Raw genomic sequence first — 144,179 nt, 5'->3', positions numbered from 1 at the left:
CCGGTTCACGGCGGTAGTCGTAGACGTTAGCTCCCGGCTTACGCACGCGTGTAGTGTCGCAACAGAATATCCCGAAACAGCAGAAGAGGTAGCAATTGCGCTTGCGCTTACCGACCCCCTCTGCGAGGTAGTTTTTAGCGACTCACAATCCGCAGTTCGCAACTACGCGCGGGGGCGCATTTCCTCCGAAGCTCTCCAGATTCTAAGAAAAGCTGGTCGACAGCACTTCGATAACACCGCCATCATATGGTTTCCAGCGCACGTCGCCACCCCCACCGATGAGGGCCTCATTAACTTGAACGAGGTAGCACACCGCTCTGCGCGAGAACTGACCCGCCGCGCAGAATCGGAGACCGCCTCTTCGAGTTCAGAACTGCTGGCTCAAAACACGCGAGAACGCCTGGTCAGGTACAATGACATCACCAAGCACTACCAGCTAGGCAGGCGGTTGCTGCCCCCACCTCACCCCATGCTAAAACGTCGCCAGGCAGTCATCTGGCGACAATTGCAAACACAAACCTTCCCCAGTCCAGTGCGATTGCAGCACATTTTCCCCGCGCAATACCCGACTGCTCTTTGCAAATTATGCCAGGAGACTAGAGCGACGCTGTCACACATGCTGTGGGAGTGTCGGGTTACATCAGCTACAATGGCAGTAGCTCCGGAGGCTCTTGCGTCGAAGTGGGCCGCCGCTCTGCGCAGCTCCAACCTCAAGACACAAGAGTGGGCTGTCCAGCAAGCCTGAGAGGCGGCGACGAGGCAAGGCCTCGAAGTCCCCTCATGGGAGACCTGAGCCCGGGTCGTCCAATTTGCCGGATTCAGAATAAAGTTGTTTCCATCCATCCATCACTATATTCTGCTTAGCTACTGGTGTAAAGTTTCGACAGTAGAGTAATCGTGTTCAAAATTACGCCACTGCCGACAATTTGCCCCAGCAGCGAAGCGGAATATAATACGTTGCTGCACATTTTGCTCCGTGTTTGTCCGGTTGAGCTCTACGCCACCTGGTGGCTGCATTGCTCCGGCCCCCCACCTTTACGCCCCCGCCCATCCGGCACTCCGCCCGAACCACCCCCGTTTGCCGGAATAGCGGAGACGCTAAAGGCCTTCCGTTCTTCCAGGACTTCGTGCATCAGAATCACATGCATCATTTCACCACGGCTTCATATCATCCACAATCCAATGGCATCGCAGAAAGGGTGGTACGCACAGCCAAAGAACGACTCAAGCAAACAGCCAGGTGAAGATGCAGACACGACTGGCCAGATTCTGGTGCGCTTACCGTCGCACCTCAGGAAAATAAGGAAAGTCTCCTGCAGAGTTGCTACTTGGGTTCCAAATAAGGATGAAGACCGACTGCATCCCACCAAACATGCAAGCAACGAATACAAATGCGCATAACACGAGTCCGCAAAAATGGCAACAAGGTCAACTAGTGCGGACACGAAGCTGGACGAGATCGAGATGGACACCTGACACAGAGAACGAACAACATGGGGGCAAGAATGGTCACAGTAGATACACAGCAGGGGATTCAACGAAGACATTGAGACCAAGTACTACGACGAGAAGCTCCAGCAGAAACAGCGAGTGATCAACCAACGGAACAAGATCAAGAGCCGAAAGACAGCGAGTGGCATGCCGGGACCATCCGGCGGGGTTGCACAAGGACCTGAGCCGCCAGAGTCGGACCGGGTGGCTATGTCGGTGGTCAAAGCTCCAAACCTAGAGGGATCACTCCGAAAGTCAATTCGACAACGCATAGCTCTTGTGCACCTCAATCTGTAGGGGGGAGATGATGCTATGTCTGCAGCTGGCAACCCGGGACATCATGCGGAACTTTAAACACGTTACGAGTACGTCATGGACCTCATATATATTATTACGATATCGAGCGATGCTCAAGAGACGAGCCGCCGCGAGAACGACGAAGTTGGTCGGTGCCCTTGGCACGAGCGAGTGTCAGCCTGGCTGCCTGGCTCCAGTGTAAATAGCGTGTAAATAGTATCTTTCGTCTGTGTATTTCCACACGTAACAATATGTAGCCGCGTGGAGCGAACAATAAATGTTCCATTTTTCTACGTTCACCATGTATTCCTTTTGCGTACCACAGCGCGACATATCAGATTTGGCCTTAACGAACTCGGACTTGCCAATTCTCATCAAACCAGCGACCGAACGAGTTATCATCATGCATGTGCCTCGCCTTGGTAACACCCGCTGCGTAAAGTTGGTATTCAAGGGCGATTCCATTCCTTCGCATGTCAAGGTTGGCCACTTCCGACGTGTTGTGCAGCCATTCGTCCCCAAGCCACTTCAGTGCCATGACTGCATGAAGATTGGCCATGTCAAGGGCGTCTGCACAAAGAGTACGGTTTGTCCTCGCTGCGCTGAGTCGCACACTGTGGACGCTTGCCGCGCAACAAATTTAAAGAGCGGTAGCTATGACGGCTCCCATGATGCCCTATCCAGAAACTGCCCGCAAATCAAGAGAGAAATTGCCATTCGTAAACAAATGGTTAGAGACAGCTCAACCCACAGAGGAGATTTTCAGACTGTATGACGCCGGTGTAATCGTCGATGGAAGCGTACAAGACGGGGTGCTGTTCATGTGTCGAATGTACCCAACTCATCACCTTCGAGCAGAAGTAAACAGGCAAACACGAAGAGGATTGAGGGGGAGAAGTCTAACGCTGCGAGTTACAGGCCTGCACATCCGCGCACGCAGCCTGCCAAGAAATATCTCCGCTTGGTGTCACCCTACTGCAAAAACCATCGTCTTCCAGTGCCTTCCAATGTGAAACCAACGCGTTCTTTGACACTGAATCGCACTGGGGACGCTGGCGCTCGCTGGGACTCACTGGAACACCAGTGACAACGCTAGATAAGACCTGGGTCACGCTGTACGAGACGCTGGTTTCACCGCCATGACGCTGGGGCGCATTGGCTTGTACTCTACACGCGCTGCTTCTCGCTGTAATTCGCTGGCTTGCACTGGAAACTGCGCTGGCTGCGTTTGTGTCCCACTCGTTCCATTACGCAAGGAGTATAGGCGCCATTGAGTATTCATCACTACATACTAATAACGTGTCCTAAATGACGCTTTATATTGGAGTCATAAATGTCCATTTCGTGTCGCTGCGCGGGATAAAGGTGCGTGAGCTGCCGTCTTCATGCATGCATATTTGACACTGAAGATAGCTTTCGTTTTTTTTTTGCATTTTTCTTTCTGACTGGGCGAATAGCGCCATTCTTGAACGAAACCACGAAAACGGAGAGGTTGCCTTGGTTTTATTAGTTTGTGCTCAACCGATGACTGCGAGTTGTCGCCGTTGTCGCACTGTTGTGGAGTGCGACACGAAACCCAGAAGTCGCTCAGACGCGTTCGAACGGATTCCCAGGAAGCCTGCCGCGGACTGATATTATCACACCGATAACAAAGCTGAGGCGATTCGTGCGCTTCCAGTTTCCCTAGGGTACTAAAACATAATGGCTGAAAGGTTCTGAGTTTCAAATACATTTTAGCGATAGCCCGGTACCCGCGCCAAAATCTTTCCCTTCCACCGAAGCTTAGGCCTAGCGTACTATAGCGTATCCGCCGAGTCCGTTTACACGCTATCGGCCCTTGTGTTTTTAGGAATCGGTAAGTCTAGCAAGGATAAATCACTCCATATTTCAACTTTCGCATCGGTTTTCTTAAATAAACTTTTTTTTCATGTCTAGAGTGTCAGCACAAGAAGCGATGAGCGCCGATGTGACGCGTTATAGACATAGGACATCGACATACATATATGTGCTATCGCCAAAGGCTGCCAGCACTAGCCTACGCCTCTGACGAGGACATTCGAGTGGACGGACGTGTCGATTGAAATGCATGGTTGAACTCATGGGAACCATGGGAGCCATCACAGCTACCGCTCTTTAAATTTGTTGCGCGGCAAACATCCACAGTATGCGACTCAGAGCAGCGAGGACAAACCTCACTCTTTGCACAGACGTCCTTAACATGGTATATATCTTCATGCAGTTATGGCACTGAAGGGGCTTGTGGACGAATGGCTGCACGACATGTCGGAAGTGGCCAACCTTGACATGGGAAGGCTACGAAAACAGGCAGTAACAGCCCAAACAACGTGCCAGGTTGGCGGTTCATTTAGGACTTTTTTTAAGTCAAAATACCAATCGCATAAGAAAATCAGTGATGTGGCTCTTCCGTGCAAACTAATGAATACGGACAATTTTTTTTCTTTCTGATACAGGCGTAAGTTTTGGTTGAGAGGCGATAGCGCATCTACCATGTCTGTGCGAGACATGTCTCTGTGAAACTAGCTGCACCTGGATCTTGACGTGGCAATGCATTGACACCCAATTCGTTTTTTCAGCAATCTGTTGCCTACGTTCGTAGTGTGTATGCTTCACAAGAAACAGCGCCGCGTTGGATACCTCTATTGGACGCTTGCATGTGCTTGCCTGACTTTTCAATGTGTTCTCAGCCGCCTTAAATTTCTGTAGCACTTTGTTCTTGTTGTTTTCTTGTTTTGCTTAAGATTGTCCTCCCATGTAACGAAGAAAACAAAAAGCTGGCGTGGTGTGGTGGTGAAGTACCAGGCTTGTGTTCCGTAGGTCATACGATCGAATCCTGATGGTAACAGTTTTTTTTTTTCTTATTGGACGGATACGCTCTCTTTGTTGCTTTCTGTATTCAAAAAAATATACAGGGTGTTTCAGCGAACACTTTCAAAAATCTTTAAAAGTTGCCTACGACAGATATCGCAATTCTGGTTCATGAGCTGGTGTACTCAAAGCGGCGGACAATACCTGCACAAAAAATTGAGATGCAAAATCAACTAATTAATAAAAAATGTGCTAATTAAGTTCTTAACTAATTACATTATGGCCCACATTGCAATTTACAAATTCTAGCAGTGGACTTCGCAAGGCGGATCCATTTGGAACGAATTCTCAGGACGGCACCAGTTTCGAGATATAAATTCCCCGAACTTTGCGGAGAAATGCATCGGCGTTCCAGTTAATTTGTTAACAAAACGTCGTTTCATGCGCTGAAGCACACAAGCACACCAGAAGGCGATGAGGGCACTACTTAAGTTCCTCCGGTGAAGCGACCTGTTTGAACGACTGTGACACTCCTGAGTTCCTTTGTGTGTTTTTTTTTATCTTCCTCTCTTTCTATGTGCGTGCATTTTTCTCTATCTTTCTGTCTCCCCGTACCCTTTCCCCAGTGCAGGGTAGCGAATTGGATATCTATCTTCCCGTTAACCTCCCTGCCTTTCGTATCCCCACAATTTTGCCTAGACAAAAAATTGCTAAGGAGGCCGTGTTTGTTTGCTGTGCACAATTTTAACAAAGCATTTTCATCGCAGCAATTATTGTTTAATAGTGAAAAGATTGTCAAGAGCAGCAGATGCACATTTTTTGCATAACACCAAAAACAACTATCTTTTTTATTTCATACAAAGGGTATATTTCCTAGTCCAAAATACATGCTATATCTAGTAAATTTTCTGCATAGCTCTTGTGCTAATGTGTCGATAATTATTTAGCAAATTTTACTGAAAAAGTCTAAAGCTTTTATTCACATTTCGTGTTGTTTCGCAACACATGTAAGTCGACTAGAGCTTCATTCGGAACTGTAACATTGTGAACAAGGTATCACTACGAAATCACTCACGAGCATATTGCAGATGTTTCTTAAAATTTGTAATGTGCTTCGTTTGTTCTGTCATTATCTAAGCATCAATTGTACAGTTCCAAGATAACAACAACTAATAGAACCCAAGTGTTTTGTTCAGGAAAAATAAATACAACAAAAGGCATGTGTCAATCGGCGCTTGATCGTCAGTTAAAGTAGAGCAAGGACACAGTTAAGCACAAGGGTATTATTGAACGCATAGCTTCGGGGCAGGGAGAGAGAGAGTGTGAATTTTAATGAGCACCAGCAGTTTAGCCGGCTGGGCCTAGGCCTCCCACGATGGGACGTCGAGGTCTTGCCTCTTCGCCGCTTCGCAGGCCTGCTGGGTCGCCCAGAGTTGGTCGTCGAGATGGGAGCTGCGCAGGGCGGCCATCTCGACGAGAGGGTCACGGGATTAAGGTCTCGGTATTGATGTTTGCACTCCCATAGCATGTGGGGGAGTGTTGCTGATTGAGTTTTACAGACCTTGCACGTCTGGCTCGTGTAGATGTCGGGGTATATAGTGTGATAGCGTGTGAGGGAAAGATATGTATTCGTCTGTAACAGGCGAAGGGTGGTTGCCTGTGCCCTGTTTAACTTGCGGTGAGGGGTGCGGAAGGTTCTTCTTGCGAGGTAAAATGACTTCACAAGGTCGTTGTATCTTGTAAGGCGGTCGCGTCCTGCGGGTGCACCTGCACCGTCTCCGGCACGGTTGACTAGTCCTCGTGCTACGGAGTGTGTAACCTCACTGAGGTTGGTGAGGTGCGGGTGGACAACGCCGGCGTGTGCTGGGATCCAGACGAGGGTGATTTGATTTTCAGGCGAATGCGGGGCTTGACGTTGTCGATTAACTCGTCTAGTGTGTTGTGGATACCTAATTGTAGCAGAAGCTCCGTGCTGGTGTCGTTGGGTAGTCCTAAGGCCTGCGTATAGGCTCCTCTGATGATGATGTCCAGTTTAGTCTTTTCAGCTTTGTACCAGTTGAGAAAGGGCGCAATGTAAGCAATGTGACGGACGATAAAAGATTGGACAAGGCGAATGAGGCTTTCTTCCTTCATACCCCTCGCCGGTTGGTCACTCGTTTCAACAGTCTGGATGTATTGGCGGTCTGTCGGAGGATCTTTGAGATAGCCGTAGAGTTAGCTCCATTGGCTTTTATGGTCATACCAAGAACGCGGATGCAAGGGACCACGGGTATAGATCTGCCATCCCTCAGGTTGAGCTCTATTTCCTCGCATTGGCGTTTAGTCGTGGAGCCCCGCAGGGGGGCGTCCACGGTGTGTGGGGCGCTATAGGAGAAGCTCCGACTTTTCAAGGGAACAGCGGAGTCCCGTGCCTTCAAGATAATTTTCTACGACGTATATGGCGCCTTGTAGGGCAGTTTCGATTTGGCCGTCACTGCCCTTTGCAGCCCAGATTGTAATGTCGTCGGCGTATATGGTGTGTTCAACGCCATCGATTTTTTGTAGTTCTTGTGCTAATCCGAGCATAACCAGATTAAGCAGCATTGGGGAAATGACAGAGCCTTGCGGTGTGCCCGTGCTGCCGAGGGAGAGTTCCTCCGATCGAATGTCTCCGACCGACAGGAAGGCGTTCCGATTGGATAGAAAGTCTCTTACGTAGTTGTAAGTGCGTTCTCCAAAGTTGAGCAAGGAGATGCGTTCGAGGATGGTGGAGTGCCTTATGTTATCGAAGGCGCGCTCGAGGTCGAGGCCCAAGATCGAGGTCGAGGCGCAAGATCGAGGTCGGGGCAGGGAGAAATATTTTTTAAGTAACTCAAATCGTCTCCATTCAATGCATCAGGGCAAATTAGTCAGAACAATTTTCTTTTGAATGGTTTTAAAGACCTTCCACTAGTAGGCTGAACGTGCATTATGCACTTTCTTTAACAGAGCCCGTAGGCTCAGTTTTGTGCGAGCTGTTTGAAGCATAAGACAGGTGCCATTGCTATGTTAGGAGTTTAATCATTGGCCGCAGGTCATCCGTCATGAGAATTTCGATGTCGACGCAATAAGGAGGCGAAAGCATATAAACTTTTCTAGAACGCTCGTTTCTGGCACAGCATGCTTTCTTTTCTTATTAAGATTATTCGGGCCTTTGCCGAAAGCAGCTACCCCACTCCCGCACTTGCACATGTTTGCCGTATTAATGAAACCACTGAAGTCAAGAGTGCCGAGTAACATTAGTACTTGCACCGCTTTACTGAAGTTAGTTCAAGAAGATTCTACAATCCTAACATCCGCGTGTGGTAGTTATGTAGTAATATTAAAGAGGAGGGTGCAAATGTGGGAGCAGTGATTATCTGCACAAAGAATACGCTGCACGATGTTTATGTAAATATTGAAATATGCCGAATTATTTTGTAATGATGGGCTAATCAGGAGACCTCCCTGAGAGCTATCGGAATTAGAAAAAGAATACAATATCAGTAAGAAAATGTTTCAAAATTTTCAAGCTTCTGGACCTTTGTTTTTGCAGCGGACTTTCTCTCACGCTGTTTTTTGAGACCCAGATAGATGTCATTTATGTGCATCATAAGCCACGCATAGCAGAACTACTGCAGCAGGTCTATGCAACAATTATTAAAGCAAAATACTTCTTTTAGTAGGCTGTTGTTTCGCTTATATTTCAGTAGAGCAACACGACGGACCATCCGTCGTACGAACGAGTTCCTTCTTTTCGTCTTCGTCTCTTTAGCGCTTTTTTTCTTCAGGTGCTTTCAACCCATGCAGGTCTGTTATGATTATGTTTGGTCGCAGGATTTGAAGTTTCAGACGTAATACGCTTAATACGATTTCAAACTTTAATGAGCCAAGTTCACAGTTTTAGTGATGCTATATATTCGTGTAACATGTCAAGCAGGGCTGGTTTCTCTATAGCTACTATGCATCAGCTCTTTAGAGCCAGTTTTTCTTGATCGATGAATGTTTTTTATTCATCTCGTAAAGCATTAGGTAATTGAGCGTTTCATTTTAGCCTCATATCCCTGCAAAACACCCATAAGAGGAAAACTACTGATAGTTTAAAGCTGCTGGGCAACTAAGCAATGGAATTTTTGCTCCGGAAGAATTTCTGCTATAAAGCTGCAAACCAAGCTCAGGGTGAAGACGGCAGCGCGCGGCAAGAACTGGCTTCGCCTTACCGTATGCTGTAGAGCCAAGCGCGGTGCAGCGTTTTACGAACGTGATTTCGTTCATTGTCAGCGAAAACTGTGCCGACTTTCTAGAGTGCCATATAATCGGGAACATCGCGCACCGCAGACGAGCAGCGAGCGATAAATTGACAAGCCCGCGGCTTCTTGGCACACGCGGGACAAATTTCGCTGCGTGACATCACATGGCCACACGGCGTAGTAGCAAACATGAAAACACAGCGCTCACCGTGTTCACGGCACTCGCACCTTGCCAGTGGTTTCTGTACTAAAATAATGAACTACAGAAGCACATATTCGAAACCACTAATAACTTGTTTTCCTTACCTTCATCGCATAGCATTTTTGTTTCGTACTATACCCGTTTTGATAAGGATAACGCTTGTTTCTTCAGAACGACTGCAGAAAAACTGTGCTTACCTCCTGTCCGCTGGCAAACGGAAAAATTCCGTCCTGCTCTTCCTCCCCGAGTCGCCACACCACTCAGTCGCGCAGCATGCCTTATGCCCTTTCGTCAGTTTTCCAACATTGCCGGAACGTTCGAACGCACAGAAAGAAAATGTTTAACTACAGAGCAGACGAAAAACCGTGCGCGTGCGTAGAAAGCGGCAACAGCAGACGAAGAGAATGGCAGCCGAAACGATAAGAGCGAAAGCGTCGTCCGTTGGTGAAAGCAACAAATGAAGTGACGACATAAAGACATAAGGCGCCGGAAAAGAAAATAACCAAGAGCACCATTTTATTTCTATACATAATTACATAGCTTCACTCTATTGCTATGTAGGTTGAAACGATAGAGCTACATATGTAAAAGCTATCGAATTTTCCTATGGCCCTCAGCGTCATGGCGCCGCTTTGTTGTCGATACCGAAACTAGCCCCACTGTCCACCCACTGGTAAGACTGTCGTCGGCTGGAAGAAAATTCTTGCGCTGAATTCACAAACGCCTATGAAATGTTTCTTAAGTGAGAGGAGGAAACTATGGAAAAAACATTGCACGAGACGTCTCAAAGACGTGAGTGACGTCATTTCGCCCGCGACTGATGCAAGTCCGGCGTTTATAATACGCATTTCCAGCCTGTGACGATGGCTAGCGTCTGCTGTCGCTTTTCTTTGTTCTGGTCTTCCCATAGCATGTTTGCCGTTACTGGCTTTTCGTACGCAAAACAAGAACGCAGTGGCTCCTTTATAGGTGCTCTGCCGGGGGGCCATTCTATAAGCGTCCACGTAGAAGACATGTACATTTCGTCTGCTGCTGAAGTACTGATTGGCTGAAGGCGCCTGTCTCCTTGTGGAGCTCACCCAAGCCCAGCTAATCAGAACTTCAGCAGCAAACGAAATGGCCATATCCACTAGGTGCCCATTTACAACATACCCCCCTGCGTGCTTTTCTTGTCAACGACAAAGTGTTTTCAGTGATACGCGGCAGTACGATCTTCTATATGTATGTGTGTGTGTGAGCGTGCGTGTGTGCCAAGTGTGTGCGTTTCTGTGTGTAGGATCACACGACTATTATTTGCTCCGTCCGTGAAATGTATGTTATTTCAAAGCATCACTCTTGCTCGAGCGTTCCACATGATTTTCGTATCAATGGTAGTACGTGATTTCATTCGTCATTTCTTTTTTTTTTTACATATGCTATCGTATTGACTTCCATCTTCCTATCGCAAAATGGCCGTCTGTCGTACTTATACGCTCGCTCACACTGTAGACCGCATGGTGAGAAAAACCGTAGGCACTACATCGCTACCACTTAGTGCTGAATTCAAACTAGGAGCGTTATGATAGAAGGATGAGGCTAACGACACAGAAGACGACAACGAATTGTACAGCAGCAACAAGTTTTTATAATCAGAAACGTCTAGGCGTTTTTACAACGGAGGTGTTATACGCTAGGTTGTGGCGTTTTTGTGCATATTCGCCTCTCGGCGCGATCATTCGTGATGACGTCATCGAAGGTACACGCACGCTCCCTCTAGAATAGGCACATAGTTTGGCACGACAGGCCCCATGCCGATCCTTCCAACACGCTGTCACTTGGAGTGGCGAATGTTTCTTAACTGCACTCGGTAAGTATCTTGTATTTTACAAAGAATTGGAAACAAAGTGAAGAGGGGGGTAAGTGTATGCGCATGCGGTGAAGCAGAGACCACAATAACCAGCTACTTTAACTACAACATGTAGGAGCGCAACACATAATAGTCAGTGCAAAAGTAGCCGAAAGTTGAGTTTTGAAAATAACGCAAGTCGAACACGCGCAAGAAGCATCAAGAAAATACCGGAACGTAATATGTGTTTTCCGCTTCACCCACGCATACTATAGGAATGTTCTGTACGAAAAAAAAATCATGAGCCACTGCACTCTGTGAAGGTGTATGACCAGCGAAGCCGTTTAGCACACGACACAGAGATGACACCGAATTTTGAACAAAGGTACGAACTCATGCATTGCCTTGATCGGTGGTCATCGTGACGAAAGGTACGCAAACAAATGTATTGTCATTCACGTGGAGGACGGGACCGCCGCACCGAGGAGCCGGAGCAAAGTAGACGCGTGTGACATTTCGATGACACCGCCACCACGGGAGAGCGGAAGGAAACTAGACCCGCAAGCGCTTGAAACGCCGACAAAGAGAGGACGGTGCGAATTTATAGACATAGCCGACGCGGGTCGGCCTTTTGGGCTAAGATCCCATCGTAGCTTTTAAAAAAAAAACTGGTCGTGATCGAAGTTATCTTTTGCATCCTGTGAGGTCTGCCATCACCACGTGGCTCATCATTAGCCCTATGGTCACCTTACCATGAACTATGAACTGACTGATGTGTCATTTTCTGTTTACTTTTACACTTCATTTTTCTCGTTCGATTTTTTCTTACCCTTAATGTTATTTTTAACATTCGAATAGAATCTTCTGTTCTTGCCCTCGTACCTGGGACCTCTTTGGGTCCCAGGTGTGACAAGGGCAGCTCAAGGGCGCGTTGCAGGTCCCGCTGCCCACCTCCCGACGACCGCAGTGGTATGCGCCATTGCGCTTGGACCCTTTCTGCACTATCGTCGGGATTGGCCCACGTTTTTGTACCCGCCCACAAAAATGCACGGGAGCCTAGTCATAAACAGCTTCGATGTACAAAAAAAATTGGGGGGGGACGGGGTGCAGTACCAGAAAGACAGATTTTTGCTAGTCGAAAGCGAAGCTTTAGCTCGGGCCCAACTCCGATGCTGCCTATTCAAACACATGTTAAACGCAGAGACGTTTTTCTGAGATAACCACTTGACCGATTTTGGTGAAATTTGTTGCATTTGAGAGAGAACACTAAAGTTAAGCAACTGTTGAATCGGAATTTCGATTCCAGACCTGAATTTTTTACAGGATTTTTCAAAAATTGGCAAGCCCAAACAAAATATATAGAAGCACGGAGTTTACAAATTTGTAGCTCTGCATAACAGCTATCGCAGTTCTGTAAACTGAATCTGTTAGAGCGTTGGAAGCGGAAAAAGTTGATATATCAATTTATACCTTACGTGAATTCGTTGCATTGTTTACAAGGGTTTTGCCAATGTCCTACCTACATATTAGTGGTCTATTTCAAACTCATGTATATTACACGAATTTTGTCCACTTTAGATATACTTATAGGGGCTACTTCCATAATTTTGATATCGTCCATTGCTCAGTTGGGTTTTAACGCGATGGTTTCGTTTTCTGATAATTTTCTATATTTAACATTCTTTGTCAAAATAACTTGCGACTTAGCTCCCAATTTCGCTACCTACAGCCGCTAGGTTCTAACGGTTTCTTCTAAATGCAAGAATCCTCATCAAACTTGGTGTAGTGGTGGCCAAGAAAAACGATTTATCCTGTCTCATGTTCTTATAAAGGACCCCTCGAGCTAAACCTTCCTCTTAAAGGGACGCTAAAGGCAAGTATTAAGTCAAGCTAAAGTGATAAATTAACGCCCGAGAATCTCTAAGGCGTCAATACTATCGAGAGTTGAACCTTAGTAACCGAGAAATTGAGTAACCCGGGACATTCAAGTACTTTCAGATGACAAAGGCACTCCTCATTTAAGTTCTGTGACTAGTACCCAACCAATCGTTAGAAGAATCATCACTGTATTGCAATATAGGGCGAAATAAAATGCTACTTGTCCAGTTCTATTTCTCTTTTAGAAAAAAAAAACAACTCATTGATATTACGCTTGACAACGACGCGGGTGATCCAAAAGTTTCGTTTTCGCTCGACTCCGCCCGCGCGTTCAGTAGCTTCAGTAGTTTCGTTATCGCATAGCGTTGCGTTAGTTTTGCTGGCTCGCGAAACTCGCACAAACTGCAAGTAGCAAAGAAATCCAGGTGCACATGATGTTGCGCGATGCCCGAACAGACCACGCCACTGGACCAAAAGCAGCGGCAGCGACGAATTCACCACTCTGTCATGGCTCGGTTTCTTCATGGCCGGGCGTTCGCGTTTTGCGCAAAACACCGCACCGCCGTCTGTCGGGCGCCGTTTTAATCATCGACGGCTGTAAAGCGCGGCGATGGCGTATGCAACGTCACCACTCCCCGGTTGGATGGCGGGAGATCTGAATTGTCACAAAGGTATTCGGACCCTTCGGATGCGATTTTCTCGTAATCTAAGTCTCTTCTTGGCCCGAAACAACCGCTGCGAAGTTTCGGGAATAGTATTTAAACAGACTACCTCGAGTTAGTATTTAGCTTTAGTGTCCCTTCAAGGAAGCCGAGGAAGGAATACACGGTAAACCGATTTACGCAGTTAAGGGTACTATACTCTGTCTATACTTGCACCCTATAAGAATGTCTTTCCGCAAACCAAAACATACAGCGAGTGCGTTGAGTTGCCATGACAGCCTTTTCCCTGAAGGATGCAAGCGATATCATTACATCCATTCCTTAGAACCAATGTATGCACGCGCCGTTAATTGCTTCAATTTGCTATTGTAGCGAATAATCATCAGACAGCGCCGCCCGAATCACTTAAAACCACTAAAACGTGTTGATGAACCGACAGATATCACTGAAACCCGCTAGAAAGGGTTTCGACAAAAAATTTGACTGATGAACGGCTCATATTAGCATGGCATTTCGACCTGCAGTGTAGTAGCAACGGTTGCACCTTTGTTCTACGTAATTAAATAATAAATCTGGGCGGAATGCTTTCTTGGATAAAGTCAGTGGATAGGCACCTCAAGAACACAGTGACCTGTTAGTACAAAACCACGCTGTACTGAATGCCTTTCGACTTGCGACTTTCAGTTATCAGAATGGTGTTGACGTATACAACGAGAAGGTGCATTGACAGCTGTTGCGGCTCGAGGTGGCGCTTGGGCCAGGAATCTACCAAGCCCATCGACGAGTACGTCCGGTAGTAGGAATGAAGGAAAGAGTGTTTTTTTTTTACATTATATACACTGGCTCCGGATACGGACGCCCACTCTATACAGGAGCGTATTAAGCGTCTGAGTTCCCATCAGGACACGTCGGCCACTCTCACTGCATCAAAAGGACTCCGGTTTTGATAGAGTCGTCTTCCCCAGGTGACTAGACTAGGGAATCTGATTCCCGTATTGCGGCCAATCACAACTGTCGAATCGGTCGCAAAATCCCGCCCATGATATCACACCATTCCGCCGAACTGTGCCTCCGATGCTGTATCTTCGCCCCCTCATATTTAGCAAGCGCGTAGCGATCTGGGACGCTGGAGCGTCCGTCCGTGTCTAACGTCCTTCCCTTGTGTACGCATCTTTCGTGTCTCGATGGTGCCGCCTTTTCCAAGTTTCCACGATAGCATTCGACGTTGGCCCTTTTCATCATTCGTTCAGGCTGTCAGGTTCTGTTGGCCCGTCAGCAGTCGGTGTCAGCTGCGTTGACTTCTGGATGGGCGCTGATGAATAGATGGGGTTGCCTCGTGTTAAACGTCTAATTAATGTCCTTGGTCGTGTTGAGACGTAACACAGCTCATAACACCCAACACTTAGTTGTCCCTACGTCGACGAATGCGAAAGCATTGTGATCACCGCGTGACGCCTGTGCTCTTTCGATCGTTGTCCACGTTCTTTCAGTCTCGTTAAGAACGGTGTTAGTCTCAATGTGCGCACAACGCGAGGTCGTGGGTTCTACTTCACCCGAAGGTAGTGGGTACGAGTGTCTTAATTAACGATACCGTAATTAACTATGCCTTAATTATTTTCGCCTTAATACCAAAGATCTTGGGTTCGACACTAACCAATGATAGTGGGTTCGAGTACCGTAATGAAATCTATCCTAATGAAATTTGCCTTAATTAACCTCACCCTCAATTCACTCTGCCTAAAAACTTTTGACTTAACCTCACCTAATTAAAGTGATTTTAATTAAGGTTACACTTCATTACTTTGCCTTAGTTCGCTCTGCTTTAATTGTTAAGGCGAAAGCCTGAAGTGTCTCAGGGCCGATAATTCTCTTTCCGGCGTTATGGCGCTACAATTCAATGGCACCAAAATTGATGGGGCCACCCACAACCATTGGTGGGAGTCGAAATCACAGCCTGTGGTGCTAATTAGGACAAAGTTAATTAAAGTGCAGTTAATTACGATTATGTTAATTAAGGCACTCGAGCCAACGACCTTTGGTAGAAGGAAACAACTAATAGGAAGTAACAACGCATTCGAATGTGAATATAAAGTAATTTAATGAATGTGTCGTGAGTGCGCAGGGTTTAGCCTTCATCCGCTTTAGCGTATGCTAAAGTATCTGCAAGCTTTTTTTACTTCACAGTCATCGCACACGTCTACTGACGTCAACTGCCTCGATTGGCTCACTTGGCTTTTGGACCATCGTGGTCACGCCAATGCCGACAACACCGGATTTTCTGCTTCATGAGCCATATAATCATTTCGCATTAAAAGATGTTTTAGGTAACAATACAGCCCGACAGAAACGAACTGGTTTTCCCAGTAACTCGATGAAAACATCCTACCCCACTCACGCAGAGTAAGCAGCTATTGCATTAGCTATAGCATCTAACCCCAACGCTGTTGTGCTCACAGATTCCCAGAACGCCAGTCGCAACTTCAATAATGGATTATTTCACAGGTCAGGGTAGTCATTGCTGTTTAAGCATCCACCCAGCCAAGCCTCAGTCATGTGGTTGCCCGGTCACCTAGAACTACCAGGAGGAAACGAAGCCGCTCACAGGCATGCGCGAGCTCTTCTATACCGGGCGTCTCCCTTGATGACCTTGAAGGGTGCTGCGACCTAACTGCTTTAGCAGTGTATGTTGACAATCTCGCACCATACAGAACAGCCAGGAAGGAGTACCCAACACCAAATAAATCCCTCAATAAGTTAGGCGAGAACACCCTTAGGAAACTACAAACCAATACATACACAACGCCAGCTAAGTTGCACTAGTAGTACCCTACATTATACTCCCCGCAATGCCCGCACTGTGGAGAGGTAGACCTCTACCACATGGCGTGGGCATGCCAATTTAATCCCATAGTTGACCCCATTCCAATTCCCTCAGAAGAGCAATGGGAGATTATTCTGCTCAGCGGTGACCCTGACCGTCAGCACTGGCTGGTGCGGAGGGCCAACGCAGCAGCAATAACCAGTGGACTACCGGACTAGGCGGCCCACCCACGAGTTCTACGAATATTCAGCAAATAAAGATGTTTTCAATCAATCAATCAATCAATCCCGGTAACCCAAAACCCTCTTACTCCTACATTTTTGCAGATTCTTGTTTGGAAAAAGGGTGCTTTTGGCGCTCGAGGCCACCTCAGCATGCAAAGTGGTGTGCACTGTAGGAAAAACAAATTATTGGTTTTAATCGAAATGTAACGTTTCGTTCAATAATGTGCCGTTGAAGTGCATTATATTATCAGTTCAACGGCAGTCAGTGAGCATCATTACCAGACAATCGGTGCAAATCGGTGACAGCGAAGAGCTGCCATCAGCAGTGTAAATGCGCGCCGCCGACCGACAATATACGCTAACGCGACGACGGTGCTGCCATCTATAAGTTCTACTCGTGACCAGCAGGCAACTACGTACTGGTTGCCTGAACAAAAGGAAGTAAAAACGGCCCCTCCGTTGCGCACGCTTTTCGGTGAAATAAGAGGGTCACGCATGAAGCGTGCTGCTTTCGTGCCCAAAAGTGTCGAGCAGCCAGCGATCCTTCCCACACAGAACTCGAGACATGTAAAACTAGCTTCCGCTAGAAACTGCGCCCATTTTAGCCTTCGGATTTCGGCAACGACGCGTTTCGAGGCCCTCCCACATCCCAGCGTTTCGCCTAAGCGCCCCGCCGGGTGCCATCATTAACAGTCCCAAACAAGAGCCTATCGGGCAATGATCGGTGCAAGTGTTTGAGCACAACTGATAAACTCATACCAGCGCAAAATGCCATCGGTGCAGGCCTTCGGCACATCACAGCTATCACAACTGCCCTTCGATGGGGAGAACAGTTACAACCCAGGTGTGCCTGCGGCCGCGCCGCCCTATACCCGACAACCCTTTGCCCGTTTTTCCCCCATGAGCAGAGATAGTTGGCCGGGTCCCGTGACCTCGATTCGTGCCTGTGTTTTCCAGGAGAGCGTCGAGGTACGCGTATATCCTCGACGGACGCCGAACACCGGCTGCGGCAGATCGAAACCACGCATCAGGGTTCGGACCTGCCACTACCAAGCGGTTGGCGTGAAGCCTTAAACCACTTGGATAATGCTCTCCTCTGCATGTTATGGCGTAGGTGCATGCTTTATACTTGAGCTATACTAACGCAATGCCCACGGTAAAATACAAGTCATGCCTTGGCTTATGTAACAGATCGTAGAGGTAAAGATAAGAGGAGAGCCCAGTGCTCCATATCTTGTTAGTTTCAACGATTCGAAGTATACAGAAAGCGTAGCCAGACAAAAGCATAGGGGATCTTGTTCCCTCCGTTTAATTTAAATCTAGAAATAGCAAATTTCGAGAACCCACCTTATGATGACTGTGGACGGGAATGCGTTTAGTTAGCACAATAGCGTTAGCTATGCGCGCTCCACACTGCGCATGCTCTGTACGTAAACGGTGCTAGAGCTCTTACGTACGTATACGTTTCGGGTAGCACACTCTATAGTTTCGGCATCTAGGATTCAACGCTGACGCACGCAAGGTAAGGGGACCCTCGCGCAAGGCAAGATGGCGGCGCCAGACGATGTAAGAACCACCCGCTTCGCTTCTATCGAGTCGTCGGCCTCCGATGTACGGCTCCTTTTTTCCTCGCTAATGCTCGTATTTGCTTTAGATCTGTGTATAATGCTTCGACAGCGGCGTAGTGGTGACAAATGGGCGTCGTTTTCGAGATACGTTGTCGATTTGCGACGCAGTTAACGAGGGAATTTGCTCATGTCGGCTCACGTTTGCTGTAGCCGCGTCGAGATTGCGGCCGGAGCCTGCATCTATATAGGCGGCACAGCGGTCAAGACGGGCACCGCAAGTGGGAGTGACTGACGCAATGACTCCAAGCACGTGAGTGCAGTTTCCTTCCCGTTAACTCCCTGTGTAACTCTCTCTGTTCCTTTTTTCTCTCCAATGTACAGGGTTCTTATTTTTACTTTTGCTTCAATCACTTGGCTTGCCTGCAGGCTTTGAAACCACCCGATTCAAAGGGAATACGCACATCAGCATCAGTTTTTCATTACCATTCGTTCGGTTCACAGAATACGGCCTGAAGTCAGGCCGATTACGTGTCGCGCTTTCCGCTGCAAAACAAAGTGAAGTGGCGTCGGTGCTGTGGACACTATGCGTGTGCGCTTCACAAACGAAGACGACACGAGCCTTCCGAAGGAGGCTTTCGCATTAAATCCATACGTTCAGACATCGGCACGGGCGTCCATTGGGAAAGATATTGCAGACGCCGTCGCACCTGTGGGCACGTATACTTCAAGGCAAGAGACGAAGCAAACCCAGAAAAGTAAGCATACCTTTCTGGCTCTTATTTTTTCTCGGAATGAGGCAGACCTAGTGAATACGTTATTAGCTTTAGCAGTGCGCCGCTAGCGCTCCGCTGCACCAACTCTATGCTCGTGCTCAGGAACTGCAGGGATATGCTTTGGTTTTGGACCGCGATTGCTCCAGCCATCAGGAACCGTAAATGGTCTTTCATCTATAGCGATTCCAAAGCAGCAATTAAGAGCTTTGACAAAGGCTATGTAGCTGGGACTGCGGCTAAAATTATCGACAAGGTCGAAGCTATCAAAACTGAAATCCGATGGTTTCCTGTACATATGGGACAAGTGGGCGAGACTCGGCCCAACCTCAACGAGGTGACGAACGACCTGGCACGAGGACTTGCTTGCCGTGCCGGTCAGAACGGAAGCGACGCCCACTACCATTCCGGGGTGCATAAAGATCACTTACTAACTTACAACGACATCACTAAATACTACTATTTGGGGCGTAGGCGATTCCCACTGCCACACGTAAGACTGAACAGGGCTCAGGCAGTCACGCTACGTTTACTGCAAACCGGGACGTACCCCACTCCGTATTTCATAAATAAAATTCAACCCGAAAGAGAAATTAGGAAAGAATGTAACGTGTGCGATGGTATGATTGACATCAGACACATGTTGGCGGGCTGTCCCGCGACTCTCGCCGACCCCGAAGAAAACTGGCTTTACTGGCACAAGATGATATCAAGTTCTTCTTATCAAGATCAACTACGGGCTGTCCAGAGGGTCCACGATGACACCATAAGGCTCGGCCTGGCGGTGCCGATGTGGACGAGGCCCGCCTCGGTCTGAAAACACCAGGCTTCAGGACACTAATAAAGTTTTGTGAATGGATGAATGAATGGGGCGCGTTGGGCAGGCATTCTCAGATCATGAACAGCAGGTTGCCATTATCCGTCAAGAGAAAAGCGTATAACAGCTGTGTATTACCAGTGCTCACGTATGGGGCAGCAACCTGGAGGCTTACGAAAAGGGTTCTACTTAAATTGAAGACGACGCAACGAGCTATGGAAAGAAGAATGATAGGTGTAACGTTAAGGGACAAGAAAACAGCAGGTTGGGTGAGGGAGCAAACGCGAGTTAATGGCATCTTAGTTGAAATCAAGAAAAAAAAATGGGCATGGGCAGGACATGTAATGAAGAGGGAAGATAACCGATGGTCATTAAGGGTTACGGACTGGATTCCAAGGGAAGGGAAGCGTAGCAGGGAGCGGCAGAAAGCTAGATGGGCGGATGAGATTAAGAAGTTTGCAGGGACAGCATGGCCACAATTAGTACATGATCGGGGTTGTTGGAGAAGTATGGGAGAGGCCTTTGCCCTGCAGTGGGCGTAACCAGGATGATGATGATGATGACAGCGGGTGGGCGCTTTTGACGGCGCTCGACGTTTCTGCGCAGGCGCGAGTAAGAGCGAGCGCGAGAGAGAAAATCTGGGTGCCTTTGCTCCTTGAATATGTGACTCTGCCTAGGCACTACGGTGGAGAAGTTGCTTTGCACGTGTATCGTGCGTTTGTCCCTAGGCGTGCCGGCATGGCGGAGGGGGGTCGAGTTTGTTTACGCTCCGCCGCTGACTGCCCGCTCGGTGAGGCAGTGGGCACGGACGCCCCATTTGGTATCGCTGTCTCTGAAGGGGCAAGGTTCTGACTGGTGTTATGGATCGCTTTGTTAGTCGCGACGATAGATTGCATTTTTACAAGCACTGCTCCAGGAGGGAACATGTAACCGGTAAACGGAGGCCTCAGGAGAGCACCTGAGGTTATATTAAAGTAGGCGGCGCAGGATTTCCGGGGCACCCAAGCGGTAGCGGGGGATCAAAGCTGGAATCAGGGCGGCCCGTGGGTTGGGGCCGCGGAGGCCGAAGCGTGCCAGTGGGAGGTTCGCATAAAAAATCGGCTGTCCGCTATCGAGGACAGCCGATCGTATACTCCCCTGGCGCGGGCAGGCCTCTGCGAGCCCCGACCCACGGACCAGTCCGGCTTCAAGCTTTAATGTCCCCGTTGTCGCTTTGGTGTCCTGGAGGCGCCGCCGATGATGCGAAATAGTGACACGTTGTTTTAATTAGCAAACAACACGACTGAATAAATATAATTGCGTAGAACCGCCAAATTGCGATGCTAGGTTCAGCACCGCGCCCCACGACTTCTGAAGGCGCACCTAGGGACAAGCGCATACAACACGCGCTAAGAAACTCCTCCGTAGTGCCTAGGCAGAGTGCTATATTCACAGAGCAAAAGTCCCCACATTTCCTCTCTCGCACCCGCTCTTACTCGCGCATGCGCACAAACGTCCGTCGTCTCCGCAAGTGCCACGCCTCGCTGTACCTACTAGCAATTGGAAATATGCGTCCGGCTTGGCGCCTGTGTGAGTAGGCGCCTTTGTTTGTTTAAATTTAGAGCACTCGCAGAGCAAGCTCTTCATTTTGTGGTTTCGACGCGTTAACCAGCGACCCTTGTTGATCCTTGGAGTACGCGGCGTCGCTTTGACTAGGAAAGCGGATCCAGCCTCATCGATGCCTGCGTTTCGCCGACAAAAAAAGTGGGGCCCCACATGAAAGTGCTTTATTTGTGATAATTGTCACCGCGAAATATCCTTTGCATGGACACGTCACGTTTGCTCGCCGCGCGCGAAGGGTATACTGTGAGCTTGTCTTGGTGCCCCATCTAACCTTAAAGGGACACTAAAGGGAAACAATAAATCAGTTTAGACTAATGGAGCATTGTTTGAGAACCCTGCAGGCAGTCATTTCGAAAAAATAGTTTGATTATTAGATGATAAAATGAAGGTCCACGTATCAGTATTTGAATTCCGCGCCGAAATCCCAACGCCGGTACGTCAGTGTGACATCCGAGATTCCAAAGTATGTTTTCGCATTTGGGCCGCGTTGGCTGAATAAAGGTTCCCGAAACTGGCCATGTTTAATATTTCATTCCCGTAGAACACAATGTAGTCAATCTGTGCCGCTATATATAATTAGTAGGCCCTGGAAGATGCCATCAAAATCCATGACGTCACAGCCCCCAGGTGCGGGAACACAAGTAGGCGTCGCCACCCGTATTTCGTTCTTGAGCTATTTCTGCTTACCAAACGTCTTATCCTTGTAAGAGTGGTGTTTTTGGTGTTGCATAACGGTAATTTACTGATGCAGAATAAAGCATTTTTCACTTTAGTGTCCCTTTAAGACACGTAATTTCACAGATAAACGAGTGCTTTTCTTCCACATTGTGAGCGACTATTTCTCGCGTTTTCATGTTTTTCTCCGTGATCCTTACACGCTTGCAAGATGTAGACTGCAAACTTTAATTCCTAGTTGCAGCCATCCAAGGTCCGTGCAATGCGTACAGGAGAGTTAGTACCCCTGTATATGGAGGGACATTAGGGAGAGTTATTTATTTATGACAGGCTTTTCACAGCGGGTGCTGTGTGCATCCCGAAACTTCAAGCATTCAAGCAATGTCGGTCGTTTCGCGACATAAAACTGCCTTGCTTGCACTTCCACTGGCCCGCTATTAGCGCATTCAGTATCACGTACGCGGTAAGGCAAACTCGCATAGCCGAAATAATTTGTTTGGCACGTTTATTATTCATCAATATCAGGGTGGTGCGGTAGCACCGTTTAAAAATATTCCCGCCTCTAAAGTAATGTTGCTGTTACGGCAACGTGTTTCGTTTCAACTTGTGCTCCTTGCGTGTGGCACACCTCTTTTATGTTGACTGCTGTGTACTGCGCATTCCGTCGACCTACAGTTACGCTTCGAATCGTCTGACTGCTTGTCGGCATTACCAAAATATTGTGATCTTCGTGGCTGACTGCTCATTATTGCATTCTCGGGAGGAAGGTGAGAGCACGCCACTTTGAGCATAATTTTCTTTGGCGCCACCCATTTGACCTACCAATTGTGGTTGGCCTACGTTAATTAGTATCGGCGTTCGTACAGCAAGTCATGAATATCAATCTGCTCAATCTCGCGGGCTCGTGATAACGAAACTTAAGGCGAACTGGTAGTTAATGAAAAGGTGGTGTGTTACGTGCCAGGACAAGATATGATTTTAAGGTACGCATTAGTGGGGGACATTTTGACCACCTGGGGCTCTCGAGCGTGCACCCAGTGCGCAGCACGCGGGCGTTTTTGCATATCGCCCCCATAGAAACGCGGTTGCCGTGGCCGGGATTTGATCCTGCGTCTTCTAGGCGACCTCTTAATAAGATCAGTTGCAGGGCTACTATACTGCTGCAGCGGCTTCTTCCCACGAGACAGAGAGAGAAAAGAAAGGGAGGTTAACCAGAGATTATCTCCCGTTGGCTACTCTATACTGGGGGAGGGGCAAGGGGATGTGATAGGTGAGAGAAAGAAGGATAAAAGGAAAATTTTAATTGAAAAAATGCGTGTTAATAGTGCCGCGTCGACGTGCGAGTTCTCGTACGTAATATATGGCTACGTTTTCTTTAATCACATGTGACACGTACCATATTTCTGCTTCTTGAGTTCAGGTACTCCGTGGCCGACATTATTTGCACGAGAAATAAAAAGATTTGACTAATTACCAATTTTTAATTACCATTTAAACGACTTACCTTACGGCACATGTCGCAATTTGCAAGTTCTAGCCGGGGTCTGAATGCCACCCGCCATGTTTGCTAAGGGGCTATGTGTTGAGCTGATTAGCACGAGGTCGCGGGATCGAATCCGGACTGCGCCGGCCACATTTCCATGGGGCCGAGAACAGCCGTGTACTTTAGAGGTAGGTTCACGTTAAAGAACCCAAGCTGGTCGAAATTTCCGGAGTGCCTCACTACGGCGTGCCTCGTAGTCTGACCGTGGTTCTTGCCTGGTAAAACCCCATAATTTCATTCCTTTTTTCTTTTTCCACTTTAAATGTCATATCGACTTTAAACGAGTTCTGAGGATGACTTTAATTTAGAGATATGCGTTATCAGTGTTTGCGACGCAATGCATTGATGTTCCGTAAATTACTTTTTTTATATAAAATGGGTTCTCTTAAAAAGATAAGCGGAACAACAAGGCATTGTTATTTTATAACGGCGCGAATATACGGCGGGTGTACCTTGGTTGTACCACAATGGCGAACGTGTCACCACCAAGGAGGTTATTTAAAAAAAAAAGGAGTCGTGAGCCATTTCCCTGTGTGAACGTGTATGACCAACCTGTAGCAAACGACAAAGCGGTTACATAGAATTTTGAACAAGGTTACGAACACATTTTTTAAAGTCTTTATTTCTGCATATAATAGGCAAAGCTTTGCGGCAGAAAAGGGGGGCTCTATGGCGTAGGGGGACTGGTGCCCTCTTCTTCCTCGAGGTGGAGCGAACACATTTATTGTGTTGTTCGGCGGTCATCGTGACGAAAGTTCCGTACACACATGTATTTATTTTTATACATTCGCGTTCGTTCGTTTTATACCTTAGATATACACGTTCGTTACATACACTATACATTCGTGTTTTCATTTCGCTATATTGAGGCAAAGAACTTGAGACTGAAATCACCGCACCGACTGGCAGTGGGCCGGTGCCGTCAGCGCCTTCGCAGAGGGAGGGGCAGTGTGGGAACCCTGGCAAGATGAGCGGCAACGGGGCTAGCTGTGGAAAAAGCCGACGACATACGCGCGAGCAGTGGCAGGAGCCATTGCTAATGATGATAATTTTTGCTCGCACACATGAAATTTTCAAGGAACCGCAGCCATAAACAGCTTCGCTGTAAAAACCTCCTTGGTTACTACACTAAACGGCGAGGAGCGGTACTATCGAAACACCCAATTCAGCGTTGTCCAGCGACGCCGCTTGCACAGGTGGTGGTGGTAACAACTTTATTGAAACTCTGCTCAGTTATGATCTGGCAGGCCCGAGTCCTAGAATGGCCCCTCACGAGGACCGACCCTTTCGGCCCAGGCAACGAGGGCTTTTTGTAGTTTTTCATCCGGCGTTCTGAGCAGCTCCTCTCACGTCTGTTGTGAGGGAGCTGACAGGAGCGACCTGGGAGGGGGTAAGCCCTCGCACCCCCAAAGAATGTGATTTTGGGTAGCCAATGTTTGATTTGTGCAGTTTTGACATATTGGGTTCCATTGCCCGTTGGTAATTATGGCTAGCCAATGTGGGCTGGGGAACGATTTAGTTTGGATTCAACGCAGGATTGAGGCTTGCGCTCGCGTGTGGCTTGCGTTTGGAGGCGGGTAGATTCGCCTTTTTTGCTTGTAGTAGTTTGTTATTTCGTGGTATGTCGTCGGTGCCTCATCCATGGGATCCGCGCATGAGGGGCACACCTCCCGGTTGATTAGACCTCGGGCTACCCAGTGCGCCTCCTCATTCCCTTGATTCCCTGAATGGGCAGGGGCCCATACAATTTGCACAGGAGCTCCAAAGTGGCCGTTTAACCAGGCACGTGATCCAGGGCGTCGGCGAGACCCAGCCTCCTTGGCGAGAACGGCGCAGGCGGCGCCGGTGATGAATCGTCACTAAGAAACGAAGCTTTTTTTTTTTCCTTCCGGTTTTCGTTCCGGTCTAACTCCACAGCGTAAAAACAATGGTTCAAACCGAGCCTTACCGATGAATATTTACAGGAAATCAGCACAAACTTTTGTACAAGAACTAGACCCAGCTGCTAAGCTTAACTGAAAGATTACGTGTTATTTTTCAGGCCGCACGTAATTACAAAAAGAATTATGCAGGTTCAACTCCAATGCTAGAATCTATGTGAAGCGAACCTTTATTGGGGAATAGATTGCGAAGTACAAAAAAATGGTACAATGAATGGTCGTAACACTCGAGTCCAGTCCTGGCTCATGCATACATTTTATCGCGGCGCGTACTATTACTCACGGATGAGAAGGGCAACCAAGAGGCCAGTCTTTCGCCAGTCACAACCATATGAAGTCAAGGAAATCATAGGGAAATTTTGTGTTTATTTGAAGTAAAAATTATAAAGGTAAATGAAAGTGGGTGAAAAACAAGTGTGGATCTCATGCAACCCATTGGACTACGAATATCCTTTGGACATCTCGATTAGATCTGAACGTCCAAGTCCCAGTTATGACGTCCAGTGGATAACATGACTATAATTTCGAGATGTCCTATTTAAGACATCCCTCAGACATCCACAGAGTTAAACTTCTGGGATCTAAACAAATTCCAAAAAGTTAATGCTATGGATGCCCGAAGGATGTTTTGAACGGGATGACCCAGACATATGTGGGACCAACACACACAATCCAACACGTACTACATGATCATTTCGCGGAATGTTCAGTTTCTTCCACGGCTGCCTTCAGCGCACGCTCTTCCGAAAAGACATGATAGCCAGCAACATGAAGCTGCCACACTCAGGATCAAGCTTCCAATGAAGACGGTAAATAAAGAAGTTGCACAAAAACCGAAACTGCACAAGCATATCGGGAGAAAACGCCACAAGGCGATAGGCAGAGCGCCGGAACAGCTGCGCATTACCACGTATACCGCAAGGCGTATCCGAATCAATCGTGTCTTACGCTCTCCGAACATGTCGAGGAAGCCGACTACTGCAACGGCTGCAACCACTGCCGTAGAATAGAGCAGTGACTGCCTTTACCCAGTCGAATCGTCACTGTCTGTTACATGCACGCTTTGCGCTGATTTGCGCGTAGTCGGTCACATGACGTAACCACAGGACACCTATATGACTTAACGCAGCTGTTTTATTGGAACTCCTCGCCCTTCTTGTAGTCGTGTCTCATGTCTGGTGCTTTCCGCACTCATTGTGCACGTTTTCTCTGAATGTGGAGGTTGTATCATGTGCTCATCAGTTTCAGTGTGAACGTTTGTCAGTTCCACGTAACGTTATTGTCGTGCGCCTTGGAGCTCCTTCTCGGCGGCGCCTCTGCGTCTTACGCCTATCAAGAGGTAAGTGACAGTTCCATGAGTCAGCGTTTTTTTTTTCTATTAGCAGCCCTGCAACCTTTCCGACTAGCGGGTCGTCCTGTCTGCACGTAATCGAATGCCGGGCACTGCATACGTCCCCATGGTTCGTAACGTCCTCACAGCTCGTAAGTCAAGTTCAACTGTCCTGACATACTCTCAGCCCGCGCACGACACCTCAGTGTCATGTTTTACTGCTTTAAAGAATTTATTTTGGTTTGGATGAGGAACACCTGCATCTCGGCATCAACCAACACTTCGTTTTTTGAGCTCAAGCTCCTTCAAAATGGCGGCAGCACGCTTACTTTCCCGTTCATTCCTCAATGCGTAGGTCCTTTCTCTTCTTGTCCTCCTTCCGCCACTCGTTCGTCCCACAGACCACTTGAAGCATCTTTTTGGTCCACGTCCGATTTTTCGAACTCCATAGGGGCCGCGAAAACGTCAGAAAAATCGGCCAGTTGGAAAAAATAAATGCATATATGTCATTTACTGCCCTTAAGGGCTCAAACCACCACAGGCACATTCGAAAACACTCTGAAGGCCTGCCGGTACACGTATTAAGCATATCGGTGCTCGTACTGCGACAGGAAATACCTGGTGCACGCGTGTATAATTAGGGATACTGCGACCCATGGCAATAGCCCCTTCCCACGCTTGTTATGCTTCACTGCAATACTTTTGCGTATGCTTCACCAAGTAACACTTGTGTACGGAGGCGAAGCTGACTTTCGGGAAACAGCATTATGCAACGCACCGTGCTTTCCAAGCTTCTGAGCCAATCGCGAGGACCACAAAGGCGGAGTCCGTGCCATTGCTGACAGCAGCGAATTCTTTCAATGAAAAACGCGGCACCAAATGGCAAGAAGCTTCATAGCGAACGTCGAAGCAGCTAGAACTAGCGTGGCCGCCGCGGTGGCTACGGCTTCCAGCGGATCTGCGTGCGAGAGCGTCGGTTCGAGGCGGCGAGGTAATCAAAATAGCAGCGGTGGTGGTTTTGATTAATGCTGTTTCGGACCTGCGGTCACGGCAAAACTTCCGGTAAATCGGACGGCGAAGAGTTCTTACGTCCGAAATTTGAGACGATCTGATACATTGACTCTATGGGATACGTGGTGGTGCCGGGAAGCCGTCCAAGTTATCGGGAATCCGGATTGTCGGTCGTTTACTGCACACTGGCAACTCCTCCAGCCGACAACAGGGCGTCAAAGACGATTCATTACGATTCCTGTCTGTTACTCGAGTCAGCATTACCTCGAATTTCGACCTTTTCTATAAGATTAGAGCAAATTTTTCCTCATAGAAGCACAAATTCGCCGCGATCGCCAGTGGAGCCCTGTCAGAGGGAACCACCCAGGAATAAACCGCGCAACGGTTTCTGCAATAATAAAGTTTCTCCTCCTCCTCCTCCTCCCGAGTTTTTCCAGACTGCTCAAACTCCCTGAGAATTCCTGGTTTTCCCGCTTGGTGGACGCCTAGATTTTTAATGATACGGTCAAATGATTCAGCAGTCTATGTAACGTCTAAGCAGATAATTCTGTGCACAATGCGTAGCTGCGCTGCAGCCTTCTTTAGCATGCTTCGAGATGCGGGGGGGGCTGTATTCCTGGGCTGTCTCCTGTTACTTCAGCTTTTGCGTCACAAAAATGTTTGGACGCCTTATTGGACTGCTGGGATGGATCTTCAAAAACCACACAGTTCTTTTTAATCATTTCCCCTGAAGCCAACACAAAACCAGGTCATGCTTACCTTTCTAATGGTATGTAAAATGCAGCAGGCCTGCTGCACTGCTAGGACACATTCTGGGGTACGTCCCTATTTATAATCAATATGGACGCCCAGTGGATATCCTACAACCAAATGTCCAGAAACGTCCTCTTTTGATTGGTAACGTACACATAATGTCTCGGAAGCGTCCTACATCCTGACAAAGATGTCCTTAGGATGTACTGGGGATGATGCAATAAGAATAATCCATATTTCGACATCTCTTGGACGTGCGAATATCCCATTGCGACGTCCGTGGGACATTTCTATGAACTTCAGTTTGCATGCATGGAATGATCCCAAAGACATCGAAAAATGATCCACAAGATTTTTAAGTATGTCTTAGGCACATTTGAATGTCCCATTCCAAACATTTGATGGACATCTGTAGGACTTTGGTGGTCCAATGGGAAGCGGTTTCTGAGCTGTGTGCTTTGACTGACAATTATTGCCGATGTTGACAGTTGACAGCAAATGTTTCATTTCTTCAACGTTTTGTACAACACGAGAGGGGCGAGTTGATATTAAACGTTTCCTTGCCTAGTATGCATAACACACAGGGGAAGATGTTTGCTTGAGGCATTGTTGTGCACCATACTTCATAACCTCTGAGAGGGTTCAACACATTCATTGCCTCACATGACATATCGCATTGTGGCAGAAGTATTAACCTTTAATTGAATTATGGGGCTATACGTGCCAAAACCACAACCCGATTATGAGGCGTGCCGCATTGGTGGACTCTGGATTAATTTTGACACCCTGGTATTCTTTAACGTGTCCCTAAATCTAAGTGTGCGTTTCTTCCGCCCCCGTTGAAATGCGGCTGCTGCAGTCGAGATCAAACTCACGACCTACCGCGGTGGGCACATAAGTGCTCACATGCAACCTCTTCAATACAGCTGCTTAGACCTTACGAAGCACTACGGCAATCTGCTTCTGCACATCCTTTTCTGCTTCTAGTTGCCTGCTTGACAAATGTACACGGCGTTTATTTTTCAGAAATAGCAGAAACACACCGTACCATACCCTAAATTTATCCTGTTTGCCTGCAACCACTGTCATGTCTATAGCGGTAGCGTTCTCATGTCACATTTTCCCTATCACCCCTCGGTATGAGAACTGCGAGCAAAGAGTCAGTTGTAACAACCATTCTGTCTTCCCTCTAGACTTGCACGTTAGTATAAAGGTAAGTGCTACAATTTCTGCAATGCTTTTGCAGGAGGTCACGGTAACTACAGCAGTCAAGAGGCTAATGTGACATCGCCCAGGTAGTTCCAGAGGGTATACTGTGCACATTCGACGCAGTGCAAATGTCCAAACAAGTTTCTCACGTTAGATTTCTTCTCTGCCGCGCTCCTGTCTTGTAAACACACGCTCTGAATCCCACCCCGACCCGGTGTGCCAGACAGCAGCAGTGGGACAGACAAAGGGAGAGGCAAAGAAAGCTCCGCTTTAAAGGGCCACTCCGGCGGTTTAGCAATGTCCACTACTCTTAATGAACTATTGAATATACATGTCCATACTCCTTAACATTGTGATTACCTGTGCCAAATATGGCTGCAAGTCACTTAGTTTTCCTGAAAATGAATTTTGTAGATTGGTTACGTGTTCCCGACTCACATTTTGCTTGCCACCATGCCTTTCAGTTTGCGACGTCAAACAGCACTTCCACTGTTGCTGAAATCGTCAGTCTAGTTCAGAAAATCTGCAAAAGCTCTCCATGTCACAGCTTCACTTTGGCATTAGCGCCACGTGTACTGGGCGTTTAGCAGACATTCTGCATCTTCACTATGGCAGTGCAGGACCTGACGTCGACTCATCGCGACATCTCGCGAAGCAGCTACCCACTTTAGTTTCAACATCTGATCGATTGGTTATTTAAAATTATTTAATTGCTAAGCAAGTTGAACCAACCTACCAGTGACAGGACTGCCAATGCCATTTGGACATGACAATATCCTAACATGGTTAAATAAAAAAAAAGAACAGAGTTGCCCTTTAAAATACCTTGCCACCTGTGGGAGCCGAACCTCCACCCTCTCCGCATACTAGTGAAGCACCTGAAGGGCCAATATGTACTCTGTTACATACATAACAGGAAACGCCAAGGCTAGAAGAGAGACCTCCCTATAGATCAATGACGTAGGTATGCATCATGTAATTCGATGTAAAAGTAATTTTCATATGGCAAAATATGCATTGATTACATGAAAGCCATTGGGGATCTCTACAGTTGCCGACCGATTTTTCGGTCATGCTCGATTATTCGGTCTGCTTAGCGGCACCGTCATTCTCCCCATAGACCATAACGTATAACTGCTGAAAGTTCGCACACCTTGCAACCTCTCGTCTGATTTTTCAGGCACTCCTTGAGCCAACTCTATCGAGAGCACCATGTACCGACCCTGACCGGTGCATGGTTCGACTTGCTGAACGCCATTTTTGTTTTGGACAGAGCCTCCTTGCTGCCCCACGAAGTGGCGCTACTGCAAATCCCCACTCATCATCGTTTCTGCCTGGTTCGTGGCTACAGCAGTTCCCATGTCAAGACAATCCAGCAGCTGATTTGTTTATTCGTGCATGATGCTGTGACTACATCACATTTTTCATTTGTGCAACTGCTGGTATAGGCGTGACGATGTTTGCTTTGTGTGTTGTGTCAAGGTTGCGGTGATGCAACGCTGCAAACGGAAACATAGCATCAAGTGTCTAATGGCACCGACAGTGCCCGCACAGACTGCGCTGGGGAATGCCGGCAAGCGGGTGCCGGGAGCCTAGGATTTGTAGCTTTCCGATGTGCACCCTACTGACGCCGAAAGTGTTTTGCCCAGACCTGTGCAGTGGTTCCGGACACCGTCTCATTTAACAGTTTCACAGGTGCTCACACTGCCATTCTGACATGCGTAGAACTCGGTGACTGCGAGATCATTCGTCAAGTTTCTGCTGCACCGCCGGACGACGACTCCAAGTCGGAAAATGACGCACCATGTGCTACGCTGCCGTCGCATGCGGAGCGTGCACAAGCAGTGACTGTGCTTTCAGCCGCCTATAGTGACCGTACGACCCTCTCAGAGATTCAGGCTTATCTGATGGCGCGTAAACGGAACAGCGTGCAACGGCGCATTCACGATTTCTTCAAGCCTACTGCCAAACCCGAATAAGTGCGTGGAAATTAAGGATTTTTTTTCTTTGTCTGCTTTTTCGGACACCTGTTTATTCGGACATTTCTGCAGTCCCCACGAGGTCTGAATAAACGGTCGGCGACTATACCTATATGCTATTAAACGAATGGTGTGACATGCATCTGCAACCAGCAGCCACAACGCATCACTTGCTCTCGCAACCAAAATATGGCACACTACATTATTGGAAGCCACAAACATTCACAAACAATAAATCACTCGACAAAGTTACATGCACACATATCTGTAATATATGAATGCATTCTCCAGGGAATGCCACAGATCAAATACGACCGTACAGCCGAATACGTGGAGCCACTTCTATGACCACTTTTCGTAGCTTCCACAGTGTTGCCTGCCATGTATGGAACAGAGTAAGGCGTCTCTTGTGCATGGCAGTGGTCGCAATCTCAGCTACCCTTGCAATGCGCTTGTCACTGTGTGGGAAAATATAGAAGCGCCGATATGAACAAGCAAGCTAAATTTCGATAGCCACAGCTTCAACCGCTGCAATGTGAATGGCAACCACCAGACTTGAGTGCAAGACAAGGTTGTGCCGTTTATTGTCTCAGTCGTGGGCAGTGCCTATTCGAGGCCGCGCAGCTCCCTCTGGATCTTCATCCAGTTGTTGAGGGGACCGTGGCCACCACGATAGTGGCAATAGCAGCCGTCTGGCTTCAGCCTGCCGTCGGCACGCATCTCCTCATACTCCTCGGCGTCCCACTTGGTGAAGCCCCACTTCTTGGAGACGTGCACCTGCAAAGAAGGCATTGAGAAAGAAGGCTCAGGATTCAAGCTCCAAGTCAAGCTGTGACACAACTTTTATAAGTTATTTTAACCCTACATCCCTGCCATTCATTTCACTTGCGGCATCTTTTGTTAAAGCTCAAGCATACCATAATACCATGCATAGTCCAAGTTTTTTTCTTTTTTTCTAGATTTTACCATGTGAAATTACTGCCCCATACTCTATGCAGATCCCAACAATTTTCAGCCCGAATCCGCAGTTCCTGTTTTGGTATTGCTCGGCGTTATCAGCTCCATGCACCTTCATCAGTCATCAGTGTAACCATCCTCACTTCACGACGACCATGCTTTGCGACGTCAGGAGCATGAAAACAGTGCGTTTGGCTACATTTAAAAGAAGTGATTGATGCTGCCAACACCACCAGCGACTGCACTGCAGGACAGCAGTTCAGTGTGCAAGAGTACACAGTAAGCAAGCAGAAGGAAGCCCTCTTGTGCAGCAGCCCGAGATGAAGTTTCCGGGGGCCTAAGAAGGACTGTTTCCTGAAGTTGAACTGGACCTCACACACTTCGATCAAGAACGAGCTGCACACCTCGCTGTCAACATCAAGTTGCTGCAAGCAGAGGCAAGAGATTGCTAGAGAAGGCATTCCGCAGATGGACTTCAAGGCAAATAAGCACTGGCCGTCTCATTTTATGAACGCTGGATTTTCTTTACACACACGCACATCAATATCACAGAAGCTGCCATAACCTACAAAGAGCTGCTTGTGGTCTTTCAACATCACATGATTTCGCTGCATAAGTTGGTCAACTTTCAGCTGGGCCAGACAAGCAATGCTCATCAAATGCCAGTGCAGTAGAACCTTGTTGATACGTTTTGGAAAAAAAAACGAGAAAACTCACACTAACCGTGAGAACGTTCGGTCTGAAGCCACCAAGAAGTACGCAGACAACTTAGCTGACATCCACGTAATTCGAAGTGCTGCGCGAATTGCTGCAGCACAAGACGCCAACACAAGCAAGACTAGCGGGGGCTGAGCGGCCCCAGACACATGGTCCTCGTGGCTTTGGCAAGCTTGCAATTGCATTCCTAGAATTCGGCCTGCTTCAGCAGCTTTTTACAGCCTTTTTGAGCAGGGCATTTTGGTGGGGACAGACGTGCCCACTCACTGTGAAAAGTTGGACAAGAGATGCCAATGCGCATGAAGGTGGTAGCGGCCGAGAGACCGTTTTTCTTTACGAAACCTAAACAACTCCGGAACTGAAATTTCAGTTTGATACTGCTTTGTATAGCAGACTTCCACTAATTTGACGCCGAGTAATCCAATCCCGACCAGTGCCTATGCATGTATATGGGTCCAAACTTTCATTATTGCGATCCTAAAATTGGCCTTCGCAGAATAATTCTACATGGTTTGTCAGCAAGCACGCACCCGACTCCTATGGTTACCCCTTTATTGGCACTGTATCAGCAGGGCTAAGGAGACACTGAATGCATTGTACACCAACTCGTAGTCCGTCAAAAACGCCTATTTTCGGCCTGCCCTGGAAAAATTTTCAAGCGACAGCCGTAGCTCAATGTCCGATTGCAGTATTTACCATATTCAAATGGACGTTCTTTTAGAACTGGGCTATAGGCTGCTCGTGTGGTGCAATCCGATACAGAACCAAAACTGCTTTTGTGATACTTGTACGCTTCACCACGCAAGACAGATGTTTTCCAGCAAAGCAAAAACCATGTTTCGAAGCAGACTTTGGGAAACCAGTTGCCACTGTGTAACGCATCTTTATTTTGCTAGAAAAATCCGGCACGCATTACATTCTCACTTTGATTAGAAGCTTCATGACATACATCAGTACTCTACCTTGGACACGTAGAAAGAGGGCGCCTATTTGTTTCAGGGGCATGTTAGAATTGGACAAATACACCAGTGGTGTGCTTTGGCACTTTTTCTGTGTCTCGTGTAACTCAACCCACTGGATGCTTTGGTCAATGTAGTCAGGTCCCTTGGGTCGAATTAACGGAAGCCGACTGTATTTACCTGAACAGCCTTCCAATAAAAGTAATCGGGCCGTAAATTGCCTGTTCAGTGCGAATGAACACGAGACCAAAACCACCCTCGACATGTTTGTGTGCTTCATCGCATAACACTGATCTTGCTGCAAAGTTGACCAGGAAACCAGCAGTCACTGTACAACGCATGTTAGACCTTTGCCCATTTGCTAAAAATTTGGGTGCACGTTACATTTCTACGTTTTTTAGGAGCTTTAAGGGGGCACATAAGTCTTGGAGACAAAAAAATTTTTGAAATATTTTTCATTCATTACTTTTCTAATCTTTATATCAGGAGCACCTGCTGGCAACTAGCTCAAAGTGGCATGTCGTTGAGAAAGAAAACACTAGTTATGCCACGATTGCAGTTTTGCCCATTAAAGTGTTGAGATGACCCATTTTGCATCATTCACCATTCCAAAACCGTACATCATAGCCGCGACATCCGCGTTTCAAGAAGCATCTTTACAGCTTGCGTTTCTGCCAAAACAAGCCGTCAATGCTGCGAGAGAACTACCTGGTTGTATAGGATAAAACGTCATTTTTCCTCTCCCAAGTTTTCACATCTTTCTTAAATATTTAAAGTGTAATATTTGGGAGCAGCCTGCTACTCATTCAATCCTCTTGAATTTTTTTTTTTTTTTTGCTTGAATGCTAGTGAGTGCACAAAGGATATGATATAATAGTTTGGGACACTGCAACATTTCGATATCTTGAGATCAACAAAAATACACATTTACAAAGTTTCAAATTTACAATTTTGTGAACTTCAGCTAAAATAGAGTTAAAAGCTTCAAATGCAAACCTGTACACTTTGAACATTCAGGAAGATACCTTCTTACTTTAGGTCTCCTGGTACAGTACATTCTTTTGCAATTTACATTTCAAATTTATCATTTTTTTCTGGATTGACTAAAAAAAAACTAATTGTACATTTCTAATCAGCACACAAGATTTAATATTTTCCGAAAATTTCGTGTCTAGAGCCTACAACAAAACTTGATGTCAGACCCAGGACCGACCCCTTAATGTTATTTGAAGGTTTTGTGCTTCAGACACACGGAAAGTGGGCACGCTTTTTATTTGGTGGCATGCCAATCTGGAAAATACTGCCAAATAATTCAGCGGTGCGTTGCTTTTCCGTTTTTCATCTTGTTCAATTTGACTCGCCAGATAATCAAAATTTTGCTGGTCCCATGAGGATTGAATTAAAAGAAGTCAACTGCACATGGCTCTCCAAGGCAATATCATGCGAGCGTTTCACTTTCTGAACATTCACTTTGCCTCCTGCATCACTGAGGAGGCATTCAATTCGTGCTCCCACATAAGCATGGTGCCATCGCTAGAGTGGAAGCGAACGTTTGGAAAGCTAGATGCTCGCACGATCTCGCCCAGTGCACTACTGAGAGAAGCCCTGGTATGGGGGGGAAAAAGGAGAGCAAAGCAAACCTTCTGGCGGCCGGGGAACTTGAACTTGGCACGACGCAGCGCTTCGATGACGTTCTCCTTGTGCTGCTCCTTAGCGCGCACCGACATGATCTTCTGGCCGATGTGCACCCTAGCGACAGTGCCCTGAGGCTTGCCAAAGGCACCACGCATCCCCGTCTGCAGCCTGCAACCGGCAGAAAAGAGACACGGCGTCAGATTGACTGCTAAGCACCTTTGGGGGTGTCTCACAAGACACACCTGGCATACTCCCAAGACACTTCCAGGCTCCGCCTTCCTCTAGTACTAAAATTTCCAGGACCTAAAAATTCCGGATTAAAACAACCTGCTTATGAGGCATGCCATCGAAGGGACTCCAGATTAAACTTTTCCTTACCCCCTGGGTTTCTACACGCACGCCTGCTGGCAACCACAAGCACACACCTGCCCACCTACGCATGCACAGAGGGTGTGGGACAACTCGCGCATCATAGCGCGGGAATCTGCTCCAGACAAGTATGGATGCTCGAACTGGCTTGCATAGCCGCTCCTGGGGCCACTCCGTGCATGCATAGCGGTAGTGCGCACGTCTGGCCGCACTTTGTGAAGAGCAGCTTAGTATCGTACCAGCGCCACCCACGTATAGTAGCCAAATCCATATTGCACATTTTTCAAGCACATCAATCGCTCAGTATGAAGCAATGTCTGCCAAGGCATCCAGCCAACATACCAGAGTAGCCGCTAGCGCATATTGAAGAGCTCGCACATGTTGGCAAGTCAATGAGTGGTCTGGGCTTTCAAGTGTACCTAAATCTACATGCAGGTTCTTGTGTTTTGCCCACACCAAAATGTGACCGCCGGTACTGGATATAGAACGGATAACCTCAATAGCCCAACACCAGAACTGCAAAGCAGCTGCGGCAGGTATAATTTACACCATTGAGAATGTGGAACTCTTATGAATGAGCCACCTTCACAAGTTTTCGTGCAATAAATTTCAGGAACGATACTGAAGTGAGGTTAAGCAAGAGCAAAAAGTATTTCCGCTTGAGCTTTCCTGTCGAGCTGAACTATGTTCACAAGTGCCCCTCGACCAAAACACTTCCGGCTCACTTGACACCTTCGCTTCAGTCCTCTAGATGTTAGATCTTCCCCCATCATCGTAAAGAGCCATTTTGCAATTTAATTCCATGACATGAAAAATCAAAACTGCACTGTGCTCCCGAGTCTATAGCTTGCTTTGCCGCTGTTTGCTATTGTAGTGTAGCTAAAAGAGCTCGCATCCTATTACACAGGCCTCATACAGAACCTCGTTGATGCATTCCCATTTACAACTTCCTGGTGCCAACATTCAAAATCCACAGCACCGAAAATGACGTAGTAGAGTTATGCCTTTTCTTACTGGTTGGCATTACATGAACATTTATAATCTCCGTACTTCTCAATTCAGGCGTTCTTACAGCTTACTTAATTTCTTATTTCTCTAAACACGAGGCCAATAAGTCTGCACACCTGCATAACCATTGCAGATTCGCGCATTTGTAACAGTTTGAGGAAAACGTGTCATTTGCAATGCCTGGGAGAAGAGTACCTACTGCTCATAATTCCCAAGTTGAGTGAACTACAGTGCTTGTAACTACACCAACACCTTAGTTCCCTCTAGCAATTCCTGTACTGAACTGTGCCCGCAACACTGCGGTTTTGAGAGAAACGTGGCAAAACGCACCTATCAGCACCAGCACACGACAACATTTTGTTGATTCGGATGACGTGGAAGGGGTGGAGTCTCATCCGGAGGTGGAAAGCGTCCTTGCCGCAGGTCTTGACGAGGTACTTGTTGGCGCAGATGCGGCCGGCCTCCAGCGCTTCGGACGAGATCTGCTCGAACTCCTTCGAGATGAGGTGGATGCAGAGCGGGAACTCGTCCACCCGCGCCTTCTTGCGGCCCAAGTCAAAGATGCGGATCTTCGGGTCTGCGGCGAGCGAAAAAACGAGTGCAGAAAGACTTCAGTCCCACGGCACGGGACCATTTTTACACTCGAGAAACCCATTAGGTCCCACCACCATGACAGTTGTGACGCCACACAGCTCCTTTCTCCAGGCGTGGCTAGAAGTAGGGCAGACTCCCTTGAAATACTGTTCTTACCCAATTCTAAAGCACATTTCAAGGAAGAAAATCTCAAAAATTGCCAGCATATTAAATGAGCGTACAAAACGGTATACGTTGCTGGCAACTGCCCACCCTTATTGCCACTGTCAATAAGATGGCACGTTTCTGCACAATCCTATGAAAGCTAATGCAAAAAATCTTTTACTTGCAAACCTTTTAGCAACAGAGCTGTATCACGGATTTCCAGGGACACACATCATAGGCCTGCCTAACTGGGAAGTGGTTAGTGTAGGCATGGCCTACTATCAGCATTTGGAAAGCTTGCAGAACAATTCAAGCAATGTGGAATATGAAATGCCGCTAACTGTACATTAGGATAGGGTCACATTGTGTTACATCGAAGATAAAGTTTGTGCTCCTCTTGAGGCACTTAATGCTAGACATTCCCGCACCCCTTGTCGCCCCTAACCAAGATGGCAGACGCAGGGATAGAATCTTAATTAAAGTGACACTAACACAAAACACCAGACCAGCTTAGACTGCTTAAAGGGGTCCTGAACCACCCCCCGGGCTTGGTGAAATGCCACGCACTGCAAAGAGCATACGAAGCTGTGAACGCCTGTGACAAATTTTATCCACTCGTGCACGGCAGGGATCATAAGCTATCTTTCAATGCCAATAACTCCACTTCTGCTGAACACATTGAAGTACCTTTTGCTTCAAAGTGTTTTTGAAATGGTCTATTTTAAAATCAAATACAGTTTCCAACTCCTACAAAAGTAGTTCAGAAACACTCTAAATATGGATAGACTCAGTAATAGTTCACGAAACTTGCCATGTTTTATACCTGGCTCATTTAGAACACAATGTAGTCTATTTTTAGAAATGGAACAACTAGAGCCCGGAAGTTGCCGTCAATATCCTTTACGTCACAGCCAACTGGTACCAGAAGTTCGAAGTGGCGTCATCACCTGTTTATTCTTTTTGCCCCTTTTCCAACTTACAAAACCTTCTCGCAACAGTAGTGCTTTTGGTATTGTAGAAGGGTGATCTACTTGTGCAGGTAAAACCATTTCTCTCTTTTGGTGCATTCCTTTATGGTGGCAGCATGCGGACTGGTGCCATTACCGCTGTCCTGTGTTGCCCATACTTCCAAAATATGTCCCAGATATTTAACACTGCTACTAGCAGAAAGATGCTCATTTTGGCTATGATTAGGGCACATTAGATGTGTGGGGAAGCCCGAAACATTCTGAAGCCATTGGTAGAAATAAGGCCTAATTATTGCCACACTGCACATGTCCATAAAAATAAAGGCCAATTAATGCCAAACGAATTTTCAATGTCAAACGAGCTTAATATGAGAAGCCACAAAGATGGTTGAAAAACTAGAGATTACCTATTTTGCACCTATACCCTCAGTATGAAACTGCAGTTTGTAGTAGAATACGATGTACTTAAAGGTGCAAGTCAATGTGTGCCACTGTCACACGACACTGATTGCCTAAATAGCAACAGCTAAACTGATGCGTCGAACACCCTGGTACAGGCCGTACTTTCTGGAAAGACAGACTAACGCACCAAGAGACTGGCTCATGGAGCCAGGCTGAATATATGCTACACCTGCACTCACGGTTCACAAGCAGAATCACTTAAGTCAAACAATAAAAATTCCCCTTTCTTTGAATTAGACCACTCGTGCACTCCAGACCGACGAATGGACGCACATGCAACATTGCATGTCTGCACAGCTCTATGGATTGCAAACTAAAAACTAGTACTACAACTTGGAAGTAAGAACCAGTGGTCATTGAAGATAAGCGCCACATTCGTTTGCCGTAAGACAAACTTCAGGTCGAGTGCGTAACATCTTTCCTGCACCCCGTCAGCAGCAGATATCTTTGCTTCGACCACCACTGTTACAATGCAGCCATCCAGCTGATCACTCCGCTACGACAGTAATTAGCATAAGTCAGCACAGCATTTTAAATTTCGTCATTTGGCGAGCTCGAGCTGCCCACTGCTGAAATCGCTTGCTCTGCCATGAAAATGCGGGGGGGGGGGGGGGGGGGTGAATAAAACAAGGACGACGGCGGTTCGACTCACGCGGTAAAAGGAAGCTTGATAACAGTAGTAGACAAATCTCGCGCTCGTCAGGATTACCAGGCCTACGAATATGTTTCTGGCCATCAATACCACACATCCACGCGGACGCCACCACAACGCTGCCAGCGAGTTAACGTAATACTGGTTTGAGCAAAGTGCTACATATCTACTCGGCAAGTATCTTAAGAAGTTATCTGCAGCGTACAGTGTTCCCATTAGTAAAGAATATAAGCGGAAACTTGCAATTTCAATGACAGCTAAGCCTAGTGCCGGGATACTCACCGGGGACACCACGACAGAACCGCGACTTGGGGTACGGCTTGTTCTTGCAGTAGCGATAACTGTCACAAAAAAATGTATGTGAGAGAATGCCAGCGACAGTTGCGGTTAGTGATACGCAAGATCGCACACAAATGAAAAGTTTGTTCATACATCGTGACGAGTACTACTTACCATCTTGCGGGTCGGCGACCCATCTTGCTGGCTGAAGTGCCTAAGACACGAAAAAAAGCGAAAATGTCATTTACTCATGCTTTAAGTTACAGTAAAGGTAGATCGTGCTTCATATTACGCTATTCTATGACCAGTACTATCAATGAAATTAGCCGATTAACTTAGATTTCGAGTACGAGTAAAGAGCACACCACCACGCAACTCACCGAGCAAGAGCAGGAAAGAAACGGAAATACATCCGCGCCCCCTGCCTACTTTTCCAACTTCGCCTAGCTAGGCTAGGCTTAGATTTTTTGTACAACTTGAAACCAGTTTCGGTTTCGCTATAGTTTCACTGTCCGACATATTGTTGTTTATGCTCATCGCTGGTGGGCAACGCCCCGTCAGTAGCTACCATAGCCTAGCGGTCGCGCCTCAAAGCTCGAACACCACTTTTGTAACTAAATTATCTAATCAAACAAGCTTCAACAAATACAAGAGGTCCACGTTAGTCGTCACGCCGTGAAACGCCGTGGACCTTTAAAGTGAACAACCCTATTCGCAATTCACGGAAACTAGCAAAAATCGCGGCGAAGAAACTGGATGGCAAGAATATATTTGTATTCAGTAAAGAAGAAAAAAGGCATGGTTCAGAAAGGGATACAACCAACAACGAAAAAATTCCCAAGCCATTCTCTGTGAAGGTGGATGACCACAGCGAAGCTGTTCAGCGCGCGACACAGAGGTGACACAGAATTATGAACAAAGGTACGAACATATTTATTGACCTGATCTGTTGTCACCGTGACGATATAGGCCCGCACACACATTCGCGTACCACCTCTGCAATTAAATGTGTCCATTACGTAAGACAACAAAGGGCTCACACCTCCTTAAGCAAATTGCCTCCCCATTACGACGACAGAAGTGAATTCTACGTTCGTTGAGATGACTAGCGGCAACGGAGTCAGCTGTACGTAGAAGAAGACTACGACGGTCGAGCGATTCCTGCTGATGATCGTTTTTTGCACAACAGAGCTGCAGCTGTGGATGAGGACGATCGACGAACGCGCGAGCATGCAGTGGCACGAGAGCGTTACCGCGTTAGGGCCGAGAATTTTTTTACAGTCCTTTTTGAAAAAGTTGTACGAATCATTTTTTCAAGAACATCTGTTCTTACCCTTACGCCTGGGACCTCTTTGGGTCCCAGCTATAGGTGTATACGTGACAAGGGTATACAGTCCCCGAGCCCACAGGGATATGTGCCCTGTGGGCTCATACACCTGAGCTTGGACTCTTTCTGCACTGTCACCAGGATCGGCCCACATAATAGTTTCTGCACACAGACGCTACGAAACCCCGGATCTGAGCCGCTGTAAAGGTTTGGCACAGCGGATATGTGGTAATTGCAACAATCATTTTAGAACGCCAAGAAGCAGTTGATGCCGCTGAAACATGCTGGATTAGCATGCTCCATCATAAATAATTATGTTATCGTGCACTAAACTATGTACCGTATTTCTTCTCATTATTTCTGCATTGCTTAGTCGATCCCCTCTTCTTTACTGCTATTATGTGCACAAATTTTATTTACCATGTAATGTACTTTTTTTCTTCTGGTTGTGTATGCACTGTTGGGATTTTTCGACCCCCCCTCCCCCCTTTACACAATGCCCTACGGGCCTGTAAGGTACTTCAAATAAATAAATAATCCGATCAGCTACAGACGCAATTAACTACCTGCACAACAAAAATATTAAAAAATAAGAAGTACTGTCTTTGTTGCTCATTTGAAAAACGTGGGCTGGTAAAAAAACGTAGGTGTTTTTCAGGAAGATCAACCGCAGCCGCGCCTCAGTACCGTTCCCGGAGAAAGGTACCGTTCCTATCTCGAATCCGTAACTCGTGAACAGATCGATACGGGAGAGCGTAGCTATGTGTCAAATTAGTAAGAACGTACGGGAGGGAGCAGAGTCAACAAGACCCGACAATTGATTATTCAGGTGTAGCGCAATGAAAGCGGCTGCGTCTACCACAGCCAGCGGCGGGTTCATTGATTTTGTCGATTCCAGGTTCGCTTGGTTAGCTTCTGAAGCCGCAAAGAGCGCTGCAATCACTAGCGTCGCGATCTCTCTCTCCGCTCTCGCCGTGTGTGGGGTGATGTGGGAAGCGGCCGTGATCGAGGGGTGTATGCGAAATTTCTCTCTCTGTGGTCATCATCCCTCGTGCCCGCGATGGACTCACGGACAGAGGCGTAATCTTGCAGTGCGCCTTATCGGCGAGATCATCGCCGGCTCCCGCGTGCGCGGCGCTGCGGCTCCACGTAGCGAAGAGCACCATGTGTGCGTGAAGCCGTCTATGGTGAAGCCGCGCTGCTAACGGAGCGAAACACACGGTGAAACAACGCCGCCAGCCACCGCTGCTCGGTCTCGTCGACAATGAGCGGTGAGATCTCTGCTGTGCTTTTTTGCTTGAGACCGCAGCGTGAATCTTGTAACCCGATGCAACTCCGGACGCGGTTGCAGGTGCGATACCTCGCGGATCGGGAGTGTTTCGCATTGCATTGTTCGTCTCCGTACAGCATCGCGCCTGTGGTACCCTTCAATTCATCGCGCATTTTTTGCAAGACTTGATACGTTTCTCCGCTACGCAGTCGGTTATATCTTCGTCTCGTTTTTCTCTCACGCACATGAAGAAACAACAAACAAACAAAGCTGCGTCAGGCAAGTGCATGGTTTCGTTTCGCCGTTTTTAAAGCGGATGTGCTTGTCAGACTTCGCGCGTACCGTTCGCTAGCTGTCAATTCCGACATGCGATCTCTCGTTTCTTTGTTCGGTGTTATTCCGCACTGCTTTAACGTTTCCTTGCATCCTGCCTCCTTTTGTTTCAGAGGATACCAGTCCGTCGGATCGACAGATCCTGCTCTCCCGTTTGCTGGATGCCGTTAAACAGGTGACCCGCGCGTTTCGGACTCCCCTCTCTGCCCCGGCGTTGTGCTTGCCTTGCAATGCTGGCCCATTCATTAATACGCTGGGGAGTAGTCAACTATACCACTCCCGAGTTTGTTGACTCGGTCGCGGAATTTTCCCCGCTTCTGTCGTTTATGTGCTTACCGGTGCGTGTGGTCCTCCGATGCGAGACTTTCTCCTGGAGCTCGTACGACGTAATGTTCAACACCTGTAGTTTGTTCGAGCGTTCGCATTGAAACGAACCTTCGCAATAGGCACTTTGCCCACATCGATCGCGTAGCGTTCGTTTCTTCTGGCAATCGAATGGATGCGCTTGACCAATCGTTTTGCGGTGCTTGATTCCAGTGCCAGATCCGCTTCGGGGGACGCAAGGAGCTCGCGACGGAGAGCGACAGCAGGTGCGTTTCGTCACGCGTCTTGTCAACCTTCGATGTTGAAACGTTGTGTTTGTTTCTCTTCCTGGTGCGCGTCGTTGCTACGCGCTGACTGACCATCTGGCGCGCGGCCTAGTTTGATAACCTTACCAGCCATGCGGCTGCGCCGCGAGTGACATTTATGGCGCGAGCTGGTTATATTAGTTTCGTTTATCCTGGTTTTGGTTGCCCCCCCCCCCCCCCCCCCCCTCGCAGGGTTGTCAACCTGTGTACGCAGTTCGAAGCCGTGTTGCAGCATGGAATGAAAAAGTCTAAAGGACTGAGCTCCATCAGGTGACTTTTTTTCTATTTGTTTTTACATTCTCCCTCCGTGATAGCTTATTACCATCAACTGTTTATTATTCTACTCTGTTATGAGCAGTTCTGGACACTCAAAGATTCCCAAGAAATTGTGTGGTAGTATCACATTCAATTGTGAATTTTTTTTTCAAACGAGCCTATTTTAGTTCATCTAGAAGTGGCAGCCACACATGGAACAAACATTGCGATATTTAGATCCATGAATGGCCGTGTCATTTCTCCAACAGAAACCAATGACATGTTTCTCCCAACTTTCAGGCAAGTGTCCGAGATTGTCAAGGGCCTGAATCTCTGGAATAGCGACTCCGATTACGGTAAGAATGCCTTCTCGTTTGAGCGTTATGGCATTCGAAGCATGCTGTCAGTATTGGAAATTCTTTTTGTGGCTGAATGGCCTTCAGTTGTTATCGTAACAGTTTTATAGTGAACTTTTGGGACAAGCATCCAGCTATGTTTAGCAGTTTTCAGAGTTTGCAGCCGGACTTCGCATGGTGTGCAATGTGATGTAACCTGCTGTAGCGGGCTGATAGGCCATGGCTACTGTAAGTCACATTGTGCCAGAAACAAAAAAATAATAATGTTTGTATTATTCGCGATATGACTACTGGAATGCTAACATAATCTCTCAATTGTTTCATGCTCTGTTTTTGTAAATGATTTGACCGAGTTTCGCACGAGCAGATTCATTATCTCAAGCTTACGTGACCAGCAGTATTTATGCCTCGAAAATGAGGATCAATTGCTCGTACAAGTAGCTGAGAAGAAAATAAAAGTTATCAGCAATATTGAGTGCAGAGTGCTTGGTGCCCTATACCTTGGTCTCGAGCAGCATGTGGTTTCCGAGATGTTTAGAGAATTGAGCTGTAAGAGTGGACACAACATGTGCAGATGCTTTCTCTGTGCCAGTCAAAGTATCTCGATCAAGAATGGATGGTACGATAACATAAGGCACTAGACATGACATTTTCGGTTTTTAAACATACGTCTTTGTTTTACTATTTTGTGCCTTAATTAAAAGTCCTAAAACTTGAAACCCTGGAAAGCTGACTGGTGGCACATCCATCTTTTGGAGATGATTGGCAACTTTAATGCAATTGGCAATCTGTCGTGCGATAGGCGTGTAATTGGTGAAGATATGTTTTATGTGTTAAGTGGCACATTCCCAACGACCAGAGTTTGAATGAAAAAGGTTTATAGGGGCGGCAGCACATAGACCTTGGCAGATATCCAGCGACCGAAAGTGGCCAATGGTTGGTTTTGAAGCCTATTCCCTCAGCACAGCAAACCGATGCTCTGACCAGTTGGCCACGGACTACCCATGTTTACCAAAGTTGGCGTGAAACCAGTTAGGCATGGACGTACAGACATACTGCAAACTGGGTGAACTTTCCAAAGAATGCTAATCACATCAAAATACTGTTAAGCCTTGGAGCACTCCAATTAATTTACTAAGTGGCTTTTCTGTAAACAAGTTGTGCTTTCCTTGCCCCAGGAGGTGCATGTGAATCATGACACAGAACGTACCGATGTTCTGGCATTCTAAGTTGCTACTCCTTTGCACACTCTGCATAAACAAGCTATAAAAATTGGCCATTCTAATGGTAAAACTGTAAATGTTGGTAGATTATTATATTAGGTTACTTTTAGGGATGGGTCATTGACTCATTGACCTTCCGATTAATCAAATAGTGCTATAATTGGGGTTAATTATCTCGATTGCAATTAATCAGCTGAGGTAGTGTGAGCAAAATCAGCCAAGTGGTAGCACTGAGGTCACTTCTTCACTTGCTCAAATGTGTAGAAGGAAGCGACAGATTGAGTTTTAAGGTTCCTACTTTACATTACAGCGGAATAGAGGTAAAACCTTGGAAAGAAACAACTGGGCAGAAAACAGCGTCATCTTGTTTTTCTTTTTTCTGTTTTTGTTTTGCTTTTGTTTTGTTTTTTACACAGCATCAAAATTTGACCATTGAAAGAAGGAAATGTCGAACAAACATGAAATTTCAGCAAGATCATGAAGTTAGTTATCAGCAGAAATTAAAAAATAGAGTGCTTCATACCGTTAAAAAAAAAAGCAAGAACCCCGTTTTGCTCACTGTATGTCCAAACACATCCTGTACTAAGCTGGTGCCTGTGTATCACTTAAAAAGGCTCAAGTAATAAATGTTTATCACCACCACCACCTTACGACAAAAGCATTTATAGCTGGTGGAGACAATATACAGTCTCTGGCTGTAGCGCCTAAACAAGGGCTCTGAACAGCGACTGGTGACATGCTAATGAGAATTGCATGTTCTGCAATTGGACTGCCGGAAAACGTTAACACGGTTGTTTGCCTGTGCAGCAGATGGACTTATGATTGCGCCTGTGTGCGTTTGATATGATCACTAACTTTAATATGTCCCAGACATGATATTTACCCTCTTAAGTGCTGCTAAGAGAAGTCTATAAAAGTGTTCAGGAAATGACATTGGGTAGCCTATTTTTTTTCAGATTCAAGAAAAAAAAATATATATATACACACACAGCATGGGGGTAGTCAATTCACAATTTGTGTCCGAAAATACGAAGTAACAGGTACCATGCACATTGTCTATAGGTTTTGGAGTTGATAGGAGTTCAGTTCCGTCGAAACCACCCAATGCTACTGAGGCATTTTAGAGCACACATTTGCTAAGAAATGCTTGCAAATGGGAAAAGTCCAAGTTCCTGAAGAGGGGACATGGAGGATTAGAATGTTGCTTTCATATCCTACTTCTCAAAACACGTGCGAGGCAAAGGCCCGCACCACACTCCTTACACCAGAAACATGCGACTTTGCGGACTCTGTTAGCAGTGTTGCTTCAACTTTTGCAGTAGACAACATACCACCCTGTTGGACGTTCCTTGCCTGCTGAAGACTGGATAAAGTCCACAGAGTGTCTTGCCGCCAGACTATAACGCCTGCTTCTAAAGAATGTGCATGCCTGAGAGAGCAGCAATGTGCAGCTGGCGGGCGCCATTTTTAAAATCTCTGGTGGACGAACGGGGTTCGTCGGCACCCTAGCGGGATGATACCTTACGTGAGGTCTATGTAAGGTATCATGCATACCTGGTTCATTTGCTCGATTCTATAAAGTACAGAGAAAGAAAACCAAATACTGTGAGGCACAAGCTATAGACGTGACTGAACGTCAGGTGCTGCTTACTTTTTTTATAGCTCTGCATGCATCTCAGCCTTCCCATTTGAGCCATGAGTGACGCACCAGGAACCAATAAGCTGTCATCGGTGAAGGGCGCACGTGAGCTGTCAAAACACTCCTGGTTTCCTGGACTGACAATGAGTTACACTTAGTCAGACATAGCCGAGTTTTCGCACACCATGTTGTCTTATCAGTTTTATCTCGGGCAGCGGACTGCGTAATCTTGTTCCGGTGTTGTGGCCAACACACAGCCTGACGCACACCTGCCGCTCTGGGAGCCACCTCATCACCATTGTGTCGTGCCGAGTTTTAATTTTTGAGGTGCTGCTGCCTGCTTCCCTTGAACAAGAGCGCAAAATGGAGTGCTTAGCCCAAGGAAGGTTGTCACGACATCACTGTTGACTTACCCTGGCACTTTGAGTCGCGTCAGTGAGTCTTGCAAGTGAAAGCTTTTGTGTCTTTTCCGAGGAGCAATGCAACTAAATAGGGTTAATATTCTGTCTAATGCTAGTGCGGAAAAATGAATATAGTAACATACTTATATTTCTGGTCAAGGTGAGGGGATAACACGGCGCAGCAACATGAGCTTAAACAACAAAACAAATTGACAGCTGAAACGTGTTGCTGTTTTTCAGCGCTGTAACTCATTGGTACTGAATTATCATTTTTTCCTTTTTCGAAGTATAGTTTCTAATTACAGGAGATACAGTAGTTATTGGCATTATTTAAAGCTCTGTCTAACAGAATTGTGTTGTTCTTACCTCTATTTCTTAGTAGTCAGGATAGCGAAGTCTTGATGGCCTTTCCAGTGATCAACTCGTCCATGCTTTTTCCAAAGACAGTTTGCAGTCTCAGATATTATTGCACAAAAACATGTATTTATAAAAATTTACAGGGGAAAATATGAGCACAGCAGTGGCCAATATAGCACGGAAGAACTGTCACCCTTTCTTCTCGTTAATATTGCCCGAGAAGATGCTTTGGCCTTCATGAGCATCACGGCAGAGGAAAATGCTCTGGTTTGTAGAACTCCGACGAGTGGCTTTTGTATCTCAATAACGCTGCACTCCCACACAAATAAATGAGATGACATCGCTGCCTTATTTCGTTGTCTCCTTGAAGACCGAAACGAGAGCTTAAAAGAAAGAATTTTTGAGACGTGAAGCAGATGAGGAAAAAAATGACGAAGCACTGAGGGCTGTGATGAGTTTGCAAGAGTTCCAGATCAGCTTTTAACAGTTTATGAAGCGGTGGGACAAGTCCGTTTCATCCCTGAGGGAGGTAATTTCAAGGTGAATGGTCTCTTGGAATGCTCTGTGGAATAGGTGAATTGGGAAAAAAAAAAAAGTATGCGGATTCAACACGCATGTTGTAATCTATGGAAAGCAAAGCTTTTTCTCAAGCGGTTGTTTAAGTACTTTTAAAAACCAAATGTGATGCATACGATTGTCTTTATTGTCACCTATGCAACATGTAATCTCATGCATTGTTTATGTTTATTATGTACTATACCGTTCACGACTTTAATGTGATGGAAAGTTTACATTCATTCGAACTTGCACCGTGCGATGTTGCAGTAATGTCAGGAGGACGAAGGCGACAATTGTCAAAGGAAGAATGGTGAGGACAGATGTACACTAAGTGAAATGTGATGAAAAGGACAGGAGTAAGGTTGTCTATTTTTCCCGTTTTGTCCCTTTGTGCACAGCCTAATGGAAACTGGCTCTGCATACAACATGCTGTTGCGTGCACATGCTGCATGACATGAGGCATGCACTTATGCAGCAAGATAGCAACAGCCACGGTCTGGGAGGCTCCACTTAAAATAGCTTTGGCTTAACACTCCGGAAAAAAAAATCTAATTCCTTTTGGATTCCACATTGTACGTGTCAGTTGCGTTCGGGCCGTTTCAATCGGATTGGCCTCAGCGGGCATTTGAGCTTGCCTCTGCGCCCATCTCAGTGACAGTGGCAAACTGATGCACAGCAAAAGACTCCAGATTACATTCCTGGCCATCACGGACCCATAAAAGCGAAATGATAGTACTATGTACCACCAGCGTAAAGTGAAACACGAACAGGAAGAAACTAATTAGAGAACTGCTTATCAGTAATTGCATGGTGGTGTGATGTGCAATCACTACATAGCGGGTTCCTGAGCAGGGTGCAGTCCCAAGTGCACATTTTCGAACCTTAATTAAGCCAGTGTCATAATGGCAGGCGAACCTGGAATTGCAACATAGCATTGAATTTTCACCTTGTATACAGTTGGATTGGTGCTGGCACGGTAGAGCCCTGTCATAACTAAGTTGCATGTCACATGAAAATATTTTCATTATATTCTACGTTTGCTGTAAGCATTTATTCATTACATGCTGGTATCAAGAAGAGACATTATCGATTTACGTTGTTATATCTGATGATTTGTTACTTCCGTGTTTGTTATATCAAGGCCCAGCTGTATTGTGTACCATGTCATGGAGCCACCAGACAATTGAAACTGCACCAACGCAGACCTCTCTTCGGCATTGTTTCAGCAGAGAATGACTCATTCCGTCACATCCCTTTATTTTGCAGCATATTTCTTTCTTTATTTAAGCCAAACAGCAACAGCAACCTCTCCTTGGTTTAGCAGCATATTTGTTTCACCTAAAACATAGCATCCCGCAGGAGAGGATGTTGCTCATAAAGTGAACTATGGAAAAAGGAAGGCACAGTGCATTGAACTAGCAAAGAGGAAAGAAATGACACATACTCAGAAAACAGGATGAAGAATGACAGCATGTGCAGTTTAACACGGTGTCCAAAGAGATTGGGACAGCTGCCGGTCATAGGCAGCACACGCCTGTACCCTTTCTGCAACCAAGCTGTAGGAACGTTGACATTAGTGCACCCCTGCAGTATACAGCCTTTGTGCTGATTCACTTGTTAGGTTCTCCTGCTCTAGAGGGCTGTGCCCCTGCATCGTCGGGTGATTGTGTCCGAGTGGTAATGTTGTTTTGTAGCCTTTAAAGCAAGTGTGCAAAATGTGTGGTACGCTTCTTTCAACACCTTGGAAACCTGCATCTCTTATCCAATAGCCAGAGGAGTGCATTAGATTCGTGGGAAACTTAGCCGAGGTCCCACAACTTCAGGAAATCGGAAAATTTGACCTCACAGGATTCAGTAAGAGTGAACACTTGCATGCACCAAGCTTTTGTGGCCTCTGCAGTCCCTTTTGAACTGCCAAGTCTAGCTGTTTTAGTTCATAAAACCGGACTAATACCTCGGTGCATTGCTAAAGTTAAAGTCCGTTTACACCCTCTCATCACCTGCCTCACTATGACCAGTACAGCAGGAAATCATTTCCCATTGCCCTCCATTTAGTTGGGCCAATGTTGCTCAGCCTAATCCGGTGAATTTCCAGGCTCTCATAATTCTATGAAATACTCTACTGATATCTATATCCATCTCAGTGGTAAATTTGTTTTAACATGCCATATTTGTCTGAATTAATGGCTACAGGAAACTATGGCATTGTTCTTTCCAGGTGATGTCTCAAGTACTGCCATTGCTTCTAAGATCGTTTTATCACCTTCAAGAAGTGTTAGTAACCTAGTGACAAAGTCGCTAAATTTAGTGAGCCTTTAGTCAATCATGACGACAAATATGCTTTTTTCTTTTTTTGTTGGAGTCTTAGGAACCCCAGTAAATTTCCTCAAGGGGCTTTGGCTATGTTGAATGTCTCGGCCTCACTTTATTTCAAGGAGGAGATGTGTGCCACCATTTATTACTACTCTTAAAGGCTTATTCTCTAAGCCCTGCTCTAAGGGCTTATTAATGAACCATTTGGGCACATCAAAGCACAATCTTAAGGTCTCATACTGCTTTAGAAAGGAAGGTATTGTTTTTACCTTTCAACATTTTTACCACTGACTCGCTACTGCAAGCCATAATTTAAAGCTATAGCTTAAAAAATTAGGAAGACGTCTAGAAACATTTAAAAAAGATAAAATTTTGAGCAAATCATTATTATCACTTTTTCTCTAAACACGAAGTGTTTTGGGCCGCGATATGGTGACCTTGTCCTAAAATGCTTACTAACACTGGCTGGTAAACACCGGGATTTAACTCGATAATGAGTCGGATGAATTTCAGTTTCAGGACAGAAATGGACACCTGGTCATTTTTCTTACGATTACCTGCTGCTAATTCCACAGTTTTGTAACGGCCGGAGTGCTTCACAGAACTGCGAACTGTGCTTTTTCATGTTGCATCTCGAAGCCACTTTCAAGCCTTCTTTGCACTTGAGGTACTATCGCCAAGGGTGGGTACACCGAGCTATGCTAATCAGGTGTTTGTGATTAGGAGAAGGCTTACTTGAATGAGCACACCCTTGAAAGCCAAGGGCTCAAATGGGGTGTGACACACAGCCGCTATCACCACGTCACGTTAATGATTGCCAGGTGAAAGTGGGCTCGTGACATCGGCTTACTGATAAGCAGGGTCTGAAACAATGGAGACGTGTTGTCGAGTTGAAGCGGCTTGCGAGGGTGCTGAGAGGCGCACGCTTTTGTCGCCTCTTTCTACGCACCTGCAATGAATGTCATTTTTTTTTTTTGTGCATGTGTGCTGAAGCGGCAGCACACTCACATGACGTACGATGGTGTGGTGCGTAACAAGGAATTTATCAGTCATGGATGTATCAGTGCTTGCATACTGATAAAACTTCACCGACTTCTTGTTTTCTTTCTTTATGTGCGTGTCTTGCACTTAGATAGTGCTGAATAATTCCAAGAACATATTGAGCCTTTTGACCGTACCTGTATTGCATTAATCAGGTCAAGTTGCCACAGAACTTGTAATACATGGAATAGTAGCACGGCAGGATTGCCCCTTATGGAATAACCTTTCGTTGTACAACTTTCAATGCATGTACATTGAGACTCGCTTATCTGGACGTATGCAGCGTAGCATTTTATTGGCCGTTTCATTTTTTTTCTCATTCAAATCAGACTGGGCCGGTTTTGCACCAAGCTGAACAGGAGTGCCTTACCTCTTCAGCCTCTTCGATGATTGATTAGGCAATAGTGATTATTCTGAAGCTGAAGAACCAATGAAACTAAATCAAATTTTTCATTATAACAGAACACATTTTTTTTGTGTAGTTATGAGCCAAAGAATGTTAGCTCATATCTTTGTTACTTGTTCTCGTTTGGTTTTGACCTACAGTGCAGAAACCTAAATTTCCTGCTCTTATCAGAGGTCTTGCGTTCAAGCTTTTATGCCCTGTGAGCAGAGCCAATTATGGATTGCTGGTGCAAAGTAGTGCTCCAAGATAAAGTCCTGTTCTGTTGATTGATTGATTGATTGATTGATTGATAATGGATTGAAAATGTTGGAAACAAAAAGTACAATACGTTGTTGGCTTCTCTACAGCATTGACTGACTTGGTAAATGTGGGAAAGATGGTGGCTGGCTTAGTGAAACATTTCAGCTATTTAGTAGCTTGCAGCCATATATGGGGGCAATCAGTTGCAATAAAAAAAATAATTAAAAGATTGAGGGTGCAAAAATATTACATTTCTCATAGTCTGACATATGGACTCCAGAAACCAGTCTTCCAGTGTTTACAGGCATTTCACAGACACTTCACAGATAGTCACTTCTAAGAAAATGTGACTGTGTTTTCTTAGCCACCACTACCTTCTCAGCTGCTCACCCTTGAAATGTGGTACAAGTTTGTGGCAGGAAGCCGTGACTGAAGTCATTCAGTCATTGTCAGGAAGCTACAACTGAAGGCATAATTTGTGTGCAAGTTAGTGTTTCGGCTTTCATCAAATTTTTGGCACGTGTTACGTGTGTTAAAGTACAGTGCATTTCTTGCTTTCTGCAGTTCTGAAGTGAACAGTGAATGAAGCAGATTCGTGGTTTTGGGCAGGTTGAAACTCGTTCGGCATCAAACATGTGTGCACGAAAGACGTGCAACGCTTTCCTCCATCTATCCTTACTTGCACGGCCAATTACTATGGGAACACGTGCAAGAAGGTTACATGCAATTACACACTTGCTTGACAATCCTTACATTACATGGGCAGCTGTCAGACTGATCTCCACTGCTCTCACCTAGATACAAAAGCTCCTTATCTGTGAGGTGTGCTGATGGCCTGCTTATGCTTGGAAGTCACCTGAGTGGGCCATTTCTGCAGCCTCGTTATAATTCGTCTCGTGTTTTTACTGCAATTTTGTGAAACAAGAAAACTCTTCAAACGAGGCCTTGCAGCCACAGTTTCTTACAGAGTGCCAAGGTGCACAAAACCCGTGTCGTAAGTGTACTATAATCGTGCTTTCCGAGTCTGTCATTAGACGGAAGACGTTTATTATCGACATAGTTTTCTCTAAAAGTTAATGCCATAGCTTAGACTACACCATTCACACAAGCCCACTATCTCTTCGCATATTCCGTTCTATACAATAACACTTATCATTTTCATTTCTTTGCCATGCGTTACAGTTAATCTGTATAGCCACAAAAGTTTTTTCAGCATAGAAAGAAAACCGGCAAGACACTAGCACTATAGGTCAGCAACATAAACACAACTCACTCAGAGTCACTTGCAAACTACTTGGGAAAGACTCAGCCAAGCTCATATGATTAAAACTCGCCAAGAGCAGACCCATTCTGGCTCGCTTGGACTCATGCTTGCCACAAAGCAGACCTCTCCATACTCGCACGGATCCAAACTCGCCAAAACCAGACTCGGGCAGGCCCACTCGAATTCACAAAAAATCACGAACTTGTTCGGAGTTTACAGAATCGCAAGCTCCAGCCTGCTCTTGGATGTACAGAAGCATACCCTCTTGAGGTCACGTGGAACCAGCTTCACACGAGGTCCAATAGAGTCAGTAACGACTTGAATCACATGTGACAGACTTACCTAAACTTGCTCAGACTTGTGCAAGCCCCAGTTCACTGGGACTCGTGCCCACTTTGACATGCGTTGATTCGCCTTGCTTCTGACTGACACTTTCGCAGACTCACTTTGGCTCATTCAGGTTCAGATCTGTGGGTGGCTTCGAATCTGTGAGTCGATTCGTGAACGAGTTTGCCGGCACATAGGTGGCGCTGTCGCCAATCTCTTTTAGAAGCCTTTGAGAGGCGTAGTGCAGCTTCAAAAGCACTTGGAACAGCGAGAATCGAAGCATGCAACATTGGTCCCTGTCCTGTTGCAGTGTTCTGGCACTACGCACGGACCCACCTGACCAAGCACGAGTTGGAGCGGTACCTGGTGCTGAGGCACGTGAACACCGATGAGGGCCGCGGGCGGGCATGGCTGCGGTCGGCACTCAACGAGCACGCCCTCGAGCGATACATGCACATGCTCGTCGCCGACCCCGCTCACATCAGGTGGGGGAAGGGGTCAGGGTTTTTGCATCGCACCGCGTGGTGGCATCGGGGCTGCCGGAAGGCTGCTCTTGTCATTGGCAGTATTGAGTGTCGCATAACTAACAAAACCGCTTGTACCGGGTGCACGAGGTGTTTACGAACTCGGCTGCAGATCGCTGCAGAAATTGACACTTGCATTATACATCTCTAGAGCTGCTTCACTTCAGCATTTAGAGGGAAACGAACAGCCATGCAAAATGCACCACCTGATGTGAGCTTGAGGCTGTTGAAGCTACAGTCAGTGAATTTGCCAAGGCAGTCTTGCTGTACGATTTCTCAAAACAGCAGTGACGCTGCTGCGGTGTACAGCATAATTTTACCAACAGGACTTTAAAAGCGGTAACACGCGCAACAGTTATAGATTCCACCTGATAGTCAACCTTGTGTGATGTTGCCTCCTTCATATTCTTTTCATATATTTGGGCTATATGCTACAGTAGTCGTGAGTCGTAAGCCAACTGGCTCAGATTAAACCGTTGTAGCTTTGAGACTAAGTGTTATTGCACAGTTTTGTGCAAATGGTATATGTATAATTTTGTCTCAAATATTGTTTCACCTACAGAAGTTGTCAGGTTCTTCAATGCCTTGCTCACCTGTTAAATGGCTCTTCAGGCTAAACTGCTGGCACTTAAATTTCGCATAAAGCCACCAGTGTACTTGGAATAAGCTTCTGTTGAGCAAGCAATGCAATGAGCCTATTTGAGGATTCATTCATTCATTCATTCATTCATTAGTACAAGATAAGCTCCTGAGTGAAAGTGTGAGGGCAACCTTTTATTAGTGATTGATATCAGAATTGATGCATTACGGGTAACAGAGTAAAAGAGAGTAACATTGCAAGTAATTAGGAAGAGTAAACATGTTTAACATATAAAAAGCAGACGCAATACAGAGAAATAAATTGTACACAATGCGAGGTTACAGGGAGGTTTGTCATGTTATATTTATTGCCTGCAGCCAGTTCTATGAGGACACAGCCTTCCTGATGGACCAGGAAAAAAGCAGCATGCTTCCCACCATGTCGGCAGGTGAGTCGGTGCATCCACTTGCTGCACTGGGCTCAGCGAGCATTTCTTATTTGGGCATAAAGCAGGAGAGCTATGCTTGTGACATACTTTCTCGGGTAGTGAAGCACAAGGTGCAGTGACTTAGCTTGTGCATATGCATTACTACACAGTAGTCTTGACAGTGCTTGACAACATTGTCAGTTTTCGTGGAACAGATAGTGAATCAGTGTTGCTTCCACATGCACCAGTTTTGCATTTGCCAAAATGTGGAAGAGAAAAGCGAAAAAAAAAAAATGAAATCAGGACTAATGCAGGGATGCGTCTATATATATAGTCTATATATATATATATATATATATATATATATATATATATATATATATATATATTATTTAGGCATTGTAGTAAATGAGATGTTTATGTTTGCCATTCCTCAGCATAAGCTGACACAAATGAGACTGGAATTATTTTCAGGAATGCTCTTGTGCATGCTTTGTCTCCGTAGCTTTTCCCTTCATTTCCACAGAAACATGTCCGTGAGTATATTGTGAAACTGTGGTTGTGTGTGTGTGTGTGTTTTTTAAGGAATTTTGCAACATTTCTACATCAGGCACCTTAAGGGTCCAATACCCATATTTTGGGTTGTCCGTTTGTATGTGCAATCAATGTCACTACTGCTGTCAGAGGATACAGAGCCAATATTGTGACAGGAAGATCCAAACGGGAGAAGAGGCCTGGTAAAGTTGGAATGGCTGTTCAGAATTAGCACTCACGTGTGTCTCTTCACCACACCTATCACCACTTTCACAAACATGGCGTTTAATGCTTGTAACACTGTGAGTGCACATAGCATGCATTATCTCCAAGCTAGCATTGCTCGGTGGAAGCACTTTTCAGACAGCAAAGCCAGCATAGAATTCAGGACTCTTCCTTGTGCTTCATGATGAGTGATGCCATTTCTCTACCAAGAGATGAAGGAGACTAAATTGAAGAAAAGTTGACAACTTCCTTTTGTGTGTTTTGCTCAAATCATAGGCTGAACTGACGTAAGTGAAAGTCTGGTAAATAATTGCAGTGGTGTTGTTGCCATGAAGCCTTGGCTGGTTTATGAAAGAAAGAAAGCTCAGCTTCCTAATGACATAATGCAGTGGAAAAGCACAAATAGGGTTGTTGTTGGGGAAAAAAAAACAAAAGAAAACCTATTCTCTTTTGTCTTCTATGCTTTTGACCATATTTGCAGGGCTGGGATCCATCCTGTTTGCAATCAACATTGACAATCCGGACCTGAATCCACCGGAGTCAAGTGTCGTCGTGCGGGTTCCCACACAGGCAGGGCTCGCGGATACGCGTCCAGTCATTGCCAAAGGCTTGGGTACGGCACTTTTGTCATTGAAGGACTGGTCCGTGTAATTAGAGAAACTGAGAGATGCGAGATTTAGCTTTCTTTTTTTTTTTTACATTTGCACAAGGCAGACATAGGTGAAGGGAAGAGGGTGAATCTCTTCGAGTTGCACGAGCGCACATCATCTGTAGTCAGTAATAGCCCACCGTTATTCTGTCTAAATGTACAAGCTTGTGGGAGCATACCCTTCGTATTGAATCGTATGACCTACAAGATCTGCTTTACTTGGCAGCGCTTGGTATGTATACCTAAAGACTCTCTTCACTGGCTGTTCCCTCTTCTGGCAATTCTGCAGTAGCCTTCTTTCTTGTCCGCTGTTTCTGAACACTTACCTGTGTGCTGTCTCATCAACTTCATGCGGCTGGCTCGCAACAGACAACCTGAATAAATATGTAATGGTAGTACTGTATTTACTCCTATGTAGGCCTATGCATAAGTATTTAGAAATATAGTGTACAAAAGTCAAGCATCGCCTTTAATTCTGGGATGTGGCTTAGCTGAAACTGGCAGCAACGATACCTCTTACCCAGAACATGAAAGAAATGGAACAAATTTTTTTTACTGTACTGCAAAGTGGATGGCTTTCACCAGGCTGTGGAAAGGTTGACACCATGAGGTGGAAAAAGATGTTGTCAATGTTACCAGATCAAAAAAAAATTAAAAAATAAAAAATAGAAGAGAAGCGAAAATTACTATAGCAGTGCAGATTATACAGCTAGAGGCGATCAATGTTGCAAATGTTCTAGGTATCACTTGGAACAAATTCAACTGCCTGCCTCCTTCGACATGTTGACAGACTGTAATTAAATGCGATTCTTTATACAGTAATATGATTTTTCATGTTTTTTTTGTTTGGTTTACATTTAAGGAACTTTTCCTCTTTTTTTTTTCTTTCTTGTCTTTTTTTCAGCTTTACAAATTTTTGAGGTTGGTCTAGAGTCAAGGCCGGCCCAGATTCAAGTAGATATGGTATCAGTGTGCAGTGCATAAAGACTCCTTCCAGTCTTCGAACGTGCAGTGGGTTCCCCTCACTGATTGGTTGAGGAGAAATGAGCCCTGGCCTTCGCTGCCTTGCATGCAGTTGGTGAGACAGAATAGTTAAGACTCTCAGATGATCTTGAACATGAGGGCCATGTGTTGAAACCTCCTATAGCACTGTCGTAGTCACTGTCTAACACATTTACTATAGCTTCGCATAAGGTGCCCACACCGACTGTGGAGTTTTCTGAATGGTTTATCATCAAGACCTCGTTCTTGCAAATTCTCCGTTCAGTGAAGTTTTCAGCTGAAAGTGTGATGTCGACATGACGGGTTTGATCACAGCTGCTATGGCCGCATTTTAGTGGGAGTGAAATTCAAAGATGCTCTTGTACAGTTGAATCTCTATAATTCAAACTCGTAGGGGCCTGAAAACCTGTTTGAATTAAAAGCAAGACTTGTTCTTGAAGTACTCGTGCACTGTAGCATAATGCACGAACGGTGCTAGTCGTGAAATGTCGTGGCGCGCAAGCACACAGCGAGCAGGGACCACGAAACTGCCTATGCCGGCCAACGCTCGCTTGCCGATAACCGCAGAAAACGAAACTTCAGGGAGTGGGCTAAGCTGGCACTGGACCGGTGGTACCGGCACCGAGACACGCCCGCAAGTTGGCTATTAAAGGTGAGGGAGTTGAGAGGTAGGGGCGGGAAGCAAGCGGATTTGCTTTCCGCTAGCTTGGTGGATGGCGCTGATTACCTCTGCCACCTAAGACTGGCACCGAAGCGGCAGAGTTGCTTCCTGCTGCATGCTCGCGGGCTTTTTCCTTCATCTACTGACAGATTGGTGCTGCGTTTACGTCTTTCGTCCTGCATTCTTAACGCGTCTTGTCTTATGAAGATGACGAAGTTGTTGCCACTGATCATAATTGTGTTGGTGTGCTCCCTTCAGTTGCAGCATCGGCGCGTGCAAAGGACGAGTAGAATGAGGTAGTGGGTGTCGCCTTCGATCCTTGTATTCAGGATCCGTCTTGTTTACAGAGTCGGATGTGGTGGACTGGCAGATTGGGACATCTCGGTTTAGACTCATCATTATAAAAAAGTCGGAGTTTCATCCGAAAGGTGAAGCATCGGTTGGGATAGCAAATTAGTGGACAGCTCAAGGAACACAGCTTTGCATAGTAGGTTTATCTGTGATATAAACTTGTAAACATAGGCATACTAACTAAATTAATAATCATGGTGTCACACAGGCATGAGCAAACATAAACACATCTGACTCTATGACTGCAGAAGTTCGCTATCAAAACGCTGCCGTGAGGAAACGTGGCATCAGCAGCAAGCGAAGTGACATTCGTGCTGCCTATTGCTTTGACGCAAAGTGAGCGCCGAGAACACACAGCACACAAAAAGCTACAGGCCACTGATGTACTTAGACTCTGCCCCCAACACAGATAACTCTCAAGATATGGCTGCACGATTGTGCACAGCCGCCACATGTGCAGCTGCAGTCAGTGTAAAATGCCGCCTCCTCCCCCTGATGCCTCGCGTGCAATGGAAGACGGCGCACTTCCTCCCGGCTTCGTCTCTTTCGCATGGGCAAGATTGAGCCTCGATGTCTGCTCCCCTCGCACGCTTTCACTCGCACATACAGCGTAGGTCGCACGGCGACTGTGTTATGGCACTTCGACGTTATACGGAACCGCATGTGTGACATTGAGGGGTCTCTCATAAGCTTTTTCTCTATGGCGAGGTCAGAGCAATACTGGTCGAAGGTGCCGCCGTGTCATCGGCACACTGCTGAAAGCATTGTCAGAGCGCGGTATGTTCGACTTAACTGTCGCTAATGCTTGTGCGTTCGAATTACCGGGCGTTTTTGCTTATTGTAATATACATAACTTTGATGGGATCACAGTGTCAGTTCGAATAAACGTGAAGTTCGAATTAAGCATGTTTGAATTAACAACATTCGACTGTACTTAGATTTAGGTGCACATTAAAGAACCACCAGTGGCTAAATTATTCTGGAGTCCCCCACTGCAGCATGCCTCATTATCAGATCATGGTTTTGGCATGTAAGGGCATAGAATTTATTATTTTAAAATGAAGGTACGCACATTTAAACTAAGGTTTAACTCCATAGTAAGCTTAAATAAACGTTCCTTAATCCTGTGGCACTGCAATTTTAATGCCATGTAATAGTGGGCCTTTTCAGCTGTAATTGCCAATGCAACTGCCTGCCTTGGCCACTGGGGTTAATGAATGGACTGAAAATAGAAACCGTTTTTGATCTCGCAGTTGAGGGCAAGCGGAAGAAGAAGCGCCGCAAGCCTCGATCCAACGTGGTCTCCTTCGACGATGAAGATGACGAGGATTACACCTTAGACAGCAGGTTAGGGGTGTTTCCTAGCTGCTGGCCCTGTCCAGTGATATTATTGTTCTCTCATTCAATGCTTGGACCTTGAAACGGCTGTTGCCGAATGTTTTATCAACTGAACCCAACTGTATTTCGGGAATTTGGAAACCAGTGTGTCGATCAAAATGCAGGTTCCTGGGCAACCACAGCTGCTTCAGCGCACCAGCAACGTGTCTCTCGTCTCCTGTGGCAACAGAGTTCCCAAATGTGGCCCTGCAAGTCAACGGCGACGCGTCGTCTGCCACGGGCGACACCGCAGATGATGAGGGAGCTGCGACTGCCGTGCCCACCAGGGTTACAGCAGACGACGCGCAGAGTGTCGAGTCCCTTGCCACTTCCGACGGAAACCTGTCCGACGAGAGAGGTCAGTGAAGGCACCTCGCTTGTAGAGAGAATGGGGGCTGTTCGTCTTCATAGTGGGGTGCTGTTGCTGAGCGATTTTATTGCGAGAGCATCGTGTGAGCATGATACAAGGGTGAGCGAGTTGGTGAGTGCCCATCGTGAAAGAAATAGCACCAAAGTGAGTTCACATACACGCAGCGCTGCATGCATGTCCTCTTACTTGTCCTGTTTTTTGCATTGTTTGTATTTTTCATTATGAATTTACCAACGTTCCAGCCACATTCGCAGAGTCGGCATCGTGTCCCAGATATGTGCCGTGTTTATTTGAATCTAGGTCGATAGTTTTTTTCAAATAATCATATACCAAACGATAGGGTCGGCTTAGATTAGAAGATTTAAAAAAACACGCCAGTTTATAATTGAAAATGATAAATATGGTGCATAGCTAGCGCCATCTAGAAAAGTCACTATCGCAGCCACTACTAGCCGCGTAGTTGCCAACCAAACTACATGAGCGATGTCGCCGTTTTGACTTGTGTCGTATCGGTATGGTTGCTTATGGACATGCGGTGTGGCATTATCGTAATGGCACCAAACAGGCGATGCCACGAACAAAAAGTTGTGCTAGCTGCAGAGACATCGTCAAATGTTCAAGCCAGGCGGGACTTCAGCATCGATGAGAAAAACGACCGTCATTGGAGGGGGGGCAACGGGATACGCCTTTTGCATGTTCCACAACGAGGAGATGATAGCGATAAGGAAGTGCGTAATATTAGAGGGGGAGCTGTTCACATAGATTGCGCTGGGTTTTGGCGCGTACAAGCCATGCTGCAGTGTCGTCGCAAGCGTGGGCGCGCTTCTGCAAGCGTACGAGGCTAGCAGCGATGATTACGTAGAGTGAGCTCAGTGTGTTCATATAAATAAATACTGTTTTCATATAGTGAACGCTGTCCTCACCTTTTTGTTCCACTTACACTCAAGGTAAGTTCTTTTTTTTTTTTTTCTGGCTTCGAACATTCGGGAGTCCGCTTAGAATCGCGGTCAGCTGACATTCGGTGCTGGCAGAGATTCGAGTAAATACGGTATGCACGGATATATATATATATATATACACACACACATATATATATATATATATATATATATATATATATATATATATATATATATATATATATATATATATATATATATATATATATATATGCTGCCCCAATTACATGCAGCTCGGTCTGGCAGCGAAAAAGAATTCAGGACTCACACTCCAGCATCCACTATGCTGGAGCTCTGGCGTGTGAACACGACGTCCCCCCAAAAATATCACCTTGCAGCATTGGAAGTGCGTTACAAGACACTGGCGACAGCATATATAATGGTGTAACCATGGGTGCAGGGCAATGTGTCTCATCTGTTCTTTGGAATTATAGTATGGTTTTTGATTTCAATCTTCTGTAAGAAAAAAGAACTAAACCACGGTGAGGCTGAAGGCTACCTGCCGAGTGCGCTCTAGCATGTTCGTGCATCACACCCACGTGCTCCCATAGCGCTTATAGGTGTGCCAGCCACTTATTTCTGCAGATATACTGGGAGGCTATCACTTCACTTCATCCTCCAATGATAGCAGCTCTTTTCTTTTTCAGACACCGTAGGGAGTGTGATGATTTCTGAATATTAGTGCATTCCGAGAATTGGAACTTCATATAAAAAGAAAAAATACTTCATTGCATTTTACAATGCACCAGGCTTTGTAAACAACAATTAAATTTCTATTGATAAGCTCTGTTGTTCTATCTCAGCCACTGTCCTTGAAGACAGCAAATTAAACTCTTCCCCAACCATATCAGATTGCTTGTGATTGTCATGAACTGTCATTCCTGTTGCTTAATGAAGTGCAAGGTACTGTGATCACCAGGTAGAGTGCTAGCACTCTATCAATGAAGGAGCACTTATCGGCCATTTGTGTGTTCATCGCAGAGCCCAATCCACGGGGCAAGCCATCAGCAGCCATCCCAGTGGAGCGAGCAAAGACGTGGTCAGGGTCAACAGAGTCCTCGGGGTCACCGAGACCTGAGCTGCCCAATTCCGTGTCCTCATCACCAATGAGGTGACAGGCTGTTAATGCTGCACTCGCCAACTATGTTTTGCATTTCGTTTTGGTGCACACCTTTGCCACCTGACACTTATGCCAACCAGGAGCCAAATACAGTTGAATCCAGATATATCGAACCCGGGTATTTCCAATTATTGGTTATATCGAACATGCAGCTTATCCCCTTGAATATCCTGTGCAAATGTATGGGAAAGTTGCGTCATATATTAAACTCTAATTTCGCAGATCATTTGATATATCGAACTCCTTGCCGTGCACTGGAAGGTGCGCTTTCCCCAAAGGCGCAGTTATCTCCCATGCCCATCAGTGGTCATTTGGCATGCAACGCCGCGTGACATTTGCGAGCCGCATGCACGGAGTAAACCGGCTTCGTGGCGGCCGGTCTAGAGCAGCACCACGCCCTGGAAGGTGTGCTTTCCCCAACGCCCCTCGCATCTCCCGTGGTCGTTTGGCATGCGGCGCCTCACGACGTTTGCAAGTCACGTGCGTGAAAGAAAGAGGAAACCGGTTAGGTGACGGCCGGTACGGAGCAGACGCAGCCATTGGAGCCATAGTGTGGAGACAACGCAAAAAAGTGAATGAAAGTGTGAGGGAGGCATGGCGCCTATGCACGGCGCATACCGCCATTATGGCCATTACTGCCGAGCGCTGCCGAGCTCTCTCTCCACTCTCTCTATCCTTCCCTCTTTTTCTCCTTCGTAGCAGTATGCAGGAGGCACCAAAAAGCCAGATCAGTGCATGCCAGACTGAACGCCTGTCGCTTTCTCTTGTGTGTGGTGAATGTTCCATGGGTGGCGTGTCTGACGTGCTGTTTTGTCTTTTAGTGCAAGTGGCGCCAGCTGCGAACATAAAGAAGCAGAAAAATTTGGACTTTGCAGCCAAATTGGCGATCATACAGAGTGTCGAAAAGGGCGAGAAGAATGAACGAATGAATGAAAAACTTTTTATTTCCACCATCAAGGGACTGTCTGAGCCCGGCCCCGGCACGCAGGCCAAGGGCGAGAAGAAGTCCTCGGTGGCTGATGCATTTGGCATTCCACAGAGCACTTTAAGTACGCTGCTCAAAACCAAGGAAGATATCAAACTCAAAGCAGCTGGGCAAAGTCACTCTGGAGCGTGTCATGCTCGCCCTGCGGCTTTTGAGATAGTTGAGAAAGCATTGCGTGCCTGGTTTCTGGAGGTCCGAGCTAAAAACATTCCCGTGGATGGCCCCATGTTGATGGAAAAGATTAAATGGTTCACGGCTGCTCTCGGCGAGGAAAACTTTTGCGGTGGCACTGGGTGGCTGCAGAGGTTCAGAAGCCGCCACAGGATTGTGGGAAAAGCCATCTCAGGCGAAAGTGAAGCTGTCAGCAGCCAGGAAATGCAACAGTGGCTTTCCGAGGAGTGTCCAAAGATCGCTGCGGAGTTTTCTCCCGCAGATATCTTCAATGCAGATGAGACTGGACTTTTCTGGCAAATGTTGCCATGCAAGACGCTCGACTTCTGAGGGAGCACATGTCACGGTGGGAAGATGAGCAAAGTGCGCATTACGGTTTTGCTTGCAGCAAATATAGATGCATCTTGCAAGCTGTAGTGTGGTTGGAAGAAGTATGTCACCTCGGTGCTTCAAGGACTGCAAACAGCTTCCAGTACGCTATGGCTTTAACAGGAAAGCATGGATGATGCGGCAGCTTTTTTCTGAATGGCTTCAGGCATGGGACACTGAATTGGGCAAGTCAGGCCGTCGAGTTTGCCTTCTCGTCAACAGCTGCTCGCCTCGTCACACCACTTGCGAGCTGCAGCATGTAGAATTTAAATTTCTCCCGCCTAACACAGTAGCAAGGTTGCAGCCACTGGACTAGGGCATCATAAAGGCACCGAAGGTCGGCTACAGTAGGAGACTTGTTCAGCGGCTCCTAATTAACCTCCGCATGGGAGACGATCTGAAGGGTGACCTGTTGGGGGCCATTCAGATGATCACTGGGGCCTGGAAAGGACACAGTGGCGGTAGATGAATGTCCGGGAGCCTCAGACGAATACTTGCATGAGGCATTTCGCGACTTGTCCCGTTTTCCGGGTGCCGTTCCACCCGAAGTGGCTATTGACGATTATGTCGATGCTGACAGCGATGTTCAAGCTATAGCCGCTCTAGCTGATGATTACATTGTGGAGGGAATTGCTGGCACCCTAGAGGAAGGCGATTCCAGTGGTGATGGAGGTCACCGTGGTCACGAGGAAATGCGCTCGTACACAACCGCTGAGCTGGCGTCAGCGTTCAGCCTGATTCGGCATTGTTGTTGTGAAATGGAGGACACCGGATTATCGCACCTGGAAAGTATCGAAAAGATCGAAAGCAGCGTTTTCAGCTTTATTTCCCAGAGCAAAAAGCAGTCGGAGATTAGTGATTTTTTGTCTGTGAAATAAAGTGTGCCTTCACGTTGCACGTATGGACTTCATGTTCTTGAATGCTCCGATAAGCCATCATTTGTCATGACCGCGAGCGACGTCTCAAGCCGATTTCTGTATATTGAATTATTGATACATCAAACTATTTCTCGATCCACTTCGAGTTCGATATATCCGGGTTCGACTGTAATTGGACACACTAAGGGCAAACGTCGACTCCCAGATTACTTTCTAGAAACCTAGAAAAAGAAGCTTTAGGCCAGGAGATGTTTACTTATATGCAAGAAAAATAGGGGCCAAAGAAGTGCTCTGCCAATGAAGTTGCTCGTGGAAAATCGGATCTCCTTCATAGCTGTGCCAGTGATTTTTCGACGTCATGCTTTTCTGAACTCAGCAGCCTTAATTGAGTTGGAGGCTCATACAGAAAGGGCGCTGTTGTCAGACTGATGTGGTTTAGCTCTTGCGCACTTGTTTATATCGGAGCGATGGCTCTCTAAAGCTCATGCACAGCCGGTGTTGCAAAGTATACGTGTGGGAGGTGACGAAGTGCACAGGTTGAAGATTTTGATTTATCCGTCTTAAACTGGAAGACTGTCAAAGGCCCATTTTTTGTTAAGACGCTTCAGTTATATGCTTTATTGTGGGGGCATCTAACTGTACCTGGGGGTGAAAAGCTAGGCTCTCTCATGCAATCATGATTTTCAGGCAGCTATGATGAGACTTGTCACAGTACTGTGGAATTTGGCACGCCATCCTTTGTGGCTCCTCATAAACACCTTCTGTCAGCTGGAAACACGGATTGCAGTAAAGTGATGGTAGCTGTCAACGAAAGCACATGCCAGGCTATTGCTGCGTCTGTTTTCTGTACACGTTCCACCAGACCGTGCATGCTTTAGAAGCCTGATTGTACTTGCACCATCGGGCGGTCTGAATGCCATGCTTTGAGGACTTGCTTTGTAGGTGCTGAAGAGGCATCATTTAATATGGGGCTGCAAGGATGCACTGTTTTTCTCGTGTTTACTTGCAGCCATGGCCAGGAAGCAGGTTCCAATTGCCAGACATCTGCCCTGACGCCCATCCTGGACCTGTCCATTGGGGACCTCATTCCCATGTGCCATCCTGCGGAAGATGGAGCCAGATCAGGTAAAATCATCGACCTTTGCAGTGATGGCTTCAGTGGGCCTTCTGTAAGTCCTACGATTACTGCAGTCAGTGACTGAGTGGCTATCCTTAAAGGAAAACTTGAGAGGCTCCTCACATATTTATTAGTGCGTCAGCAGGAGGAGTGTCGGATGGAAAAAAAGCATGTGTGTGGGAAGCCGGTCACGTGGTAGAGGTAGACAGTGGACGGGAGAGCATGTGTCTTTGTTTGTGCATACAGGGGGTTTCTGTGAAGACTTCACATAAGATTTAAAAATAGCTATTTTGAAATAAAAGGACAGTTCCTTCGAAGACATGCCATCAGTGGTGGTGACCATGAGGTAAAAGTGATACATCGTAATTAGTTGTTAATTAACAAAAGTCCACCAATCAACTTCAAAGCTTTTAGTTTCAGCATGCTCATCGTACAGTCAAATCCACTTATAACAGTATTCCAGTGCCACAAAAGTTCCATTGTTATAACCAATAATTGTTATAACCGGGTTACATGAAAAAATCAAAATACGGGGATGGCAGAGCTGATGTGAGAAAACTATAATGGCGGGGAGACCAGTGCCCCTCCCCGTCCTCCGTCCATTTCGTCCATCCGGCTGCTGGTTGTGTTCACGCATTTGACTGCGTCCTGGGCGCTCCGATCATGTGTAACAAGCTGCAGCTGTTGGCATTAAAGAATGGCACTGCTATAACAACTGCAATGAGGTGTCACGGGTGGCAAGCGATAAGCGAGCACTGCCGAGTCATCGCTTTAGTGGCCTGGAAAGGGGCCTTTTAAAAATTGTGAGCCTGTCGGCTTGAGAAAAGCAAAAGAAACGCTGAGGAGAGATCGCCACAAGCATCTCGCCACGTACTTCTCACTGGCTTGCACGAGAAAGGCCTATGTCTGTCAGCCTTGCATTCTATACATGAAGCTTGCCGACATCCTTCTCCAAGGTATCCAGGTGCTCCACGTAGTGCAGCGGAAGGTTCCTCGCGAAAACAAAGCCCCGGAGCGACTGAATCATCTACCAGGCCTCCTGTGAGGACAACGTTGAGACCACCTGCCCTACCGCGTCATTGCTGCCGTCGTCACCGTCACTATCCAATGCGAGCATGTTCGCGACGATTGTCTCATCGGTTAAACTACTTAGTTTCCAAATCTATAGCCGCGCGCTTTGTTTTCACTGGCAACATCATGCATTGCCAATGATCAGCGGGCGGATCAGTCATCTTGCGTTTCGGTGGCGAGACAAGCAAGGCTGAGAAACCGCGTCGCCAAGAACGACTTCGACACAACCAACTATGACAAAAAACCAAAAGTTCTGAAGCTGCGCTACTGCAAGTGGGTCCGAGTAAATGAAGAGCTCCAAAAAAATAAGGCTCTGAAAGTTGTTCACTTACAGTATTCCTTGGAAATCAGTTTTGTGCTAGATGCAAATGAAAAATCTTAAAATTTTCCATGTTAATGCCTCAATCATAAACAAGTTCTAAAATGATGGGCATTTTGCAGTAAAATAGGCAAAAGTCTTGCAGCAGGTACTGTGTACAGTAGAACCCATCTCGTGCATTTTCCACGGGACTGTGAGAAAAGATGTTTTATGTCTGAGAAACTTATTATGCAAATGTGGCGTTGAAATCGCATGAACATGACGTTAGATGCTTTTTGTCTCTGCCTGCACAGAGGACTCCATTCCTAGCTACAGCGAAGACACAGAGACGGCAGCGGCTGCGCTGGCTCTGGCACAGAACGTGTCGTCGCTCGCCCTGGGCGCCGTCGAGTCGCCGAGTGCTGCGGCCGCTGAAGCTGAGCTTGCCTCTGACATGGCGTCTGCGACACCAGGTCAGGGAACCGAGCACCTTGCACGTTGTGCACATTACGAGTCATGTTAAATGTGAGAGCATTCCTATTGCCACCCTACCTCACTCTCGTCTGTATGTGGCCTCGATGTGATGACTGCGCACTTAAAAAAAAATTCAGAAAATAAACCCCGTGCGAGGAATCGAACCTAGGCCTGTCGTTTGGTAAGCGAGTACAGTCGACTTCCCTTAATTCGGCCCTGAAGAGAGCAATAGAATTAATCTAATTATCTTGCGGGTGAAATTAAACAAAGCGCAGAAAAATATGGCAGAACACGCCACTGATTAAATTGGCAGTATTTATGCGATTCTAACATGCCCCCGAATTAAACGCATGCCCACTTTATGTGGGTCCAATGTACAAAACTAACATGGAAATTTTAGACTTCCTTAACAAAATAGAAAACTAACGCATACCCGATTTTTTTAGCGAGCGAAATTGGCAAGGGTATGTATGTGTTGCACAGTGGTGACCGGTTTCTGAAAGTTAGCTTCGCTGCATTGCATTGTGATGCGATAACGCATACAAACACTGCGAAGGTGGTTTTCCGATTGTGTCCGATTGCAATGCGTACGGAATTTCCGACCCTATTTTCTGGGAAAGAAACAATGTGCATGCTAGAATTGGGTAATTACCATAATCAGACATGGCGAGGTTCGGTTATTGCTTAAATATCTTTCTAGGGCAGGCCGAAAGTAGGCGCTTTTGATGGAAGATGATGTGTGTTCAGTGCATTCACCATCCTCTAGGCTCTGCCGAGACAGACGCTGCCATTAAAGGAATCGCTATTGGGGTCACCGTAGGGGTCAGGCATCATGACTGGTCAAGCTCGATTTATTCAACAAAGGCCAATTTTAGCATTAAAATAACGTATGCTTGGGCCCACAGAAAGGTGTGTGCGCCGGCCAGGACCTTCAGCAGGGGTCAAATTAGCCGAAAAAGCAGCTTAACGTGAGTCAGGTTTGCAGAAGCCTATTGCACCTATGCTTGGCACCACGTCGACAGTTGAGACGGCATGTGAAATATGTGTGACAGTAGAGCAAAAGGGTACTGCCACCATCGCCATGCCGTCAGAATATTGACATGCACCTGTGGCTCGCACATGTGGGGTTGGAAGATCTAAAGACACACAGGGCGTTTGGTGGCAAAAGTGATGAAGAACAGACGCACTGTCATGCTCTGCTCAGTCAGCAGGTGGACGAAGCACATGTGCTGAGGGAACAGGGCTCTCGCATAGCTTAGTCAATCATTGGAGATGGGTGCTGCCTGAAAGCTTTTTTCTTCCCCTGGATCATGCTATCAACATTCATTTCTCTTGTCTCTGTTACGATGGCTCAGTGCCTATGACATTCCGTCGCCAACTACAAGGCTGTGGGTTTGAATTTCGGCGCTGCGTTCTGATGGGAACGAAACGAGAAAAGAAAAAACGCTTCTTCAGTTTTAGGTGCATGTCAAGGACTCCCAAGTGATTGAAATTTATCCAGACTTTCCCACTACGACATCCCTCATAGTCACTGAGTTGCTTTCGAGTTAATTTTAATTGCTGGTGTCGCAGATGCTGCCGCGGTGACATTATGGAAAATGTTCGCCATCAGTTTGATGTCTCACAGGATTTTTACTGGGGGCAATATTGAGAGCATGGGGGCAGACTGGCTGATGGTTACTGCCTTTTTTACATTGCAGATGAGCTTAAGCAAGCTCTGCTCGTCATGACTCAACAAATCAAAGATGTTGAACAGGAGAATACGTGAGTGCTTTTTATTTTTTTGTTTATTGATTAATTGATCGATTGAGTGAATGGATAATTAATGGCAATGAGTTCAAAATCAAAAGGAAAAAAGAATGCATGAAGGCACTAATTTCGTAACTGCCTCACTGAAGTGAAAGTGCTTGAACTATCCTGCAGTGAACAAGGAATTCAGGAACGTCAAAAGTTAAAGGCACACACATTCATAAACGGAAAATGTGAAGGAAGGAGAGAGGACTTTTCACTGTGGTGCATACAATCACAATCAAACGTTTAGAGACCAGTTATGATCACAATACCAGTGATGCTGCGAAAAAAATCGTTTTTCTTTTTGGCAACCTCGGCATTCCAGCTGAATTGAGCAGTACAACCTACAGGCCCACGTATGACAAATGCAAAGGCTTTGAAGCGATTCCGTGTTGTGAAGAAATTTTGATTTTTTTTGCTGATGCTGTGGTCTCGAAACTTTTGTTCTCAACTGTAATCTGTGAAACTGTGCAACACTCATTGTGATTCCGAGTCCACGTAAGGCCTATTGTAACTGTTCACTTGTCATGCCTCCAGTCATACGAGCCCTTCGCACTGAGTAGTCTTTTCCTGCATTAAGGATTACATGTTCAATATTGACTCTGGTACGGTAATTGTGGCTGCCACAACGTCCACGTAAATGAAGGAAATCGACACAGTGTCAAAGCCACTCAAGTGTGCTTTATATTTTCGCTGGTGGATGGTGTTCAAAGTGTGTGCAACATTGTCTGTAGAGCATATGTCACCTTAAGAAAGACGGGTCCCCTTGTCGAAACATTGGCTCCTGCTTTCACCTTGTTCTCGCTTTGCTCAGCAACATCATCTTGCAACTTAAAACTGGCAGCACGCTCGTTGAACTCGCTTTTGTGCCATTGCATTGCGCAGTGCCTTGCGGAGGATGATGGAGCAGGAGAGTGAAGTTAGTGCCAAATTGAGGGCCGATGCCCGGGAGGCCGAGAAGCAGACCAACGAGCGGCTGGACAAACAGGAGTCCCGAATACAGACACTCACCAGGTACGTCTGAAATAGCTTTGAAGGCCTGCCATTACAATTATTAGGCGCCTCGATGCTCATACTGTAACTGGAGACGGCGAATGCCTCCTGTTAGATACATAGGAAAGGAGTAATCATTTCTCATGGCAACCACTGTACTGAATTTGATAGTTTGTTGCATTAAAAAAAAGATAAACTCTAGTGACTGTTGGTCGCAAATTTTTATGTAGGTCATCAATTTGTTATAGTAAAATTGATAAAAATCACAAATTTTCAGAAAACGAAACTATGCAGTTTGCAGCTCTAACTTGGCAACGAAAAATTATATTACAGTTCTGTCAATAGAACCTGATAGTATATCTAAAGTGGACAAAATTGATATAGTATACATGGCTCTCAATAGACCACTAATATGTGAGCAGAACTTTTGTAAAACCTTTAAAGAATGGAACAAAATCAGGTTAGATATAACATCAAATTTGTCCACTTTGGGTGCCCTAACAGGTACAGTTTACAGAACTGAGATATCTGTTCTAGGTGCAAAGCTACAAATTGTGACCTTTGTGCTTATATTTTTTCAAACTTACCACTTTTCGAAAATTACACTAAAAAAAGTTCTGGCTTCAAATTAAGATTCTGTTTCCTATAGTAACTAGAATTTAACTTTCTCACTAAAATGCAACAAATTTCATTAAAACAGGCCCAGTGCTCATCTCAGGAAAATGTTTCTGCGTCTTACATGTACTATCTGAATAGGTAGCATCGGAGTTGGGCCCAAGCTAAAGCTTCCTCTTAAGGAACACATTTTATGTCCCATGACAGTAGGCCTTGGCACTCTTGCTGTGCTTCACCACAGTACAGTGTGTTTACAGTAGAGTTCCGTTAATTTGAGTTCGGTTAATGCAATCCCGACCGAAGGACCCGGCTGGCGCCCATGCTTTTCTATGGACCAGACTTGCGTTATTTCAATCTGAAAATTGGCCTTCGCCAAATAAATTGAACTCAACTGGTCAGCTTCGCTGCAGTACAGCAGTGTTCTGCGGTGAAGCGTACAAGGAATGGAAAGGGGCCATTGTCACGGGACACAGTACGCGTCTCTCAATTATACTGGGGCGCACATGCGCCGTCTCCGGTCACAGTACAAGCACGTAGCCACCTAATATGCATACTGGCAGCCATTCAGAGCAGTTCCTAATGTTGCTGTGGAGATATGAGCCTAAGTTTCACCCACCATGCATGTCTGGTATATGAGACTATTAGCGGAGCCAAGTATGCATTCTTTAATTATATGTGCACGCATGGGCCATGCACCAAGAAGTGAAGAAAAATCATTTACCTGTGTTTTGGGAAAGCTAGCGATATAGAAGGTGCTAAGAAGAAAGAACTGTGGAAGTCGAGGGGACATTTAAAGTCTACAAGAGAGTGGGGGTATATTTAAAACTCTGAAGGCCCGCCAGTAAACTTATTAGGAGTCTCGGTGTCCTTGCTGTTACCGGAAGTGGCACATGTGCGCGTTTAAGGGGGGACGCGGGTCTTGAAACGGCAAAAAATCACAAAAAAGTCGATTTTCGGAAAAGTGCATTTTCGCTACGTTTATACATTCAAGAATCCCTCCGCGAAATCTAGAAGCTAAATTTAATCGGAAAATAATAAAAAATCGCGCTTAAAGGGGCCAAGGTGAACGCGAAATCAGCAAAATTTGGTCAAAAATGTTCAAACTTCGCGCCGTCACCATTTGCGAACGCGGTGGCCGATGGCCGCCATCTTGCGCTTGTTTTGAAGCTGTTTTCTTTGTGCGCATTTTGCACCAGTTCAAAATGGCGTCGGTGAAGGGAAACCGACGCTATCGCGTCATTTCTGGAGGTTGCGTCCGTGCCGCCGATTGGCCAAAGCGCGCACACCCCCGCGCGCCTCGCTCCTATTGGTCCGGTGCTCGTCGGCGCGCGCTCGACCGCTCTCGCGTCTCGCTACGTGTGTTTATCTCTGGTTTCATCGCGCCGCTGTCTACGTTTGTTCAGCCGCTTGCTTCGCGACGTTTGATAAGATGCTCATTTCGCTGCCCGGATGGCTGGAAAAGATTGTCGTCTCAACGCTACTACGCGTCAAGCGGCTGTGCAATGCGCGACGGAAGGCGGCTAGGCCTGTCATACTCGCGGAGTTGCCGGTTGCTGGTCTGCCTGGACATTCTACCGGATCGAGTTCCGAGCTGCAAACTGGCGCGTCTAGCGTCAACACCTCGTCCGCCCACGCCACGCGTGTTGGCACAGATCGTGCAGGCACCGTTTCCTTCACGACTGAAGAAAGTAGCGAGCGCGCAGCGAGCGCTGGAAAACGTCCGGAGCGCCGGACCTTCGAAGTGCTAACTCCATCAAGAAGCGAGAAGCCTCTTTGAGCGCAAGGAAGCTGGCCAAAAAGCGGCAAAAAGATAGGATGTATCCAGATTATGCCCCTAGTGAATTTCCTTGAGATTTTATTGGTATATTCTCAATAAAGATGTTGCAGAACGTTTTTCCTTGATTTCTCAAAACGAGAATTCCGACAGACTTCCAATTTTGGAGGTAAAATAGCTTCTGTCCTATTTCAGCTATTAACATAATTTTTTTTTGCCAGAAAGATAAATGTATGCAGTAAGCAATATGCACCTTTTCAAAGCAGCACTCTTCTCAAAAAGTTTTTGAAATGGGTCACATGCTTGACATGCCAAGATGGCATTTTTTTCTCACATCTTTGATGAGCTCTAACTCTTGCTCAGATTAGCCTACAACATTGAATAATACCTTATGGCACTCCCTGAACATCCTAGATAGTCTTTATACTCAAATTACTGTGTTAGGGTTTTCTGTTTAGAAGCTAATTTTCCTCCAAACAAAGGACTCGGCTTATACAATGCATTTGGAGTATATCAGAAACTACTTTATCCTATGGCAAAATTAATTATATTTTTAGAATCTGCATATTAAAATACACAATGTGTGAAAATTTCGTTGAGATCTGTCCACAAATAAAAAAGTTGTATTTCAAGTGTAGCCTCCCCCCTTAAGGGGGTATAGTAGGGCAAATCGACCAAAAAACTGATTTTTTGATTTCATCAGTAAAAAATAATACACACTGTGGGGAGCAAAACAGTGCAGCGGCGAGCGCGTAGGAGCGCTCTAAGCCATTTAAAAATGGCGTCAAAAAGCGCGCCGCCTGGTATTTAAACGTGACAGACACGAGGGTTTGTTTACATGTTATTTTCCGTCATTTTTTCAGTGTTTACGTAATTATGTTTACTTCATGTTTACGTTTACGTAAACATGAAGAAAGGCTTTGGGGAAGACACCAAAAAAGCCAGAAAATTTCGGTACTCTGCTGGTGCATGCTGAACGGTTGTAGTGAAGGTGCAAACATAAAAATGCGTTTTTCTCAAAATAACGTTTTTCAAAATTTTCGGAACTTGATGTACCTTTTCTGGAAAACTATCAGCCCATTACGCTGAAATTTTCCCAGAATATACTCACATCCCTTGCAAGTAATCTGAACCTAAATGTGTGAAAAAATCACTGGGTTATAACTAAAAAAAAAGAAAACATTATTAGAAAGACCCTCCACAGTACGAGACGTGTGACAGCTATATTTTTTTTCTTGTGACGTAAATGTAGCAAAGCATTTTTTAAAGCTTCCAGTTAAACCCACTATTATACAGAATTATTGTGCGAAATTTCACGGTCACGCTGTTTTTTGTTTCTGAGAAAAGGTACATTTTATTTTCCATCATAGCTTAAAGTTTGGTTCTCAACTACACAAAAAATAAAAAAGGCCTGCAGTAAAAAATTACGCCAATTAAGGCCAACACTATTGCTATTGAGCGTGCAGAATTTCACGCTAATATATAAAACAGTTGTTGAGATATAAAGCTGAAACCAAGATAGTTCATGCACCCTACCATACCCCTTAAATTAAGGAACACATGCTGTGTCCCCCAACAGTGGCGTCTTTCCTTGCTTTGTATGTTTCACCGCATAACCAACTGTATTGCGGTGAAGCTAACTTTAACGGCAAATGTTGTCAAGTGAAGCAATGAATGGCGTGTTTCGGCGTTTTTCTTGCCTGTTGTTTAATTCAACCCGCCAGATCTTCTGTGCCATCAGGAACGAATTAATGGAAGTGGACTGTAATTGACCGTGTAACACTGCCATGTTGCGGCAAACCTGACTTTTGGGAACCGCCATGCCAAGCCTTCCACACTTTGACGCCATCGTCAGGACGAGGGTGGAGTCAGCGCCGTTTCTGACAACAGCAAATATGACGAAAACCAAAGCATCGAACAGCAGGAAGCTTTACAGCAAATGTCAAAGCAGCTAGACTTAATGACACAACAAGACAACTATTACGGCTGCTAGTGATCAGCGCATGAGAGTGCTCGATCGAGGCTGCGAGATAATAAAAATGGCGGCGGTGGTGGCTTCAATTAATACCGTTTTGGACCTGCGGTCACGACAAAGGTCGACGAAGGGATTCAGACATTCCTTATACATTGGCTCTATGGAGCATGTGGTGGTGCCGTGAAGGCGTCCGAATTATCAGGCTGTCTGACAAATCGCTCTTTGACTGTATCAGATTGGCGAGATCTCCCATGAATCAGCACCAGACACATTGAAGGAGACAGCCCGTACCGTGCCTGGCATGTCTGCCGTACTATGTCAACATGCTTTTATTTGCTGAATGAATCAGCAAATCTTGTTTCTGTTTCACACAATGGCAGTGCTGAAGCTGCAATTCTCGTCATCTTGTGACTGATTAGCACTCGCTGCAGTGAAGGCTTCTCAACTTTCTTCAAAGCACGGCTGCGGCGTGCATCTTCATTTGAGACACGCTTATTACCACACGCACATTCCCATTATTTTTCTCCGGCGTCACCAACAGATAGTTCGTTTATCGCGATGTAGCCGGTGCTCTTCACCTTGTACAGCTTTGCACCGAGTCAAAACGAAACAACTGTATGCCGCAATCGATGCAGTCGAAACTGCGGCCGCTTTTGAAGCGATCATGGACGGCGACCTTACAGTTCTGAAGGCACGTCGCCGATGCATGGACTGAGTCAAAACGAAAGTACCGTTAGCTGCAACAACTCCAGCGACACTGCGGTTGCTACCAGCATGATCATGGATGGCAACCACAGAGTTATGAAGGCATGCGGCCGATGCGGTCTTATGCGTAGCAGTAAATGCAAGAATAAAGGCTCTAAATGCAGGAATAGGGATAGAGCGTTCGGGCGTTGTTTTAATTCATGTACGATTTCCAGTGATTACTGGCGATATGGACTCCGGTGCTTTGTTTCGGTGGGACGCTAGTGCCGTTTTTGCTCTTTAATCTCGCACATTTGTGGCGCTCCGCACTTGCCAAACTGTGAGAGTTGTCCGAGTTACCCAATGTGCTACCAAATGCGTCTTAATTAATGAGAGGTTGATTGCATTAAATAATGCATACACCTGCCAGGAACGGAGGAAGGGTCTGAATTAAGTATTCGATTTTCTGAATTAACGAGGGTTGAAATAACTAGGTATTGCTGTACTATTTTACATATTCTGATCTCTTCAATTTCCTTTTCTCTTTTCCTTCGTGAAGGGTCACAAACTGGACTTTTTTCTGGTTAACTTCCCTGCCTTTTCTCTGTTCCTATCTCTCTCTCTCACTCTCTCTCTCTTGCACTTGGCCCGATTTAAGGCACAGCCACCACTGCAGCTGGGAGCGGCCTCTGCGGCTGGTTGTTTGCAGCTGTTGAACGACGAAACTCTGTCTCTTTTGTGCAGGGAAAACCAGCTGTTGAAGCACCAACTCAAAAAGTACATAGCAGCCGTACAGATGCTGAAACGGGACGGCCTGGCAGCCCACGAGGGTAAGTGTCGGCCCACAGGACATATTGCAGGCTGGAATATTCCAAAAATGTCCTGATGGGATGCAAAAAAAAACAAAAAAAAACCAGTTCATATTCCCCCTTAACAAAAGTGTACCAGACGCTATGATTGTACTGAAGTCCTGACATTTTTCCTTTTTTCCCTTTTGGACTCAGAAGACTGATGATGATTTTTATTGTTATACAATACTGCGGACTCATGCTCCAAGCAGGGTGGTCAATGCAAATACAAGAAATACAAAAGAAACAGCAACGAAAAAAGCAACAATAACACAGGCTCAGAAGGGTTATTTCACAGTTTGACCACTTGTTTTGATAAGGCAGTTCCATTCACTAATGGTTCAGCATTCACTAAAATTCAGCATTATGGCTAGTGCTAAGTTTCTATCTAAATTATTGGATTTTACGTGCCAAAACCACTTTCTGATTATGAGGCACGCCATAGTGTAGGACTCCGGAAATGTCTACCAACTGGGGTTCTTTAATGTGCACCTAAATCTAAGCACACGGGTGTTTTTGCATTTCACCCCCACCGAAATGCGGCCGCCGTGGCTGAGATTCGATCCCGCGACCTCCATATACCTATCTCTTTCTATCTCTGTTTATGCGAATGATGAATGCTGATTTATGCATCACGCTGTTGTGCCCGGGACTTGTAGTTGAGCAACATCTGCGATGTTTATGTCTTCGTGGTTTTAATGTCTCAAGCTGGTTAACGTCCGAAGCAAGAGCGCTTGACAGCTGGAAGCTGTCGATAGTTTCATATACAATAAAACCTCGTTAATATGTAATTGGCAACTACCATGGATCAGGTGTGCACTAAGCGATGTACTAATTAACTGACAATGGAAGATGAGCGGCGATAGACTTACTAGCCGAAAAAACGTGTGAATCAAACACACACATGGGGAAGTTTTATTTGCAAGCAGGCAGCAACAAATTTGTGATTTTCATTTGCTGCAAAAGACTGCGTCCCTGTCGAAAAGGTGCAGAGCATTACTTGCACCAAACGCCTCGCTCCGTGTATTGGGGTGACTAAAATCTTCCCACAAAGGATTCTTCAACACAAGAATGACCTTCGCCACCGACACAAACAACGCAGTGCTGCGGCAAAGCATGGCAAGCTTTTTGGTCACCAGTTTAGTCCTGACTGCGGTGTCATCTTGGAGAGAGAAAAAAAAAACTACTGGCAGTGGCTTCTTTTGGAATCGTGGAATATCCACCAATCGGTCATCAGGAATACTTCCCACCATTTGCTTTCAAGGTCTATGAAAAGTGTCTGCATGCCTGTCAAAGTGCCAAAAACGCGTTATGCACTGCTATGCCTCACGCCATCTCATCCCTAAGGAAGGAGCCGGTCGGGCTCTGAAATGTCAGGTTTTAAAATACATTTTGGTTGGAGTTTTCCTTTTCTTCAATTCAGTTGTTTCCAACTAGGCACATATCTACCAAAGTACCAAAGGTTTACTTTTAACTAGGGTTATGCAAATATTTGAAAATTTCGAATATTATTGAATATTATATTTTTAATATTCATATTCAGTTTGAAAACTAGGTATTTGAAAATTTTAGAATATTCGCTTGGATAAGAATATTCGAAACAAATTAGACATGCTGCTGGCTGTTTGGGAGCGAACATGGTTCTTAGAGTTTATTTCTGTGCAATCCAAGAAAGTGTCTCTGATTATGTGCTGAATTTTGCGATAATTTCATGTTGCTGGCGAAATTTCACCTGTAAGTCACCAGGGTGTCTACCAACCGGGAAAACCGGGAATTCTCAGGGAATTTGAACAGTCTGGAAAAACTCAGGGAAAACTCAGGGAATTTGTGCTTCCATCAGGGAAAATTAGCTGTAACTTTATTGAAAGGGAACGAAAGTCGTGTTAATGCTGGCTCCAGTAACAGAGGAATCGCAACGAATCGTCATTGACGCCGTGTCATCGGCACGATGTATTGCCAGAGCAGTTAACGACCGATTTTCTAGACGGCCGATTTTTCGGACATGCCCGATAATTTGCACGGTTTTGCGGCACCACCACGTACTCCATATAGTCAATGTATACTGCCCTGACTGCAGGTCTGAAATGGCATTAATCAAAGCCGCCACCGCCGCTATTTTGATTATCTCGCCGCCTCGAACCGGCACTCTCGCAGGCAGATCCGCTGGCAGCCGTAACCACCACCGCAGCAACGTTAGGCCTAGCTGCTTCTATGTTCGCTATTAAGCTTCTTGCCGTGCGGTGCCGTGTTTTTCATTGAAAGAATTCGCCGCTATCACCAATGGCACCGACTCCGCCTTTTGTAATCCTCGCGATTGGCTTTGAAACTCGCAGAGCACAACGCGTTGCGTAATGCCAGTCTCCGAAAGTTAGCTTCGCCTCAGTACACTAGTGTTAGGCGGTGAAGCATAACAAGCGTGGGAAGGCGGCAATTGTCACGGGACATAGTATGTATTCCTTAATTACACATGCGTGCACCCCGTCTCCTGTCACAGTACAAGCCCTGATATGCCTAATAAGCGTACTGGTAGGCCTTCAGAGCTTTTTCAGACTTGCCTGTGGTAATTTTAGCCCTTAAAGGCAGTTTAAAGACATGCATTAATTTTTTTCAGACTGCCCGTTTTTTTTTTCGTTTCTTTTTGCGGCCCCTCGGAAATCCGAAAAATCGAATGTTGACTGTACAACTGACCAAGAGGATGCTTCAGATGATCCATGTGGTGAAAGCGTGGTAGAAGGAGGATGAGAACAGAAAGGACCGACGCACTGAGGAATTAACGGGAAAGGAATTGCCGGCGCCTTTTTGAAGGAGCTTGAGCTAAAATAACTAAGTGTTGCCTGACGCTAAGACACAGGTGACCCTCATCCAAACCAAAATAAATTGTTTAGGCAGTGAAACCCAACACTGAGATGTTGTGTACGGGCTGAGAGTATGTCAGGACAGTTGAGGTTGACTTTCCAGCTGCTGAGAGAGAACCTTAATAATTAGTTGTGACAAAGTTCAGGACCTCATACAGATGAGCTTGCTATCAGTTGATGGAAATAGCTGATATTAAAAAAATATTTACTTATGTATGCACCTCCTTTTCATTCGTATTTGAAAATGTTCGACTCAATTTGGAATGGGCTTTACCATTTCTTTCTCTGTGCATTTTACACCTTCCTTCTGTTTTCTTCTTAAATAAAATAGATATTACTCCTTACTATTCAAACTGGATTAAGTCTTTTTTTTTTTGTTTCAGTATGCTTACTAGAGAGTGACAGCATCGGGCAACGTGGTGTCGGCCTGTCTTGACATAAAACAAAGTTCTGGCTCATTCAGGGAATTTCGCAAAGGTGCTCAGGGAAAACCTGGAAAACTCAGGGAATTTGGAAATGTCAACTTGGTAGACACCCTGGTCACGCTTAGCCACTGGACAAAGCTCTGCAGGGAAGCCAACCTCACAGTAGCAAGAGGCACAAGTTTGCGAACAGCGAGGGTGCACTCGTTTTCAGGTTCCATCCGCAATCCTGAGCTTATTGCTTGACAGTAAATGTGAAGAGTGAAGACTGCTACAGGGTCAAATTCCTCTGAGTTTATGAGAAATTGATGCGGTGCAATATAATAAGGCACAGGTTGGCAAAAACAGCAGCAGAAAAACAACTAGCAGAAATTATACAATTTTCCAAAGCTAACATGAGCCAAACATGCAATCCTTTAGCATAACCGCACATTAGTTTAATTTTTTACCAATGACAATATAATCGAAACGTTCCAGCATGTTAAAATGAACCAACTTGCCAATAAATGCATGTGCATGGCATTATTTCATATTCTGTGTTAAGTATTTGTATTCTGTTTGTATTAGAAAATTTGGATATTTTAACCCAAACTTCTGCACACAAATTTCTGAAAGCTGCAGTCTCATTCATGCCTCCCATTTATGCATTGCCGTTTGTCCTGCGGTCATGCTGAGTACGCGTTCAGGGACAGCCAAGGGTTCATCTTGCACATTGTGGTAGCACTGTGGTGCTGTTGCACATTGAGAGCTTGCCGTGCTGGGTTTGCCTACGTCCGATACCTGGTCTCATGTTGTTGTCTCAGAGCTGCGCAACATGGTGGGAGATGTTGAGCCAGCCATTCCGGATGCCAAGCCACACATCGACCACCAGTTTGAGGCCAGCGAGTACGAGAAGAAGCTGGTTCAGGTACGAAGAGTGCTTAACCGCACTTACTGCAGTTGGTCCACACAGACACCTGCTTTACCATAACCATGTGGGAGTGGCTTGAGAGAGGCCATTCGGGCCAACACTGTCCTTTAAGTTATATTTGCTGTTTCTTTTCTTTCAACCGTTTTGAATGCTCCAAACTAGGTTCTTGCACTGGTTTGAGATTGTAATTCATAATGCGTCACTTTGCATGAGGACATGCTGATTCAGTCCATAGTCTGATATCTAAAGCAGGTCATGGACACAACAAAGTGCACACATTTAATGCTTGGCAATTTAACCCTTTACAAAGCAGTATCATGGCCTGTTAAGTAGAGGCGATGACTAGAATAAATTAACTGCACACAGAGACATCATGCTTGCAGCAGTAGCAGTAGTGGACTGCTGCTTCATCTCAAAATGATGGCAATGTGCTTGACATATAGTACTGCTATCATCATCATAAAGGAAGTTGGAAACAACAGGGCAAAAAGTGCATACTGGATGGAACATCGGAATAGCTTTGCTATATGGTTGCCGAATGCTGCCGTGTGAAGAATGTGTCGTGCCGTGATCATCAGGCTGTCGCCATAATATTCATCGCGGTTTTCTTCATTCTGAACCAAGGTTGTCTCTTGCCATCATCATCCAGCCCATCAGGATGCGCAGTGATGCACAGCATGTCATGTCCTAAGTGGCATCAAATAGTGTGTTGATTACAATAACAGTGACTTTCTCTCTCTAACATAGTCAGAGCTCGCAGCTCATATTTGTGGCCCTGTTATGTTCACATACACAATAAGTCAACGTTAACATCATTCTTGACAAACCTGTGGAATTTTGGCGCTGTGCAATGGTCATCCATCATGAGGTTGTGTTGCGGTCACTGTCCACAGGTTGCCGAGATGCATGGGGAACTGATGGAGTTCAACGAGCGGCTGCATCGTCTGCTGCTCTTCCGCGAATGCACTATTCGCAGGCTACGCGAGGAGCTCACCGACTTGCGCGGACCGGTGAGCACACTGCTGTGATCACACTGTCCTGCTACAGTGGTTCTGCAACCTTGGTGCATTTCTTCTTGGAAGTGCCGTGACAAAATAGGCTTCAGTTTGCGGCCCATTCGAGGCAGTTCCTTTGCATCCACTGAAATTCTGTTGCAGCTGCCCGATGAAAACCAGACTTCCGATGACGACCTGAGCGTGACGTCGGACTATGATGCGTGAGTTGTCCTTTCTTGCCCTGCTCTCCCCCTTTCATTTGAGCTTGTCGCCCCCTTGGAACTGTGCTTGAAAAGTGAGTGTGTCGCCTTGTGCATGCAGGTCATCGCAGAGTGCATCTTTGAGGCCGCTCATCAACTTGTGGATCCCCTCGGCATTCCTCGCTGGGCACCAGTCGCATGCATTCCACGTCTACCAGGCAAGTGTGGTGTACAGAACGTTCAGCTTTTTAATGCATTTGCATTCTACGAGATGTTATTAACAGGCTTCTGTGATTATGAGTATCAAATGACTATTCCCTGGAAAGCCGACCAGCATTGGGCGTTTCTAACAGTGCCAGCTGCTCTTGTTCTGCTTAGCATCTACTTGTTAAAATAAAGCAAACACAAGGCTAAATCTAAACATAATGAAATTACTAAAACTTGACATTTAGGGGCCCGCGAAAACGTGTGTTGCGACTTCACTTCGCAATGCACAGCAAAGGCAATCGCCCTTGCTTGTGTATGAGTGAGATTGCAAGTAAACATGCATAGATGTTGTTGAGATGACCATGTGTCCTGATTATCGCGTGGCATGTAGTCTGTACAATCTCACACGCACTTGAGTGAGGGCCATTGCCTTCGCCGCTGACTGTTAACGAGGGAAGTCATGGTGGTATACTTGACATCTCGCACGGGCTCCGAAATGTCCAGTTTTGTTAATTTAATTATTTTTTTTATTTGGTGAGTTTCATTTCGCCATGTTTCTCCTTTGCAAGACAAGTTTCCATCGAACTCTTCAGTATTAAGCATCTACATGCTACAGGCTGTAGAATTATCGACATTTGGGCGAGTTGGTACTGGTTGAACATTTTGAAGGGGCAGCGCGAAAAAACGATGACAGAAGGCAGGAACACACAGGACAGCACTGTCAGCGCTGTCCTGTGTGTTTCTGCCTTCTGTTATCGTTTTTTCGCGTTGCCCCTTCAAGATGCTACAGGCTGATGTTACTTGCTTTGCTTGATGTCGATGCAGCAGGAGGCTGTACGTTGAAACACTTGAACCTGGATATGCCACACCTCAGCCACACAGACTCCAGTTTTTGCACATATCTCCTGCCAGCCGATGCTAAGATTTGTGGAAACTAGTCGGCATTTTGGCTCGTTGCCTGAACCCCTGATGATGATGATGATGATGATGATGATGATGATGATGATGATGATGAACCCTGCTGACACAGAGCGATGCAACACTAAGCAAAGCCGTTAGAACTGTGTAATGTGGATTGACTTTAAAGGGGGCACGAAAAAGAAAAATTATATCAGCTGTGTTGGTAAATTACCCTTCCACAATACCAAAAAAGTCACTGACTACGAGAAGGCACTTGGTATGCCAAGGCACAAAATACTAAAGAGGGGGTTGGCGACACCATCTTGAAGTTCACACACCAGCTTGGCGTGACATCGCGAATGTGGATGCTGTTTGCACAGGCCTAGTTAAATTTTTATCGGTAGAAATGGAGTACATTGTATGCTTAAAGATTCCATCGCTGACCTTGGAATGTTTTGAGAGCTTTTACTTAACCACGTCCGAAATGAAAAAAAAAAAATGCTTGGCAATCCGTGCCAAGCCGACAATCCTGACGTCTCGCCCGCTGCGAGAGCGATGCGGGAATGTACGTGGAGGGATCGCATGACTACTTTCAGAGACATCACGCAACACTGCAAATTGAACAGATGCACATACCCACCACCACACACCAAACTAAACAAGAAACAGGCGGTTGCCTGGAGGCAATTGCAGACGCACACATATCCGAACTCGGCAATCCTTAACCTCTGTTACCCCGACCTTTATTCATGTGACGAGTGTATAGCCTGTGGAGCCAAAGCGATGCTGCAGCATATGCTGTGGGAATGCACCTGTAGCGAGCAGCAGGAGTCTCAGGCGAATGGCGTAGACATGGCAGTCTCTAAAGCCCCTCCATCCACGCGCCACCGCCGCTTTCTTAAGTAGCGACAACCTTTGTTGTGCGCCACCTTTTCCCCTCACACCAAATCCGGTTCCGGCATTTCCGGTTTAGAAGTTTCCGCTTCCTGGAGTTGCGCTGCGGGAATTTCCGCTTTGACTGCTGTTAGACGATGGTGAGACGCCCGTGCATGCTTAGCAGAGCTGTGGCAATGACCATGAGAAGAATGCAAAGGGGACAAGCTGTTGTATTCCACTGAAGTGGTAGTTCGCGGTCGCTGTTTTCCAAATGCATGAAAAATGGCAGTGGTCTCCAAGCGCCCAGGCACTACATTCCACTGTACGTTGTGGCTCGTGCCACAACCCGTCGCAGGTTGATGCGAAGCAGCGAACACGAGCAGATCGCTGGTTACAGTGGGCGGTGGTTCTTGGATGAAATCGCATTCACAGTTTCAACTGCAGCTCGTGCAATTAAAGCCTCTCCAGCGACGCAAAAGTAAACAACGCTAAAAAAAAAGTCACTTGCACTCGGAACAGGAAGCTGCAGCTACATAAGTTCTGCTTGACGCCGGAAGCTAAGGGAGTGAGTGGGAGAGGAGGGCAGGTTGGCAATACTTAACCTGGTCAGCGGAAACGTGTATGGAGGGGCTTTAGCAGTCTCGAACCGCGGGGCGCCCTGCTCAGCCGCGACCTCGCCGATCAACTCTGGGTCATCCAGCATGCCGAGGAAGCCGCCCGTGTCCAAGAACTCTAGGCCGTCACCTAGGCTGGGGTGCTTACGTCTCTATCCCACCCAAATCGCCGGGCATTTCGAATAAAGTTTTCACTCACTCAAATTTCAATCTGTGACGTCCGCGACTAACATACCAGCCCTGGGGTTTGGGCAAGGAGGTTGAATAAGCGTTGTTGAATAAGTGCTGTGTGTGAAGCAGTGTGACTGGTACTGGTTTATTTTGCTGGATGCGTCATTCATCTTTTGTATGTGCATCGTCGCAGGTGTACGTGCGTATAAGGGACGACGAGTGGAATGTGTACCGGCGCTACTCGCAATTCTACGCCCTGCACAAGCAACTCTGCAAAAAGAACCCCGTCATCTATTCTTTTGACTTCCCACCCAAAAAGTCTATAGGCAACAAGGTATGCCACTAGAGTTTGCCGCATAAACCAGTTCATCATTTTGAGTGGGAGGAGTGGGTGAAATTAGACAAAATACATGGTACTTCGAAGAGGGCATGTTTAGGCCGAACTAACAATTTTTGTCTTCTTTTTTTGTTCATCAAAAAGATAGAGGATGCTTAAGCTTCGCCTTCAAGAGTGGAACGCGATAGCGTTATTGCACCCCATTCGCACCGCCCACTCATTCGCTCAGCATGCTCTTGAATCGGCCCCAATGTGCTCAAACGAGACGAAGGGGAGAAACAGGCGAGTGGCGCGCCAGCTGTCGGGGCAGCACTGTACATTGCGAGGAGGGGGTCTTCTGTGGTTGCCACAAGATGGCTCTGCGTGTGCGCCAAGTGCAGAAGAAATGTAGCGGAAACATACTTTGCTACTTGTTTAACTACGACTTCTGTAATTTACATGCTCATAATTACCGATATAAACCGCTGTATAACTTTCTACAGCACGTTAGGCAACACCGCATTCACTAGAGGCGCTTTTGTCCCGCTTTGAACCATCAAACCCATGGCTGAGTGGTAGCGTCTCCGTCTCACACTCCGGAGACCCTGGTTTGATTCCCACCCAGCCCATCTTTTGTTTTTGTATATGAATTGCCTTTAGGAATTTTTCACTCACAGCCAACGCCGACGACACTAGCTTTTCTGCGACACGAGCTCCTTAACGCTGTCACGTTAATAACTTGCAGAACACTGCAACGTATACGTCAAACGAAAATCAGAACAACTGATAGCCTTTCGCAAGCCCTCAGGGTACTTACGTTTTCTGATTTAAACACGAAAACTACAGTAGACCTTCGTTCATTCTGGACTTTGGCTAATTGTATTTTTTGCTCAATGATCTTGACCATAGGTTGCGGCCAGTGCTCATACACTTCTGTCAGCCAAATATTTCATTATTCTATGCTCAAATTGACCCTCCCCAGAATTCAAACTTGGCTGGTCGACATGAATGCAGTTGACCAAAGTGGTGACCTCAGTCATAACCCGAGTGGCTGCAACATCTGTCTTGGCAGGGCTAGGGCACAGTGAATGTGTTGAAATAAGTCATCTGCCGCCAAAAATTCCTATTTTCAACGTGCCCTTAGGAAGTTTTTGAAGTGAAAATGGCAGCCCACATTGAATGATTACTGTATTTATTTGTTTTTGACATGTGCATATACACATGTATATTCTTTCTTTTTTCATGAATATTGGTACAGAAATTGCCGGTGCAGTAAATCAAATATGAAACCACATTCACAATGTTTGCTTACTGTCAGAGCTGGTGTTATCACTAGAGACCGAATTATAGGCAGATGCATATTCCCATGTACCAGGGCCACACCTATTTGGTGTACGAGCATGAATTATGGTATAAGAAGGGGTTTAGTGCTGATTTTATGATGCCTATAGATACCTATTTCCGTCTTTTGTGCCTTATATATTTGTTGCTTTTAGTACCTGAAAAAGGGGTGCTCTTTCTGTTCCAAAAGCACATTCATAACTTCTTTCCATTAGGGTTGGCAGCATTGGCAGGTGCTGTCAGCTCTTGTGCAGCTGGCAATGTGACCTAGAAAATGAGCACTTGCGTTTTCAATGTTAGTTGAGATTTTGATTGCCTCTCACCGTCTGCCTGACACTGGTTAGCAATACCAGAGGAATGGTCACCAATGGACTCTTTCTTTGGCAGTTGGAACGCTACTGTGCCTTACACTGGAAGAGTTGGGGTGAGACATGTCAAAAGGGGTAGCTGACCCAAGCCATCGTCTGACTCATCCGTGCTAAGGACATTGTTGAAGGGATGAACCTGTTCTCATCAAGAACTAGAAGTGCTGCGTTTATTTACAATGTATACATGAAGATTGGAGAACGTTGCGTCTCATCGGTCTAGCATGACTGCATTGAAGCACACTCAGGAGCTGAAAAAAAGTTTGCTTAAGCCCCCTTTGTCCTCCCTAGATCCCTAGGCCAGGGAAACCTGCCGGGCCACATCCCCCACTGGCCGATCATAACAAGGCGGGGATTTGAGAGAGGGAAAGTTTCAGCATTTTGAGAAAAGTGTGCAGTTGAACAACTCTACAACGAAATTGCCTTTTGATTATCGTCTTAGCCAAATTCCTATGTTTCATACATATTTTCAACACTTCTGCAAAGAAAACCTCTACAACGAATTAGCCTGTACAGCAAAGGAGTTTAGGCATCCCCGATGGCTGATTTGTTGCTTTAGAACGAAAGCCACCTAGCATTGTCGCCACTGCCCTCTGCAGACGTCCCCAAGGTGCGCTTTGCGCTAGCGGCAGCACTTGACCAGCATACCGATATTTGTAGCAGTGCTACTGCACTGTTCCAGGAATTGCTAAACTCATGCGCTGCCTGTTGTAACGCAGCAGTGGCTGTGACGGCTGACAAATACATCACAGTTAATGGCAATGTGATGATGTAATCGTAACTGACAACCTGTAATGTCTTCAAAGCTGACTAAGGTGAAAAGGATGCAAATGCCAAGGGAAGCAACAGTGATGAAGGTCCTGTAAACGAACCAAGAATTTTGATGGCGAGGGAGGCGATAGCAACATGTGATAAGTGCAATAAGGTTGGCTGCTGTCGCACATTCTGTCAGACAAAAAGTGTGCGCAAAAAAAATTGTGACTTATTTCACTCTCCAGAATTCATGACAAAAAAGGTTTTCTTTTGTTGAATCAGCTTAGCCTGCTATATTGTGAGTGGCATGGGGTGGGACCTTTACTACAAAGCTACCTGTATGAGAATAGATATTGGAGGTCCCAAGAACTTCATCATGAATGTGTTTGACTGTACTTTAGGCTAGCTTGGAAGGACTGTGGACTGCAGAATGCACTGTGTTTGCATGGTGTCTACCAGCCAGGAATTCTCAGAGATTTTTAATAGTCTGGAAATACTTGGGGAAAACTCGGGGAATTTGTGCTTCTATCAGGGAAATTAGTGGTAATTTTATTGAAAGGGAACAAAAGTTGCGGTAATCCTGGCTCGAGCTGGAGAGAGGAATGGTAGCATATGGTTTTGACACCGTGTCATCGGCTGAAGGGTTGCCCATGTACAGTGAACGACCGACTTTACGGACGCCCAATTATTCGGACGGCTTCGCAGCACCACCACGTACCCCATACAGTCAATGTATAAGAATGTCTGAAATTTTGTACGCAAGAACCCTTCGCCGTCGGATTTTCCGGACTTTTTGCCATGACCGCAAATCCAAAATGGTATTAATCAAAGCCACCACCGCTGATTACTTCACCGACTCAAACTGGCGCTCACACAGATCTACTGGCAGCCGTAGCCACCACCGCAGCAGCGCTAGACCTAGCAGCTTCGACGTTCACTATTAAGTTTCTTGCAGTTCTGCCCTGTTTTTCATTGAAAGAATTCGCCACTGTCAGCAATAGCCCCGACTCCACCTTTGTTGTCCTTGCGATTGGCTTCGAAGGTCGGAAGGCACGGCGCGTTGCATAAAGCCGGTTCTCGAAAGTCAGCTTCGCCTCGGCACAGCCATGTTACGCGGTGAAGCATAACACGCGTAGGAAGGGGCAATTGTCACCGGACACAGCATGTATTCCTTAATTATACAAGCGTGCACCCGCCATCTCCTGTCACAGTACGAGTACTATGCCTAATAAGTTTACTGGCAGGCCTTCACAGCTTTTTTGTATGTCCGTGTGGCGATTTGAGCCCTTAAGGGCAGTAAAGGAAATGCATTCATTTTTTTTTTTTCTAACTGACCGATTTTTCTGACGTTTTCGCGGCCACTAGGGAGTCTGAAAAATCGGACGTTGACTGTACAACTGACCAAGAGGATGCTTCAGATAGTCCATGGGGTGAATGCATGGGAAAAGGAGCACAAGAACAGAAAGGACCTAAGCATTGAGGAATGAACAGGAAAGGAATTGTGCCACTGCTTCTTTAAAGGACCTTTACCACTGGTTCTTTGAAGGAGCTTGAGCTGAAAAAAAAACAGCGTTGGCTGAAGCCGAGATACACGCGTTCCTCACCCAAACCAAAATTGAAACGCAACAATCAGACATTATGCGCACGCTGAGAGTACGTCAGGACGGTTGACGTTGACTTACCAGCTGTTGAAGGAGAATCTCGCTTGTGACAAAGTTTGGGCCTCATGCCAACGAGCTTGCTATCAGTTGATAGAAACAGCTCATATTCGAAAATATTTACTTCTGTATGAGTCTCCTTTTATTCGTATTTGAGCTTTACCATTTTTTTAAAGATATTTTGTTTGCTGTGCATTTTATTAACCCCTTCCTTCTGTGTTTTTTTTAATAAAATAAACGCTACTTAAGTCATTTTTTATTTTTTAACATGCTTATTAGAGAGTGACAGCATCGGGTGACATGGTGTCAGCCAATCTTGATATAAAACAAAGTTTTGTGTCACTCAGGGAATTTTGCATAGGTACTCAGGGAAAACCTGGAAAACTCAGGGAGTTGGGAAATGTCAACTTGGCAGACACCCTGGTTTGTATGTGTTAGGCTGAAGTGTGAAAGTAAACTTCAAGCTTCTGAATTGGAGGTATGCCACATTTCTTTCGTTAAATATCAAATGCATGTTAGATATATACTTTGTTTAAGAGCTGTTACATATCCATGTTAGTGTCATTAGTAGCCCTGATGTCATTTTTACGATAGTTTTCCACTTTAAAACATAAAAGCTGAGTGTGCGTTAGATTCAGGGCCATGCAAGTGGCAAACTCATGTGGAGGTTTGTCATCGCTGTCGTTCCCCCTGTCATTCCAGGATGCCAAGGTTGTAGAAGAGAGACGCCAACGGCTGCAACGGTACTTGCGCAGTGTCCTCAACTTCCTCACGCAGACATCGCAGGAGCTGATTGATAGCCCCGACAGAGCAACACTCGTCAAGCTGCTACCGTTTTTCAGGTGAGCCATTTGCAGAGCCATGACGAGTACGTTCATGCATGCAGAGGTTCGGTTTGTTCGCAAGAGGAAAAGCCACAAACGTACAGATGGTAGAGCCTGAGGAGTTGTGCTTAGATTTAAGCACACCTTAAAAAAAGACACTAGCGAGAATAAGTGACACTGTATTGGTAAATTATCCCTCTACGTTACCAAAATCTCTTACTGTGAGAGGAAACACCGTGAGCCAGCAAAGGTGCAAAATATGAAAGACTGATGGCTACACTGCCTTCAAGTTCTTGAACCAGCTTGCTGCAACAATATAGACTTTGTGGTGCCCGCTCGGGTCCAGTTAATTGACTACAGTAGACTTCCGGTAATTTGACTTCAGTTAATTCATTAAACAAGGACCTGGCCAGCACCCATACATCTCTATGAGCCCAAACATTCATTATTTCGATCCAGAAATTGGTCTTTGCCAGAGAACTTGAAGTCAGCTGATCACCACACATGCACCTGACCCCAATGCTAATCCCAGTGGCAACTACAATAATGAAAGTGTCCGTCTTAGTGGCTCCTAAGGTACAGTCAATGTGTCGTAACACAAGTGCATCTCCTGCTGGAAATGTATATTTTCAGCCTGGCTCGGGAAGATTTTAAAACGAGAATGGTAGCTCAAAGGAAATATTACACTATACACGATTCTAATGCCATTTTCTGAAGACAAGCTCTTCTTTGCTGACTCACATAGGTTTGATTTGTCAGGAATCTGGCTATCTTGTAACCACTTCCAGGATATAAAAAACAATCGGTTAGGTGACTTGTAGATATTGTACAAGCATGAAAGTGCAATGAAATACCTCTACATGCCAAGAACACCTAGCAATAGGCAGCAACTAATGATATAATGAAAAAGGAGTATAATTAGCTATAAACACTCGTTTATATTTTTCTACTAGCGCAATCTGCCAAGTATGCGCTAACTTACATGATTGTGCTGTGTATCTTGGGTGTTCCTGCACACCCCACGTTTTTGCTGTGTGCGTCGAGTTTGCGTTTTTGAAGACAAGGTCTTCTTTGCTGACTTCACACAGGTTTGGTGTTTCTGGGATCTGTCTATCTTGTAACCACTTCCAGAAAAATAAAATGGGTCAACCGAGTGCTGACGCTAAAGACAAGGTCCACTAATTGCGTGTGAAATACAATATGAATAAGATACAAAGTGAGTCAATTATGAACATGAAAAAGGGACAGAATAGAGAGATACAGTCAACATTTAATCATTGAATAATTTCAACCACCACGTACATCGACCTTGTCTTCTTTAGGGTCGAGGCATGGTCTCAACCCTTTCTTTTTTTTACAGTATGTCAGAATGCTTGCATAGTGCAATGTAAAATGTGAACAAAAGCATAACTGCGTTCTTGCCACTTCCAGCAGTCTACCAGCGTCATCACCATTGCCATCACAACATGTCAACCATGGATGGCGACAGAACCATAGAGTTTCCTGCAAAAATTACTAGAGAAAATTTTGGCACTAGTGTCTGCAGGAACTGCAAGCATGGCAGTTCATAAGTCATAGGAATGATGTGGATTTGCCTAAACTTCCTCCTCCTGGCTTCGAATGGCTTGATGACTACAGATTGATCTGAGAAAATATCGCATTATGAAAGCTACAATTCACAGTTGTTATGCATGTAGGCAGAGTCCTTTTGTCTTCTGCATTTAGAAAAGTAAATAAATTTCGGTGAATAAAGCCAGATACAGTGTAATAAACAAAGCTGCAAAAATGCCTGAAGCCACAAGCATGAACATCAAATGAGTTCATGTACTAACCATCATTGCCATGGTAGCTTAACGATTGCAGCACGACAGTTCTCTCAAGTAATTTTAGTAGGGAGCTGTACAGACAGAACAAGTTCTCCCATAGCATGCAAATGACGACATGCTGTTTTCAGTATGAATGCAAAAGCACATTAAAATGCTATTTTATGTATTAAGCTAGCAGCAACAAGCTGCATCATGTGTTTTTGGCATTTTGGATACTTGCATTCTGCACAGGATAAATTAGCTAAGTGTAGATGTGGGCCACCATCTCGTTTGTGATTGTTGCTGAGTTGTTTCATAAATGCAGAATATCAAATACCGTACGAAGGATAGCATGTTGTGGTTCTTCGTAGACATCAATAAAGTGCTGTACGAGAGTGATAATGGTGGACATAAAGCCAACAAATTTCCTTTCAGTGACTGTACAGTTTGCTAGTCTCGTCTTTTTCTTGGTGCCAGAATATGAGGCATGCTAAGTTTTTCTTCTGCTAAAAAATTGGCTGTGCGTTTGATTTCTACTTTGTTTAGGAGGCCTAATGTGCTTTTTACACAAGGTTTCTACTTTAAACCCACAAAAAAAATTGTAGGTGCTTGTTCACTTTGAGGATGTGTTAGAATTGGGGCAAATACTGCCAAATTATTTGGCAGTGTGTTTTGGTGTTTTCCTTGTTTAACAACTGCTGGATAATTAGATCAATTTCGATGGTCCTGCTAGGGTCGAATCAATGGAAGTTAGCTGTATGGCTAAATATGGACTAGTTCATTGTGTCCTAAAAAGTCAAAGAGTGAACTTGGCAAGCTTTTTTTTGAAGAATCTTATTCACTCATGTAAATAAAAGCACAGTAACAAGATATACAGGAGGAGGTCCCAAAGCTCAAGGCTGTCAGGGGACCTCCTGTTCTAATTAGATAGAACAAAACAAATTAGGTTAGAGCAAATGCAGCAAAGTTGTAAATTTGTCTTCCAATAATTACACACGACAGCAAAGGAACTGAAACATTATATAATAGCATACAGAATTGCGTTTTGAACAAATAAAAAGTAACAAAACAATTCAGGTTAATGTGAACACAGCAAAGAGGTAGAATGGTTAACATGTATTAATGCAAGAAAACAAGTAAACTGAAAACATGGCATAACACTGTACAGAATTGCATCTTGTACTGAATGAAAAACAAAACAAATAAGGGGAAGTGAAATGTAGCCAAGAGATAAGAGGTTTAACAAGTACGGACACAAGGAAACAAGTGCACTGAGATATGGTGGAATGTTAAAGAGATATAATGGCTTACACATAATGAAGCAAACAATATGCTAAATTACATTGAGAATTTAATATGAGAATAAATGCTTTTTAAAGCTGCCTATACTAAGAGACAGCTTTATGTCTGTTGGAATACAGTTCCAGAAAGACATCGCTGTGAACGCAGAAGTGAATTTTCCAAAATTAGTTCTGATTTTAGGTAATAAGAAGTTGTTAGCTAATGCAAATCGTGTTTTATTATGGTTAACAAGTTATTCAGTGTTAACAATTATTTGGGGAATGTTGGAGTGAAGGGAAATATAGACAAGAATTACCATGTTTAACTGAAATAGTTTATGAATTGTGAGAATGCAATGCTCTTGCAAAGGAGCAGATGCACTACATCAGGGTGACTGGAAAGTAATAATGCAGATGGCATGGTTCTGGACGTATTGTAAAGGAACAAGATGAGAGCTATATGTGTTGCCCCAAGTTGCAATGCAGTAGGTGAAGTGACTGAATGAATGCATGATAAAGAGAAAGCAAGGTTGGTAGACTAAAGTATGGACGTGCTTTTATATGAATCCGGACACCACATCCAATTTTTGCTTTAGACGTGAAATATGGGTAATGCACTTTAAGTTGGAATCGAGGACATCCTCCAAAAAACGACATTGACTAGAAGGTTTGATGGGATAACTATCGATAGCTATGGTCGGAACATTTATTACTTTCTTTTGAGCGGGGTGAAATAGCATGACTGCTTTACTAGGGTTGTGTGCACTGGTTGTATTTCATCAAGACCTGCATTTGTTAGCTTTAGTTGTTGTAGGACATTGTAGCTTGAAGAGCCTTTGCTGAGCAAGAAGAGCTCAAACATAGAAAAATATTGTGGATCCTGTGACTTCACACTGACTTGGTTATGGTGCGAAATTAAGTGTGACTTTGTCCAGTTTCTTTTCTTTTTTCTTCTAATAATCAGCCTACCACTGCAAAGTTTATGAAATTGGGTTTTCAAGGAAGACTCAGGCAGTCTAAACTGGTTTAGGGTTTCTCTTTAGCATCTCTTTAACCCTTCCAGGGTCGATTTCTTTCACCATATGCGACCGCCCAGGGTAAATTCTTTTTCTTGCAGGTTTAAATTCTTCAAAGAGACCTATTTAAAAAAAATTGACCACAATTTTTCTAGGGTGACCTTAAAGTGAGAAAAAAAAATATTTTGCGTTGGTATATATGTACTGTTTATTCATGAATAACAACAATAAAAAAAGGAAGCAAACTTATAATGAAAAATTTGATGTATTGTTAAACACGTACTTCAAGGCTTAGAAAATGCGCACACGAGAACATTTCGCAAGTCTCAAATGTTCCTGCTCTCGCACTAATATTTACGTCCATAGCGTAATTGAAGTACGTAGGTGAGCGCAATCAAGAAAAATGTGTGGTTGTGTGCCCATCCAAAACACAAAACATGTCACAAACTTCCGCTAATCTTCATCTTATTGCCAACCAGAGGCAATTAGTTTTTGTGAGTCTCAAACAGGTGGTCACCCTTTGAATGATTAGTCACCATTTTGCGAGTGCAAGAAGCCAAAACCGCCTGCGGAACAAACCCGAGCTAACCGCTGCCCACCCACACACCAATGCGTGAGCAGTAGTATACAGACGTGCCGGATCAAACAAATCATGCAACAAAAACAGAGAGGAGACTTGACAAAAAATTCCCTGTATTCCTGCGTAATGGCAGCACATGCCAGGAAAGAAAAAATTAGAAAATTGGCGGGATTTTTAAACATACGGACGGTGCCGTAAATATGCAGCATCGACCATTTTGGACTTGTTCGCGGCGCCGTATATTTAAGTCATTGACCCTGAAAGGGTCAAAGTGTAAAACACATTCATAAAAACCTGTCGTTTGAATAATCTGTACCAACAACTGCATCCAACATGCTTACAGCAAGCTTGAGTACATGCTTTTTTTGGCGGCTTTAACGTAAATGTGTTTGCCACTTCATGCTAAGTCATAGCGTTTACAAGTGGTTCACCTTTTCAGGGAACAAGACACAACGCACTCTAAGGTGCGGCAGCCGCGGCGCACGGCGCAACGGCTCCGCGTGCCGGTGGTATCCGGCAGTTCGCCGAGCCAAGGTGCCAGCGTGGCTCAGGCACCCGTGCACCACTACATGGGCCACTGAACAGGCGCTCACTGGGCGAGAGACCAACCACGTCGGAGAATCTCAGCAACTTGTTGGTTTCCACTTCCTTCCCCATCGTCACCATCTTGCTGCCACCGTGTGCTACCAAAGGTCAAGGAGATGCTATGTATTTCCAGTCTTGCGCTCTGTGTCCCATGTTGAAATGATGATGTTCCGATTGTTCCAGAAGTCTGATTGTCGCTGCTGCTATGAATGCCTTCGATCGTGGGTGCTGATGCAGAGCAATGGCAGTTTGTCACAAGGAGTGGAGGGGAGAAAAGCCGTGCAGTGGCGTCGGCAGACTCAATTGTGCCGTTTTGTCATGTGCTCGAGTTAGCAAGCAATGCTAAGATCTCATTAACCCTTGACTTTGTCAAGTGTGCCATTTTATGACTGCGCAGACGCTGTCGCCGCCCCCGCCCCCCCCCATTCAACTGACGTTTCCCATCAACGTTGACTATCAAAGTTTTACCGTAGCCGTCGGAGTTTATAACTTCCTGTTGGGCAGACAGCACAGTGCCATGGGTACTTTTGCCAAGGGCCAGCTGTGTTTCATGGTGCATAGTTCTTGTGCCATTTTCACCGGCACTGCCACGGGTGCTGCTCACTTGGAATGTTGCATTTAGATAGTGCAGTATGCTATTTTAAGTAGTTGAGCGTACTAGCTCTGACTCCCAGTTGATGCTGTCATAGGTTATGGAAAAAATCTGGCCAGAGGGCTGAAAACAGGCTGTTGATCATTTTGTCAAGAACAGTTGGTTATTTTACTCACAATGAGGTTACGTGCTCCCAGTCTGATATAGCCTTGCCAATAAGTTAAAAGTACAGGTCAGATGGCTGTGGCCATCCCCATGACCTAACTTAAAAAAAAAATTTTAATGGATACCTCAACACTTCTGACCTGTTTAATCAGGCATTCAAGTGGTCCAAACTTTGCCTGGTATCTGTTGGTATCTTGATTGTGTTTTGTGTGTTGACAGCCCCTTTGAGTACAGTGCTTAATATTGTAAAGGCCAGAGTAACACCTCGAAACTGGAATTAATGAAAATTATGTGCTAAATATGCTGCATACATATTCAGACACTTCTTATTTAGACCTATGCTGCGAAATGTATTATGCACAAAGTGCGCTTGAGAAAAATGGTCGGGACATATGCGTTTGCATGTTTGTTCACAGTGCTGGTATGTAGTCATGCAGCGCGTTTTTTTTTTTTTTTACAATGATTTACATTAGGAAAATCTTGTCAACTGGCCGAGTGTCTTTCCCAGTACACTAAATGTAAAATAGTCAATTACGTTTCCGTGTACCTGAAGTATTTTGAGAGTTAAGGGAGTCCACGTTTGTGGATGTTACAGAAACTCGCTGAAAAGTTCAAAATTGGTCATTTGTTCTGTGGCTGTGTGTTGCTAATGATGCTTGAAATGCAAGAAATGTGTTGGAACTAACTTTATTGACCTTATTTAGATCTTTCTGGAGTGTCATGGTGCAGAAAAGATGACCGGATGATGAATCTACTGCCAGTAAAGGAATGCTATTGGATTCCTTACACCAATGTGGCTTTGGCTGGTTTTGCACTTGCTGTAGTGTCAGATGTTAGAATCTGTACCTGTAACTTACAACTAGACGTAGCCACAGCTATGTAGTATCTTTGCTTGCTAGAAGTGCAGAAACAGCAGCTTTTGACGTTGCATTAGATGCCAAGAGAAAACAGTAAGGCGTTTCTAAGTGCATGTTTGTGATTTGATAGCCAGTTGGTAACATGAAGCTTAACACGAACTGACTGCAATATGTTTCCTAGTCATTGAGAAATCAAGACAGCTTAAATATAACTGAAACGCCTTCTTGTGTCTTGAGACAGGTTCAGTGTAATCGTTTGTGGCATTCATCAGGGTTGCTAGGCTGGGAATCGTTTGGAGCAACCACGAATTTCGGAAAATAGCCACAAAATTTCAAGATGTTGCCAAAAGTGAGCCAGTTCTAGGCAAAATGTAAGAAAAGTTGCCACGCAGGGACAAAATGGTGCTCACACCGAAAAAGTTCGCCAAGGAACTATCTAAACTGCGAGTTAGTATTAGTAGTTACAGAAATGCACGCTGAGAATTTGAGTATCGACTTTATATTACACTTCACGTCACAAGAAGCAGAAATATGCATTGTCCTATTTTCATTAGCAGAATATGATTGTCAATGCAAAATTGGGATGAATATTGATGTTCTGTGGTACTTAAACATTCTAAACATTCAAGATGATTAAACATATAAAAATAAATACCGCAATATCTGATAGTGATCTCAGAAGCAACCAAGTAGTAGAGCAACCAGAATTTTTTTTTTTTTTTTTTCAGCCAGCAGGCCCTGAAGTAGCCACTTTGGTCTAGCATAGCCAAACCTGGCGGCCCTGACACAATGTGGTAAAACTTTAAAATGAGCAGCACCATGCATACTGAACTTGGTGATAAGGTTGGACTTTAATAGCCATACATGACGCATTCACATACGTTATAGTTAATGCTGCGTCAGACAGCTTTGAGGCATTTGCTGCGCAACCGTAGCAAATAAATTAGCTCATTGTCTGCTAAAGAAGCAGAACTTGAAGTACAACACTTCACAGTCATTAAATAAGAATACTCACACAATGTTCTAGACTGTTGGCATTCTCCGCGCAAGTTTTGCGAAACAAGTTTTTACCATGCGCAGCTGCAAGGGTTGTGATGTTGCCACTTCCACGGAGAGTGGTACAGTTCGTTTGCATATTGTCAATTGAGATTTGACCTCTTGTTTTGTCAGTATGCAGCTGCTTGTGGGTTAACGAATGTAATGGTAATGTAATGGAATGTAATCACTGAATTGCGAACCATACTAGAAACTTCAAAAGAGGGACATACCACCTGGTTGATGGTCAACGCTTTGTCTTTCTTTTGGTTCAGTGTGCTTTTTGCGCTGAAGATTCAAGTTTGGATTATCAACACGCCCACCATACGGTTCTTTAGGAGCCAAGTTTTCAACTGGTGGCAGGACATGGTGACCATCTTTTTGCAGTCGTGCGTGGCTTGATACAGTCGTACCTCAATAAAACAAACATGGATGTAACAAATCATTGTACTACGGATATACCAATTGTATTTTAATCTTGGATGCACCTTAATCAGGTTCGACTGTAGTGGTATCTCTCTAGCCATAATCTAGCGTTTGCAAAATTTTTTACACAGTTGTTAGAGCTGGGCCCTGTGGTCCAACGCTTTTGTAGGAGTGTTACGTTTTCCTGTAATTGGTCACTCTACTAAGCACTCATGCGTTTGGGGTTCCAGGCTTGCTAGAACTAGCATGCACACTTAGGTGCAATGTCGTGGACTGTATGACCTAAAGTTCCTTGCATGCTTTGAAGTGCAGAACTTGTGTGCCGGCTAATTGCAGCTATGAGAAAGCTTTAGCTTGTCTGTTAACGTATTACGCTTTGCAGAATACTAGGCCCCAGGATACATAGGCAGCAGGGGCAATGCTAATAACTCCAGTTGGTGGTACAAAGTAGTACAAGAGACGCCATGAAGCTATATTATTCTAGTGGCCAACCACATTCTACTTAGCTGCTGCTGTGAAGTGTTGGCAGTGACAATGGTTTAACGTGAAACCGTTTATAGAATTTCTTTCTCAGACCTGAACCCTCATGTAAAACAAAACCGTTGGACAAGACCTTGCTCTGTTAACATCTCTGTTAACTCAATCATTCTGTAAAAGGTAATACATTTATGGGCAAACTAAAGCTATCTATTGTTTGATCGCTATCTACTATGTAACTAGGCCAGCATGTTAGCATTGAACGAAAGGAACTTCGCATTTGGATCACAGCACAGCATACAGAGTTTGGAAAGACAACCTCTCGCAATCCTCCCCAAGCACACAGTTTTAGTTTCATTTGAGAAAATTGCTCGATGAAATGAACTTGTGCATATCAATGGCAGCGGCACCTTTTTAGAAAAGTACCATATCCTTACGAATAGAGTGTGCCCATTAGTATAAAATGAGGGTGCTATTGCCCTCCCTGCAAAAGAAATCTTTAATAATAATGAACAAATGACAGAAAAAATATGTCGCCCAAAAGATGGTGACAGCTAGTCCTCTTCACATAACAGTAAAGAAAATAGTAATGCGAGATTAGAGGACAACAAACAGCACAAATTCAGAAAATTTAACACAGAATACCCGAGAAAAGAAAGTGGAGTTCCGGTCTAGTGTGGAGCATACAAGCTTTCCTGTATGCTCTACCCTAAAACCTAAAGAGCTAAAGAGGCACACAAAGTTGCTATAATTGTAACACAAACCATACAGGTGACTTTAAAAAGAAATAAACTTTAGCATTGTGCTGAATCATGCCACGCTAGAAGCCTAGTCGTGTTGCATGGATTTGAACATTATGCAGATTGCTTATTCGAACTGCTTATTTTGCACGCATACACTAAAAAAACAATGCATACATTGTATTCCTGAAAATACCATGTATGCCCGGTGGATAGTTAAAAAGCATGCTGCTTGTCTGTTTTCACCTTGAAAAAGCCTTCCGTATTTTCATTATTTGAACTGCTTACAGTCTGTGCTGGTATGCAGTACATTATACAGCGTGCAAGACATTCCCTGCCAGTGTTTTATTTTGTAACCTGCAGTATTATGCATGTTTGTTTGTAGATATATATATATATATATATATACTCAAAACACCGATATATCTATATGCCTTTAAAGCACTGTACTTATTGATAACTTCTGTATAATATGGCTCCATATTTTTTTTCCTGTTGCACTACACACGTACTTATTGTTACATTGCGCAGCTGTTGCAGATAATGTGCCCGGAACGAAAAGAAGACAAAGGTAAACGGTTGTGTATTTGATTGGGAGCAAAGCGAAGTGCCTGTGTGTGGGCAGGCAGTCACATGACAATTTGTCATGTGACTTCGTCCTCGCACGAGTGTCGCTTTGCGAGGATGTGTGGCTAGGTTTGAACAGCATAGTCCGCGGCGATAGCTGCCCCCGATCTGATAAGGCCGGGGTGCGACCTGCAGAATTTGGCAGCAGAGGTCACCGCCATGACGAGGTTGTGAGGTCACGTCTCCACGAGACTGCGCCAAAATCTGCAAGTGGCAAAAAAAAAAAAATGTGACAGTCGGTGTTTGCTGTACCTAGAGCAGACGTTTCAAGCCCAAGTCTGGTGTCTGACTGTGGACATGTCACCTTCTAGGGAGGGGGGGTGAAGTGCATGAGGGCTGAGTAAACCACAGGGAACTTCATTTGGAAATGGAAGAGAGCAAAAGAATTCTAAAGAGCCAGACACGAGCACTTTGCGGGCTTCATGTTTGAGACTTCTGGTCCGGAGTTTTGTGCATGCATTATGTTGTTTGTGACATTTAAGTATCTCTGCAGGCTGTAATTCATATGCACTATTATTTTCCATCCATATAAATAAGTGTTTTTCTTTCCCCGTGCATGCAGTAGCCAAATCCTTCTCACATCCTGGTCAAGGCTCATTCGTCATTGTGTGACTGATGTGGCTAAAATGTTCGCAAGTGCAACGGAAATCTTTCACCTTTTGTCTAATGCTGCGTTGAAGTAACCGTTCTGCATCATGCATTCAAGTGCAGAGAGCTGGAGGAAAATGTTGCCGACCGGTGAAGAAATTGTAATGTACAGAAATTTACAGTTACATTTTTACATACGACATACCATGCTGCTGCACGAAGCATTTGTGCTTTTGTCCACACGTGTAAAGCATCTGGATGAATGTTATCAATAAAAAGTTTACTTTCAAACTGTGTTCAGAGACAAACTGTGTGACAAACTGTGTTCAAACTGTGTGATCAGAGACAAGCTACACATAAGTACCATTCCCAGAAACATGCATCCCGAGTACGACAAGGAAAGGAGACAGGCGAGAATACAGGCGCTCAAGCGCATACTCAAACGCACCAACAGCAAAGAAGAAAACGTTAGATATACGGATGCAGCTGCGTACAGTACCAACGACCGATTCGCAATCAGCGTAGTCAATGAGAATGGCGAACATCTTACAGCCACATCCATACGTGCCAAGGACGCGAGCACTGCGGAAGAGGTGGGCATAGCCCTGGCCATCGCAACGTGCAAGAAGGCCATGGTTACCGTGGTGACGGACTCGCAAGAAGCATGCAGAAGGTATATGAATGGAAGGATTGGAAAGGCAGCACTTCAGGTCTTGAACAGCACCAAGATAGAAGCAGCACAAATCCTCTGGACGCCGGGACACGAGTCTCTCATGGGGAACCAGGCGGCGCATGCCGCGGCTCGAGATCATGCACGCCGAGCCATCTCCGACGCGCAGAGAACACGTACCAACGACTGACTAGGATGATGAACGCATATCCAAGAAGTACTCGGATATCTTGGCGCACTACGGGAAGCAGAGGCGTTGCTACCCGCCCGCGCAAAAGACGATGAGTAGGGACCAAGAGGTAACCTGGAGAAGACTACAGGCTGGAACCTACCCACACGGAACACTGCTGCACGCCATGTACCCGGGCATCTACGGGCGAGACTGCAAGTTCTGCCCGCCGGACACGCCCAACACTTTGCGCCATATGGTGCTTGGATGCCGGAATAATCGAGAAGCACCACCATCATCATCGCCACCAGGCGATAACATGCAGAAAGAGGCGGATTCAGAAGAAGAATTGGAAGACCAGTGGGAGGCTCTGCTGGTGACGCAAGACCCTGACAGCCAGCTGCGGTTGGTGAACAGGGCTCGGGCGGCGGCAGCGAGCCATGGCTACCTGGACTGAGGAGGCCACCCACCTTTGGGCTCAAGAAGCTTGGTCTCACAATAAAGTTTATTTCTCTCTCTCTCTCTCAAACTGTGTGTGATGTGTGCTGTTTCTCGAGCAACATACTTTTATTTAAGATGCATGACTGTTTGGTGCTTTTCACGTTTCACCACAGCGGCGAGGCATTGCCATTCGGAAGAACCAAGCATACTGCATTCCTAGATTAGTGCACCTTTTGCACTGTGCCGCAAAACGCTGTAGAACACCAGTGCATTCCATGTCAGATTTTGGGGACAAATTATTTAGGAATATTTGCTTACAGGCCTTGTAACTCGGAGGAGCACGTGATTGGTCACGATGGTGATTTCCCTCTATCTGCACTCTGTGTTGCATGCCTTAACTCACTAGCATTAGACTTGTTGAAGCAGCCTGCATGCTTTTGATGCTGGTGTGCAGAAGGCAAAGGACGCTCTTCGTTCAGGAACAGCTCAACCAATTGAAAAAGATTCTATCTTTTGGATGCCCGTTGCTGCTGTTGCCAGCAGCTTGTACGATAGGTTCTCCCACTGATTAGTACCTCTCAGGGCCATAGCATGGGCGGGGATCACAACATGCGTGATAGTTCGGTTGTGCCAAGTAGGGCTGTCCAAGACCACATTGCTCTGTGTAAAAGTTTTGCACCTTGCACTTTTCTTAAGGAGCTAAACTGTAGAACAAAAAGTACAATCTGCTCGAGAGCATGCGGCCTGACATAAGTTCTATTGACATGAGACTGAAAAATGTCAAGCTGCGCTTCATCTTCGCCATCATTCTTCCATGGTCTCGGGCCTCTCGGCACTGTGCCCTTTGCTGACGTCACCAGTAAAGTTGGGCAACATTAGAACAATGTAATCATGCTTACGTTATCTTTACGTGTTGCTGGTGCATCGAAACCGTTCTGTAAATAAAATTTTGTGACGTCTGCAAATATTCCAGACGTAAAACTGATTTTCTCAGATGGCACGTTACCTGGCACCGCGCTATCATTGTCAAAATACTACATGCATCTTACATATATAATCGCAGTAGGTGCTGACATTAGACAATTTTAGTGGGTCCAGTATTCAGGTAAACGCAGGCAAACTGGGCGTTTCTATGTCTTGTGGCGTTTTACCGGATGAACAGAGGTGCAGACGGCCTGCACGGTGCAGCCACCTGCTGGCGCAGAACTCAACCAGACAAACACGGAGCTAATCTTGCAGTAACCAAGTGTATTCCATTTTGTTGCTCGTGTGAACTTTCAGCAGTGGCATAATCGTGTTGCTGGCAAAAATAATCTGCACTATCCCGCTTTAAAAAGCCCAGGTGGTCCAAATTAATCTGGAGTACTCCACGATGCCGTGCCTTTTAATCAAATTGTGGGTTCGGCACATAAAGCCCCATAGTTCAATTGAAAATGCGAAGCTTGCCGGCACACTTCGTAAAAGGTGAAGGGACAGTTGCGTTTCTAGGACATATGAAACCCCTTGTAGCAAGATCAGCGTCAGAAATGGAGTGCGCGGAAACTGATTCTTCGTAGATTTCCTGCGCACGTTTTGAAGCGCGCACATTCGCTGGTTCAAACCTGGCGCCACATTGATAGCACGTTGCTACTTACAGCCCGCAAAGGGGGCGTGCAATTTAAATTGTATGTAAAGAGCAAATAAAAAAAGAAATGCATGCTGTTCAAAAAAACGTAGCTCTGCATTAAAGTTGTCTTAAAGTTAAAGTGTGTAAGCATGAGAAAATAGCTTTATTCAAGCAAAGCGCAGGTACCGCCAATCCAACAGTGCCACTTCGTGCCCTTTGCCGATTTTGAAACTCGGCAGATGTAGCACTGTATTCTTTAAATGATTATCACTTTAGTATTTGTGCAATGTCACAGTGGCATCAAATCAAGGGCTTGACAATAGCTCATCTTGTTGTGAATTGGCACAAGAAATACACTGACTACAGTCAAAGTGAAAATATTACTGTGGTTGTTGCCTTGCTTGTGCTTTCGTAGTGACATGTAAAATAAGAATTCAACCTTCCAAGATAGTAAACATGGTAAGTAGAGCTAGCTGTAGCACTTGCGAAGCTGAGACAAGCCTGGACATGAAATGTCTACACCACGTCTACAGCAGTGCTTCCCAAGATGACAACTAGACGAAGTGTAGGGAGCATTAGCTGAGCTACCAGCTGGCTTGTAGAGGTCCAGAGAACAGATTACAGAACTCTACTAACTGTGGCCTTAGCTAGATCAAGCTGGAAAATGTCTACTAGCTATCTGCATGCTTCCTGGGTATCTGCATAATAGTGCTGCTTGATGTGTTTAACTTTAAAAAAATAGTTTTTTGTGGAGGGATCGGGGGCAGTTTTTCGGGATGCTTATTCAGAATTCGGGAGTTTCGCGGACAAATCGGGAGAGCTGGCAGGTATGGCCTGTACGTGTGCCAGCGTTTAGTATGACAAGTAAACATTACACCGCATAACTTGTAAATATATACGCACCCACTAGCTGCTGGTTGGTCGCACTCGTCGTTTGTATTCCCACTGTCCTCGTGCTCCGTGGGTTGACTGTTGCCTGGGTGGCCTTTAGTGTCATTGGTACCGCGCACTGCGTTGCCACGTCAGCCTTTCGCAGCCCTAGAAGGTAAGGAGAACAAGAACACCCTTTTGGGTGCAAGGGTAACCTTAACACCGTTTGAAGACATTGATGCATCAATGTTTGGCATGCTAGCTAGATATTGCCGTGCACAAACGCCGCGGGTTCCAGCCTCGACAGTTGCAAGAACAATAGAGCACATGTTTGCGCATGTTCAAGGAGCCCAGGCAGTCGGAAAGTTCTGAGCCTTCCACTGTCGCCTGAATTTAATTGAATCCCAGGGCATTACGTGCCAAAACAACGATTTGATTATAAGGCACGCCGTAGTGGTGGACTTTGGATTCATTTTGACCACCCTAGGGATCTTTAACGTGCCCCCAATGCACGGGGACACAAGCGTTTTTGCATTTCACCCCCATCGAAATGTGGCGAGGTGACCCTGTGCTTAGCAGAGCAACACCATAGCCGCTAAGCCACCGCGGTGGGTGAAATTGTTAGGCGACACATCAAGCCTTCACTGGAAGTGTGTGTACAGATAATGCACCTGTACAGCCTTTGTAAAAAAAAAATGTGCAGGCTGGAACATCCGTGGTTGCAATGGGGCTGGGCTGTGCTGCACACATCTGTCCTCATTGCTTGCTTGCACTAAGTGTATAGGGGAAGCGGAGTAATGATGCTCTCACATTCAACCTCAGTGGAATACAGCAGAGTCATGATGGACATGCAACAACATTCTGGCAAGAAGTTGTGACAGCTGCTTTACTGTTCTGTTATTGTTTTAAGCTAACAAATACATCCAAGACACCTTCACTTCTAGAATTCAAATAAAGAGCTACTGAACAAAAAAGGTATTTTAGTGCAATCATGTACCTGCGTGGACATGGGCAAAGTTACAACAGCTACCGTGACGTTGCTCCTGGAAGCTCGGTGAGCTTCTCTCTTTCACTATAGAAAAATTATTTTTCAGGGTTCTAAGAATCTATTTTTCTGGTTACAGATAAAGGTATAGCATATAATGCAGCATTATAAATCATATAAAATAAATTGATGCTTACAAGTACAGAAGTTTCAGGCAAGAAATTTTCAAGGAATAATGAACAAAATTTCTGAACCTGGCTACTTTGTCTATAGCCACATCAATATACAGGGTGTTTCAGCTAACATTCACCAGAGTTTAAAGATATACTGATGCACTCTATGACGACACAACCAAAGACATGTTGCTCACTTTTGTATGTAGCCTCTCACACTATCTTTGTACATTGCTTAATTAAATAATTAGTCAGGATTAGTTAACCAACTTCTGAAGCACCGAAGCTAGGGAAAAAGCTCCAATTACAAAGTTGCAGAGCGGTTTGCAAAATGTCCGAAAAAACTGTTTCTGTCTTTCTGTCTATGAAGTATTAGTGTTTTTCAGCTTAGTGGGGATGCCCGCAAAAAAAAAAAACACCATGTGACATGTCCGCTTGCACACGGTCATGACTGCACTGCTCCCAAGCGTTCCGTGCACAAACGAACATAGTGTTTTCCAGGTGTGCTGCTGCTGCGTCTGCTTATCATTATCATGAACCACCACGAGGGAAGGACACCGCTGGAGTAAATCGCACAACCAACGCCTTCGTCATTGCCCTGTCGCCTTTTAAGCAGAAGCCCACACTGCTAGATGCTATGTTCATTCGTAGAGTGCTCACGGAATGAAACGCGCCAATTTAGGGCTAAGTAAAGCACATACTTTCGTTTCCACCGGCTGCAGTTCGTGTCACGTCAACGTAATTTTGCCGTGTACACCTACATCAGAGCCCTCGTCGCCCTTGGCGACCAAATTCCTTGCGACATGGCATGGTGCTCTCGCATACTTTGCACATATGCAGGGTTCTACTAAATGTTCCGTGTCGCGTTTCGTTCCGTGAGCACTGTACGCGGACTTAAATACTCTGAAATACTCTAAGGAGCGCCACATGACGGCAAACCATATGTCACTGGTTTCATTCAGCTGCGGCTAACCACTTCTTTTTAAATCCTTGGAACAAGTTACGTGAAGCACCCTCTATGCAGCGTGTTTCAGCGAACACTTTCAAAAATTTTTTAAAGTTGCCTGTGGCAGATAGCGCAATTCTAATTCATGAACTGGTGCACTCGAATAATAGCGGACATTATTTGCAGAAAAAGTGGAAGTGCATAATCCACTAATGAACAAAAATCACTAATTATGTTTCTATCTAATTACCTTATGGCCCATATTGAAATTTACAAATTATAGCTGTGGAGTTTGCGAGGAGGGTCCACTTGCAACAAATCTGCAGGATGACATCGGTTTTGAGATATTCATTCGCGAACTTCGCTGAGAAATGCATTGGCGTGCCAGTTTCTTAAAACAATGTCGTTTTATGTCTCAAAGCACAAAAGTAACTGAAATGCTAATGCATGAATTAGAATTGTGCTACTTGCCCCAGGTAACCTTTAAAAAAAGATTGATGTGTTCGCTGAAACACCCGGTAAACATATATATAAGTTGAACCTCAATATAACGAACTTGTGCTTGCAATGAAAAACTTTGTTAAATCTAGGATGTTGTTCAATTCGAGGTTTTAATATGTCAGCATTAAAAACAACTTAATGAATTACCAGAGCATTCCTGGTGGATAGTATCAATTTTTATTTCGCACTCTTTCAAGAGTATCTTTTGCTCCAACGATTATTGTCATTTATCTCGCCTGCACTTCCTCTATTTAGTAACAGCGCTCGCTACTTTACTGTCAGGAACGCTGCGTTATGTCGATATGCGCATGTCCTTCATGACTTCAAAGTACAAGGCGTACAAAGGCAAGCAATATATATATATATATATATATATATATATATATATATATATATATATATATATATATATATATATATATATATATATATGACAGGCCACAAAGAGTAAAATATCTTCAGTGTGAAGGATTACTGTGTGGGGACTGTTTTGTTCTGTTTGGTGTTACTGTTTGGGGACAAGCTGCAAGCTCCAAATGTTTTAAATATTTTTTCGAGTGTAATGTAAATGTAATGAACGCAAAATAAATGACGAACTATCGCTTGGAGATAAATAAGCCCCACGGAGTGAGTGCACATTTAGGAGTTTTGACATTGCCAACACCGCCCCTCTTCGAGCCGCCTCTGTTACAATGCTATAGATGCTTCTCAGGCACACTCAACGCATATGTGCTCATATACATTCTTTATTCGCACGTAATCGGTAGCGAAAATACACAGCTGTACGCACCCATTTGCTCCACGATGCGTCCTGTTTGTAAGCCTACTGTGCTCGTGCGCTTTGTGCGGACTGCCATGGTGGCCTTTGGTGTCATGAGGACTGCACACTGCGTTGTCGCATCAATCTTCAGTTTCCCTAAACGTGAAATCAAGAAAAAAAAAAAAAAAGAAGTGAGCATCGCGTGCTGTCACGGCTCTTCTACATAAAGTTAATGTGATACGTATACGAAATGTTAAATCGCGTGCCATGCAGACAATTCAGACAGCTTGCGAGCTGAGGTGTTGCTGGCCTGTTCCTCAGCTGATGAAAAGGTGCAACTCAATCTGGGAAATTGGCCACGAATCGGGAGGTGCGAGGGTTCAGGAATTTTTTTTTTTTTTCAGTGAGAGTCAACCAATTCATTTCCAACAAATCCTGATGCTGCGTAGGTTACTAGCAAATGTGGTCGGCCCCCCCCCCCAAAAAAAAGACTCCCCATACAAACAAAAAGTTGAATTCAGCCCGAGAAAAATTTATAACAGATTGTTAAATGAAGAATTCACTCATAAATATCAGTGTCAACTAAATAATGCAGTAAAGAAAGAAGTAGCAATACAAGAAAGTTGGATATTTGAATCAATTTAGCCTCTAGTTGAAGTCGATCAAGGACAACGTCTTCCAGAGCGAGTTGGTGGCGAGAATGGGGTCGAATCACTGCGCACGGCAGTCTGTTGTGTCAGGCCTAACGTGAGAGGAGTAAGAACGTCGGACTGTTTAATTCTGTTTACAGTGCAATCTTTGGGATCGGCCCACGCTTTTCGACTGCACTACCCTTGGGATCGGCCCACATTTTGGAACACCCTTCGGAATTGGACCACGTCCTTGACTGAACTATCTCTGTTCCCCCAACGTTTTTAGACTACTACTTTCGGGATCGGCCCACATTTGTGGCTGCACTGCATTCGGGACCGGCCCACAAAAGAAAGTGCTAGAACACCCAGATACCCGATACGAAAAAGTGTGGGTAAGGAAAATCAACACCCAGATACCTGATACGAAAAAGTGTGGGTAAGGAAAACATTAAGCTGCCAGGGGCTCTTCGGCAGATATGGCGCGGGTTGAAGCAGCTTCAAGAAAATTATTTCACTTGCTTAAGGCAACAATTGGGCTACACTTGATCTCAAACATTTCTTAAATAAGTTTAGCATGAAAAAATTACCGAAGACACTTTGGAAATTCTAAAGCGTGCTTGGCGAAAGCCTTGTGGTCAAACCACTGCACATACCATGTTGGGTAACACTGAGCTTAGTGTCACCTATTACTCCACCCCCCACCTCCTCTGGCTTCTGGGTTGGATTGGCGCGGCTCGCTACATGCTTGCACGCGCATATTCTAGCGCAGATTGGTGTGCACCTGGCAGACTTTCCAAATAAATACCCTAGAGGGAAATGTGGCCCTAGTGTCTACGGGGGTTCTCCTGTGCGCTGCTTCAACCTACATGGGAATGATGGGAAGTACAGGCTTTGTATTGACTTCGATCTTCAGACTAGTGGTGTTTGCTTGCGGCGCAGTAAACAAAGCTATACTCAAATATTATTGCGTAAAATCTAATTTTATTTCTGCAGTATGTTATATAATGTACAACACGCTACATAAACTTTGTATGACTTTGAGATGGAAGCATGGTTTACTATGGTCTGCCACCAGGACACACCAGGGTATGCATACTTGTGCGATTCTGTTCCCGATTTAATGCCAAAGAATTATTTTTACAACAGCAATAACAACCGTACATGTACTTATATAAAAATACACATCAAGTATTTCTGGAAATAAACATTTTGTATTGTGAGAAAGTGTTGCGCCCTTGAGCGGAATGCTACAAGTGTCATCTGCTACGACGCCTGCTCGCTGCCAACGCAAGACTTTTCTCGCAGACGACAGGCACTTGCGAACTCTCTCGCTCTTTCGAAAGGCTGCGTCGGCTGTCACGATTGCTGAACGTCAAGTACTTTTAAGCACATCTGCTGCAGTGCTAGCTAGGACGCTGGTGGCCTCCTACGAGTATTTCGTCATCATATTTTATATTGACGTACCGCTTCCAAAGCGTTATGGCGTGCACATACCCATTTTGTGACACTAGACTACAGCCAGGAAGCAGCAACTTTTCCTACCACAAGTAAGTTTGTGTTCTTAAAGTCCTAAAACACGCATTTCAATGAGCACATAAACAAGCAATGCATAATGAAGCTCTACATAAAATTTGATTGTCAAGCCACTAGAAGTACAACTGTATATGTCTTGTATCAGTAGTGCCTTCTTTTTCCTAATCTGAAGTTTCATAGAGCACATAACGCTACAGTGCCAACCTAACACACTTAACATACCAAGGTCCAAACGCTTTCTCGTCAGGGCTTCGACGCCACACCATGACACAAACAACGTCCCAGTCGCTGGTCCAGCGCACTATCGCCACTTCGAGCAACATAGCAAAGGCAGAGAGCTTTGCGTTGCACTGTCCCGCTGCCCCTTGCACTTGGAGCGAAGCCAAAACTGCCAAAAAAATGCTTGTAGGCTAGTTCGCCAGTCAATAGAATGCCAATCCAAAGCCAGTACTTCCCATAATTCCCATGATGGTTGAATGATCGCTGCGCCAGATTTCCCTCTAGGTATACTAATATGAAACTCTACGGCGCCTGGTTACCGCACTAAGATTTTATATGATCGCTTGTCGCTGCTTTCCTTTCCTCTGTGGATTTATTCGGCGCAACTTGGCGCAGGCGGATAGACTTGGTGTGCACCTGCTCTTTGCACTGGGTTCTCACCACATCGCTCGCTGATAGCGCTTATATATGAAGACGAAGTGAGCGTCGCTTAGCGCGGAAGTGCTGAGCCCCGGGCGTACCGTGTATGTAAGCGCGCAGCAATGCCGGGAAACATTCATGCAAAAACAAAGGGCCAGAAAACTGCGCTTTATTTTCCTTCACTTTGACATGTGCCTTCACACTGGGTAGCGCCGAGCGATTGCTTTTTTTGTAGCCCCGGGATCCGTTGCAGCAGAACCCTCTGTTAAGGACGGCTCAGCCAGGAACATTGAGGTAGCGTGGACCTGGCGGTCTGAAGCTTTACGAACATGCAGAGGCCCAGACACAGATGCGAGACGACATATTTTCAAGCTTCCTCGATCATGCAGGGCGACACGCAGTCGAGCTTGCTCAAGCGCTCAAGCAAGTTGCTCTCCGTCACTGCTGGAGTCGCACCTCACATGGCTGTGGTGGGAGTCAATTAATATCCACACGTGCTGCAAAGGTTCATTTCTGCGTCCGTTAGAAGCGATCGCTCGGCGCTACCCAGTGTGAACGTACATGCCAAAGTAATGGTAAATAAAGCGCAGTTTTCTGACCCTTTGCTTTTGTATGTATGTTTCCTGGCATTGCTGCGCGGTTACATACACGGTCCGCCCGTGGCACAGCACTTTCGCGCTAAGCGACGCTCACTTCGTCTTCATATATAAGCGCGAGCAGCGAGCGACGTGTTGACTGCCCAACGCAAAAAGCAGGCGCACATCAAGCCGCGCTCGGAAAAGCAAAGCGCGCGCAAGCACGTAGCAAGCCGCGCCAATCCAATCCAGAAAAGGGGAAGGTGGGGAGAAAGCTCAGCGTTACTATGGTGGCTAGAGGGGTTCTGCACGAAATGTTTCTCGAAGTAGTTCGTAGCCGCCACATGCACCATCCTCGGTGATACGTGTGTTGAGACTTGAAGCGAGGTGTTTGCGCTACACGTACTTGGACTCGGTGCGTTGCTGGAGTTGGTGCTCGATGTATTGGGACCCGATTTGTCATTGTCGTCTGTGCTGGGACTTGGTTGTCGGTCGCCTTCCCCCTCTTGTAGGCGTGTGCCACTTGCGCTAGACGCTCTTCTTGATGGGCCTGCTTGCGACAACCACAGCAGCCGCTTTCGTTCCGCCTCCCTGGCCTTGCTGTTCGGTGACATAGCCAGACGCTGCCGCCGTCTGCGCTCCGCTTCCCTGGCTCTGCTGTTCGGTGACATGGCCAGTCGCTGCTGCCGCCTGCGCTCCAATTCATTCGCTTTGGTGTTCGGCGATATCGCCCGTCGCTGCTGCCGCTTTCGTTCTGCTTCTCTGCCTTTGGCATCCGGCGATGTGATCAGTCGTTGTTTGCGTTTCCGTTCTGCTTCCCTGGCTTTTGCATCTGGTGACATGTTCAGTCGTCGCATGCGCATTCGCTCCTTGTTCTTCTGGCGTTTGGTGTTGGGGGAATCCGGCGTCCGCTGCCGCTTCGGTGCCATGCGCACTCGCCTGCAACGCGACGGCGACGCCTGCCGAAGGAGCGGCCATGGAGCGGCGATGCAATGCAGCTGCCAACGCCGACGCGCGCGCGCTCGTTCTACCGCTACTGTGTGACGTCACGGTTGCTATGCACAGCTGCGCCCCCAACCGGCGCGCCCGTTGCTAAGGAGGGGAGGAGGTTGCGCCGCTGCACGGAGGAGAGGCCACAGTTGTGGCACGATTCCAGCGCACGGACGGACGCGACCGCGAGCATCACGCATCCACACGGTACCGACAAACGCTACCGCACGTGCGACCAACAAGAGCAACTATTGTTATTTTCTTTGACGAGCACCTTACGCTTACTTCCCGCGCGTTTCTTACTTGAGGCAATGGTAAGGCACGAAACTAAACGCAAGGAAAAATAGGGGCAAACGCGAGAAAAATGCAGCATTATACGTCGCACCTATCTGAGGTCTCCGGTCCGTGATTTAATCCGCGTTCACCACATTGCGGAGTGTTTGTTCAGGAGCTCACTCGACACATGTCCTTATGCTCTTCGAGGACTGAAGTGCAATTGACGGTGACCCATAGCCGACCACCCTCAGTTGCACTATATTTACGAGCACACACAAACAAGCGCGCGAGCGCGTGCTTGTGTGGCATCTAGCTCTACACCACGTACTTCACACACTTTCCGCTTTGACACTCTTAATGTTAACGCATTAAAAACAAAATAAACGTACAAATAAATATGCAGATCCAACGCACGTGTTTGAATCTGCGGGTTATTAAATGCTTCACAAGTAACGGCGATACGCACAATGTTTACTTTCACCCAGTGGAACGCGTAATGTCGTGCCATGTTTAAGTTTAGGCTCCGCAAAGGTAACAGCTTTATTGTAAGGCAATTTCTTTTTAATGTTTATGCACTACATCGCTCGCATGTTATGGCGAAATGCAAACTCCAAATCAGGCGGATGCGCTGTGTGAGAAACACACGCCGTGATGTCACAAGGTCGAAGGCGATGTATACGATGCTTGTAGAGGGAAGAATTGGTGATGTAGGCACAGTAAAGTACCACACGTACCAAGCGACATGTAGGAGTTTTGTACGATCTCGTGTCACACTGGATGGACCAAGAACAGGCACACACCTCTATAACGGCACATGCCGAATGAATATAAACGAAAGAAAATAAAGTAAATCACAGAATTAGGGGTGTGCGAATAGTAATATTTGAGATCGAATACGAATCGAATAGTTTTCGAATAATGAACCGCTGTTATCACAATACAATTCGACGTTCACATCCCCGTATTCTTAAAGTTAGCAAGTTTCTGCCATTACGTAGCACTTCATGAAGCAAACAAGTAGTTTTTCCGAACGCACAGGGCTCTTCAGACAGTGCGGATTACTGCTGTGCAGGTTGTGAAGTACGCGTACCTGACGTAGCCTACTCCACTACGCAAGTTCTCATGTCTTATGTTTATAATATGGCCTCGGGGTGATAACTGACCGTACTTTTGCTACAATATTGTGTTTATTTGGGCGCAGTTGACGTTCTGAAATAGTTGAATTCTGGACTCTGAAGTGACAAACCCACGATTTTATTATGAGGCACGCCGTAGTGGGTAATTACGGATTAATTTTGACCAGCAGGGGATGCCTGGGACATGGGCGTTGTGGCACTTCGCCCCCATCGAAATACGGTTGTCGGGGCCGGGATTTGATCCCGTGACCTCGTGCTTAGCAGCCTAACAGCGTAGCCGCTAAGCCAGCGCGGCGGGTCTCTGAAATATTTCAAAAGTATTTGAAAACATATTCGAGATAACGAACAGTGACTATTCGATTCGAAGACTGAATGGAAACGGATCTTATTCGATTCGTTATTCTAAAGTTTCGAATATTCGCGCACACCTACAATGAATCCGTGCAATATAATTGGTCAATCGATTAACAGTTTGGTGGGCTTTAGAGATGCCGGTGAGCCGTTATTATATGCGCAGATTTTATGCAGGAAGTTATCTTTGATTACGCAGAAGCGCACATGGTCAGCATAAAATAAGAGTTACAGAAGCCATAGTTCTCATTCGGCGCTCATGTACAGTTTGTTTACGAGGGGCGTTCATAAAATTCGTATTATCACTGCCATAGTTTTATAAAAGGCGTACACGATAGGCAACAAAATGAGTGTGCGTCTGTCTAGCTATCGCGCAATATCAGACATGTTCTATATAGTAGCGCGCAACACCACTAGGGAACAAAAAATCACCAACCCTTCCCGTACCGAAAAATTGGGGTAAGCAAAGCTTGTCCTGCGCGCATATGACCATCGTCACGGTTAAGTAACACACAGGAAACGGGGCCGGATTGCTTCGGGCTCCCGCTCCCTCTGCTCAGGATCTTCTTTTCTTTGCTGTCGGATTGCCTGAGCTCAGGCGGCTATAACGACTCGATCGGCGTGCCGACGGCGAGCCCTTTCACGGGCGAGTTCTCGCCGCCGCTCGTCGAAGGCCGCCTGTTCCGCGGGGGAACGCACAAGGCGTGGCCATCTCATCCGTTTTCCGAGACTGCACTGAATGGAAACGAAGCCGGCGCAGCGCGCGCGGAACCATTTCCTGGCCTTCCCCCCCCCCCCCCCTGGCCGAAGCGAAGCGGATCTCATTGGTTGCGAGCGTGGCGTGAGCGCGCGCCTATGCAGCTGGAATCCTTCCTAATGTGTACTCACGCTACGGCGCCTGCGCAGCTGTCAACTCGTCAAACCACCCTTTCTCACAGCTGCTCTGCTCTAGGAGCAACTGGGTTTTCTTTTTTTGCGTGGCCGCGACAACACCACCGAAACTTGTGAGCCAATACAAGTTTCACTTCAAATGGCAGCACCCATAGGAAAAGTCGAAACACGTGCAGTGATTCGCTTATGTATTTGAAGAGACAAGATGCCAAGAAGATTCACGCCGAGCTGGTGGCGGTGTATACGGTGACAATGACCCACCTTACGACACTGTTGTCAAGCAAAGCAGACGATTTCAGTGCGGTCAAACAAGCCTGGACGACGAAGTGGCCGCCTCTCGCTTCATGAACTACAGATTGGTGCGCAAGACTCTAGTGTTCGCAGACCGGCGGACAACTGTTGAATAATTAGTAGAACAGGTTAACGTGAGTGCAGGCTCTGAGCACAACATCACAACAACCTGCACATGACGAAAGTTGCCGCGCGCTGGGTTCCACCTTTGCTGCAAAAAGACTTGCGGAAGCAAACAGCCGCAAAAATTGTTGAAGCTTTGAGAGAGCGACTCGGCGTCGTTTTTGATCGCCTGATAACCGTGGGTGAGTGTAGGGAGTACAGTTATGACCCGGAAACTAAACTGCAAGGCCAACAATGGAAGAAAGAAAAATCACACGGGCCAGAAAAGAAGGCTGTGCCGCCATCAGGCAAGGTCATGCCGAGCGTCTTTCATGATTGCCGTGGTGCTCTTCACATAGATTATGCCTGCAAATGCCAAACTATTGCAGCAAAGTACTGCAGCGAGCCTCTCACCAAAGTGCGAGGTGCTGTCAAGGCGAAGGGCAGAGGACAGCTCACTCAAGGCGTCTGTCTGCACCTGACAATGCACCGGCTCACTAGGAACAAATGACGGTGACACATGCACAGTGGCGTAGCAACAGGGGGGGCCGGGGGGCCGTGGGCCCCGGGTGCAAGGGACCAGTGGGGAGGGGGGGGGGGGGGGGTGTCATATACGTCTGAGTACACCCTTTTCCCTTTACACCGGCTACACCGGGGGGGGTGTTACAGAAGGCCTATGGGCCCCGGGTGCCAGATGACCTAGCTACGCCACTGCACATGCAGCCTCCTCATGCTACGAAATTTTGCCCCACCCACCAGATTATTCTCACCTCGCACCAAGTGACTTCCTCTTCGCTCGCATGAAGAGCACACAACGCGAGAAACATTTTCGGGACGACGGAGAAGTGATTGTTCAAGTCAAGCTCTTCCTGAACTCTAAAAAAAAGGAGTTCTATTGCGATGGCCTGCGGCAGCTCATCCATCGTTGGCCGAAGCGTGTGACCCTGGGATGAAATTATGTAGAGAAGGAATAAACTTCCACTCAAACTTCTTTAATTCTGCCTTCCTTCATGCCAATAATATGAGCTCGATCAAAGCCCCTCATGTGTGTGTGTATATATATATATATCTTATAAGAAGCCAACAAACACTGACACCAAGGACAACATAGGGGAAATTACTTGTGCTTAATAAATGAGACAAAGAAATGATAAATTCATGGAAATTAAAGTGGATGAAAAAACAACTTGCCGCAGGTGGGAACCGAACACACAACCTTCGCATTTCGCGTGCGATGCTCTACCAATTGAGCTACCGCGGCGCTGTTTCCTCATCCCCTTTCTTGGGTATTTATGTGTCCTAGTAGAACCCTGGGAGTTTAAATACCCAAGAAAGCAACCACAGTTCAGGCGGCACTATGGCCGGCGACAATTCTGATAAGCAGGAGGAGGCCTGGAATCGACATCGGAACGAGATGAAGAGGACACGAATCGCCCAGGAAACAGACGAACAGCGCGCCGAACGACTGGATAAACGCCGCAACATAGCTAGACAACAAGACTAACCTGGACTTGCAATCAAGATTAAACAAGGCTAACCATGCCTTAGCTTTCGCTACGTATTGGCCTCGAGCTCCACCACTGGAAAAGCTGGCGCCACCGTCGGCGTGACGTGCTAGGAGGGATCACGTGGGCATAGCGGCCACGTCGTCTGCTTCGGGCGCGCCGAAGCGAGCTGAAAACGAGCTTAAATTCCCTCGTACGCTGCGGTTTTCATTTAGTGGCGAAATTTTCACGCTTCGAGTGTCTCCTCTACAACGCTTGAAAGCACTACAATAGGTAGTGGCTGCCTTTGAAGGCGCGCGACATGGTAGGCTACTGCTCGACGTGCCGCAGAGCCGGACGCACGTAACGGAGGCCGGTGTCAACCTTATTCGCACGTAGCCGCAGGACAAGAAGCTGTGTGAAGCTTGGCTCGCGAAACATAAAACCGGCAAACAGACATCGGCTACAACTCGGGTATGCAGCAAGCACAGACGCAAGGAAGATTTCTGCTACGGCGCCGGGCCTGCGATGTTCTGGAAACGCGCACTGAGACGCTCGCCCGAGTCCGCTGCCCGACTAATGTCATGACGGTTTAGTCTATGAACTTGTCGATACTATAGATACTGGCAAGTTCAGTGGAGTGGAAAGGCAGCGGTAAGAAGCACATTTAAAGAAAGCATGGCATATGGTCATGTTTGTGTTATGAATTAATGCGCTGGATTACAAAAAAAGGAGCAGCGGGAAATTGCACGCTGAGAACGCCGATAAACATACAGTGCGACGCAACTAGAGAAATAGTATTGAAAGGACAAAGAATTTAGAAGAAAAAAAGATTGAATCGTCGCGACGGCACATCACAGTCCCGTAGGCGTCGAAGTCTCTACAATGAAATTATTTTTGAACAGCTCTGATAGCGCCCACGCAACAATGGTTGCTTGTATGTCAAATGCTCATATTCTGCGGCCTTAAGCTCATGGCACGGTGCGAAAACGCGCGCGCGCAGAGAGCGAAACAGTGCGCGGACAAGCATGCAGACGCGCAGTCGGTCGCTGCGAATCTGCGCGATCGCTGCATTGAGGCTTCATTCTATTACGCTCCATTTAGTTATACAAACACTATAAGAACATATTTCACATAGTTTGCTCTCAGCGTTTACCTACCTTTCACGCAAGAAGCCGGTTCGGGAGACTCCATCGCGGCGACCGCGCGCAGTGGCGTTCACTGTACGTATTCGGTAAAGAGATAGCGGCTGTAAACGATTGTGTGTTTTCAGTTTGCCCAAGATTATTATTTAGACAGTAAGAAACTTCTCTCGTTTCGAAAGTACTCACAGAAATGTCCGGGAGAGCTCACGCGTGGTGTTTTCAGTGAGCGCTGACAGCAAAACCTACGAGGAGCGCGCCACGTGATCCCTCATACTACGCCAGCGAGGCGCTTCCGATAGAGGGCGACTCCGTAACTCCTCGCCGCCAATACCCTGGCATAGCCGAGCTAAGCCACTGCCAATTTTTGCCTACGACGTTGCTTCGAGAGCCGATATTGCTCCTTTCTACGCGCATCGTATTCCCGCTGCTCCTCGGGAGTTTTTACTTTGCGTGGCCTACCCGTAGCTCATACTCTAACTAAACCGCGTGCATACATTACATGCGATGTGTATTTCTATACGTAAACAGAGACATACGTATTCAGATGCACCTCGCACTAACGCCGCTCGTTTCTACGGAGGAACCTTATCGCAGCGTCAACCTATTGTTCGGCGACTGTCGCCGCGATCCATCACGCACGGTGACACTATGCCGTCCGTGTGCGCCTGCGCTACATATGTTTTTTGCGCTAAATCGTCGATTTCTAGAAATCCGACTTTCCTGTGGATCGACCGCCATGAAAGCATCGCCGGTTGGGAGAGGTAAACAGCTTCGTTGTAATAACTTTAATTAAATTATGGGGCTTTACGTGCCAAAACCACTTTCTGATTATGAGGCACGCCGTAGTGGAGGACTCCGGAAATTTCGACCACCTGGGGTTTTTTAACGTGCACCTAAATCTAAGTACACGGGTGTTTTTGCATTTCGCCCCCATCGAAATGCGGCCGCCGTGGCCGGGATTCGATCCCGCGACCTCGTGCTCAGCAGCCTAACACCATAGCCACTGAGCAACCACGGCGGGTTTCGTTGTAATAACTAAAATATCCGAGGATCTAAGTACTTATGAATTGTGTACGCGAAAGCGTTAATGTCACATCGAACGCCGATGAGCGGTCCTTCGTGTTACGAAGCGCTCGCGGGCAAGGCGAGTTCGTTGAGACGCTTGGCGCTTTTTGATTCGGCCTCACCGAGACGGATACCACGTCTCCGGACCATGCGCCATCGAGCTCTGGCGAGCACTGCTGCTGTTCCTCCAGGACCCTGCGGCACCACCCGTCGGCGATCGGCTCCGCGACAGCCACAAGCGCCATGCGGCCCCCATTTAGCTGCCTCCAAGACGTTCGTTAATAAAACGGAGGCAGCGTTACCCTTCCCCTTTTGCAATAACACCGCTCCCCTTTCCACCGCAGCGTCTTCGGCTCATTTTAACGTGGAATAAACGTGGTTTCATTCATTCATTCCGAGACGCAGCTGGAACGCAGCGCGAGAGCTTGCGCGCACAAAGAACGCGCGGACGACACAGGCTTCCGAGAGCGAAGGTAACGCGGCGTCGCGGCGATGACTTCTCCCCCCACGCAATACCTGGCGCGCTAGCGTCCGTACGGTGTTTGCGGAACCAAGCGTCTTTCTTTAGATCATTATCCTCACTATCATCCGGCGTTCCCTTTACCCCGCTCTGTTTCGTCGAGGCGCGCTCATGACGTGGCGTCGCAGCCAACGGGAATTAACCCGGCGTTTCGATGCAACAGACGACAAGCGCCGAGTTTTTCGCTCAATAGGCCAACTGGCGCTTTCGCATCAGTAAATACCAAAAATCCGCCTCCATTCTACCCTGTGACAGTGGCTGTGCAGCGAAGATGTTGCCGACGTTGGTCAAGCACAGGGTGGAATGGAGGCGGATTCTATGAGCGATACTCCACGTGCAAACGCAGAAAACGCCCGTTTCCGTAACTCTGACCTTCAAGCTCAGGCAAGGTCAAACTGGGGCTTAGCCTGCCACTACCGGCGGCTGCTACGTACGACACGTGAGCGCCCATGTTTTGAAAGTGATCTGCGATGTGGACAAAGTGCGCGGTCGCGAGGGGTTCCCGTCAAGGCGATCTGCGATGTGTATACAGAACGCGCAGTGTGCTGGTAGCTTCGTATGCGCTGTGCTTTCGACGCTTAGTTCGCTCGCCGCTGCTGCCGCGCCGAGCAGCGTCTGTGCCTTTTCCCAAAGCAAGCAAAACCGTCCTATCGCTCGACAAACTTGGTTTAACCGCGTTCAACCACGGCAATTTCTTTAGTCTCGCTCTTTCTTTCGTTAAAGCGCAAACGCGCACCTCATGAAGGCGCGAGCATCTTCGCTTCCGCACCGCGCTATAGCGAGCTCGGCGCTGTAGCGACGGAGGTTTTATAGCATGCATCACGCGTGATCGAGGGACTCACCGGAGGAAACATCCGACCGACTCTTTGCTCGGGATCGGGTCCATCGGGTCTCGACATGGTCCGTCATGAAGAAGGCCCGAGAGGCTGGGGCGACATATTCGTCGTCCAAGAACTGGCGCTTGGATTTGGGTTTGACCCTCTTCGATTTGGCCAACTTGTTGGCGTGATACCTCTGTCGCTTCGCGGCGTTGTCTGCTTCCCGTCGCTCCTCGTCGTTTTTCCGGGCTCGTCGCTTGCGCTCTGCTTCTCTGGCACGGAATTTCGGGTCCTGCCGGGCTTTGCGCATGCGCTCGGCGCCTTGCGCACGAAGTTCCTCGAGTCTGGCAGCACGCCGCTGCTGGTTGTACTGCCGTTTCTTTTCCTTCTGCCGTCGTTCGTGCTCACGCTGCTCTTCGGCAGACCTACGTATACGCGGCCTCCCCATGGCGCAGCCTCAACGACACTAAAATCCGTTGCTAGGATATACTTCTCCTTGAGAAGGCCCCCGCCACCTGCCATTGGGCTACGCCGACTGACGTCAATTCACACGCCGCCAAATGAAGGTGCGCCCTGTCTAGCGCCGTTAGCTCATACGTCCCCTTTTCCAGCTATCGCTTGCGGTGTGTCGGCGGCCGCTCGATAGCGGTACTATTTTATTGCGATAGCAATTATATGGACACTACAGGGGCATTTCTGCCGTCGCCGTGAGGTTCCGTATGAGTGAAAGCGTGTGACGGAGAGCCGGCGAACGCGTTTCAATCTCGCGTGCGCGAGTGAGGAACGCGGTAGAACGCGGCCCGGATACGCGCCCTCTTTTGTCGCGCGCGAGGCAGGGAGGTGAGGCGATCGAGGGAGGAGGGCGCTCTTTGGTGCCTCGATGTCCTCTCCCGCCGCTCCGTACAGAGTGGAGGCAACCGCGGCGTCTACTACACTGCAGTAAAACACGTCATGGGGCTAGTTGGTGCATAGCTTTAAAAAGATGAAACGCCAACAATCACAGCAGCACACTAACCCCCGTATGCAGAAATGCAACTTAAGTCGAAGCACATGCTTGACTTGATTTAGATGACGCCTGGCGTTAACGTGCCCAAAGACGCTCACTGCGTTTCCTTCGGCGCGTTCCCGATAGGCGTCACTCGGATCAAGTCAAGCATGGGCTTCAACTTAAGTTGCATTTCTGCATACGGGGGTAAGAAGGAACAAAGACATGGCAATTAGTGCCTCGTCATGTCTTTGTTCCTTCATAGTGTGCTGTCACTGTTGGCGCTTTACCTCTTGAAACTCCACTACTGCGTCGGCCGCGTTAATCGCGGACGCCGTTGTAGACGCCTTTGGCAGACGCCGTAGGGACGCGTTGCCGGCGCTCGTGTGTCTTGAAAGCGATCTGCGACGCGACCAAAGCGCGCGCCCGCGCGGGCCCCATATTCAAACCGACTGCCGGTAGCTTCGTATGCGTTGTGCTTTCGGTGTTTTGTTCGCGTTGAAGCGAGAGATGCACGAAGGTCAATTCGCTTGCTGCTACCGCGATTTCTCAATCCAGAAGTTTGACAGCGAGTTCCCGCGTTCATCGAGCGAAATTTTTTCATGTTTAGCTGGGCGCGCGTGACACTGTGCTGATTAATTTATAGAAGACGTAACACGTTGGCGGGTTAATTGGTTTAAATCCATGATACAATGTGTAAGCGTGACTGAACAAGGACGTAGAAAGAAGCAGGCGCACAAAGACAGCACTGTCTTTGTGTGTCTGTTCGTTTCTAGCGTCCTCGTTGAGTCACGCTTACACATTGTATCGTTGTTAATTTAGTTAGTAAGCGAATGTTTAAAAGTTTATACGGCCGATAAAACTACTATTCCTACTTCGTATACCTATATCAACTAATTTGCTATCGCAATCGGTGCTTCGCCTTTCGGGCGGAACCGCGATTTTCTTTTTTTGGATAAGCACAAGCCCCCGAAAAATCCCGTCGAACTTACAGCTTCGCTGTAAAATCCGAGGGCACCTAAGCACTCATGTGCCTCACAGGACGGCGACCAATACAGCGCGCGCACATCTATACCCACACACGCTCATAAACAGCAGGTCAACGAATAGAAACAGGTAGGAAAAATACCAGGATTTTACGTTTCGGCCGGGGATCGGCCTTCACTACAACCATATCAACCGATTAATCGCGATTAAATCATTAATCGAAAATTTGGAGGGTTAAGATTGCCCCGCACGAGACACCAGTGGTAATAAGATCACGTCCAGCGCCTTTATAATGGGTGCCACGGTGCTACATACAGTTGACCTGCCGAGTGCCACCTCCCCACTCCTGACTTAATGCACTGAACCTGATGGACAGCTCATAGGCAACTTAACCCATGCAGCAGCTATTTGACCACTGCTCGACGCCTAAAGTACATGGTGCTTGACACGTTCACAAAGATTGTAGATGTCTTCCCGTTACGTGCGCCAGGATGACTGATGCTTTTGCCGGCACGGAGTACCTAGCTCCATCTCTAGTGACAATGGCAAGACATCTGTAAGCAAGTGGTGGAAAGGTATCTTCCAACATTGCGGCATCACGGAACGGCGCACAGTTCCCTACAGACCAGCAGGACAGACTGTAGACCATCGCAAAGCAATTTTTAGACGACGCCTTGTGGGCTATTGCACTTAGCATCATGGATGGGACAATAGGCTGCCCGAAGTAGCGTTTCGTTTGCAATGCGTACGTCTAAGAGTGTTGTCGAGGGCTTTACGCTTGCCTATGCGGATTGTTACGCTGAGCCGACGCCAGGTGGCATAGGCTTGGGCACGAGAGGAAGATAAACAGCGGGTGCGAGCGGGTAACCCGCGCGGGCAGTCGGAGTGTACGCGCGCTTCTGCGGATGTTGCGGCTTGCAAAGCAAGTCAGTTCGCGACGAAGTGGCCTCGACGAATCGAGCCGCGTGCGATGCGGCGGAACGGGATTAGGACGGCGTGCATGAATAATCCCAGGATCCCGCCGGACTAAACATTTCTGACATGCTGATGAAAACTAAAGATTCCAAGCGCTTAATTTTTCAGCCGCGACCAATCGCTTTCGGTATAATTTGGACCTTTCTGCTATGTATACCTACCTGCCCATGGCAACAAGGCGCTGAACACCATGACAATTCGTGCAGACGAACACCGAGCTGGAGATGGACGCGGAACGTTTCTTTAACTTACGTGAGCCGTCCCCGCCGCTGTCCGTCATTGGCCTCATTAATGATTCTGTCTGACCAAACTCAGCTATGTCCGTGCACTCCGCACACGTTTTCCCTGCTTATCTAGTGTGCCCCAATGCACTCGTCTCTTCTCCAATGCGGCGTACAGCCACATAAGCGAAGTCGTCCTCGGGGGTTGGTACAATGATAACCCCAACCTCTCCCTCCGCGCCCTTGTGAACGCCACTGTTCGATTGTTCATATTGTATATGCTCAGATGACTTCGCTTGATTGATGTGTAGACGCACGGAAAGGAACTCTCGGTGATCCGTTATCGCGCATACGTCGTAAAAGAATCGGCAGAATTAACCCATCTGACGATGACTCTCGACGGTAATTCGTTTAGCATTGAATCAATATAGTGACACAACGCATTGCCACCGTCAAAACGAGTTATAATGTATGAGGCGTGCATTGCAGCGGGGACTCCTGTTTCGCGCTCTCCTAAGAACACTCGGCGCCATCTAGCGCCGCCGCCGCGAAGCCTGGGCGTAGCCTCCGAGACGAGAATCATGGCACGCCGGTGCCTGCGAACGATGAGAATTGCGTCCTCGCTTGCCGCAGCGACTCAAGTTGGCGAGATGTTAATTGGCGAGATGTTAATTGGCAACAGTACGCAGCCAGTGCTGCGTACTGCTGCCAATAGCTGCCAACCAATAGCCAGCCAATAGCTGTGTCTTACCGGTACTCACCTACGGGGCAGAAACCTGGAGGCTTACGAAAAGTGTTCTACTCAAATTGAGGACGAAGCAACGAGCTATGGAAAGAAGAATGATAGGTGTAACGTTAAGGGATAAGAAAAGAGCAGATTGGGTGAGGGAACAAACGCGAGTTAATGACATCTTAGTTGAAATCAAGAAAAAGAAATGGGCATGGGCAGGACATGTAATGAGGAGGGAAGATAACCGATGGTCATTAAGGGTTACGGACTGGATCCCAAGGGAAGGGAAGCGTAGCAGGGGGCGGCAGAAAGTTAGGTGGGCGGATGAGATTAAGAAGTTTGCAGGGACAGCATGGCCACAATTAGTACATGACCGGGGCTGTTGGAGAAGTACGGGAGAGGCCTTTGCCCTGCAGTGGGCGTAACCAGGCTGATGATGATGATGATGACGCAGCCAGTGCATTTGTGAGCCTGCTAAATCACCTGGTTGCAGTCCTTTAAAAACTCTTGCGACGCGAGCACGATTCCGCCCAGCATCGGAGAAACTTAAAGGATCTTTTTCGTCGTGGTAGAGCGTCACATTCCCAGCGGCACAAACCTAATTACCCAAAGTCGCGTCAGGCATTCGTTGGAGAGCAGCACGTACATACTGGAACAGACCGTGAACGACGAAAATTGGCGTGAAGAGGTTCATTGAAGGCGAGCCCAAACCGAGTGGCACATAACCAGTGCTCCAAGTCGGCGCCAAAGAGTATCACTGAACAGCAGCGCTTATTCCCGCATCAACAGTGGCCCGTGCCGGAGTGAAAGAGGTTCGTTGAAGAGTGGCACATGTACGCATTGCCAATACTCAGTGATCCGAGTCGGTCCGACGTTTGGTTTCGAACCCTGCTGCGTTAGCACAGCCGCCTCTATCTAGTTATGTATGTATATTTGTCTAACCGTTTTCCTGCCTACTTGGGCCACTGCATTAAAAGACAACCAACCCTTGACCCTTTCCCGGTAGAAGCTCTGGCCCCGCTGCCTCCACGTAGTCGATGCCCCAGTTATGGCCCCCAGCAAGCGCTAATATAAGATGATGTGTGGTTAGTTGTGCATGACACAATGTTATTTGCTGCGATGTACGGCCGCTTGATATCGTGTCGTGAGATAAACGAGCGTAATAGACGTTGAGGCACAACTGTCGGTGCTACTTAGCGTAGTCACGACAAATTCAAGGGGAAAGTTCGGAATGTTTACAACAAAAAGTCGCATTGAGAGCGATAGCAAGTTTTAGACAACTACACGAACGAACGTTCGTGGTTTTACCGGCCGAATAGATTGCAGTAAACATCGTCTTACTATTAAAATAACCATGTTGTCACGTGCGACCGTGCAAACACGAACGGATCGCACTAAATGACCGCGAAAAATCTATATCGCAACGCCTGCATGATGAAGAACATAAACAGAAGAGCGACCGCTTCTTTGCCTCTCGCTTAGGAGCGCGGGAAAACAGCGCACATGAAGCGACCAGCCATCACGGCTCGCTCCACCATTGCCCCCGCCGCAGATTACGTCCAAGATGAGACGCGCGGGCGGTGCATGCGCCCAGCAACACGGTCAGCCATGCACAGCCGCTCTACAGGTGGCCACTCGCGCTCCATGCCTTTATATATATATATATATATATATATATATATATATATATATATATATATATATATATATATATATGTATACATATATATATATATATATGCGACGGAAGTTTATAATATACATACACGTCACAAGAGCTATAACTGTTCGCTGGACAGCACTTATATGAATCATAAAAACCATTCTCTAGACCGCCAAGCATGCTTCGCATTACGTAGATGTCAACTGCAGGAGTTCAGTGTGATCCATCTTTGGTGTGAAACAGTAATGCGCTCGATAAATGACAATCATTGGAGATATGACCCATAGGGTGCAAATTTCTATTAAGAGTACAGTTTAGGAGTTGTTCCCGACACCAGAACAACACCGCTCTTGGAGCTTCCTCAGTTTCTTCGATCATTCTCTCGCATCCCCACCATATACTCGTATATAGGGTGCCCCAGGTAAGGTTAGCCATACAGATGACTGAAAAAAAAAGATGAGAAAACCACGGTGCAATATACTACTTTAATACCGTACAGTACTCGGTTCCCAGACCTCTCACGACCGAATACCGCAGTTCTTATAACCGTATCTCCTACCGCGATATTTAAATCTTCCTCCTTAAAATCTTCATTTAAATCTTCCACGTTAGCCAACCCCAACAGGTTGGCTCACGTTAGCTGTGACACGCGGCGTACTCGTATACATCCTTAATTGCGACGCAATCAATAAGGAATATTTGCAGCCGCACACTCACCCACATCCTCCGTCATGCGGTCCGTTTGCACACCTACGCTGCTCGCGAGCTTCCCGCGGCTCGCCATGGTGGCCTTTGGCGTCATGAGTACTGCACACTGGGTTGTGGCGTCAACCTTCAGCCTCGCTGCATGGAATCGAGCGATATACAGCTTAACACCGGGGCCGGGGCTGCGTCGCAGCTGTTCTACGTAAAACGCATGTGAGACGTACATTTTAGTCTCGTGCAACGCACACAAACTCGGGAGGCGACCGCCGAGCACACGTGGTTATCTTTTTGTCTTACGAACTGTGATACACGTTTCGTTAGCATTATACGTATAAACAGATCGCACGTCGGTCGACTGAAACGGTCGGCTGACGTGCTACGCTGCACTCAGAAGTCATCAGCATCATCATCATGAGCCTGGCTTCGCCCACTGCTGGGCAAAGGCCTCTCCCATACTTCTCCGACTACCCCGGTCATGCGCTCATTGTGGCCATGTTGTCCCTGCAGACTTCTTAATCTCATCCGCCCACCTAACTCTCTGCCGCCCCCTGCTACACTTTCCTTCTCTTGGAATACAGTCCGTAACCCTTAGTGACCATCGGTTATCTTCCTTCCTCATTACATGCCCTGCCCATGCCCATTTCGCTTTCTTGATTTCAACTAAGATGTCATTAACTCGCGTTTGTTCCCTCACCCAATCTGCTCTTTTATTATCTCTTAAAGTTACACCCATCATTCTTCTTTCCATAGCTCGTTGCGTTGTCCTCAATTTAAGCAGAACCCTTTTCGTAAGCCTCCAGGTTTCTGCCCCGTAGGTGAGTACTGGTAAGACACGTACAGCTGTTATACACTTTATTTTTGAGGGTTAATGGCAACTTGCTGTTCATGATGTGGGAATGCCTGCCAAACGCACCCCACCCCATTCTTATTCTGATTTCAGTCTCATTATCCGGATCCGCGGTCACTACCTGCCCTAAGTAGATGTATTACCTTACCACTTCCAGTGCCTCGCTGTCTATGGTAAACTGCTGTTCTCTTCCGAGACTGTTAAACATTACCTTAGTTTCCTGCGACCTACCCTTCTGCTTTGCTTCTCCAGGTCAGTGAGCATGCATTGCAATTGGTCCCTTGAGTTACTAAGCAAGGCAATATCATCAGCGAATCGCTAGTTACTAAGGTATTCTCCATTAACTTTTATCCCCAATTCTTCCCAATCCAGGTCTTTGAATACCTCCTTTAAGCACGCTTTGAATAGCATTGGAGAGATCGTATCCCCCTGCCTGACGCCCTTTATTGGGATTTTGTTGTTTCCTTTATGGAGGACTACGGTGGCTGTGGAGCCGCTATAGATATCTTCCAGTATTCTTACATATGGATCATCTAACCGAATCCGTAATGCCTGCATGACTGCTGAGATTTCGACTGAATCAAACGCTTTCTCGTAATCAATGAAAGCTATATGTAAGGGTTGGTTATATGCCGCACATTTCTCTACCACCTGATTGATAGTGCGAATATGGTCTATTGTTGAGTAGCCTTTACGAAAGAAGTAGCACTCACAAGTATAGACCAGGAATTCGCAGAAACCCGCCGTAGTGGCTTACCGGCTCTACGGCGTTGCTCTGCTGAGCACTGTAGGCAGCGGGAACAAATCGCAGCCTTGCACGGTGGCTACATTTCGATTGAGGCGAATATGCAAGAACGCCCGTGCACCGTGCTTTATGTTCAAAAAGAACGCCAGGTGGCCAAAATTATCAGTTTGGCCACCAAAGTGACTCAACTGCAGAAGCCTGTTCTTGTACCTGAGCTGCAGCACCGGCACGGCGTAGACGAGCTCGTTTCCGGTTCTACTCGCGGCGTTGCTGATCGAAAGCTGCCTGCTCCTAAGAAGTACGTATGACGTGTGGCCTACCCATTTCGGAGCCGAAAAGAAACTGCTGGGTGCGCGCTCGGCCGCGACAGAGAGCAACCTTATCACTACTGGCACAGCGAATCGCGTGCCTCTATTTCTTTTTTTTCATGCATGCGCATGGGGTTGCGCCAGAAGAGTTTTCAGCGTACAGGTGACGGACGCGCGAGTCCGTTAGCCATATACAACTTCGTTGCAAAATTTTCGCTTTAATGGCGGAATTATGCGCGTAAAGGCGTATGTTCAGACACTCTTTGGTTGTTTCACTTCGTATTTTCGTGGAGAACACAGCCGGCCACCTGCGCACCTGTATAGGAGTCGTACAGATAGGGATAGATAAGCCGATTTATTATAAGAGCGCTATCATGTGCGCGAGCCGTACGGCGGCGGCAGAGGTCGCAGTAGCAGCAGCGTTGTCAGCGTCTAGATACATACTAGAATATATATACCACGAAAATCGAATGATGAAACTTTCAAATAATATATGGTCAGAAATACCCCCGCGCAAGAATACTCGCAGCAAAAAATGAAATAAAAAAAAATAAAGGTTGAGTCATCGAAAGAAGATCCGGTATTCTGATAAAACGCCGAAAAAAAAACTAAGCCATATTTTCGAAAACATAAAAACCGAGAACTCTGGACCCCATTTATTATTAATTTTTTGGGTTGATCGAGCCATTAGTCATAATTGATCGATCCATTGCTTCGCAAATCGCGGTTTTGCTTCCAAAGAATATATGCCTGGGCTATAATGCCGGACGTTGAAAGGTTGGCGAGTGAAGATCAAATTGCATCGAAATGTCGATGTACACGATAGGTTGTGCATGGCTGGTAGTATACCGGCCGCGAGTTGAACCCGCGATTTCTCGTTCCGCGGTGTTGACGCGACCACCACTGAGCCATGGCGGCTGGTTTATTTCTTCTAGTTCCGCACCTGCTTTATAAGCACGCATGTCTTATCCGGGCACGAAATGACAATCGTAGTACACGCGTGTATTTCTTTGATTGGGGGAAAAACACACTCACACGATCAATTTACTGCGTACCTGTGGTCGTTGCCTTGCTAACCATGTCGAGCCTGCAGTGACCCGTCGAGACAGCAGGCGCACCTCTCACGTCTGAACAACACTGCGTTTGAAAGGTGGGGAATCGGCGTACGCTGCCATCTCACAGCTCAAACAACTTCATAAAGAAAAGAAAATGTATAGGTTGAGCTGCACTAGTAAATCATCCTTTGGCTGTGCAAAAAAAAAAAAAAATTCGCCCGAACGGTGCAGCAATGACAGCTAGGGTGCCTCGATACCACACTTCTCGGAGGCGGCGCTGACATCGAGGCACCGTATACTGACAGCGATAGCAGTTATAAAGTTTAGCGTTGCGCTGGAATTCCTCCGACGCCGCTCTAAGTATGCACCGGGTGTTTCTGAGAGGGCTCACTTGAGGTCTTCGTAGAAACACTGAGTATATATACGCGGGTGCGCCACAATTTCTGGCTTCCTAGAAGCGTTTAACGCACCGTGGAAGGCCTGTAATGGCGTCGAAAGACGCCACTGCGTTGTTCGCAAATACCGGAGCCACTGCAATTGTACAGTGAACAGCAAAAGTTTACGAGATGCGGTTTCCCCTTCAAATGCGTACTCGTGCACTGTTAAGGCATGACACTTCGTATTTCATGAATCACTGTGTAGGTGGCGAAGGCTACTACATGCTGGAACCTTTTAATTCAAGGCTGTGTGTCCACGCTTCGCGAGATATCAGCTTCGATCTTGGCAGATACTGCGTCCCTTAAACTTTTGCGGTTGACTGTACATCGTGAGCACTAAAATTACTTTTGAACTTTTTAATGGTGCGAGAAGGTTTAGAATAAGAGACACGCGCTGTGAATGAAATAGTTTGACTTTATGACCGCCGTCGATTTCACTTCGCTCCTCGAGGAGCCAGGATGATTGTGCAGTGTCCTCCTGAACACCACTTTGGAATGTGCTAAAACATCATGGATCCGGGACCTTCAGGAGGTGCGACGTAACGTTAAAGCATTCCGCGAAATCACCGCTGAATATTTTTTTACCAGTAAAGATGGACCATAAGATGTGTCCTATATGATCCAAATACAACTTAGCAAGTTTCGAGAACTTCAACTGTGGGGAAAATGCGCTGAAATCCAAAGATCACGCCGACTTGCCGCTGTCGTAAAATTGGCGCGCAAAAAAAAAAAAGTTTCGCCTTCAGCTCTTCTTCTAGCAAAACTAGTAAAACCTCCAACAAAAACAAAACAAACTATAGTATTTCAAGTATGCCTTATCAGTCTGAACTGTTCTGTTCAGGTTTCGTAGCGAAAATGAAGAAAGCACAAGTTTGGCATGCGTTGTCTTTTCCAGTCGTCAACGTCTTGGAGCGAAGTTCACGCGAATACAGGTTTAAACAGTTCTTTATCAGTCCGAAAAGCGCTAACCGTTTCTCTTTGGGGCATGAAAAGGTCCCTGTCCAGACCTCCACACAGGCAAGTGCGAAGGGTAGAGACAACTTGGTGAGGATCGTGTTTGCTCAGCGATTGAAACCGAATATACTCGGACAATGGCGGCCGGCGCTTTTCGCGTTACCAGTAAGCGCTCGGTGATTGCTGAGCGCTGCAGCGAACTAGAATTCCGAGGTATAGTGAATTAAACCATGTTCTAGTTCACTGCGCTGAGGAGCCGAATGCATGTCACAATGGATTATACAAACGCGCGCGCTCCTTCGTGGGACACGATATGGATGGGCGGATGGATGGAAGGTAGGAGCGTCCCCTTTTAAACGGGGTGATGGCAGTTGCCACCATGCTCAGCTTTTTATTTTTGTTTTACTGTGTTGTAAGTTATTTCTTTCTATACTTCTGTCGACACTTTTAACCTGATCTCACCTCCCTGCTTTTGAGCCACCAATCTCCCAATCGCTTTCTGCTCATTTCCACCGTATATTCATTTACATGACTACATTGTTATCTCTAAACCCTAGGGCCTCGGGAAGCGTGACTGCGCCCGCTTCGACATCGGGATGGATATCATAACATTCCAGTATGAGGTGTTCTATTGTTTCTACAGATTTACCACACACTAGTACATGTGTCTTTTTCTTCGTTAAATTTCTCTTTATAGCTGCGCATTCTAAGACATCCTGACCTAAGCTTCGCAGAGTAGGGCACTGCCTCTTGAGTTATCATAAAACGCTTCCTTCCTGATATGCTCTTTCCAGTACCGATATAGTTCAACACTATGCTTCTTTTCCATTGAATTTATCCAATTCTTCCGCCTTTTTAACCTGTCGGTGCTCGGTGTCCCCAGCGCCCACTGGTATACCGCAAGGAGTTTCTAGTAGGCCACCCACTCCTAGTGTCGCGCTTCGATCGCTGAGCGCCGCACTTCGCGAAAGAGGCTTAACATTAAAGGCTTAACATTAAAACGGAAGGCCGCACCGGGCTTCATTTTCGTATAGGAGCCACGCATACGTGCACCCACAAACGAAATGACGCAACGTGCGTGCTCTAGCCCCCAGCGCGTGCAACTCTCTGGGTTCTCGCGAAAAAAAAAAATCTCGAATGCGCAAAAACACCTTTGTAAATGCGCCGCTCAACGAAGAAATAAAGGAGAAGAAACGATCGCGTGGGTATTGGCGTAAACGTTGTTCGGGTCCTAGAATACCGATATGTCAGAAGTATGGAAATGATAAAAAAGATAGAAAAACACATTCAGGGGTTTTACGAGCCAGAATCCTCATTTGACTATGAGGCATGCCGCAGTATAGCAGACACCGGAGTAACTTGGGCCACCTGAGGTTACTTAACGTGCACTTAAATCTAAGTACACGAGAGTGTTTGCATTTCGCGTTCAAGGAAACGCGGCGACATGAACCTTATTGGATGGATGGATGGATGGATGGATGGATGGATGGATGGATGGATGGATGGATGGATGGATGGATGGATGGATGGATGGATGGATGGATGGATGGATGGATGGATGGATGGATGGATGGATGGATGCTATGAGCATCCCCTTTGGAACGGGGTGATGGGTTCCGTCACCAAGCTCTTGTTACTATATTGCCCAATGTCCTATATATGTTAAAAAATACAAGAAAAGAAAAAAATACCCGCGATGAATTCCCATGACCAAACTTTCTGAACCTAAAAAAATACCCGCGATGAATTCCCATAACCAAATTTTCTGAACCTCTATTGTGAATTTTGTTTTTGCACGCCTCCGCTGTTTGTCATTTCCCTACTTACACAAAAGATTGGATGGATGCACGGAGGAAGGAAACAGGAGTGGCCCTGACGTCACTCTTTGTGAAGCTAAAGTGAAGCCGGAAGTTGGCGTTCCTCATGGCGTTGCTCCGCCTATCGGGCCAGCTCTTCTCTCTTCCCAGGTGGCACGTCAGGTTGGGCCAACGTTGGAAACATATTGGCACTTCTTGGCCCAATGACGGCCTAAGATTAACAGCGTGGTTCCAATATTGGCAGTGCCATTCTGGTTCCTGGCCCAATGTTGGCCTAAGGTTAACAGCGTGGCGCCAATATTGGCTGTGCCATTCTGATAGAGATCCAACGTTGGCCCACATTACACAGTCAGTAAACAATATTGGCTGTGCCATTCTAATAGAGATCCAATGTTGGCCCACTTTACACAGTCAGTAAACAATATTGGCTGTGCCATTCTGATAGAGATCCAATGTTGGCCCACTTTACACAGTAAGTAAACAATATTGGCTGTGCCATTCTGATAGACATCCAATGTTGGCCCACTTTACACAGTCAGTAAACAATATTGGCACTGCCGTTCAACAAGGCGGGAATTATTGGACCGACTTTCGTATGGATTTGCCAATATGGGTTACTAGTTGGCTTTCTTTGGAGGACATTGGCCCGTAATAAGCTAATTTTCGCCTTGTCGGCTTTTAGTGCTCTACGACTTGCTGAGATTGAACAACGTGTTTTGAAAACTAACGCACTGATCACAGGCACACTGCGCAGGAACCAAAAATATGTTCTCCCATGTCAACTCCATGAATGGTACACCGCCATTATTGCACTTCTCCTTTACCGAAATGTGTCCCCTAAAGAGAAAAGCCAGTGTACCACGTAGCAAGCAGGGGAAGTCGCATAAATTTAGCCGCTGCTTTACTGATCGTGAATAAGAACTTGAGCTTTCCATAAGAAGCAACGGTATTGCGAATTTGCCTGCGCATTGTATTTTTTGCATGTACGCTCCGCGGCTTTAGTACTAAAGCCGCGGAGCGTACATGCAAAAAATACAATGCGCAGGCAACAATTGTTTACAATTGTAAACAATTGTTTACATCTCTCACGAAACCACGCCGCGCTGCGCGCAACCGTACTGCTCGGCCGCGCGCGCTCCGCAGCAATACCAAACAATCGTTAGCACGTTAGCATGATTCCGCCAAAGAGGGCAAAATTTCGCGCGGATATTCCTTCGTCCTCTGCCATTGCCGTGAAGCGGTACACTGCGTACGGCGGTGCATGCACGTTCATTTCACGAACTTTAGTTCCTCCTGTCCCATCTGGCCACAGCAACATCCGGTAGAGCACGGTCCAGATAACGCAGCGCAACAAAACACGGAGACCAACGCAAAACCTGCCCGCACGGCGCCTTTGCCACGGTACGAAACCTACGGAGCAACACGTGTGAGCGCACAGAACCAAAACAAAGCCGCCATTGTGGCCCGAAAGGCGTGGCCGCTACAGCAAAGAAATAAGAAAATCAGCAAAAAAAGGAGAACCTACTACGTCATTTCCTCCCCACTTTTCTCCTAGCGCGCGGAGGGGCTAGGGCCTATCCTCAATTTCCTTCCTCCATGGATGGATGGATGGATGGATGGATGGATGTATGGATGGATGGGTGGATGGATGTTATGAGCGTCCCCTTTGGAAGGGGCCCGTGGGTTGCACCACCAAGCTCTAGCTCTTCTATTGCATAATGTCCTAGCTAGGGTAAAAAATGGTTAACATTGGGGCGCTGATCCAGCGCCCCCTAGACAGCACAAGACCGGTGCACCTCGATCCATGCCGTCATGCTATACCTTGCCCGACCGGCACAGAATCCGACGGGGACGCTCCCGAGTAAGCCGCGGTGATTTTGACGTCCCCGCTTTCGTCACGCCGGGCTTGGCAGATGGAAATTTCGGTCCGAGTAGCCCGTCGTGTCATAAAGGAAGAGCGCAGAGGCTTGATATCCAGGAGGCGCCGGCTGACGAAGGGAGAGAGAGCCTCTGCTGTGGGGAAAGTAGTCCACCTCGTCGCACCATAGCCTCGCAACATTTGATTTTCTTCTCCCTCGACTGTTACTAAATAACCTGTTTAAAATTGTTGCGGCAAAACGTTTCTGTTTCCTACGGAGCCTCGTGAGTCCCCCTTAAACAAACAGCAAAAGCAATATACCAAGCTGCGTTAAATGATACGCTTCTCGGATACAAGACACGTAAACGATTAACCAAGCGCGCAGGCTCAATAACACGGCTGCCGCGATTACTAAATTCGATCTAACACGCCAGCTTACCGTGATATCATGGACTAAGCAAACGGCTGGACGACTGAAATATTGATTTTTCATTTTTTTAGGTTCTCCAGTTCATGCACAACTTTTAGCGAACTACTTAAACTACGAGCGTCCTTTTTGCTCGTTCCATCATGTCACGTAAAATTAAAAAAATCTCATCAAGCTGCCATGGTACAGCTACATTTCGCGAGACGCTATAGTATACGTACTACTCACGTAACTACCTCTGCACAAATACCTTGCGTGTTAATTACGAAGCCAAGCGCCACACGCTTCCGCACTACTTTCTTTACACACAGTCGAACGCCTTTATAACGAAACGGTTGGGGCCTCCGGTATCACTCGTTATACGGCTCGCTGCGTCGTAAGGGTGGCGCACCACACAGCTCACAACGGAACCGGTACAGAGTCATGCCTTCTCTACGCAAGTCGTTTCGTTACGGAGGCGTTCGACCGTACACGGCGACCGCGTGCGCAAACCTCGCGTCGCGGACGCCCGTTGGCGAACGGCGCAGCGACCGCGCCGCCTCCTGGCGGACAAGGCGTGCGCACAGCGGGGTAGACGGTCGGCAGCGCCCCGGGCTCCAGGTACAGCCCCTTGGTCGAGAGCCCGAGCCGGGCCAGGCTCGCCGGGTGCCGCTTGTAGCAGGACGGCGCGAAGTGACGCGAGCAGACGCGGCTGCTCTCGCGCGGGCTCCACGCGTCCCCGCGCCCGGAGGCCCGGACGAAGTCGATCCAGCGCTGCCGCCGGGGCGACGACTCGCGGGGGAACCTGTGGTACGGCACGTCCGACTCCCCCGAGGGACACAGCGCGACCACGCAGACCTTCCTCGACATGGCGGAATCGACCGGTCGTGGCGACGAGGCTCGTGGACTTTCGCACGCCCAGATATGTCGGCCGCACCTCTCGGACCAGACGTGGACTTCGCACACCCAGATGTATCGGCCGCACCTCTCGGACCAGACGCACCTCTGACCGCCGGGAAGCCAGCGGAAGGAACACGTAGTCGCGCGGCGAGACAGGAGCACGGACGCGTGAGCACCGAAGCAGGGAACAGTGACGATGGTGAAGATGATGATGACCGTAGAAAGTGTGGCACGTACCCGCTGCGGCGGTTCGGCCGTGAGTCGAGTGCCGCAAGGAAAAGTACGTTAGGGTGTCTTTTAAAGCCCTATGCATTAATGGTGAACTTGTTGGTCACCTTCCCGGGCTTCGGGGAAGCAGGCACACTACAGGAGCCTGCCTCCAGCCACATTGCGCAGGAGCATACCTCTCTCAATAATTAAGTCTTAAGGAATGAGGGCAAGAGAAGTGGAGAGCAACCACACTGGTATGTGAGCAGAGAGACAGGAGAGGAACAAAAAAGAAATGTATGAAACATCGAGACAAAGCAAGACAGCAATTGTACTTTCCATCGCATTTTATAAACAGGCTTTCCTGTGAACAAGAGCGCAGTGCACTTCGACCAATGAAAAAGAAAAAGAAGAAAAAGGATTTTACTGTGCACAGTAAGTGCCCGGATCTTTCAAATTTCCTGGACGCGTACTGAAGAGATCCTCGAATGCTCTTCTGAAGACGTCCTGAGGATGTGCCGAGGTCGGACAAACGGACGTACTCAAATCTGCGTTTTCAGGATGTCACTGCGTAGTCTGGATTAATGCACCTGCCACATCGATTGACTAAGCGATATAGAGATAGCTGTCGTGCGACGTCTTCGCGGACAAAATCCTTGATTTGGGTTATCACGGCGGCTTGACCTTGGCCGATGGTCACGCTGCAGAGTGGCGCCGCATTCGGTGTGGGATGGTGCCTTGTCAGAGCTCGCTACTTACGTAATTCGTCATAGCTCTTGCACAAGCTGATGGCGTCGCCAACAGTGCGTGGGTCCTTGGCCAGCATCTGGAACGCGTCATCATCGATTCCCTTCATGATGTGCTTGATCTTTTCCGCTTCCGTCATAGCAACGTTCACGCGCCTGCACAAATCTAGAACGTCTTCTATATAGCTGGTGAATGGCTCACCCGTGTCCTGTACGCGTGTACGCAAACGCTGCTCGGCTCGGAGTTTCCTGACGGCGGGGCGGTCAAATACTTCGGTAATCGACGTCTTGAACGCCGACCACGTTCGGATATACCTCTCGTGATTTCTGAACCAGAGACTGGCCACGCCCGCGAGGTAGAATGATACGTAAGCCAGTTTATCCGAGTCATTCCATTTGTTGTGAACGCTCACCCGTTCGTAGGACGACAGCCACTGTACAACGTCGTTGTCGTCGGTTCCGCTGAAGATGGGAGGCTCACGCTGGCGAACGGTGCCAGCGCAACGGACGGGTGGTGATGGAAGAGTCTGCTGGTCGGCGTCCGGCATGGCGGAGGGTAGCGTCCGAGAACGGAGTTCCGGGATGGTAGAGTGGAACGTTACCCCGCACCTCCACCACTTATAAAGGAGTTTTATTGGGGTTCGTAGCGACCGCCGGTTGTAGCATGCACCGAGCAGTTCCCGAGCACGAGCCTCTGCCGCGCGCTTGATACTGCCGATGCTGCTGACTCTGTCCGCACGTTGGTTATATTCCTTGCAATATATATGGTCTTGCGACATGGCGGCCTCTTGGCGTAAGCGGCGTCCCGAACGTAGCTCCAGGAGAGATCTTGAAGTGGATTGAGGTCGAAGGGATCTTAAAGCGCCTCCACCACTTGAAATACCACGGTTGAGACGACGCTTTATTCCAAGAAGGAAAAATGGCGCCGACGCAAAACGAACACGAGCCGATGATTGATGATGACTTTGTACAAATGAAGATGAAGTCCGCATAAATGCTTACAATATATATATATATATATATATAATCATCAGCCTGGTTGCACCCACTGCAGGGCAAACCCAGGTAGCACACAAAGTCTTGAAAACGTCGTATTAAGGGATTCAACGTCTGAAACGGATTTTTGATCAAAATCGACGCATCAAAGACGTTCCAAACAAGATAGCTTAAAAACGAGGGTCCAATACGTTTTGATAACGTTGGAAGCCAGGCAGCTTAAAAACGAGGGGTGAATACGTTTTGAAAACGACTCAACGCGCCACCGCCACGCCACGGCGCGTCAGCCTCTTTAGCGGCTTCTACAATATTCAACAACCCAACAACGCGATCCAACCTTGCGCAAAGTGGCGATACCGTCGTCAAATCATGTGACCAAGGTGGCCACGTGATTCGTGATGCCGGGCAGCCGGGCGAGCCGGGCATAGTCGTGTCGTCATGACGTCGTCGCGTCACCGCACTCGCATTGCGCTGTGGTGTGTTTGCGGCTGTTCTGAACGTGCTGCCGCTGCCCTTTGCTATGTAAGTGTTGCAGTGTTTTGCTGTCAAGAAAACGATATTCTGTGATCAGTTTGGGTTGTGCGATATGTTTATGTGGTTTTAATTTGGAAATCAGTAGTGCTTTCAATTGTTATGTGACCAAGGCGGCCACGTTATTCGTGTAGCCGGGCATAGTTCCGTTATCGCACTCGCATGGCACTATGGTCTGTTTGCGACTGTTCTGAATGTGCTGCCGCTGCCCTTTGTCATGTAAGTGTCGCAGTGCTTTGCTGTCAAAAAAACGACATTCTGTGATTAGTTTGGGTTGTGCGATCTGTTTGAGCCGGGCTTTATAGCGTTATCGCACTTGCATTGCGCTGTGGTATGATAGCGGCTGTTCTGAATGTGCTGCCGCTGCCCTTTGTCATGTAAGTGTTGCAGAGTTTTGTCGTCAAGAAAACGACGTTCTGTGATTAGTTTGGGCTGTGCGATCCGTTTGTGTAGTTTAATTTGGAAATCAGTAGTGTTTTCAATTGGAGGGCGCGGAGTGGAGGGCACTAATCAGCTCTTCAAGTTCATTGTCATGCTATGTGAGGCGCCTTTTCACTGACGCTGTAATTAAGGCGTTAAGGGCAGTATAAGGACGAAAGTTAGAGGGACGAAATCGTGCCTGTGTGTCCCTAGCGTCGGGATCGGCCGCTGTGCGTTATCCTAACAAGAAAGCATTTTGCAGAATGCGAAGAAAGGCGGCAAAATTTCTGTCTGTGCGCACCTTGCCGATCTCCGCAATAGAGCCGTCATCGTGGTATTTTAGTCTCCCGTTTAGCAAGAGCGTTGCGGACAAGGGAACTGTTTCAAACAGGCTTTTTTATGATTCAGTACTAGTGCGGTATCCCAAAAGGGGAGGTCAAGTGCTCGCCCTATTTTCTTCCCTCGCGCTACAGCGCACTGACAGAATTTTGCGTGCACCATACCATGCTTTTATCGTTTGCGCTTCAGGTTCTCGATTGTGTTTTCTCCCCCTTTACCCACGTGATGGGTATTTCATAGTATTACCGGGTACCACATGTGCCCATATATTGTGTCCGATATATGAAACGGCCAAATTCGATTTTATTTGACGCCTCAAATGGCAGTAATGTATTGAGTCCCTTGTAGCTTTGTGCTTGTTATCAATTTTACTGTTTGGCGAATGGATACAGCATGTGCGCTGCATAACTCGCTTGTGGATACTGCACACGTGAGTCGAGTATGCCCTAGGTATAAAATAACTTGTATGCTTTAGGTAGTACGATTGTTTGCAGTTTGGGACAAGTGTGTCTACATTGAAACCACTACCAGCATGTGCGGCAGTTCTATTTCCAGCAGCGGGACTGCACAATAATCAGTAGGGTGCTCTCAAGCTGTTTATCTATGAAGCTCTGCCTGGACTGTGTGCCAAATATTTTTGGACGTGAAAGTGGGGGTGAATTGGTAAACATCAGTGGAACTGTGCCTGGACTTTGTGGCAAATGTTTTTGGATGTGAAAGTGTGAGTGAACTGACAAAGAATTTGCTCTGGGCTACATGTGCTAAACGTTTTTCTCATTCAGAGTGCTTTTTTTTTTACTTTAGGAGACTGGAGATGTGCGCAAAGTGTGACATGTCAGTGTGCTAATTAATGTATTTGCTGGTTTGCAAATTATTCGTTGGTACTTTGTTTTTGCCAGAGAGGTACAACTTTGCTTCTTGTAAAGGGCTTTTTAGATAAAACACTTACTATTTATTATGACCATTGCTTCCTTTGTTACACAAATGCAGCTTCCAGGGCATTCCAGTTTATTTCCATGTTTATGTAAGTTTCTAATATGAGGCTTGCATATTCATTTCTCACGTTCTGGAGTGGCAAGATGCAGCATTACTGTCTCATCGTTCGCTGTACTACAGTAGTGTTCACTTGTTACACTGAATCCCCCGTTTAAGTATTCTGTACTAATTTCACTTTATTGCTTTTTTGTTGTATGGTTATTTTTTCTCGTCATTACCTTCTTTGATATATCCTAAAAGCAATATTTCCAATTTTGCATTGTTCCCATTTTTTAATTTCTGTCACAGGATTGTTTTATTATGGTATGCGGTGGTATTTCTTTTTGTGCTCTTTTCAAGCTTCTAGCTGATTGGTAACATTGCTTGGAGGCAGTTACCATCCGATTCATACTTTTGCATTTTTCAGTCTACTTCTTCCATTCGCTCCGATGTCACTTCTGCATAACTCTAGTCCATCTAATAGCACGTGTACTTTACTACACTCCAGGTTTTTCTGTTCATTTTTGTATGTGTAGTTGGAATTTTGTTTATGTGCTAGTGAATGTTCACTTTCGAGTTCATTACGAATCCTTTCTGCGACTTTTGTCATTGTTGATGTGCTTTTACTTCTATTTGCATTTCTCACACAGTTTGTTCGAACCTTGCATAAGCATTACATTTTAATAAAGTGTTTTTGCTTTGTCACAATATTCTCATTTCATGCACTCTTGGCATGAAGGGCTTGGTCTGGCTACCTGCCAAGACGTGGCCATTTGTTCTTTGCAGGATGTCATTGCCATTGTGGTTATAAGCATCGTAGCTTATTAAGGATTTATTATTCCTAACAGGCTCATTTTCGTGCGACTTGGTAGAGGATGCGCCGGCCATGCGGGGAACAGTGCTTGGCACTGCGCCATGGCTCTTACAGTCAACACCGACGCTTCTACTCATCTGGGGCACGATTGGAGATCGTTGTTCGAAACGCCCGATCAGTTTCACCTCACGCGATTGGCCTAGGCCGTGCCAACGGGTGCGGCTGACGACGTCTGCGCGGCATAGGCCAGTCGCGTGAGGCGAAACTAAGCGCGTGTTTTGAACAACGATGTCTGATCGCCCCCTTCACCCGCGAAAATTAGCTTCAGATGATCGTAAACCTTTCAAGACCGCTTCTAGACCAGCTTTTTGATAACGTCCTAAAAACGTTTAGAAATTGGTTACGAATAGTTTTGGCAAAGGGATTACTTGTGTCTTTCCCAATCCTATTTCTAGACCAGCTTTTCGAATACGTCTTGCCTGTTCTAGATCGTCTCAAGAAAGTAATTAAGCCGGACATTAGCAGAGATATACGACATTTTCCCGCCGAAGTTCTCTCATTCGTGTCTTCTTTAACCCGTTTTTATCGTCTTGGATAAACGCTACGAAAACGTTACGTATCTCTTTTGTGCTACCTGGGAAGGCCACTCCCATAGTTCTCCAACTACCCCGGTCATGTGCTCATTGTGGCCATGTTGTCCCTGCAGACTTCTTCATCTCATCCGCTCACCTAACTGTCTGCCGCCCCCTGCTACGCTTCCCTTCCCTTGGAATCCGGTCCGTAACCCTTAATGACCATCAGTTATCTTCCCTCCTCATTACATGTCCTGCCCATGCCCATTTCTTCTTCTTGATTTCAACTAAGATGTCATTAGCTTGCGTTTGTTCGCTCACCCAATCAGCTCTTTTCCCTTAACGTTACACCCATCATTCTTCTTTCCATAGCTCGTTGCATCAACCTCAATTTAGGTAGAACCCTTTTCCTAAGCCTCCAGGTTTCTGCCCCGCACGTGAGTACTGGTAAGACACAGCTGTTGTACACTTTTCTCTTGAGGGATAATGACATCCTGCTTTTCATTATTCTAGAATGCCTGCCAAACGCACCCCAGCCCATTCTTATTCTTCTGATTATTTCAGTCTCATGATCCGGATCCGCGGTCACTACCTGCCCTAAGTAGATGTATTCCCTTAACACTATCAGTGCCTCGCTACCTATCGTAAGCTGCTGTTCTCTTCCGAGACTGTTAAACATTACTTTAGTTTTCTGCAGATTAATTTTTAGACCCACCCTTCTGCTTTGCCTCTCCACGTCAGTTAGCATGCATTGCAGTTGGTCGCCTGAGTTACTAAGCAAGGCAATGTCATCAGCGAATCGCAAGTTACTAAGGTATTCTCCATTAACTCTTATCACCAATTCTTCCCAATCCAGGTCTTTGAATATCTCCAGTAAACACGCTGTGAATAGCATTGGAGAGATCGTATCTCCCTGCCTGACGTCCATCTTTATTGGGATTTTGTTGCTTTCTTTATGGAGGACTACGGTGGCTGTGGAGCCGCTATAGATATCTTTCAGTATTTTTACATATGGCTCGTCTACACCCTGATTCCGTAATGCCTCCATGACTGCTGAGGTTTCAACAGAATCAAATGCTTTCTCGTAATCCATGAAAGCTATATATAAGGGTTGGTTATATTCCGCACATTTCTCCATAACGTGTGAATATGATCTATTCTTGAGTAGCCTTTACGGATTCATGCCTGGTCCTTTGGTTGACAGAAGTCTAAGGTGTTCCTGATCATCAAATGGCCTACCCATCCCGATAGTAGAGAAAATCCGGGTACTAGGAATGATGATAGAGCATAAGGGTGGCAATGGCGAAGCACTTCGCAAGATAACGGCAAAGGCCACCAGCACGATGCAGCTCATTCGACGCATCACCAACAAACACGCGGGCATGCGCGAAGGCAGCGTCATCCGACTCATCCAAGCCTTCGTCATTTCCCAGATAAGGTACACGGCAGCGTTTCACAACTGGACGGTTGCGGAAAAAAACAAGCTCAACGCGCTCATACGCAAGGCGTACAAATGTGCGTTGGGACTTGCGCCTGGAGTCAGCACCACCAAGCTCTTAGAACTAGGCCTACACAATACGCTCGAAGAACTCGTGGAGGCGCAACAAGTGTCCCAACTTGAACGCCTACCCAAGACCCGCCCGGGCAGACACGTGCTTGAAAATCTCGGCATCACATACCACTCGCAACATGGCGTCAAAGTAGACATTCCAAGACCCATACGCGAGCAACTATACGTACCCCCATTGCCTCGCAACATGCACCCCCAACACCACACGGGGAGGCGTAAAGCCAGGGCACAACAAATGAACAAAAGTTACTCTAACGACAAGGATGCGGTCTTCACCGACGCAGCCCGCTATCGAGACAGGAAGAGTTTCGTGGCAGCAGTTACTAGCCACCGAGGCAACCACCTCACGAGCGTCACCGTGAACACGGCACATGCCGAAGCGGCAGAGGAAGCGGCCATAGCACTGGCCCTCACACAAACCAAAGCTACATACGTGATCTGTGACTCGCAAACAGCAATTCGCAATTTTGCAAATGGGCGCATCTCGCAAGA

At 46.5% G+C, this 144,179-nt stretch overlaps 3 protein-coding genes across 8 annotated transcripts; 1 reads left to right on the top strand and 2 right to left on the bottom strand.

The window, feature by feature from the left end:
• Positions 1–32,230: 32,230 nt before the first annotated feature.
• RpL10 (ribosomal protein L10) lies at positions 32,231–47,519 on the bottom strand. Of its 2 annotated transcripts, none has more exons than XM_065455843.1 (6): positions 47,459–47,519; positions 40,589–40,628; positions 40,418–40,476; positions 37,646–37,892; positions 35,944–36,106; positions 32,231–32,447 (listed from the first exon to the last, which is right to left on the bottom strand). In XM_065455843.1, the coding sequence occupies exons 1-6, from the start codon at positions 47,502–47,504 to the stop codon at positions 32,277–32,279; spliced, it is 726 nt and encodes a 241-aa protein (XP_065311915.1). In that variant the 5' UTR covers positions 47,505–47,519; the 3' UTR covers positions 32,231–32,276. The 2 variants fall into 2 exon arrangements, with proteins under 2 accessions (XP_065311915.1, XP_065311916.1); XM_065455844.1 differs by lacking the exon at positions 47,459–47,519 and adding an exon at positions 40,795–40,813.
• LOC135921450 (sorting nexin-29-like) lies at positions 42,556–100,002 on the top strand. Its single transcript, XM_065455814.2, has 23 exons — positions 42,556–43,012; positions 43,458–43,519; positions 43,882–43,934; positions 44,166–44,243; positions 44,529–44,584; positions 54,664–54,838; positions 55,835–55,905; positions 57,125–57,256; positions 60,560–60,653; positions 60,809–61,041; positions 62,994–63,123; positions 66,545–66,660; positions 68,336–68,494; positions 70,196–70,259; positions 71,172–71,300; positions 77,072–77,157; positions 81,256–81,359; positions 82,256–82,372; positions 82,520–82,578; positions 82,679–82,775; positions 85,519–85,659; positions 90,461–90,600; positions 95,703–100,002. The coding sequence occupies exons 1-23, from the start codon at positions 43,006–43,008 to the stop codon at positions 95,842–95,844; spliced, it is 2,445 nt and encodes an 814-aa protein (XP_065311886.1). The 5' UTR covers positions 42,556–43,005; the 3' UTR covers positions 95,845–100,002.
• Positions 100,003–100,704: 702 nt separating this feature from the next.
• LOC135921460 (uncharacterized) lies at positions 100,705–136,732 on the bottom strand. 5 transcript variants are annotated; one of them, XM_065455824.1, is made up of 6 exons: positions 136,131–136,732; positions 130,146–130,227; positions 127,203–127,328; positions 108,507–108,632; positions 105,145–105,279; positions 100,705–100,971 (listed from the first exon to the last, which is right to left on the bottom strand). In XM_065455824.1, exons 1-6 carry the CDS (start codon positions 136,485–136,487, stop codon positions 100,919–100,921), a joined length of 879 nt encoding a protein of 292 aa, XP_065311896.1. In that variant the 5' UTR covers positions 136,488–136,732; the 3' UTR covers positions 100,705–100,918. The 5 variants fall into 5 exon arrangements, with proteins under 5 accessions (XP_065311896.1, XP_065311914.1, XP_065311913.1 ...); XM_065455842.2 differs by lacking the exons at positions 127,203–127,328; positions 130,146–130,227; positions 136,131–136,732 and adding an exon at positions 120,949–121,534; XM_065455841.2 differs by lacking the exons at positions 127,203–127,328; positions 130,146–130,227; positions 136,131–136,732 and adding an exon at positions 120,949–121,515 and having other exon boundaries at positions 105,145–105,306.
• Between the last annotated feature and the right edge of the window lie 7,447 nt (positions 136,733–144,179).

Source organism: Dermacentor albipictus, chromosome 8, assembly GCF_038994185.2.
Source record: "Dermacentor albipictus isolate Rhodes 1998 colony chromosome 8, USDA_Dalb.pri_finalv2, whole genome shotgun sequence".
NCBI lineage: Eukaryota > Metazoa > Arthropoda > Arachnida > Ixodida > Ixodidae > Dermacentor > Dermacentor albipictus.
This window is presented reverse-complemented; position numbering and strand designations above follow the sequence as displayed.

Bases quoted from the DNA above. Each gene is read 5' to 3' on its own strand.
- LOC135921450 (XM_065455814.2), top strand. The intron at 60,654-60,808 runs GTTAGGGGTGTT...ATCAAAATGCAG, and splicing joins GATTACACCTTAGACAGCAG to GTTCCTGGGCAACCACAGCT. The intron at 85,660-90,460 runs GTATGCCACTAG...CTGTCATTCCAG, and splicing joins AAAAGTCTATAGGCAACAAG to GATGCCAAGGTTGTAGAAGA.
- RpL10 (XM_065455843.1), bottom strand. From the start codon at position 47,504: ATGGCTCAAATGGGAAGGCTGAGATGCATGCAGAGCTATAAAAAAA. The intron at 40,629-47,458 runs GTAAGCAGCACC...TTCGTGTCTTAG, and splicing joins CATGCAGAGCTATAAAAAAA to GCACTTCAGCCAGCAAGATG. The intron at 37,893-40,417 runs GTGAGTATCCCG...CGCTCGCCGCAG, and splicing joins GTTCTGTCGTGGTGTCCCCG to ACCCGAAGATCCGCATCTTT.
- LOC135921460 (XM_065455824.1), bottom strand. From the start codon at position 136,487: ATGTCGAGGAAGGTCTGCGTGGTCGCGCTGTGTCCCTCGGGGGAGTCG. The intron at 130,228-136,130 runs GTTTGCGCACGC...TTTCAAACGCAG, and splicing joins ACGGGCGTCCGCGACGCGAG to TGTTGTTCAGACGTGAGAGG. The intron at 100,972-105,144 runs GTGCGTATATAT...TGCCACTTGCAG, and splicing joins GACCAACCAGCAGCTAGTGG to ATTTTGGCGCAGTCTCGTGG.